The sequence below is a fragment of the Salvelinus fontinalis genome, chromosome 2 (assembly GCF_029448725.1).
Source record: "Salvelinus fontinalis isolate EN_2023a chromosome 2, ASM2944872v1, whole genome shotgun sequence".
In the NCBI taxonomy this organism is placed as follows: Eukaryota; Metazoa; Chordata; class Actinopteri; order Salmoniformes; family Salmonidae; genus Salvelinus; species Salvelinus fontinalis.
Window position 1 is genome coordinate 54,116,520 of NC_074666.1, and position 119,675 is coordinate 54,236,194.

Sequence of the window (119,675 nt, forward strand, 5' to 3'; positions counted from 1 at the left end):
AGGTCATTTTCGATTGATTTTCTTTCTAAGAAATACATTTGTGGGAAGAGGCCGTAGTACTGAATAATTGTGAAAATGAACAATAGTACGTGGCCTAACTGTTCAAGATTCCTGTAGTATGAATGTGTTATGATGAGTAAATAGTGATAAACTGTTTAAGGGTTGAGTTGGTAAAATGCAAAGACATACTTATGAAATCTCTAGCATGACTTTCAAATCACAGGCCTTTTGTCTTTCATCTGTGTCATTGCTCTCGTACAATACATACTTTACTAATAATAATATGTCATTTCCCAGTGTTAGGAAAAAACTATATTTCATGAAGATAAAACCATCTACTGAACTCTGGCATCCCAAATATCAGCATGTGAAATATCTCCGTTTGTTGGTTTTGTGGCTTCATATAGGCAGCATGAGATTGGGATTCAGCTAACTGAGCATGTGCTAATGTCAGCCTGGGCCCCTGAGACTGAAGAGATGAGAAGTGAACAGGCTTACTCAAGCTGTGTCTCTGCCCCTCTCATGATGTCACCTCCTTCGCAGTGAAACGTCTGCGTCAAGCCAATTCTCACCCCAGGGCTGGAACAAATGTTCCCACTGCAGCAGGGCCAGGGGCGAGGACACAGTCACACGAATGACTCATCACTGTCTTTTATTACACAACACTTTTTGGATCACTACCCACAGTCCCACACTACTGTAGCCTGAATATTCACTGGACCACTACCCACACTACAGTAGCTTGCATATGAGATCCTTGTATATTGTAAATGTCTCTCAATCAGTTTATTGTAAAATCCTATTTAGTTTTATGTCCTGTTTGCTAAAGTATGCATATGCTTAGCTTGACCTTCTCTAGTAACCTTGGGAGTCCGACGAAAGGTACTTTGCTATTGGAAGTTAGTTAATGCTGTATTCTGGCATCTCTCTCTAGGTTTCTGGAGGGATGTGGCAAAAAAAATCCTGTTTTTTTCTCAAACATTCAATGCCTCATAATAGGCGTTTGTTGTTGTTCACAAACAAACTGGGCAGCATTCCATCAGAGCTGCTAACGAGGCCAGAGGACATGGGGAGATGCCTCCCTTCAACAAGCCGATCCAATCCCACTGGATTAGAGCTCATCAGCCTCTCCGTATAACACATACCATATTAGTGAAGACATTAACAGCTGTCAACATTATGAATCTGTTGTTTCACAAGAGGTTTCAAGAAGCATAAAATTAGTTAGATGTACCTCAGGCCATTTTTATTCAGAGATAGCGAACGGTTTGGTGGAAGGAGAATGTTTCATTTGTTCACAATATAACAAATGTCATGAACATTACAAGCAACAAATTAAGAAAACGTTCCACAAGGCAAACAAAACACAACACAGGGAGGTGACTGTGAGTCAGACACAATGAAGACAGCCAGAGGAAATACAAAGGCTCATACTGTCATCCCAAGACTGGGATTGATTGAAAACCAATAAACGTGTCATTCATTGTGATTATTCTTTCTAATTGGATCTCTTTCCGGATTGCAACACCCTACCCCCCCTAAACAAACAATACCTGTTTCAAAACATCAGTCCTGTTGTGGGATATTTATTAACAAAACACTTTTTGACAAATGGGTAAAAATAAGTGATAAGTTACTAACAATAATACATGTTTATATACATAACAGGAAATAGCATGGGTCTGTTGAAAGCAAGAATGTCCTTTCTGTTGGTGGGACGCTGCCTCGGTTTCCAGGGACAGATCTTTCGCATGTCTCAGGAATTCCTTCAGGCCATATAAACAATGAGGCTCTGAGGCAGAGTCCCACTTAACCTTTGTGGCTGTCCTCTATACAAAGGCCAAAACAAACACACATTTGTTTAGCAAACTGAAATGGACATCGCCGTAAATCTCCAGAGAAATGTGTAGAGTGAGAGAGCTGAGCAGTGTACATTAGAATATTTTGTGGAAATGTATATTGCTTGTGTTCTCTCTTAATTATTTCACAAAATAATCCATTCTGCCGATGAACAGTACATTGAATTTTTTTTCCTTTCAGTTCTGCAACCGTCAACGCCTGAGGAAGTCCTCAAACAGAAGATCCACACATGGGTGAACGTTATACAGTACATGAGCACATGTATGAGAGCAATAATAAAATATTCATCCTTGAATTAATAGGATTGGGAAAACAAACAAGGACCAAAGAACACAAAGCAAACACACGGTACTGTTAATTAAACAGGAAACGGTTTCTCTCACCCTAATCCCCTCACAATGAACACATACAGTATCAATCAGAGGGAAGCAGTGATGTAAGTAAGCTCTGCTGGATCATCATTTAGCACAGGACCATAACAACTCTGTGCTTTCACTTGGTCAAATGTTCAAACAATATTGATCATAGCAAAACAGAAATCAGCATCACACAAGGACCAAAGAACACAAAGCAAACATTATTATGCATTACAAAAAGGTCGAAAATGAAGATTTGTGGTTGTGCATTTCCACATAAGTCAAAACAAATAAATAGGCATGCCTCAAGAAGGCTTTTCCTGGGGAATGTTGACATTGAAGGCCACCACAAGGATTCCATTAAAACTATTACTAGAGCGAGAATAGATTCACTGCTTCCAGAGTACTGTGAGAGAGCATAATAAAAAGTCTAGTGGAAGGAGGTAAAGGAAAGAGTTAAGTTCTTGAACATTACTTAAAAAAAAAAAATCATTTCAAGTAAGCGTAGTTTGTCAGATACAAAGGATATTTCAATTTTTTTCATCTGGAATGGAAATGCTTCATATCTTTTTAAGAGGTTCACCTCTTTGGTGGAACTTTGTCAGCATGAAACCATAAGACATCACATCTGTAGCCTAAATTGCAGTGGTTTATATTGTACATAATTGGCATCGTTGAATGTCATACATACCACCAGTGGAGGCTGCTGAGGGGAAGACGGCTCATAATAATGGCTGAAATGGAGCGAATGGAATGGCATCAAACACATGGAAACCACTCCAACCATTACCACGCGCCTGTTCTCCCAAATTAAGGTGCCACCAACTTCCTAAACTTCCTATATAAATCAGTTGAAAAAACAACATTGGATGGAGTAAGGCTTAGCTTTTGAACTTAGTGTTTTCAAAAGAAAACAGAAATGTGCAGTTACATATCAAAGTGCTTTTTTCATTCACCTTTTTGGTTTTCATCTATAGTGCCTTCATTTTAAATGCATAAAAAACAAAAAAACATAAGGAGATTAAATCTACCACCTACTTTGACTGAGATATACAGTATTTTAGCAACCTTATCAGGCTATCCTCACTCACCAGGCTTCAGACAGACACATACAGTACAGTATGATTGATCAGCAAGACTACTTCCAGGCCAGAATACAATCTTAAAGCTTATATTGTTTTTCAAAGCCACAGGCGGAGGTGAAAAGGACATAAAATTATAGTGATAATAGATATACTGAACATTCCACACTGTAGTCCTAACTTCTACACCCCTCTAAAGGCACACAGATATTCCTTATACATACATATGGACAGATGGAGTCTGAGGGACTCCTTTTTTTTTGTACAGACATCCATGTAATTTTGCTGGCTGGTGACAGCCCAGGATGGATGAAGCAGAGGCGATTCAGGGCTCTATAAGCCCAGAGAGTTGATGGCCAGCTGGGGGAGATGAAAGACTAGGATGGGGGCCTGATGGTAGTCCCCAGGTAGGAAGGGTGTTGAGCAGGGACTCCAGCTGCTCTTCCCCCAGTCGCTGCCTCTCGTCCAGGTCCTTCATCCTGATGAGGAGCGAGGCCTTGGTCTGGACGAAGTGCTGGTAGTCCTGTAGGTGCTCGGCCGTCAGGCAGCGAGACAGGAAGTTAGACACCATCCTCTCCCGTCTGTCCAGGTTGTCCTTCAGGTCTTTGGCGTCCTCCCACTGCTTGCACAGCAGACGGTGACGGTTGTCCAGAGAATCCTGCCAAGGGATTAAAAAAGGTTGGGATTCAATGAATTACGACGTTTCATCAATTACGTTTCATCATTATCCAATGTGTACTAGTAGTGTTTATGGAAAGGCATTTTGGGGTCAGCTGTTATGGAAAAACTGCCAGTCAAGTAAGCTCATGTTGCAGTTTCACAGTAAAGTGATGCAGTATTTATTTTTGTCAACAGAGGGCAGGACAGATTGAAATTTGCATCGAAACTGGTTTGGAGTTTCGGTGACTCATTGTAAATACCAGCACTGCTGATAGAGGCTGAAAACACAAGCCACTAAAACACGCTCAATACAAAGAGCAGTCAATGTGAAATGTATAGAAATATTTAAACTATGAGCCCATTGAATAGAATATGAAGATCCAGGGAAACAATAAAACATCAGAATTTAGCATGGGCACTTAATTAAGCAAATTTGAAGCACACAAAACTAGAACATTTAGCAAGAAACTACTGTGGAGATAATCAGAGGGGAATCACATGACATCAGGTGATATACGCTGCAGTCTAATCATAACATCTTATTAGGAATTGACTGAAAAGTACATATCCAGCTGAGAAACACTGTCAACATGTTCATTACCAAACCTAACAAAGGCAATCAATCAAATAGACAACATCAACAATCCCTCTTCATTTCTCACAATTGCTCAGATAAGGTGTTTTTTTTCAACCAGCATGTTCGCACGTTGCATGTTTGATCCCAAGTAAACATCAGGCCTATGAGTGGTTGAAAGCATGATCGCATCACTACAGTTTCAGTCTCTCTCACCTTCTCCTCTTCGTCTGTGTGCTCGTCCACGGTACTCAGGGCGTTCTGCACGCGGGCCAGCCGAGAGGACAGACACAGCAGCAGGCTGACCACGCGCTCCAGGTCTCCGATGAACAGGCCGTAGCGCTCCAGCTCCACGGGCGTACATCGCTCCCGAACCAGGGCCTCCACGGCCTCGCCCCGCACCCCATTCTCACGCACCTCCACCTGCAGGGCACCACAGGGCTCCTCCAGGGCCCGCAGGCGCTCCTCAATACACGCCACCAGCAGCCTCTGTAGGAAGGGGAGGGAATTGGGGAGTTTGAGAGAGAACATTATACATGACCTTGTGCTTTTGGGCTCTTTATGGTCAGCTCAAAACAAACAGGAGATAAGACAAGAGTCTGACAGTTTATCTGGCATCTCAATAATCAGGGCAGACTTCATCAGGTGATGCCAAACCTACTTAGTTAAACTGCATCCAGTTGATATTGAGATGACATCATCAACTGGCAGAGATAAAGTAAATCCACTTCTATTACAACCAAAAAAACATAATGCAGAGCTGAAAAGCAATAATGACCTTCTTCTCCGTGACATCCGCCTTGCTCAGTGGCTCTGGTTGGGGTTGGATTTGATCAGCATCAGGAGATGTGGGACGTGCTTCAGTGTCATCCACCGTTTCAGAGCTTCAGGAGGAGAGAGCGGAAAAAGACACACGCATGATACGGATGAGAGTGATGCATATGGATGAGATTGACCTTGGAAAGATGATCATCGGTCTTTAGCCATGAGATGGTCTTTTACACGTGTCTCTCAATCTAACTGCAATTCGGAAGCAGATATCTAGGCGCGCTGACCTACCAGCAGGTAACATGGCGCCTGCTGATTGAGGGTATGGCCATCAGACACCTGAACCGGTACAGTATAATGTGTCTAATAATGAGTTAGTCACCTGTCTGCAGCGTCTCTCTGCTCCTGCTTCTTCTTGTAGTGCTCCTCCATCAGCAGAGTGTCCTCCGGCAGTAGATGCTCCATTAGCATCAGCGCCGTCTTACGATTGGTCAACGGGTGCAGCACCCGAGCCAGCGATTGGTCCGCTGTGACCACCTCCTCCACCAGCTCCTCCCACTTTGTGGTTGGTGTCTTTTCTGGGCTCTCTGTCTCGCCTGCTGGGGTCTCCCCCTCCCCCTCCCCCTCCACCGCATCGGTTTCCTTTTCTTCCTCTGGTTGCTCGCCCTCCCCACTCTGGGAAGTGTCAGTGTCAGGGACTGGTGTGGTGGAGGAAATTGTAAGGGGCTCGAAAGCTGCCGGAGCAGGGGCTAGATTTGGAGTTTCTCCCTCGGCCAGATTATCAGAAAGTGCTGGGTCCTCACCCTTGTCTTTTCTCCCTGGTTCAGGTGGTATGGTCCACAGAGTGGGGTCTGTGGTGACTCCACAGCTCAGGGAGACTTCCTGAGGGGACTTGGTACTCACACTGGGCTCATCCACTGACTGCTCTCTCACCACAGAGTGGTGTAAAGGACGGGCGGTCTTCACTCTGCTGGAATGAGAAAGACATTCGAAAATGGAATTATTCAAATAATATCAACAGTGATAAATAGCCATTTATACAGTAACATTGATTTAAATGTTGAGAATGTCAAATGCGGAGTGAGGGTCACTTTATCATTATATGGTCACCTACCTGGAGCCAGCTCCAGTGCCCCTCTCGCTAGCGCCCCTGGGATTGATGGGTATGGAGGGAGAAGTTGAGGTAGACTTGACTGCTCTCTCACTAGACTCCTGACCGTTATGGGACGGTGGGAGTGGGACATCGCAGGAGAGCACAGTGGTCTCAATCTCATCTTTAACGAGGGGGCCAAAGTCATATGATCTGGGGGAGCCATCTGAGCGAGTCCTGATCCGAGACGAGGCTCTCCATGCCGGGGAGACAGACTCACTAGACTCCCTGGTGCTTTTAGTCATCTCCTCTTTGTCTTCCTCACTGCCCAGCTGTGGTGCAGATTCCTGCTTGAAGAGGGGCTTCCTCTTGGTCTGCCTCTGGGCTTTCTCCTGGCCCTCACCGAAGAATGAGACGATCCTCTTCTCCTGGCCTGGTCCTGGGCCCATCTGCCTACTGCAGAGCTGGTCCAGCTGCTCAGAGCTCTTATTGAGGACCGGGGGGTGGCTGACCTGGGACATACCCAGCTCCTCCATGGACTTCCCCCGCTGGGCCACCACCCGGACCCGCTGACCCTCAGGGACCGACATGGCCTGACCTCTCCTCATTACCACCGTCTCCTCATCTACTGGTCTCTGAGTCTGAGCACTGAAAAATAACACAGAGATTGTGATGATATTCAGATGCATTGGAGACTGACGTGCCAGATTCCTCTCAGATATTGTATGTTCTTATCTTACCCTAATCATAGCTTATTAAAAAACACTAGTTTCGAAAAAGACTCCCTGAATATAGTTGTAATGTAGGTTTCTATCTTGATGTTATGTCTTTTTACTTCTCAGAATGGAATGTTGGCATGGTATACAGTGCCTTCAGAAAGTATTCATACCCCTTGACTTATTCCACAATATGTTGTGTTACAGCCTGAATTCAAAATAGTTTTTCCTCACCTATCTACACACAATACCCCATAATAACAAAGTGAAAACATGTTTTTAGATTTTTTTATTTTTTTTTATTGAAAATTAAATACTGAAATATCTAATTTACATACAGTGCCTTCGGAAAGTATTCAGACCACTTGACTTTTTCCACATTTTGATACGTTACAACTATATTCTAAAATGGATTAAATAAAAATCCTCAGCAATCTACACACAGTACCCCATAATGAAAAAGCAAAAACAGGTTATTAGAATCTTCTGCAAATGTATTAAAAATAAAACACAGAAATACCTTATTTACATAAATATTCAGACCCTTTGCTATAAGACACAAAATTAAGGTCAGATGCATCCTGTTTCCATTGATCATCCTTGAGATGTTTCTACAACTTGATTGGAGTCCACCTGTGGTAAATTAAATTGATTGGACATGATTTGGAAAGGCACACATCTGTCTATATAAGGTCCCACAGTTGACAGCGCATGTCAGAGCAAAAACCAAGTCATAAGGTCGAAGGAATTGTCCGTAGAGCTCCGAGACAGGATTGTGTCGTGGCACAACAACAAAAAATTGTGCAAAGCATTCATCAAGGCAAAGGGTGGCTACTTTGAAGAATATGAAATATGTTTTGATTTGTTGAACACTTTTTTGGTTGTGTGTTATTTCATAGTTGTGATGTCTTCACTATTATTCTACAATATAGAAAATAGTAAAAATAAAGAAAAACCCTGAAATGAGTAGGTGTGTCCAAACTTTTGATTGGTACTGTATGGAAAATGTGATATTTATTTGTATTATTTTATTATTAATACATTTGCAAAGATTTCAAAAAAACTGTTTTTGCTTCGTCATTATGGGGTATTGTGCGTATATTGATGAGGGGGAAAAAATGATTTAATACATTTAAGAATAAGGCTGTAACTCAACAATATGTGGAAAAAGTCAAGGGGTCTGAATACTTTCCCAAAGGCACTGTAAGTATTCATACCCCTGTGTTAATACATGTTAGAATCACCTTTGGCAGCAGTTTACAGCTGTGTGCCTTTCAGGGTAAGTATCTATGACCTTTGCACACCTGGATTGTACAATATTTGCACATTTTTTTTATTTTTTATTCTTCAAGTTCTGTTAAGTTGATTGTTGATCATTGTTAGACAGCAATTTTCAAATCTTGCCATAGATTTTCAAAACTAACTAGGCCACTCAGGAACATTCAATGCCGTCTTTGTAAGCAAATCCAGTGTATATTTGGTCTTGTGTTTTAGGTTATTGTTCTGCTGAAAGGTGAATTTGTCTCCCAGTGTCTTTTGGAAGGCAGACTGAACCAGGTTTTCCTCAAGGATTTTGCCTGTGGTTAGCTCTATTCAGTTTCTTTTTATGTTAAAAAACACCCTAGTCCTTGCCAATGACAAGCATACCCATAACATGATGCAGCCACCGCCACGCTTGAAAATATGAAGAGTGGTACTTAGTGACGTGTTGGATTTGCCCAAAACATAACACTTTCTATTTAGGACAAAGTTCATTTCTTTGCAGTTCTACTTTAGCCTTTTTGCAAACAGGATGCATGTTTCGGAATATTTTTTAATCTGTACAGGCTTTCTTTTCACTCTTTCACTTAGGTTAGTATTGTGGAGTAACTACAATGTTGTTGATGCATCCTCTGCAACTGAGTTAGGAAGAACGCCTGCATCTTTGTAGTGGCTGGGTGTATTGATACACCATCCAAAGTGTAATTAATAACTTCACCATGCTCAAATGGATATTCAATGTCTGTTTTTTTACCCATCTACCAAAAAGTGCCCTTCTTTGCGAGGCATTGGAAAACCTCCCTGGTCTTTGTGGTTGAATTTGTGGATGAAATGCACTGCTCAACTGATGGACCTTACAGATAATTGTATGTGTGGGGTACAGATATGAGGTAGTCATCCATGCAACTTATTATATAACTTGAACTTACACTACATGGCCAAAAGTATGTGGACATCTCATTCCAAAATCATGGGCATTAATATGGAGTTGGTCCTCCCTTTGCGGCTATAACATCTTCCACTCTTCTGGGAAAGCTTTCCACTAGATGTTGGAACATTGCTGTGGGGACTTGCTTCCATTCAGCCACAAGAGCATTAGTCAGGTCGGGCACTGATGTTGGGTATTTAGGCCTGGCTCGCAGTCGGCGTTCCAATTCATCCCAAAGGTGTTCGATGGGGATGAGGTCAAGGCTCTGTGCAGGCCAGTAAAGTTATTCCACATTGATCTCGACAAACCATTTCTGTATGGACCTCACTTTGAGCACGGGGGCATTGTCATGCTGAAACAGGAAATGGCCTTCCCCCAAAATGTTGCCACAAAGTTGGAAGCACAGATCGTCTAGAATGTCATTGTATACCGCAGCGTTAAGATTTCCCTTCACTGGAACTAAGGGGCCTAGCCCGAACCACGAAAAACAGCCCCAGACCAATATTCCTCATCACCAATCTTTACAGTTGGCACTATGCATTCGGGCAGGTAGCGTTCTCCTGGAATCCGCCAAACCCAGATTGGTGAAGCATGATTCATCAATCTAGAGAGCGTGTTTCCACTGCTCCAAAGTCCAATGGCGGCGAGCTTTACTCCACTCCAGCCGGCGCTTGGCATTGCACATGGTGATCTTAGGCTTGTGTGCGGCTGCTCGGCCATGGAAACCAATTTCATGGAGCTCCAGACAAACAGTTTTTCTGCTGACGTTGCTTCCAGGTGCAGTTTGGAACTCTTTAGTGAGTGTTGCAACCGAGGACAGACGATTTTTATGCGCTACAGCACTTGGCGCTCCCGTTCTGTGAACTTCTGTGGCCTAACACTTCACGGCTGAGCCGTTCTTGCTCCTAGACGTTTCCACTTACAGCACTTACAGTTGACCGGGGCAGCTCTAGCAGGTCAGAAATCTGACAAACTGACTTGGAAAGGTTGGAAAGGTGGTATCCTATGACAGTGCCACGTTGAAAGTCACTGAGCTCTTCAGTATGGGCCATTCTACTGCCAATGTTTATCTATGGAGATTGCGGGTGTGGCTGAAAAAGCTGAATCCACTCATTTTAAGGGGTGTCCACATTGTATTTAGGCTTGCCATAACAAAGGGGTTGAATACTTATTGACTCAAGACATTTCAGCTTTTCATTTTTAATTAATTTGTAAACATTTCTAAAAACAATTCCACTTAGACATTATGGGGTATTGTGCGTAGGCCAGTGAAACACTATCTCAATTGAATCAATTTTCAATTCAGGCTGTAACAACAAAATGTGGAAAAGGTCAAGGGGTGTGAATACTTTCTGAAGGCTCTGTATGTGTTTTCCCTTTCAATGCCGCAGTAAATCAAGTTTGAGCAAGCATCCGTGCACAACACACATGATTTACAGTAAATATTACAGGCACAGATATTCCCACTTTCCCAATAAACGAGTGAGGGCAACATACCTGGAAGTGTCCATAATATTAACTGGTGAGGGATCATTCATGTAGTTGTGACCCTGTAGCCAAACACATACCAATAATCAACATTAATAACACCCTTTGAACATTTATTGTGGTACATTCAGAAAAGTGACATGGGCCTCCATAAAATTCTATGAAATTCTACAAATACCATTAAAGCCTGGTGAGTGAGGCTCGTGTTCTGATGATGATGATGAGGCTTACCTGAAATGCGTGGGGCGTTGAGGTGGAACGATTTCTGAAGAACTCAGGTGGTTCAGGCTGGTCCAGAAGACTTTCCACAGAGGCAGACTTCCCCTGAGAGGGGCTGGGTGACTCTCTCCAGCTGGCCTGTTGGGAATAACCTCGGGCCTGGGTGGAGCTGGAGCTGAACTGTGAGTACCTTATCGAGCTGGAGGTTGAGTCCAGGATGCGGCCAGCCGAGTGGGGCCTGTGCAGCTTCTTCTTGGGGCCTTCTTTATTCCCAGACTGAGGCCTGGGATCCCAGTCAGAAGGCTTCCCAGCCGTGGAGTGCCTCTGGCTGGGGACTTGAGAGGCTTGAGGGGTGGGCTGCTGGGACTCAGCCACCTTGTGTCCCGTTTTGCGCTCCATGTAGGCGACCAGGGCATTGTGCTGGAGGTGCTTCAGGGATGTCTTGGAGAGGCTGGAGGCAGACATGGCCCTGCCTCTGGTTTCAAACATCTTTCTCCTTGCTGCCACCAGGCCCTGTTCTCCCTGCTCCCCCTCCTCGCTTGAGAGCACTAGCAGGCCTCCTTCACTTTCGTTGCCCAGGGAACGGCAGGCTGCGTGGTGGGAGGGTGTGTCACCCAACTGGTTCAGATTCTCCGGCTCGGAATAGCACAGCTTCTTCTGCTCTGGAGTCAGGCGCTTCCTTCCCCTGATTCGAGCCACCTGCGGCTGGGCAACATTCGCTGGTCTCCCGTTTTCCTTTTCACTGCCCTTCACCACCACGCTCTCTTTCACTTTCTCAACCTCCACCGTTTCCTTTATGTTCTCCTCATCTGTCCCCTCAGAATGTGTTGGGGAGGGGGTGAGTGTGTCTGTTGAGGTCTCAGAGTCCCGTGAAGAGGAGACAGTGTGAAGTACTGTGGGCCTGAGTTCAGGCCTCTGCCTCACTCTGTGGGGCCAGGACAGCTGCAGGTCCCTCCTCTTAAAGGAGGTCTCCCTGAGCACCTTAGACTGGGCGTCCTTCAGTTTCTCCTTGTAGTACTTCTTGAAGGAGTCATCCAGGGTGTTGCAGGGGTGGGAGGTAGCCTCCACTCTCTCTTCCTTGGATGTTTCACCCTGTGGTGTCATATCACTACAGCTAATGGGGGTTGTGTTCAGGCCTGCATCTTTACCTTTCACACTGACCTCAATGTCCTTTTTGGGCTTGTGCAAACTCAGCGCCGCCCTGTTGGCTCCAGTGAGGTGGTACAGAAGCGGGGTGGTTTCCTTGTTGATCTTTTCGCTGGCAATGTCTCCTAATGGCTGCCTCCTCCCTCTCTTGACCTGTTTGTCTCTCTTGTGGTGGTTGGCCGGCTCCATGCTGATTGGAGGAGGGACTACCAGGTTGTGGAAGTTTGATAATAGAGAACAGTTCTCCTCTGGGCCACAGTAGAAGATGTGGTGGTTGGGGCTGTGATGCCTGCCGATCACTCTGCTCTGTACCTTGTGACTTTTCTCTAAGGCATCAAAGCTGCGCGAGCCCTGGTTTGAAATGTGAGAGGGGTCGTTTGAAATTCTACTCTGAATCAGTTTCTCCTCATCTTGACTCTTGGTGTAAAACTCCCTGTCGTTGGTTGTTGCGGTGTCATGGGTGCTGTGGTGCATCTGTTGGGTGTTCCTGAACATGTTGTCCATGGTGTTGTGTGAACTCTCCATCTCCACCAGCCTGTGGGTCTCCACAGGCGCTGGCACAGGGCTCTCACTGCCCACGTCTGGCACACACAGAGAGCCATGCTTCAGACTGGACTTACAAACACCTGTAACGAAGTAGAACTGGCCCTTGTGCTGGATGCTGCTGTTGACCATGTTCTGTGCCACATGCCAGGGACTGGCGGACTGCTGCTGCTTCGGCATGAGGGAGCCGTGGGCCAATTGCGCCCTCTTGCGCTGACCCACCAAGTGCCCGCCATCGCCGCTACCGGACTGCTGTTTGGGGTGCTCAGGCTGACTCGTGCGAGGGGGTGATCCGCTTAAGATGTTTGCTGACTTTTGTTGCTCAGTGTTATTAACTGTGTGGTCAGGGTCGACTGGGTCCCTGTGATAGGGCTGTGAGGCCCGGCGGCCATAGACCAGGTCAGGCTTGAGACAGGCAGCATCAGAATTATTTGTCTGGTGCCGTGGAGGTGGCCTGTCTGCCAGCTGGCCTTCGGGGCCGTGCTGTGCCCTGCAGTTCTCCAAGTTCCTGGTGGCTATGAAGCTGTCCAGGCGGGCGGGGGGTGGAGGCGGCAGGGGAGGAGGGGGCGGTAGCGTTTCCTGATTCTGATTACAATACTGTGAAGCACTCGGGCAGCCATCGTTGTGGCGGTACTGGTTTGAGATGGCCTCCACCGAGCGGTAGAGCTGATCCATGCTCTTGGCGTCAGAGTCGAGGACGTTGGGGTGGTAGATGGCCTTCACATACTTCAGGTCTGTGTAGTGCAGGCTGTGGTGGTGGAGGTCGTCTGAAAGGAGGGGGGACGGATATTCTGGGGCACTGGAGCCCCCAGAGAAGGAGCTGTAGGCCGAGTCGCCCTTGCCGTGATGGTGGGTGATCTGGTCGATGCTGCTGGTGGACTTGGCTGGGGAGAGCCGACTCAATGGTAGGCTCAGAGGGTGCAGGTCCAGGTTGCTCATTCTCTCAAAGTGGAAATTATAGGAATCCATTTGGCATTGGAAACTGAAGCGTGGACCCAGGTGAAATGGGAGTGATACGGACACATTTAGCTTAATTTTTCACTTCTGAGAATTCAGGTCATTTTCTGCCGCCTTTTCTACACTTCTTCAGTAGTCTGCTTTTTCAATAACTCCTAAAAATAACAAGAAAAAAAAACAAACACATTGGTTATCTTAATGGAGATAAAATGTCATGTATCATGCTCCATTTCCTCCTCCTAGAGCTGGGAGTCAAAAATCCAACCTAAATAAGCTGTAGCTTTTTCCTGCCAATGAAAACTTATAGGAAATGGAGCATGCACCACGTGCTGCTTTCTCAGCGAGTATAACTGACTGCGTTGACTATTAATACTATGTTTGGGTTAGATTGTCATCCTGGCATGTCTACTTGGACAACAACACTCAACATCGACCTACTAGATCAAAGGTACAGCCACGGAACCTTTCAGCTAAATACAATTAAGAAATTCTCAGAGAATTCTAACAACTATTTCTCAGCTAAATCGATTTTTGGAATTTCTGACATCTGCAATGCTGCATGACCTCTCTTGTTAGTGAGAGGTGGAAATCTAAGTTCCACCCCTGACAAAAATGTGTCCTTTCCAAGTGGTAATGTACACCGTAGCACTGGGGGGTGGGGGGGTGGGTTATCTGTAATAATATAAATATAAATGTGATTTCACCGTTCACTCCATTGATCTGGAATTTCTCACGAGAAAGACGTGCCCACTGGGCCACTGTCAGGAGGAGGGCATTTCCATGTAAAAGGACCCATGAGCACCAAAATGTGAAGTTCATAGGAGCATTGGTTATCAAATTGGGTGTCAAATTGGGTGTCAAATTGGGTGTCAAATGAAAGTTATGAGTCCATGTGTTTGATAAATTAAGGCATATATACATTTTTTAATCGTTTTCCATCCTAAAAATGTAATAAGCAAAGGCTTTGATTTATTGTCAGACAGATATAAAATCTGTCTTATAAAACATTTACCAGAAAAAGTCTTAAAAAAAGGTATTACAGTACATGAAAACACAATAATGATTTAGAAAGACCCCTGACAACTAATATCAACACTTATATTTAGTTTAGGATATTTTTTTTCTGCATTCTGTAAGTTTAAGAAACATTGACTTGAAATACTGTTACCAAAAACCCACATAAATTAGAAAATGTCTTAAAGATATCTCCCTCATGAGGAGGGAGGATAATGAAAGTTCACAGAAGTAACAAGTAAAGGTAGACCTACCAATTAGTTAGTGTTTTTACTAATATCAATTTTGTTTAGGAATTATTAAATGATTCAAACTCTAAATGATGTTACCAAACCGGTGACAGAATTTCAGAAAAATCAGTCAGAGAATTTCTGCAACTTAATTGGCTACAATGGGAAATCATAGTAGTTACAAACCACAGTTGGGTCACATGCTACATTTCTCCCTTCCACTGGCATAGTGCACAAAACTTGAGAGAAATAAGCTTTTTGTGCGTATGGAACATTTCTGGGATCGTTAATTTCAGCTTATGAAACATGGGACCACTTTACATGTTGCGTTTATTTTTTGGTTCGGTATACATTCAAATGCAAGGTGTCATGTTATAGCTGACACCCCATTCTATCTGCAGACGTCTTTGACTCTTAATTCGGCATACAATTTAAGTGAAAAAGCGGAGTCTTAACGCAATTCTGTTACTGTAGAATTGTCCATGACTTCAACTATTAAGGTCTCTAATGGCACTAAGGCCTGAGTTAGGAGGGCTCAGCCTCAGAGGAGAATAGGCCTTTTCTTGGCTAATCACGGAAATGGAGGGCTGGGAATTTAAATATCAGCAATTAAGCACAAGAGGCTAACAAAAGAACAGTTCTACTGCTTTTTTGCAATGCAAAGATATTGACTGCATATTTTTTCCTAAAGCAAATGTTCTTCACAGGAAAACAAAATGTATTTCAAATATAATTGTGTAAAATGTGTAAAAAGTATCCAATACAACATTTGGAACAACATGTATGAAGTTTAATGGAAAGCTTACATACAGCATGGGACACCTGTTAGAGGTGCCTGTGGAACCAGACCCCTTAATTAGAACCTTGAGGTGCACGTTGCACCTCTCCAAAAATGCCCGGAATTCCATATACATTTTGTAGACATATTTGAGGATTAGTCATGTGATAACTTTTTTTTAGGGATTATCCACCACTGGAACACTGCATGTAGCACTGTGTGTTGGCTTAACTCATCAGGAAACCAACCAAGCACACACTCTGAACGTGTTTGAATAACTTGGCAAATAGTATGTTTCATTTAGGTCTAATCTAGGGTTTTAAACACCAAACACCACAATTGGTTAGGCGCCCATAAAACGTCTGCCATTTCATCCGGCGCCATCTTAATCCAACGTTATATCATATGTTGGGTGTTTGTTAAAGAAAAGATTTAAAAGGGTAAATATTGTGGTTTATATGTCATGGTTCAATATCTCAGTGTTAAAACAAAGGGCTTTTCCCCCCCATTTTGTAGTAGCCGGAAGTAATGAGTTCCAAAGAACTTTGAATCGTCATCTTCAATAACGACTTGAATTAATCATTTCATGCTGACCTTGTCTGTAACGGAAGAGGGAGTCTGATTTATCTAGGTTTAGTACAGTAAAACTTGTCTTTCTGACAAAATTGGTGTTTACAATACAGTTTTACCCAACATCAAAATACTGATACAAAGTCCACCAACAGGAAGCTGTAATGGTGGGTGATAGTAGATTTTAAGAAGAAAGCTGAACGCAGGCCTCTGGTGATTAATTTTCCTCCAGGAGGTGCATACCTGTCACGCATACACACAGATCAGTGTAGCCAACACAAAGACAAGCCAATGAGCTCCACAGTCCTCGATGCCGAACAGGTTTCACTCTCTCACGGGCCAACACAGACATACACAAACAAATTGGTCAAATACCAACCATTTAAGATGGCTGAGGTAGCTCTGTTCCAAGCCACATTGTACCAGAAACTACAGTGACCATTCTGAGACCTTCAACAACCAAGTGTTATAGTTCTCCCCCTTGTCCCCTGGTTTGTAGCTGATTAAAATATGAAAACCTCCAGCTACCATGCACACTGACGTCCCAGGTCTAGTTAGTGATGTTAAGTTAGTGTCTAGTTAGTGATGGTTTGTTTTCATGTGTTGTAGAGGTACACCTGATTCTCCATGTGCAGCGGCTGCCAGGCTTCTATCATTGAACTGCTAGCTAGAGCACACTAACAGGGGAACTACAGGGGAGCGCTCATTTGGAAGTGATGGGGAGGCCAGTTAGTGGCAACATGTACAGAGAGAACAGAGAGAGAAAATGCCAGACAAATACACTCACACCATTACTACAGCAAACTACACCAGAAAACTGAACTGGTTGGCTGGATAAACCATCACATAGGCTACTATTAAAGTCAAATCAATACATTTTTAAGAGTACCACAAGGAAACTTGTAAGCAGCAACTTACCAAATCCTTTGACAAAGTTGTTGGTATGAGAGCTCACAGTTTTGATTCCACATGAAATAATGAAGAAGAAAAAAACAACTAACTATTTCTAAGTTAGCACTTGACTTTTAGATACAATTCAGATAGCTTTAGTAGTAATCTACTGGTGAATCTATTGGTGAAAGAAGGACCAAAACAAGTTACCAGGAGGAAATCTAAAGTTCCAGTGAGTCCTTCTCCCCCAAGACCAAGACGAGAGGCGGCTATTGCATGCCTGTGACGTCCGTCCTCCTAGCTGATGAACAATGAGCACCGCAGATAGTTAGTGCCGTAAAAAAAAAGAGAAGGAAAAAAAAGGGCCTCGCATTCCTGGCTGGCTTCAAAGAAAGACAGTGCCCGGGCACCATTCATTCCCAGGGTCCTCGGCACATGGAGAGCAGCCAAGCAGCAGGGGTGGGTGCTGCTCTCAACCCTAAACACTCACAAAGACGGACAAGCCAGGGACCCCACCTTTTCCCTCCTCGCCCCTCTACTGCAGGCCCCAACTACCCAAACATTGGTCTTCATTTCCAAAACCTTGGGCCAAGAAGGTAGTTGTGTCTCACTTGTTTCAGTGCAGGACATTCCATTTTACTCCAATCTCATTATGTTGACTTCTTTAAAAAAACAGACTAAGGTCATGGAGATGTTATGACATTTCACAACAAAGGCATTATGTTTGATTGGCTTGAGGCATAGTGCCTGAGGGCATTTCCATGTAAAAGAACCCATGAGTACCAAAGTGAAGTTCATAGGAGTATGTCAAATTGGGTGTCAAATGAAAGCTAAGAGTCTAGATGTTTGGGAAATGAAAGCATTGATACATTTTTCAACCATTTTCCATCTAAAAAAAATGTAAGGCTTTGATTTCTGAATAAATGGATGGTAAAAGGGGTCTTGGAAAACCTCTACCAGAAAAAGTTTTGAAATATATCAGAAATACATCAAAACACAATAATGTTGGACGTAAAGACCCCTGCCAACTAATATCAACACATATTTTGGGAGGGAGAAAATGTTTACCTTCTGTAAGTTTAAGAAATATTGCCTTGTGCCATCAAATTCTGCTACCAAAAACACACATATCTTAAAGATATTTTCTAATTTCTCTCCCTCGTGAGGGAGGATAATGAAAGTTCACAGAAGTTACAAGTAATGATTGACCTACCAATTAGTTATAGTGATTTTACTGATATCACATTTTATGAATTATTAAGTGATTCAAATGTGTAAATCCATTACCAATTTGGTAACGGAATTACCAAAACATCCGTAACAGAATTACTGTTGGCTACAATGGGAAATCATAGTAGTCACAAACCACAGTTGGGTCACCTGTTACTGTCCTTCCTTCCACTGGCATACTGTTATGTTCAGCTGGCCTTGATGTTGATGTTAACGTCCACAGACGGACCGGACCAAATCTGAACATATCATAGACATATGTTCCACAAGTTTGTTTAGTACAGAACAGCAAGTGGCACAGTAGAGTACAGTAAAATACAGTACAGTGAGTACAGTTCATACATTACAATACAGTACAATAAAGAAAGGTAAAGTATAACACAGTACAGTATATTGTACTGTATTGTACTTGACTGTACTTTACTCTACTGCATTGAACTCTACTGTGCTCTGATGTGGTGCGCTGTGATGTCTAAACTTGTGAAACATGAGAATGACATTCAGATCCACTTACTGTAGTTCAATAACCAAAATAGATTTTTCAAACTCAAGGAGTCATGTCATTGTTGACACCCCATTCTTTCATTAGAAATCTTTGAATCTTAATTCGGCGCAGATATTTAACAGAGTTTTTGGAAAACGTCATAAAAACCTGAGCGAGATTTTACCGGAATTCCGTTACCAAAGTTTGCATCTGCACGGTTCTTTCACTAAATTAGTTTGTGTAAAATGTTCAGTGCAAATTGTTAAAGGTAGTGCATATATTTGTATGGCATGTTACACTTTGGAAACAATCTTTTTGTTTAGCATACATTTGAAAGTTAATTTTTTTGTTGTCAAAGAATAATTCTGTTACCATGGAATTGCCCCTGACTGGAATTGCCCCTGACTACTAGGCCTGTTTCACCTGTAGTGGTGTTTTCCTGTAAGATACAGTATAGACCTGTATTTCCCTGATGATCACTTGGCCATTGTGCTTTATGTTATGGTCTGGTTCATGCTGGAAGCGTCTGGTCTGAGGTGTTATGGGCTCTGTTGTTATTGTCAAATCTTTGACCTGCTGCCATTCCCACCTGCCAGCCCACTGAATGAGTCACAAAGGCTTAGAGATGGGCAAGCAACACAGGAGAGAAGGGCTATTCTTAACACCACTCGGACACTCCCCACTGAGCCACAGTGCTGAATCCAACATCTACATGTTGTTTTTGTATATTTGTGCACATTACTAATTGTATTGACTATTGACACCCACACAAAATGGACAAGTGAAGGGCACATTTAAGTGATGCAGTCGTTTAAGACCCTACATTGACTTGATGTGCCTGATATGTCAGCTATACCATATGTCGCATCATTCAGAACCGATTTAGCCTACTTAACATGGGAACAAACAATTTTCTACCTGGCAACTAATCCCTGTTTCCCCCAATCATATACAGGCATTCAATTATGGAAAAGCGAGAAAGAGAAAGCAAGAGTTTAAAGTCATTGTTTTAAAATACTTAGTTGGGAGGTGTCAGGGTTCAAGATCTCAGTAAGAAGATTTGATTGCTAGGCCGAGCAGGGCGGAATTCCACCAGTGCATTTCAGGCTTTCATAGGTACTTATTTTTACAGCGTGACCTCAATTTTAATGCCACGAGACCAGACCACCAGGGGCTCGGCATGCACTCTCTACCAGGCAGATGTCATCGAAGACGGCTAAGTGCACTAGTATTGACTCCAGTGACGCGGAGCCTGAGGATGACTGGATGAACTGCTGCTGACTGATAAGACGTCCTAACGGGACCAGATCGTGTGAATTGAGGATCCAAGCATCTATATGACATGTAGGCTGCTTCAACTCAGCTCAGGTTACTGCTGCAAGCCAAAGAACAGAGGTTGGAAGGCTTCCGGGCTCTAAATTTGCACATACCCTCTCCTGCCGATGGGCACTTGGAGCACCAGATTACACAAGTCATGTAAGCAAGTAAAGAGAGTTTTGAACCACTGACACAAACAAAACATCTGACTACAGCCTGAGGTGTCTGTCAGTTGAAGCTACTGTAACTTGTTTTGAAAGCTTATAGGTCTAGGTCGAGGATGGGCCCAACAACTGTGGCCTCAGAATTGGGTGGAAACAGAAAATTAATGACACGGCAAGACACACAGAAAGATAGAAACATAGATAGTGGAACGCAGACTTTTCCATCCTGTTAAAACCAAGTCTAGGACTTTTCTCAAGGTCCCAGGGTAAGAGAGAATTTCACTGTTGATACTGATCAAAAAAACATTAAGAGGAAGACCTTTTTGAAAAGGTGGAGAGGTTGAGTTATTGCATAGAGGCAATTCAGCTTTTATGTTGACTTGGTCTTTTACCAAATAAGGCTATCTTCTGTATACCACCCCTACCTTGTCACAAAACAACTGATTGGTTGAAACACATTAAAAAGGAAAGAAATTCCACAAATTAACAAGTCACACCCGTTAATTGAAATGCATTCCAGGTGACTACCTCATGAAGCTGGTTAAGAGAATGCCAAGAGTGTGCAAAGCTGTCATCAAGGCAAAGGATAGCTACTTTGAAGAATCTTAAATATAAAATATATTTTGATTTGTTGAACACTTTTTTGGTTACTACATGATTCCATGTGTGTTATTTCATTGTTTGATGTCTTCGCCATTATTATACAATGTAGAAAATAGTAAAAAAAACTCTTGAATGAGTAGGTGTGTCCAAACTTTTGACTGGTACTGTATATTGATGACATTGATTTTAGCGGTGGCTAATAGGAATATAATGCTCAAAGTGGCTCAGACTCATAGTGATGACCCTATAAAACGTAGCTAGCTAAACATATTCATTGGGGTTATTCTGAAATGTATTGGATAAATGACAAAACTACTAAACTAGTTAACCAGCTAATGGTAACCGTAGCTAGCTAACGTTACTTGACAGGAGGGCTAGCTACATTAGCTTTCTAGGAACATCACTAGCTTTAGGTTGGTTGTTTTTAGGCTCAACTTCCAAGATTTCCACCAAGGACGTCGCCTCACTCTCCCTCTCTTGGACAAGTGACATTTAAGATGTAAAACGTAATTTAAGAGTTGAGGGCTGACTACTTTGCGTTTGGACCGCAACCTGTGTTCTGCTGATTCATTGTGGGGGCCATTGCCTAGGCAACCCAAGACTAATTTGCTTGTTTCAGCAAGGTTTTGACTATATGGCAAGCAGTTTTTGTCAGATCTGACTTTTCGAAGCATGTTAGGAGAATTTACGCAGAAGGTTAGGAGAATTAATGTAGCAGGTTAGGTGTCACACCCTGGCCTTAGTTATCTTTGTTTCCTTTATTATTTTTGTTAGGTCAGGGTGTGACATGGGGGAGCTTTGTGTTTGGGTGATTATATGGTTAAGGGGTTGTTGGGTTTTGTGTGTGTGGTTTTGTGTTGAGTGAGTATGTCTATGGTTTAGTGAGGGTTTCTAGGTATGTCTATGGTTGCCTGAGTGGTTTCTCAATCAGAGACAGATGTCTTTCATTTGTCTCTGATTGGGAGCCATATTTTAGGCGGCCATAGGCATCATGTGTTTGTTGGGTCATTGACTTAGTCGGTGTCTTAGTCTGTGTCTAGGTCTGTGTCAAGTTTGCAGGTTTTGCATTTAGTCGGTTTTTGGTTTCACGGTCTTCGATTTGTTGTTTTGCTTCGTTTGGTCATCTCCTTAATAAAGAGAAGATGCATTTTTTACACGCTGCGCCTTGGTCTTTTCTCTCTCCCATGGACGATCGTGACAGAATGACCCCAACCCCTCAGGACCAAGCAGCGTGAAAGGAGGGAGCCAGAGCCCGTTGTGCAGATACTGGAGGTGAGCAATGGGAAGGATACAGAGACTGTTAAGGATTTATTGAGGAGTTTGGAGGAGAGTGAAAAGAGGGAGCTGCTGTGTTGGTGCGTGAGGCACGACATCCACCCGACAGAGCGTGTGCGGGATGTGATGTTACCTGAGTCAGCTCTTCATGCTCGTCCTGAGTTGCGTGCTAACCGTCTGGGAATGACAGTCCCACGAACCAGGCCTCCTGTGTGCATTCCTAGTCCTACACCTCCTGTAACACCTTCCCGCCCCAGCCCAGTACCACCAGTTCCGGCACCACGCCCCAGGATTCCAGGGTGTCTCCAGAGCCCTGTTCGCATTGTTGCTTCTCCCCGCACTCGCCCTGAGGTGCGTGTCCTCATCCCGGTACCACCTGTGCCGGTACCACGCACTAGGCCTATAGTGCGCTTTGAGAGCCCAGTGTGTCCTGTTGCTGCTTCCCGCACTAGCCCTGAGATGTGTGGCCCCAGCCCGGTACCACCAGTTCCGGCACCACGCACTAGGCCTAATGTGCGTATCCAGGGTCCAGTATGCCCTGTTCCTTCTCCCCGCACTAGCCTTCAGGTGCGTGTCCCTAGCCCGGTACCACCAGTTCCGGCACCACGCACCAGGCTGATAGTGCGTCTCAGCCGGCCAGAGCTGCCAGTCTGCCCCGAGTCGTCAGAGCTGCCAGTCTGCCCCGAGTCGTCAGAGCCGCCAGTCTGCCCCGAGTCGTCAGAGCCGCCAGTCTGCCCCGAGTCGTCAGAGCCGCCAGTCTGCCCCGAGTCGTCAGAGCCGCCAGTCTGCCCCGAGTCGTCAGAGCCGCCAGTCTGCCCCGAGTCGTCAGAGCCGCCAGTCTGCCCCGAGTCGTCAGAGCCGCCAGTCTGCCCCGAGTCGTCAGAGCCGCCAGTCTGCCCCGAGTCGTCAGAGCCGCCAGTCTGCCCCGAGTCGTCAGAGCCGCCAGTCTGCCCCGAGTCGTCAGAGCCGCCAGTCTACCCGGCGCCGTCTGAGCCTTCTGCCAGCCACGATCAGCCAGAGTCGCCCGCCAGCCACGATCAGCCAGAGTCGCCCGCCAGCCACGATCAGCCAGAGTCGCCCGCCAGCCACGATCAGCCAGAGTCGCCCGCCAGCCACGATCAGCCAGAGTCGCCCGCCAGTCACGATCAGCCAGAGTCGCCCGCCAGCCACGATCAGCCAGAGTCGCCCGCCAGCCACGATCAGCCAGAGTCGCCCGCCAGCCACGATCAGCCAGAGTCGCCCGCCAGCCACGATCAGCCAGAGTCGCCCGCCAGCCACGATCAGCCAGAGTCGCCCGCCAGCCACGATCAGCCAGAGTCGCCCGCCAGCCACGATCAGCCAGAGTCGCCCGCCAGCCACGATCAGCCAGAGTCGCCCGCCAGCCACGATCAGCCAGAGTCGCCCGCCAGCCACGATCAGCCAGAGTCGCCCGCCAGCCACGATCAGCCAGAGTCGCCCGCCAGCCAGGATCGGCTGAATCCGCCATTCAGCCAGGATCTACCAGAGACACCGAAGCGGAGATCAACTATGGTGGAGTGGGGGCCACGTCCTGCACCCGAGCCACCGCCATATTAAGGCCTACCCCGGATCCTCGCCTAGACTTTATGTTGGTGCGCCCGGTGTTCGCACCTTAAGGGGGGAGGTTATGTCACACCCTGGCCTTAGTTATCTTTGTTTCCTTTATTATTTTTGTTAGGTCAGGGTGTGACATGGGGGAGCTTTGTGTTTGGGTGATTATATGGTTAAGGGGTTGTTGGGTTTTGTGTGTGTGGTTTTGTGTTGAGTGAGTATGTCTATGGTTTAGTGAGGGTTTCTAGGTATGTCTATGGTTGCCTGAGTGATTTCTCAATCAGAGACAGATGTCTTTCATTTGTCTCTGATTGGGAGCCATATTTTAGGCGGCCATAGGCATCATGTGTTTGTTGGGTCATTGACTTAGTCGGTGTCTTAGTCTGTGTCTAGGTCTGTGTCAAGTTTGCAGGTTTTGCATTTAGTCGGTTTTTGGTTTCACGGTCTTCGATTTGTTGTTTTGCTTCGTTTGGTCATCTCCTTAATAAAGAGAAGATGCATTTTTTACACGCTGCGCCTTGGTCTTTTCTCTCTCCCATGGACGATCGTGACATTAGGAGAATTAGATGAAGATTAAGACAAGGGTTAGGGTTCGCTAAAATGCAACAACAACTAAATCTGCTTATCCCTTCTAGCCATGACCTTTCAGCAAGGAGCACCCATAGAAATAGAACAAATTCTGTGGGAGTAACAAAGTTTCATCACGTCATTGAGAGTCCATGTTACTGCCAAAAGGGACTCAAACTCACAAAATCCCTGTCAGTCCCGTCTTCAGTCAGCTGTTCGTTCCACACACCAAAAAAACGTAGTTTTTTTACATTCCATTTTACTTTCATGATGGTCTTCGTCCAAAACCCTTGGTTACATGGTAATTGTGCCAGCCCTATTTGTACCACTGTAGCAAATTAAATTGCAGTAATTCCTGTTACAGATTTTTTTGGTAATTTTGTTATTGATTTGGTAACAGAACTAAGAGTTTTAAGCACTTAATGATTTATAAACAAACATTTATATCAGTAAAAACACTAACTAATTGGAAGGTCTACCTTTACTTGTTACTTCTGTGAACTTTCATTAAACTCCCTCATGAAGGAGAAAATGTTTAAAATAAGTGGTTTTTGGTAATGGAATTACAAGGCACAAGGCAATGTTCCTTAAACTTACAGAAGGCAAATATTTTCTCCAAAACTAAATATACAGTGTGAAATGCACGAGGCAGTCCACTTAACATCTCAGACCCTGGGTGACAGTGACAGGCTAACAGACTAATAACACATTTTCACAGATTAATATTGCAACGTGGCCACCGAGCATGAAGGGGACATCAGCTTGACATTGTTGGACGGTTTCTGCACACACTGGTATGAGTAACCAGTACCAGTTGATATTTAACCTTTTTAGCACACGGGGATCAAGTTCAAACATTCTGCTCCATAAAAATACCACAGTTAAGCATTCTGAATCTTCCCAAAGCTGAAGCTGGTCAAACATTAACCAGCAAAGCATCCTCTCCCAGAGCGTATGGATGAAAAAAAGAGCAGGGTTATTACTTATGACATCTTATAACCTTCAAGCGGGCACAGAAAAAGACAATTACTTTTGTATTAAGAGCCTCCTGAGGCAGACAAATAGCAATAAGACACTACCAAGGGGGTAAACCTAGGTATTGCTTGTACTCGGGGCAAACAATGTGAAGCTGCGGGGAAGGCCACATTTAGTGTGTGGAAATCTAGCCATTTTCAGCTAGCCCCATAGACCTCGTGTCAGACAGCAACACAGAATTAGGCCATCTTGGGGGAATGGTGTCTCGCGGAAAACGCGGAAAACCCTGGGCTACAAGGTCAGATCATTCACAGTTCCACTAAGGATAAAACAATGGCAGCATCAACATTGAGCATCGCCTTATTCAAGAACTATGGTGATACAGCAGTGAAAGAAGCGGGCAATGGAATGTGTGAAAGGAGAGAAAGTATGGCAGGATGTGGAAGACAAAACAGCAATCAATTGACCCACTTCCTGAAAGGAGGCTGATGTAGGTCTAGGAAAGTTGCTCTTCTGGCTTGTCTTTTTCGAAACACCTCACAGCAGTCCCGTCCTTCCCCAAACCCCTCCTATAAACATTTGTGTTGTGCCATATCCTATATGAATTGGCTAAAGCATCTACAGATCTGAGACCAGGCAGCAGAATCAGTCCAATTCAGAAACTAGGAGAGTCCTCTCTCTATAGTGGTCTCTGAGCAGTTACATAAGTCAGTGTAGTCTGTCTGGCCTGTCCATGGAGACACAAATGTCCCCTTAATGGCCTCAGACCCTGCCATTGTGCCTGCCGCAGTGTGCCTGACTTCCCAGATAATTTATTACAGGGTCTTTCTGGGTAGTCAGTGAATAGGCTACTCCTAGACAGAACATATGTTACGCCAACACACAAAAACAAGACAGAGGCCCCCGTCAGCGCTCATAATATTATCACACATTAGGTGAGCTATCTGTAACTAGCTCACAATGTACAATATTTTCCCCATGAAACGGTATTCTTATTGCCCATTAGGAACAATGTTTTTTTCAGTTGTAATATGCAATGTCTTGAGTTGAAGCAAAAGTAGGAGGGCAAATGAATAATGCCAATGCAGGAGTGGGAAAGCATGTATACTCAACAAAATTCTAAACGCAACATGCAACAATTTCAAATATTTTACGGAGTTACAGTTCATTAAGGACATCAGTCAATAGAAATAAATTCATTACGCCCTAATCTATGGATTTCACATGACTGGGCAGGGGCGCAGTCATGGGTCAGCATGCCAATTGCAGCACGCTCCCTCTAAACTTGAGACATCTGTGGCATTGTGTTGTGTGACAAAACAGCACATTTTAGAGTAGCCTTTTATTATCCCCAGCACAAGGTGCACCTGTGTAATGATCATGCTGTTTAATCAGCTTCTTGATATGCCACACCTGTCAGGTGGATGGCTTACATTGGCAAAGGAGAAATGCTCACGAACAGGGATGTAAACAAATTTGTGCACAACATTTGAGAGAAATAAGGTTTTTGTGCATATGGAACATTTCTGGGATCTTTTAATGCAGCTCATGAAACATGGGAGCAACACTTTACATGTTGCGTTTATATTTTTTTCAGTATATATTAACACCACATACAGTCATGGGATTGACAAAAGCCCTTATCGGTAGGCCTAATTCTCATGATTACTTGTACTTAAGTTTGTGGTCATATGCACATCCTTAAAATGTACGTGCTGCATGGGCTGATTAAGTATACTGGAAAATAACAGTTTGATCTGACGAAGATTCGAAACGTGGATCGAAACGTTGTCAATGAAGGTGGTAATTGGGAGCATACACAGTGTCAGGGCCTTTCTGTTCTTTACATGTATTACGTTTCACACCAGTTCTAGACAGACAGCAATCAATGAGAAGTGAGCCAAGATTTAAGACCAATTTATTTTTTGTTATAACCGTCCTCCCTTTGTTATATAGAAATAAAATACCAAAAGTAAAGTAGGAGCACTCTCTGTAGCCTTATCAAAAACTGGCACTTTCGCAGTAATTAGTTTCACAATAGCAGGCCTACACCACGTTTGGGCTTTGACATTTTCCTTTGTCATCAGAGGTGGGAGACTAAGTGCCCTTATTACCAGGCTGTTCACACCTTGGTATAGCGCCTGGAGGATCACGGTCAGATGCCTAGCTCCCTCCAATAACCTGTATTCAGACAGCCATTTTACCACACACGTATCTTCGTTTGTCTATTTTTAGGCTCAGGATAACAATCTCTCCTTCTCTCTCACAGGAGGAGGTAACGGAAAGTTATGTAAAACATGAAAAAAACGAAGGTACTTTTGAAGGATGGAATAACAACGGTTACATTGTGTACAACATTGTGTATGGGGGTCCTCAAGGGAGATTAGAGGATTTCCACTCAACTGTGTCCTCCTTAGTCACTGAATCCCAGTGGACAATGGAAACCCAAACCTCCAGTATGGTGGTTGTCAGGCATGGCGTTTTTTGTTAGATTGGCAATGTAATGTGCATTACTGCATTTATGCCAACATGGCACTCTCACCCAAGCCTTATCACGGACACTTTACTCAGGAGCACTGGCACAGTGGCAATTACTGTACAGAAGGAAAGGAATGTGCTTGATAAGGTTGACTCAGGTAAAGCAAATAGGCTTTACTGGTACAGGTTGTATTACGTAACGTCTCTATCTAGCATCTTATCTCCACTGGTAGATGGGAATACAAATACTGGCTTGGGTTCCAAACATTCCCCTCTCTGCCTTTTAGACAGGAGAACAGGTTCGGACAGGCCTGAGGGCTAAGGCCAGATTCACTCAAATAAAACTATGCACGGGAAGAAGTGACAAATGAATGACTGCCACTGACGTCATCAGATTACCGAGAGGCTTAAAAAATACCTGAGATTGGATCCAAAATAGTGCCATTCCCAATAGCCCCTATGGAGTGTTACCTACCCAGGCTACAAAAAAAAACACGATTTGGGGGATTATCACTTAATGGAATAGTCCTTTGAAGGAAGGATTGTTGACATATATTTGTATCTAAAAGCATAATTGAGAAAGAATTTATAATAATTACATTTGGCATATTTATGACATTTTGGCCTTACCCAGGCCTGATATTGTGTTATCTGTAGGTGCTACAAAGCAAAAAGTGTTGTCATATGTAAAAGGAGAGCTGTGATTGGTTACATTGCCTAATATGCCAATTTCTCTGGGCAATATCTTTAAAAATAGCATTGAGCCCACTCTGGAACTTTGATATAATTTTGATAAAGCTTCATATTATATTTTTTGTTGTTGCTTTGTAGCACCTACAGATGAAACATTATGGAGTCTTAAAGGAGGCCTGGGTAAGGCCAAAATGTCATAAATATGCCAGCTTTGATTAAGTATTTCTCAATTATGCTTTTAGATATAAATGTCAAATATGTAAACAATCCTAATTTATTCAACATAAAACATATTAATATCTTAAAAGCACACTTTTTTATTTTGTACATTTTTAAGACATTGTTTGGAACAATATACTATACAAGTACAGTACATCACATTTCGAGTGGGCTCTCCTAATTCTGAAGTCCTGATAAATTTTATGAGCACCACCAAATAAAACAAGTGAATTACTCTCAGTTCCATTCTGATTTTCAGGCTGAGTTAGTTGTCACAAAATGGGGCAAAATTGGCTCAAACGATCAAAACACACCTGACCAAAATGCATGGCTTTTCTTACAGAATTAGAGAGAAATCTCCAAATATGATACTGTACAACACAGTGTGTTTTCTTACAGTCCATAGTTCCCGACAGAGGGCTATGAATAATTTTGGAATTATCATCAACATTTGCTGACTGCGTTCCCTACTTATCTGAGCAACTAAACACGTTACCTCATGTACTCTGTGTGTGGTGTGGGACAATGCTTAGGTAGCATGTTCAAAGTCAATGAAGAGAATACAGAGGGACATGCATGGATACATGCTGCTGAAGTAATGTCCAGTCAAAACAGAAAAACGAGTCACGATAAAACGGGACATTACCGATATGTTGCTTAACTGGGCCAGAGGATACGGACTCTCTCCTTTAAATGTATGAATGAATAATGCTTTTGAACATGAATGCACAATAAGGAAACATGTCACACTGGCCTGTTCACAGCGGCAGGTCAGCATAATTTGCATAGCGTTGCATCAGATTTGAATTGCAAAACATGGCAGCAACCAGAAAAAAAAGAGGGCCTTCAAAAGTTCTTCCCTCGACCCAATTATGGCTGAAACTCCTCTGATAACGGATCACTAACAGATGACAAAAATGGGGTCGACTTCAATGAACCCTACTGCTAAACATATTGGTAGGCTGTTTTTACATTGTCAGTCTGCTTCCTGATGAGAAGCAGAATTCCTGCTAATGTCAGCGACTCGTCACGGGGCTGTGACCAGGCCTATAAGCAGGGATTCTGATGCTCTCAGTTGGCTGCTGTTTCAACAGGACTTATTCCATAGCGATAAAGCAATCAGAGGCCTGAAAGAATGTAAACGTTGTTCCTTTTATTATACTTCCACCTCCAACCGTAGTCCTAAATTCTCAATTGATTCCCATTGTAAAACCATCACATGATTAAATTAAACTCTTGCAAGCCACACAATGGCTGCTTTAAAAAAATACATAAACGTAATAACCATTCTGAGGAGTCAAGTGATTTGTAATCTCCGTTGTGTGCAGTCTCCTTGCGTGGCTAATTTTGGCTGATCACAAAGGCCACCTATTAGAGCAATTTCCTTCATTCAGAGCGGAGCCAATTAGAGGGAGAAGGCTAGGAAACAAAACACACAGAGATTAAACTTCGCCCTGTAGCATTGCCACAGTGCAACACTGCCTGAACTTTGTAACCTGGAATGAAGGAAAGAAAGCGCAAGAGAGAGGCGAGAAAAACAGATGAGAAGAATGTGATGAGTTTAGAAAAAAATAGGGGAAGAGAGAATAGGCCTCTTTTATGAGCTAATATGACAACCATATTATTTCAGCCTCAGTTATCAAAAGTCCTGGTGACAGGACTTCAGGGACGCCTTTTCATCACAGCCTATGAAAACTTACCTTCCCCCTGGCGGCCCCATTGCCAGCATGTAGGGAAGTACACTGGCTCACACCTCACGGCCCTCTCAATACATTACAATGGCTGAGACATGGGCTTTGAAGTAAAAAAAAAATGTAATCAACAAAGTCCGGACCATTTCAGTTGGTTTAGTTGTGGGCAAAGAGTAGAACCTGTTAATGAGGCAGTTGAAGGCTTTACAGGCTCCATTAGCAAGGTCCTAGGAGGGCTGCATTGCAGTGAAATGAGATGCGGACCTTCACTGTGAACACACGTGACACAAGAAGCTTGACCATGCAGATCACATGGAGGGTCCTTTGGGTACACAATATGCTAAACAGACCCATGTCCATCACCCCAGGTCTCGTATTGACCACTGATGACTTTGTTTTCTCCATCTAGATCTATTCCACAAAGACCTAAGAACCCTTTTTATTTCTCTCACAAAAGGGATCAGACAATAACTCACAGCCACTGACTGATTGCCAGGTCTAGATACAATGGCTTTCCTCCGGATGAGGGCCTGGGCCCTACTGCAACTGCAAAGAGGAACTTAAAAGTGGGGAAAGGAGAGAAGAGAAATGGGAGGGGGGGGGGGTTCTTCAATGAGACACTGACACTTTTGAGCAGCACGGTGCTGCCTGAGAACTGTAGGTGGTGGTAGACTTTCTCCCGTCTCCCAGGAGTAAGCCTTAGTGCACACAGCCAAGTGTGTATGGAATGTCAGACATTCTGGTCTCCCCCAGCGGGCCTCTGTCAGTCCCAATCTCTCTCAGGGAGATACACTCAACACGGCACGCTGGAGGGATCCCCCATACTGCACCTTGTCAAAGCCAATCAGCAGGAGCTACTGTTAGGGTCTGTCATATTCCTGCAGTGATGGGTCATGAAAGTGAGAGGATTCTGGATATCAAGCCTCCACACACAAGACCACTCTGGATATCAGTTGCAAATACATTTATTCACCTACCATTTTAGGAGTTCATCACAAATCGACTGACTGCGAATGAGACATGAGGTATTGATAACAGCGTCTGCTAAATGACTAAAATGTAAATGAGTAGAAATCCAACTTAAAATTCTATAGTGCTAGTGGAGCACTCTTAACAACTGTCATAAACAATTCTGCCAATGGACTATTGAAACTGTCTTATCTTTTGTTTTCCTCCTTATGTCAGTCAGGTGATACCATGAGTACATCAATATTGTGTCAACCGTGTCATCAAAGCCCTGGACCCCGGTCCATTATACATGGGACAGGATTAACAGACAAGCAGACATCTACATTCCTCTCTATTGCCAAAAGGTGATCTTTGCTCTCTCGAACTGTAACTCACACCCACCACAGCCTGGATAACCAAATTACAGTGTCCATATATACCCACTGTTAATGTATCTGTTTGTTTTCTGTTTTCCTGTCATTCTGATTGCACACTGCACCCTGTCATGAGTTAGTAGGAGAGGATAGCGGTGACAGATGTGTGTCGGTGACTTCATTAACTCTTTCACAGAGGGACAATGGGAAGGGTTAGAGTAGGTTATACAATTTGAGTAGAGCCATGGGTGTTTTAGGTAAACTGATGCCGGATGATGAAATACGAACTCTTGCTGCACTGAAATGAATTGTGCCTCTGCTGTTATGGCCTCCAGAACAATAGCTGATCTATTTGACATGGAGGCTGGTCCCTGTTCAACAGTGGAAAAGTACTCCAGGCGACGCTCAGTGTTTGTGCATCTAATTATGTTGGTTTAGTGACTTTTGTTGTGCCATTTGCCATGACTTACTGGTTTGGCTGTAAATTGTGTAGTGGATTTGGCAGCAGAAGAATGGTTTCGGGTGGTTTTCACACCAAATTGGTTTGGTGCGGTTTTTCCAAACTCTGGTGCGTTTACCCCCTTAGTTCGGTTCGCTTGGACTGGCGTGAACACTATCCGCACTAAACAACACACTGTGGTTTGCTTAAAAACGGTGGTCTCGGCCCGATTAAATTTGTACAGTGGTGCGGTTCGCTGCAGGTAAGAAGGCAGTCCGGACCAAACACAGGAGAGAACCAAGAGTCACGCATTTGATGAAATGCACACAACATCATAACTTGATATGTCTGAAACATTCTGTGAGTAGCAGCGTATTTATGAGCGCATCCGATGCAGATTAGGGTATTGGGGACATAGCCTATTCACGAAGCAGTTAGAGCAGCTATTTCCTCTAGCATGTTGTTGGAAGACCAAAGCAAAAGTAATATGAAGATTGGGACACACAAAATAATAAATCAAAACATTTGTGGGCTTGCCTGTTTTGCATGTTATTTATGCATTAATACATGTCACATATCAGTTTGCAAACAATAAAAAAATATATATATACATGGATTAATAAAGCTGCATACAAACATCGTCTCTTTTTTGTTTTCGTGAGTAAGGCAGCACCAAAACGCAGGCGTTTCAGCCTAGCTCAGTGCTTTCTGTGGTGGTGGGACAAGCCAGCAGACAATATGGAGCATTGCGCCGTGATTGGCTCAATGTTCTGTCACTCATGGGGACACTACGTCACCGACAAGTCTGAGGGTAGAGCTAGAAAATTCAAGGCCCTTCGGTGCTGCCATAGAGTTACATTAGAAGTGCCCATCCATGAAGGCTTAAGGTCATTGGCCACAGGTAAAATTATGTCAAATCACATTATATGTGCAGTAGCTTTGATTGAACTGATCATGTCAACATATTTTGCAAAATCTTAGCTAGCAGTCATCATCATGAAAAGTTGAAAATCTATTGGCCAATCTTTTTAATCCTTGTCATATGAAGAGAAATATTAAGATAAATTATAGATAAAAGATATCGGTGCTCATCGGCCATTGAACATTACACAATCATTTGGAAATTGCAAATTCCGTCCTCCCGGGTGGCGCAGTGGTCTAGGGCACTGCATCGCAGAACTAACTGCGCCACCAGAGTCTCTGGGTTCGCCCCCAGGCTCTGTCGCAGCCGACCGCGACCGCGAGGTCCGTGGGGCGACGCACAATTGGGCCAGCGTACGCTGGGTTAGGGAGGGTTTGACCGGTAGGGATTTCCTTGTCTCATCGCGCTCCAGCGACTCCTGTGGCGGGCTGGGCGCAGTGCGCGCTAACCAAGGGGGGCCAGGTGCACGGTGTTTCCTCCGACACATTGGTGCGGCTGGCTTCCGGGTTGGAGGCGCGCTGTGTTAAAGAAGCAGTGCGGCTTGGTTGGGTTGTGCTTCGGAGGACGCATAGCTTTCGACCTTCGTCTCTCCCGAGCCCGTACGGGAGTTGTAGCGATGAGACAAGATAGTAATTACTAGCGATTGGATACCACGAAAATTGGGGAGAAAAGGGGATAAAATTAAAAAAATAAAAAATAAAAATAAATAAATAAATTGCAAATTCCACAAGGAATGGTTTGGAAGGAATCAGTGACATTGGCTAACTGGAAGCATTGCAAAGCAATCACTAGCTTGCTATTCAGTGGAGTGCCTGTGTGGTCCCAAATCTCAGATTAAGGGGCTATCTTCCAAGTTTAAAATGATAAAAATTCAACATTGGCCATGCTGACAACTAAGCATGAATTGTACAACGCTCAAACAACTTAACTCGGAACTGAGAAGTCTTGAACTCACTGAAGTCAAGTTAACTGGGAATTCAGGAATAAACAATCTCTGACTGGGAAAATACGCTTGTTTTGAAAGTTGTTTTGAAAGCACCATCAATCCAGATGCCAGACTTTGATGACAAAATTTGCCCACGAAGGACCGCCTGCACAACAAGGTGAGTCCAAAAATGTAATGTATGCTGCCGCATAAATTATGTAATATGCCAGGGAGATAGTATTACTTTCTTAGCTACAATATACATATGTGTATGTTGTGTAGTAAGATGTTAGTAGCCCATATGCCTCACGTTAATAATTTGGTCTATTTACCCCTCTTAATTTCACCTACTGTTCTGACTTGGTGGTGCACATGTCGCCTATAACCTGTTTTAGATAAATGTAATCATTGAATAGTGCAAGATCTTTCATTGTCTGATATATGCCCCCTTTATTTATCCTACGGTTCTGAGTTGGTGTAGAGGTAGAACACTGTAATGTTCTGAATTCTGTCGCTGTACATTTCAAAAGTGCTAAACAAATAGTTATATTAACTACATCCGTCCTAGCTCGCTCATTAATGTCTTAATCGAAATCTTATCCGCTTGTCGTCCCCTTATGCCATAGTTTGTACATCTCAATTGTCATTAGAAACACCATTTGTTTAAGCAAGTCAGCCATGTTTTTTTTAAAGGCAGTAAATGAGGTTGAATGAACTGTTTCGCTGCCAGACAAGGCTCCGCTGATAGCCAGATGTAGCAGTGGTTAGATGTTTGGGCTGCTGTTGGGACAGCTTTATGTAGGCCCTAACAGTTTGTGGGCACCATTCGTCACCGTTATAGTGCAATTAATGTATTGTTAGTGTTGTGTAGTGTCTTTGCTGGCATGCTTCCCACTTCATTTTTTTAGCCTCTCCAAGATTTACATGCTAAAATTGCACAAGTGGTCCTTCATGAAAATCATAAATTGAACTAATGTGAGCATTTTTGGACAATAAACAAATGACTTGCATGGACACTTGGTTTTCGTTATGAATTTTAGTTCATTTGGCAATATGAAAAAAACTCTATGTAACAAATAGTCTAACTCTGAATTGAATTAGAGCTCAAAAAACACTCTAAGGTGTGAAAACGCTCTAAAACGGAACCCAAACCGGCTGCGCGCGTGCACCATCGTGCGCCAATATTTATTTTGTCCCTCCACAGCAAACGCGATCATGACACGCAGTTTAAAATATCAAAACAAACTCTGAACCAATTATATTAATTTGGGGACAGGTCGAAAAGCATTAAACATTTATGGCAATTTAGCTAGTTAGCTTGCACTTGCTAGCTAATTTGTCCTATTAGGTAGCTTGCTGTTGCTAGCTAATTTGTCCTGGGACATAAACATTGAGTTGTTATTTTACCTGAAATGCACAAGGTCCTCTACTCCGCCAATTAATCCACACATAAAACGGTCAACCGAATCGTTTCTAGTCATCACTCTTCCTTCCAGGCTTTTTCTTCTCTTGACTTTATATTGCGATTGGCAACTTTCATAAATTAGGTCCATTACCGCCACTGACCTCAGTCGTCTTTCAGTCACCCACGTGGATATAACCATTGAGGAGATGGGAGAAGCAGGACTTGCAGCGCGATCTGCGTCAGAAATAGAACTGATATCTATTTTAGCCCTTGGCAACGCAGACGCTCGTTGACGCGTGTGAGCAGTGTGGGTTCAACAATTGAATAACATAGATTTCTAAATGTATTTTGCGACGCTAGCGGTGTAGTCAGCCTGTAAGATGTGAGTGCATCGGTCCGTGGGACCCCAAACCGATCCAAAAGTAGCAGGCATCAGCCATAAAATTGACTAAAACGTTTTTATTTTTTATAATAGCCTACTTTCTTTCTACTTTCAGAAAATACGTCATCTTGTGTGACAACCGATGCGTCTTCTCCTTCAGTGTTGAACTAAGCATGTTACTATGTTGAGTCTTTGATCAACAAGTCATTTTGCATGCCGAACAACCCAGGCAATATCAGTAGCCTACTCAAACTGCGCACTGTGCCCTGCTTTGCGTGCTGACCAATGAGAGTTAGGCCGCATATTACCTTCAGCAGTCAAATGTTTGTAAAATGGCTTGCGTAATATTAGGCTTTATTAGTTGAGTGACAACCGATGTAATTCGCTAGGTTATAGTTATCAAATGTGCTGTTGAAAATTGTGTTTTACCGGAATAAAGTAGCTTAAGCTACTGCCTGAGAAACGAAACATCTGGCTATAGCCTATCTGCTGATCCGGGCTTAGGCTACATTCGATTTTATTTTGAATATTCAGGTTCACCATAAGCAATAGTATTGGTAGTTTTGCTTTAAACAATCAGTGTAGATGGTAATTTTTAGATATACAGGGTAAAGTTTACAATTTCATAACAAGCATAGAAAAGTTCTCTGTAAAAAAATGGACAAACTGTCTAAACCATTTGATTTTGAGATGGGGTGAAATCCAAAGTTGTGCTATATATTCATTGGCCATGTCATAGCTAATTTAAAATGTATATATATTGATACACGAATAGCTCAAACATTATGATGGTGAATTCAGATCAAAGGTGGGGAGACAAAAAGCAAACATTGGCCCCTTAGCTGAGAGTGTGGTGGTAGATGCCCAGTTTCCCTTATGGCTCAGCTCAGGTGCCTACATACATCACTGACATGTACATCACTCACATACACAATCACACAGAGAGAGAAGTCAGCTCAGACAGACCCAGCTCAGAGAGGCCCAGCTCATGAGCTCCACCAGGAGCAGATATGAATTTAGAATGGAAAATGAATGTGTTTATGCAACAAACGTTAAAGGGAGCCCATGAATCTAGGTACGTATCGAATCGTCTTGAGAGCGGGTTGAGAGCTTCCAAGTTCCTTGGTGTCCACATCACTAAGGGCATATTATGGTCCAAACACACCAACACAATTGTGAAGAGGGCACGACAACACCTATTCCCCCTCAGGAGGCTGAAAAGATTTGGCATGGGACATCAGGTCCTCAAAAACTTCTACTGCTCCATCAAGCGCACCCTGACTGGTTGCATCATCGCTTGGTATGGCAATTGCTCGACATTCGACCACAAGGCGCTACAGAGGATAGTGCGTATAGCTGCAAGTGGTAGCTGACACACACACTCACACATTCCCTCACAGGCTGCTGCTGCTACTCTGTTAATTATCTATGCATAGCCACTTTACCCCTACCCACATGTACATATTACCTCAATTACCGCGACTAACCCGTACCCCTGCACATTGACTCAGGACCGGTACCCCTTGTATATAGTGTAGCGTCGTTATTTTATTGTGTTACTATTTTTCCGTTAGTTTATTTAGCACATTTTTCTTATTTACTAGAGTTTTAACTCTGCATTGTTGGTTAAGGGCTTGTAAGCACTTCACAAATCTGTTGTATTTGGCACATGTAACAAAGAAAATGTTATTTAATTTGAAAAGGAAAGATGCACATCCCTAATGAATCCTAATACAAAACACATCATACTGAGTCTGGGAAGTACAACAAGTTGGAAATTCTCAGGTACTTCCAGGAGATGTAGTCTACTGTGACATAATGCTGACTGACCCAGGGTGATCAGCCTTTTCAGATGATAGGCCTACTCAACAGTACAGAATACTGTACTTGAAAGATGAGCTGCTGCATAATGTAGGTATGTAGTGGTGAGACGGACAATGTCAGGGCGAGGGAGAATGCGACAGAAAATAAGTGCCAGAGATAGCGTGGGGGACGAGAAGTATGCCGCATGTGTTTCGCCTATGAGTGTGTGTGTCGCATGCAAGTGTGTATGCAAACGCATTCCCTGGCAGACCTGTGGGTGCAGAGTTGTGTCCTGACCACTGCTGAGCGTGCCAGACCGGACAGGACACAGAGGCAGTGTTCACCACGCATGAGTGATTTAGTTTCAGCGACAGGACAAAACCCCAGTGTCTGGTTTCCCCCAAAACAACACAGAACAATGGGTGTCATTTTTAAAAGTCATTAGCCTAAAAGGCTCTCCTTGCATTATTCAACCAGATCTAAAGTGACAGCATTCCTTCAATTTGAGACATGATATGTTGATAGACTGGCCCATCATTACAGAACTAGTCTCCAGAACTAGTCTACACTATAGTTAAATGATATTAGTTATAGCCTCCTGAAAATACAATGCATGTATTATACTCTAATAATACATAGAATTATTAAATGGTATAGTGAAGGAGATCAATATATTGCTTACAGATGGTTTACAAACACGCCTCTTGAGAACTTCCTTTGCGAAATCAATTATCGATCTCAACTTCCTTAGCATGATCAATTAGGCTATAATCTCAGTCCCATTAGCAGACACATTAGCAGATCTGGAAATACTTTAAGTCATCTGCCTAGGTGTAAAGCAAAACGTTGTACTTGGATGGTTACAATTACTATGTAGTTATGTAATTTTACTATTTAATAAACATCAAATTAGCAAAAATGCTTCATTATACTTATGTAGATACAGTTTGGGAAATATTTTCAGTAAATAAAAGCATTTTGACTACAATGATACAATAAAAGTGCAATTTTGATAATTATTATCAAACGATAGGGTCTCTTTACATTAAGCATCACTCCGTCAAGGGAAATATTGTATTGTTTCTAACAAAGATACTGTATCCCTGGAAATAGTCAGAATTAATGTAAATATTGTACTTTTGAAAACATAGCTTGGCCCAAAAAAGTATTCTCTTGGCACAACTTATGGGTTAAGTTGAGCCAATGGGACAGGGTAAGTTGACCTACACATTTCTGTACTGAATAAAATATTACCACTAGCTTTTTAAAACCATGTCTATTTACTTCCCAAACACAATTCAACACAATTTCTTTTTTGACTTTTAAGCACAATTCGACACAGGCGTAACACCTAACAAACACTTTGTACATAAAAATAAATAATTGAAACATAGGCCAAGACCTGTTACCTCATATTCCAATGATAATGCCTTGAATTGTTCCTGGGAAGAAAACACTTAAATTTGCTAAACTTGCCATGGGCTTACCCCATGGCCATTGGCTCAACTTACCCAAGGCAAACATTTTGACGCTAAGGATACACTTATGCTAGGTTTAGGACCTCATAATGAAGCTTAGAGACCCCAACTGATTTATAGAACAATCTAATAGCTGCAATGTGTCATTTTTTGGGCAACCATACCAAATTCAAATAGAAATGTTAGTTTCAGATCTGTCATTTTCAATGAATGCAAGTCTAAGAAGTGGTAGATATGTTCTATGTGCACTATTTCTATGCTTTCCATAATTAAGTTACATTTTTGGTCCTTTAACTTTCGGTTTTCTACACCAGCTTCAAACAGCTGAAAATACAATATCATTAGTTATTGAAAATATATTTCACAGCGGTTTAGATGGTACAATGATTCTCTACACTGTGCTTGTTTTCTCACAAACTGAAATTAGGCGAACTATTCAAATTTTTGCAACCAGGAAACGGCAGAGTTGTTTCTGCATATTGCACATTTAAAATGATCTACTTTGGTTTAGATGTAAGCATCATGAAAACTCTAACACAATACATTAACTTGACTTGGTGAAAATTCGTTTTTTGAACCTAACTTGTTTAACACTTTCTCCATGTGGTTTCTTCCTTCAGACTCCTTGAAATGATGACCTCTTCTTAAATATTTGGTCAAATGATTAAAGTTGCGTATGGTTTCCTAGAAACAATGGTGGCTGCATTGAACCCTTTGGCTCAATTTACCCCACTCCCTCCTACAGTTTTATAGTCAGTAGCCTAAATGGCAAAACTATTCCTGGCCAGGAGGACCGAAACTGTAACAGGTTAGTGGAGAGTACGATACCAATACATCTGCTAAACTTCATAATAATAAACATACCTGGGTGCTCGACGTTGACGGTATCTGCGAATCCTTGCGATGCTCAGGTGAGATTAATGTTATTTTTTTTACTCAAAATGAAAAACTTTCACCTGATTAAAAATATGAAACAAATGGTCTTTGTGAAAGAACACAGCTAATACGCTTCCCGTATGGCTACCTTGGCCACACAGGAAGAAAAGTCTGAAAGGTAATAGAATTGCATGGCATTCCAGCCCAACCAATGGGCAGATGAGTGGGCGGGGCTTTCCGAATTCTAGCCTTTGTATGAAATATTCCCCTTAGAAATTGATTGCAAGTCATTAAGGATGACTTGTATTTGAACTCCTATCTTATTTCAAATTATTTATTCAAACATAAAGGGGAGTTTAAATGTTATTCATCTCCAACCCATAGAACTAGGTTATACAAGCTGAAGGTCACCGGACAGGTTAAGAAATGCCTGTGGAATGTTTGTACAATAAGCAACTAAGTTTCTTACACACCATAACAAAAGGCCAACTACAGTCTTCTTATCTTTAATTGTAAGATATTACCTTTATTTAATAGGGAAGCCCTTAAGAAATAAGTGTGCATATAATCTGAACATCAATGTCTATTCCCTTGGCACAAAAGGGTTAATGTTCCCCAAGCAGTGCAATGTGGGTTGAAAGTAGCTAATCATTTTTAAGAGCCTTTGCATACTAGAGCTATACAAACTACTTTGTTTCAGTAATGCACGGCCTAGCATCGTTAAGCACACGCTCTATTGCCGAGGACCCAACAATGTTGTTAAACCACTTAGAGAAAGTAACCATGCAGATGCATGGTCACTCCAGAATACAGCTCTTTTTACTGTTGATCGGTTTTGGGATACTTCCCCTCAGATGACCAGGGGACTTTGTCAGGCAGATCAGAAAGCCCCACTTGGCATTTTAAAATGTTTCCAAGATTGGTTCCAAGGTAAACACAGTCAATGTAGTGACATTACAATTCATGTCCACAGGGTGGCAATTCAGGCCTTGGAACAACAGGTACAAGGGCCAGTATGACTAGCCTTAAAATGGGGGGAATTTCCAGATATGTGGGGTTTCTTAAGAGAAGCCAGCAGCCATTTAAAGGCTCGGTCTTAAAATGTGTTGTGTGTTGTGTTCAATGAATGAGGATTCTACAATCAACCAAAATCACATTCTTAAATACATCTACATCCAAGTGTATTGACAATGGTACAATGTATTGGAAACCACAGGTAAATTAAACATAACCATATATATTTTATTCTCAATACAGCAAAATACAAATTATATTCAGGACAGACTCATAAATCCCATTAGTAACAAGTAATACTTCACAAGAGATTTTAAATTACATGTTATTCCAAGTTTGAATAACAAACTCATAAGAGTACCTTTACTTAATATTGCATCCATAATACATCTGTTATCAATAGTTTAAAACTAACCCAATTAAAACTACTGTACTTTGTATGCTGATGAGGCAGTTAAAAATAAGTACAACATACTGTATAAACTTCTACAACTGCTTAACATACAGACATATCTCAAAAGACATCTCGGATCAATTTCAAAAGGGCTAGAGCTTTCTCACGTGAAGTAGAAACTGAGACGGTTTTCTTATGATCAACTGTACATCTCACACCAACATCCATCCATTCAATCTGATCAACAATATACATTGCATGGATTGAAATGTCTCCATATCAAATACAGAAAAGAAAATATTAGCACTTGATCTAAAGACATCAATGATGATAATGCTTATGATAATGACAGACATTGGTGAAGCAGGAGACAAGGCATACAATACAGTAACAAAAATGATTAATAAACATATTGATATACAGTGTTCAGAGACTCAAGTGTCATCTAACATTTTTTGAAGAAAAAAGCTCAGAAAATGTGCATATAATCTCAAATTGTATTTACAACTTAATTTCAATACAAATGTTAAACTGTAGTAGAAATTTACCCTAAAAGAAATATTTTATATACAATTTGTACATATTTGTATTTAAATAGAGACATGCAAGTGTTAAGTCTTTCTATTGAAGGTCAGAACATTTCATTTTACCCTGGATTTATTCAAGTTATAACTAACTATACTTACATTGAAATATGGTATCAAACAACCCACACAATATCTTCCAAACACTTAAAATAATATTCAGTAAAAGCCAAAAAAATAAAAAATAAAAATGGTTGACAAGCTAAAGTGGCAGAAAAACAAATACATATGAGTGAAAGCCTTGTGAAAAATGTTTAAAATTATCATCATCTTTTGTACATCTGAATAGGATGGAACACAAGCCTTGCAGCTGTCCTTAAAAGTTTACCAGTGTATGAAGACATGGCTACATGAACACACACACCCAGAAAACTATCTGTGAAAAGTGGCCTCCAGCTTAAGGTATAAAATGGCTTAAGCCATCCATGTTTGGTTACAAAAACAGATGTATACCAGTAAATCAGTGGACAAGCATGAAGCATAAGCTAAAAGCATTGGACATTTGTGTCAAACAAAATAGGTTTTGGCCAACAATTAAAAAGTGGAAATTCCTGATTCCAAACTAAAAGCCAGAAAAAAATGATTTACAAAGATTTTACTTAAAAAATCCTGCATAGATAAAACATCTTCCATTACTCTGAGTGCAAGAAGAAATAACAGTTTCCCAAAATTAAAGACCAGGGTGCCAATGAGAAAAAGGTACTAGTGTTTCCAGCATGTGTATATTATACATGGGCTAATAGGAAAAAACTCTTCATCATACAATACCACTTATGCATCAAGTTCACTTTTCTGTTGCCTTGTTGCAAAACTAATGACAATACAAAATAACATAAATATTAGGGCAGTTTACCACTATAGTAGCTCAATCTAATCTGTACCATAAATATAGACCATAGATTACATTTCTATATTTTGTAATACACAAATTACTATTACGCTATGTAGAGAACCCAGGAACCACTTTTAAACATTAAATTAAGTATGACTGTTTCATATTCAATACAAATACTTTGCATTTCAAGCCTAACAATCTGAAAGTGAACAACTTTGAACAGAGCAACTTCTTGGTACATAAATAAAATATATATTGGCCATGTACTTTGTGACTGGAATATAACACTCGTGTACGTACAATTCGATCTATGTATGGCTAATAAGCACCACCAATGTGTATGCTTTATTACCTATAAAAAGAATTGTAGTCTTAAAATGCAAGTGCATTCATGTCCTTCCTTGCAGTAAGTATCTGCTTTCGCCAGGCAATTTTTGAAGAAACTATACAAATAATTACATTGTGTTTCAAGGATAACATTTGCAATACCAACCACACCCTGCTGCGCCTTAGAAAAATACAGCAACCCTTTCCGGTACAAACCTTTAAAGGAATCAAATAGAATAATAACACCTTGTTTAGAAATGAATGATCTCTCTGGGCAATTCATCCAACAAAAAAACCTTGCAACTACAGTCAAATTAGATTTCATAGGAAGAACTCATTGACAAATAGGAAATGGTTCTTCAGAACGATGAAAGTAACTTAAACAAAATCAATTGAATGGTGTATCACAGGCGAACGCCAAATGTGGTCATCTGTGCGCTACCTCCCCTTCAAATGGCAACTGTTAAGAGTAATGTGTGCATGCGTCAGTGATATCTGTCAGGCAAACCAAGCTCTCGGTCACTTCACACACCATCAAGACTGTCTTCAACCCACTGATCACAGCTAGAGTCCAGTACTATTCCAAAAAGTCACGTTTGGAAGCCTGAAATAACTCTTAAAATGTCTCCAAATTTGATTTGAAACATTTGATTTGATCAAACCATTTAAATCCCCAACAACTTTGCTGGATCTGCATTTCAACACATGGTATATTCTAGTTTCCTGTAGATCAGATACAAGGCACAAAAAAAGATAAGAGACAAACCTTAGTTTTAAAGCACCTTTGGTTTGAAGGAAGTACTTTGGTAAAAAAAAAAATCTATATATAAATAAAAGCCAAATGTGAATAATGTGCTTATATAGCCTATAGAAGTGTATTTCATCTAAAATAATTCTGCAAAAGTGTTGTGCCAAATAGAACAATGACTTTCTTTTGCACAACCCAAAGATATGACAAAGACCACTAATAGTGGATTTGCTAGTATGTACAGATAGCTTAATCCTCCTCCCCCATGGGATAGTCGTAGGTCTAAGATGCTCAATATCGCTCAGTGTTTTTGGCAAGCTGGTGTAGAAAATGGACACAGTGTTATAGTTCATGTGTGCATGGAGGGACAGCGGGGATGGGGGGGGTTATAGCATCCTTCAGGGAATGAGCTTAGCGTCCAGCCGCAACCAGTGTAGGCCCTGCCGTGTGAAGCGCACCAGTTCAGTCATGCTGCTGGTGTTGAAGATCAGAGGGCCCATCACCTTGTCCAGCTCCGTGAAGAACTCTGCAAAATAGACAGGTCACAGCCAGGGTAAGCAAGGTAAACACTTAAGTCAGACACCTCTTACCTAGGAATGGCTTGCCAGCTCTACACTTACAGAGTTAGTTTCAATCTAATAGTAGTATTCCATTTTTTGAATCTAACGTCTTAAAACAAGCACTAGATAGGATATTGATACCTTGGAAGTTGGGCTAATACTGACATATGCATTCTATATAGGAGACCCCCCTGTCTAGTTTCTTCTTGTGCTGATGAAGCTGATAAGAGGGAGTGAGTCAGGTACCTTTCTGCTCTTTGGCCAGCTGCTCTGCTTGGTCCCACACCTCGGTGGCATAGAGGAAGTTGGAGGTGACCTGGACGTAGCTGGCAGCCATCTGGTGGATGCGTTGGGGAATGGTGACCGAGGAGCTGCCGCTGGATGTGCCTGACGAGTAGCTACCGGTACTACCTGGGGACAGCTTGGGAGAGACTGGAGAGGGCATGCCAGCCGCTTTACTGAAAGACAAAGGTAGATGCAGATGGATGGTAAGAGGAGAATCACAACCGATCAAAACAAGATTTTTCCACCATGATTCAGCATTACGTCTGGACCATTAATTGATGACTGACTTCCTCACAAGTGACATACATTTAAGAAGACTGTTGGTCTCAAGACAGCATAGAACAACAAATGTCTTACTTTCCCATTCCAGGAGAGGGCGCTTGGGTGTTACTCAGGGAATTCTGAAAAACGCAAATTGAAATGCAGAATAAACACGAGCAATTTGCTATAAACAAATAAACATAAGCAATGCAACAAGAATGTCTGTCATTCTTCTGATTCTTCTGGTACAACTCTGAACTTGTACCAAGGAAAATAAATTACCTTCAGGTGCTCCGTGAGTGTTTTAGAGTATTTCAGTGCACTCTCCTTCCTCAGCTTGAACAGTCGCAGGTAGAGGAGGGACTGGCATCGCAGGCTGGAGTGGGAGGGAGGGAGGGATGAATGAACTTTAGCAGAGTGACTCAATGAGCAGTGGCACAATGACACGAACATCCATACACGCTCTAAATGGAATCTATTGAGTGATGAGTCAGAACACCTACCACAACACGGCTAACCGTTTGTCTGCTGACGTAGCGTCTGGGGCCATGTAGCTCTTTAACTTCATAGTGTACCTAAGACATACACACAGACGGAGACAGAGAGAGAAAGAGAGTGAGAGACTAATGACTGGTTCTCAGTAGGTCTGTCTGGCAATGCCACACAAGCACTCTTAAGAGGTTTCAAAATATTATGGTATACTGTCAATTCAGTTAATTATTTGTCCATTTGTGCAATTTTGGGTCTATGGTGTCTTTATGAAAGGTAATTGCTACTATGAAGATAATTTCTATTTGATATCACATTTTATTGGTCACATACACATATTTAGCAGATGTTATTGCAGATGTAGCGGAATGCTTGTAAAACAAAATAATGGAAAGTTGCTTTGGAGCTAGAAGCAGAGCTGATATCATGTTGAAAATATGTTAAAACATGTCGTAAAGAAGTTGTCAAGAAATACAGCCATTTGTTCTTACTTGATGAGCTCCACGGTCTCGGCATACATGGGGAAGGGGGACTTAGCCTCCTGAGCACTCTTCTCCAGTGCGTTTCCGCACTCAATAAAGGACACCACAGCATCCAGGTAGTACACAGCCTTCTCAAACCGGTCCATCTGCACACAGCAGCAACACACATTAGGAAAACCGTCTCTTATGCAAACTGTAGACAGTAGACAGTTAGTAGCAAGGGGAACGCTTCATGCCCAATGCTTGTTGTGAAAGCAATGTCGTAATAAACATGGCAGACTTAAAATGTCATGAGTATTATGTAGATTTTTAATAGAAATATTTGATGGTTTCCCTGGATACTTTAGAATACGGCTAGACAGGATCCAGTCTCCCAATAAGAACAGTGAGATACCTAAGTGTATCTGATGATAATTCCCAGGTGAATTATTGATACCAAGTGTGGACAATTATAGCTCATCTAGCTGCTCCACTTTCAGTAGCCAGAGGACCCAAAAAGATGATGCAGAAGCACTGAACAGTAAAACCATTAAACTGTTCAATTCCAGAGAGTGTGTTCAAAATAATGACTAAAGTCCCTAGCTTTTCGTGCAAAACAGTTGTCATACTCTAGGCCCTCATATTCAACTCTGGATCTCAAAGCCAGTTCCACTGCTTTTTTCCCCTCCATTATTTCCCTCTAAATCAGGGACTGACTTGGACCTGGGACACCAGGTTGGTGCAATTACTTATCAGGTAGAACAAAAACCAGCAGGCTCCGGACCTTGTAGGGTAAGAGTTGAATGACCCTGCTCTAGGGTGTCCAAACAAAAACGCATCTTTTGACCAATGGGTCAATTATGTTATGTTTACATTTGCAAAGCCTTTCACATTTAATTCAGCTCGTGTCATGCTAATTTTGCTTTTTGCAACCGACAGAAACAACGTTGAAGATGACGACCACAAATTGTAAAACCTTCAAAAGTTGTTACAAGAAACCCACACCGCTATGTTAGAGCTCGGTGCTTATTATCGGATGTATTAGGTTACAAAATCCGACTTTTTGGATATAATGCTAAGTTAGAGAAAGAACCCACTGAACAATTCAGAACGTGAAGTCATATTTGTCTTGGTAAAATAAGGAAATTACAGTTCATCAACCAAAGAGCATTTTCACCCCTACATGCTCTTGTTTCACATTAGAGCTAACACAACCGTTTCTTACCAGTGCATCTGCATTGTGTTTAAGTTTCTTGGCCTGTTGTAAGTAGTGATCCGCAGAGTGAACCCTGAAATAGAACAGGTTAACCAGTCAGTTAATGCATTCATTTCTTGTATGCCCAATCTTAGAAAAATAACATATACTCTCCCAATACTCTCCAAACTATGCGCAAGGTTTCTTCGCCATAGCAAGTGGACGGACCCTTCCCACTGAGCTTTTAAACTGGTAATGTATGTCATCTCTGTTTTACACTGGCACATCCATTCCCCATATCCCAGGCAACCTTATCCCTGCAGCTCTACATGCTGACTGGCAGTGGGTTATCCACAGTGGAGAGGAGGCTCTTCTTACCTGTCCTCAAACAGCAGTTTTGATCTCAGGGACTTTGAGCCGTCCGAGGAGAGCCGTGGCACAGCAAGCTTGTTATCAGAGCCCTTTGAGGATTTCTCCTGCGGAGAGACAGCAAAGTTTATAATCCTATTCCTACGTGGGCTATTTTATGTGACGATGTGATGGGAATAACAAATCATGCAGTGGTGAAAGTGGTGAGCTACAAATGTTATATTTGTGTCCTTCCCAAATGTATTTGCAGTCGGTGGACATTGTGTGACACTTGAGCCAGAATAATGCTCAGTGCAGCTGGTAAAGGGCACCCTAGTAGTGTATGTGTGTGTGTGTGTGTGTGTACACACGAGTTTGGATAAAATGGTGTCATAAGTAGAGCATGACAGTGTGCAGCCAACATAGACGGACAGGCAGACTAGACTGACACACCCACATACCTTGCCCTCCCGGCTGCTCCTGCCCTGCTTGTCCTCGCCCTTCCTGTGTTTGGAGGTGGAGCTGCTCTTGGTGCTGTGGCCTCCCTCCTTGCCGCTGCTGGCTCCGCTGGACAGGGAGGTGGAAGACTGGCTGACCGTCCGCTTGCGGCTCTGGTGCTCTGCCTTGGGTGTTCTCTGCAGCCCTCCTGACCCTGATATGGAGGGAGAGGGCACCGGCTCTTCCTTCACCTTGGCCTCCATTGCCCTCTTAGACCTGGTGTGGGTGGTTTTCAATGTTAGCATTCAATGTTCATGTTGGGTTGCAGAAGTTTAGTATGTGATGGTATGGTTTGAATAAAAAGTCACTCACTCTTTGCTGCTGTTCTTGTGATGAGATGAGGATTTGTCTTCAAGTCTGGACTTCTTGCTATCAGGCTTGGCGCTCTCGTCATCATTCTAAAGTGAATAACAGGGGAGGGAAAAGGATGATTTATTGTGGGTGCATTTGAAAGGCAGGTAAGGAATGGGGTCCTTGGTATGTGACTGGTTATCAACTGAACATGAAATATCACATTCTATAGCTCATAAACATTAGGAAGATGGCCAAAATGTATTGACATTCAAGCTTAACCCAAAAGACTCTAAGCCCTGTCTAAGCCGGGGAGGGGGGGGGGGTTGTTTTGAGAAGGTCATACCAAGGATAATTTAGCCATTTGATTTGGAATTGTAAGATACCTTGTATAACGTATAAAAATATATAAGTATAAAAATTATATTTGGCATTACTGCTATTAGCCCATACAAACACATTGAATAACAGATTCACGACAAGTTTGTTCCAAAGTGTCTATCCAATATCAGAGATAATAAATCCTGATCTCATTTTTATTACATGTTTTAAATCACTTATTTGTGTCACTTAACAGTCTCCATATATTACTTCCATACATTTTTTGACTGGTTTTTGCCTTACATGGTGACATCACCATGCGGTAAGTTAGTTAGATGAATAAGATCGAGTTCCAAACCTCAGCCAATAAGGCTAATTTTCAGTTTTCCTCTTCCCACTCAGACCACTCCCAAACAGTCTTGGTAAAATTATTGCTTGAGAAATTGGTCTTTGCTAAAAAACTCTTTTTGTTTTCAATTAAAATAGTAAAAATTAAACTATCACAGTAAGGTACCTAAGGGTGTATTTATACTTGGTCCCTTTCAGCTAATTTGTGAACTCTGTGCAGTTCGCTTAATTTTTTTGTGCAGTGTGAACACTCCAAAGTAACTCAGACCCCCCGAGGCGAACTGAGACCATCTTGAGAGGTGGTCTGTGTTTGGTTCGCTTGACTGCAGTCCGGTTCCCTTTTTAAGGGAAATGTGAACACAAAGCTCCCCAGGTTCCCTTGTCATTATTCCTGCACCACACACTTGACTACTGCAACACCTTTTCCCCTGCCATAAGCCCTGGCATTGTGCCACAAAAGAGAGAAGATGATGTGCAGGTTCATGGAGAAAAAGAACGTGGCCTTTTTGGATAAAGATTAGCGATTTTCAAGGATGCACAGAAATGCAAAAATATGTTTTGTACTGATACAATGTTCAGATTATTGTTGCAATATGTGATCTATAGGCTAAGAGAGCTTCATAAACGGTTTATCTGATTTGAATACTTTGAGACGACAACATTTGGTGAGAATCACAACATAGGGTACAAAATCAAGGTCCTTGCAATCCGTAATCCTTGGGACATCCCAACTCTGACTTTATCCTATTGAAGTTTACCCTTGTAAATGTTAAGGTAAGAGTTAAGGTTAGGTAAGGGTTCATGTTAGGATTTCAGGTATGGACGTCCGAAGGAGCCCGGATAGCACTAACCACAAACCTACATTCAATTAAAGCATTATTTAATCTGCATTATTCGTCTGCTATTTATTCTGTTACCAATGATTTTCAGCTGTTCGAAGTTGGTGTAGAAAACCAAAAGTAAAAGACTCAAAAACTAAACATAACGGGAAGCATAGAAATACCGCACATAGAAAAAGATCCGACTTGCTTTCAAACGAGAATGGCAGATCTATAACTCACATTTGTATGTGAATTTGGTAGGGTCGCCCAAAAGGTTACATATTACCACTTTAAAGGATAACAATTAAATAATTCAACCTCATATTCATCATCTCCAGCATCATTTGTATGTTTTGTAGTAAAAAATATACAGGAAGATAAGTGTTTCCAATGACATCATCAACCAATTAATAGACAATTAGTAGGCAATTTCTACTCATAATTGGTTAAAATCACATGATGCACACTGATTGGAATCTTCCTCTCTTTTTTTACTACAAAACATAGAAACGCTCCATTTTCACATATGTTGATGTTAGTTAGGGTGGTGCTGGAGATGACTATGAAGTAGAAAAATTGTGAAATGTCCCTTTTACTAAATGCAGTCTACACTATATATGCACACACAAAATGATGTGGACACCCCTTCAAGCTAGTTGATCCGGCTATACACCCATGGCTAACAGGTGTATAAAATCAAGCACACAGCCGTGCAATCTCCATAGACAAAAATTGGCAGTAGAATGGCCTTACTGAAGAGCTCAGTGAATTTCAACGTGGCATCGTCATAGGATGCCCCCTTTCCAACAAGTTAGTTGGTCAAATTTCTGCCCTTCTAGGGCTGCCCAGGTCAACTGTAAGTGCGTTATTGCGAAGTGAAAACGTCTAGGAGCAACAATAGCTCAGCCGCAAAGTGGTAGGCCACACAAGCTCACAGAACGGGACCGCCGACTGCTGAAGAGCGTAAAAATTGTCTGTCCTTGGTTGCAACACTCAGTACAGAGTTCCTAACTGCCTCTGGTGGCAACGTCAGCACAAGAACTGTTAGTCTGGAGCTAAATAAAATGGGTTTCCATGGCCGAGCAGCCGAACACATGTGCAATGCCAAGCGTTGGCTGGAGTGGCCTAAAGCTCACCGCCATTGGACTTTGGAGCAGAAGAAACGCGTTCTCTGGAGTGATGAATCACACTTCACCATCTGCCAGTTCGATGGACGAATCTGGGTTTGGCGGATGCCAGGAGAACGCTACCTGCCCCTATGCATATAATGACATTCTAGACAATTCTGTGCTTCCAACTTTGTTACAACAGTTTGGGGAAGGCCCTTTCCTGTTTCAGCATGACAATGCCACCACCATGCCCAACATGCAAGTAGGTATATCTAGCTGTCTGATAACACATTCTGATGGAAGGGCTTGTCCTGCACTTTCTAAAAACCCAGAGTGCATTGCGTGAATGTTGGAAAAAGATCTTGGTTCCTTTCTAAACATAGCAATGTGAATGTAAACCATACTCGGACCACAAAATAGGTGAAATAGTGAACTGGCAAAAGCATTGAGTCCTCATTCAAATGCAAGGGCAGTGTGAATACAAAGAACTGAATTATTTTGCTATTTTTTTACCCCAGAGTTCACTTTAAAAGTACAGATATCGGTCCTCGTTAAAAAGGACTATGTGAAAACACCCTACCCAGAAATTATTTAAGATTGAGATAAAAACAGCTGGATTGAAAATGTAACAGACCCTGTCATAACAATCTTTTTCACCAATGTGAATTGTAAAGTCCTAACATGGCATGAATAGCAGTGTGCTGTGGCAGGCCATACCTTGTGTTTCCTCTTGCCCTTACCGGAGCTCTTCTCAGAGGGCTGCTTCTGGAAGTCCTTGTCTCTGTCCAGGGAGCAGTCCCTCTCTACTTTGGGCTCTAGCAGGTCTTTGTAGGGCCGTCCAGGAATGCGGGAGAGCAAGCTCAGGTCGATCTTCACCATGAGCACCTGCTGCTGCCTGATGGGAAAGCGGTCATCCGGATCGCTGAGAGGAGAGAGCAGTTCCTTCTCTTCCATAGGAGAGAACACACACACTGGAGTCCTGATGCTCTCTGTGTACTTGGGGGTCTGAGACGACGAGGGAATGCTGTCGTTCTCCTCCGATTCTGAGGAGGAAGAGTCCGTGTCCACAAACTCCCGGGACTTCTGGGAAGTCTTGGTGGGCGCCTTGCTCTTTCGCTTGTCCACAGCCGGTCTGGGTGAGGACTTGGGCTCCTTCTTGATGTTTGGTTTGCGGGAGCCCTTGGTGGCGGCCTTGGGCCGATGGGGAGGGATCTCAGGAGCGGGTTCACTCTCAACCCTCAGCCCCCCCTTTGGCTCCTCCACCACCGGTGGCTTCTCAGACTTTTTCGGCTGTTTTTTACCCACTGTTCTGCGCTGGCCCGGGCCACCCTCACTCTGAGCGGGAGATTTCTGCCGGCCACGGCCGCTCTCTGAGCCCTTCTGTGCTGCCCTCAGGTCCCTGCTAGGTGTGGGTGCCCCTGAGTCTTTAGACCCGCCCTGCCCACTGTAGCCACGACCTGAGCTCTGATCCCGCCCCTCCTTCTTGTACTTGGTGGATACATTACTGTCCACTGGGGAGGCCGGGGAAAACTGCTTGGCTTTCTTAAACCAGTTGTCCAACTGCCATTTATTGGCTGTGGCTGGTTCAGGCTGTGGGGAGAAGTGTAGAAATTGGGACTGGGATCTACTACATCATATTCTGCATGCCTTATCAGGTCAAGTGCCAGAAGGTAAACAGTACTGACAAGGGACAACCCTTGGTTATAATACAATAATGTAATAACTGGTCCAGAAGATAGTAGGTAAAAAGGAAAACTAGGCCTACCTCTGGTGATGCCGGGCGAGGGGGCTCATTGGCCTCGCTATCCGTGGAGCTGCTCTCGCTCTCGCTGTCCGACCCCGAACTGCTCTCTGAGCCACTGTGACTGCTGGAGTCGTCCCGCGAGTGCACCGCTCCCTCGCTGTTATTACTGTTGTTACTGTGGGAAAGAGACAGGGATACGCAGTAAGTTAGTGGACAGTAGGCCAGGGCCGTTCATGTGAAGGCATCCTCAGTTAGTAGTTACACACGAAAATAGCTAGCTATTCTTATAGTATTTATTTTCAGTTCTGAGGGGGGTAAATCGTATCAAGAACTTGAGCTCCAATGAGTCGCAGTCTGAGAGACCAGTAAGGCCACTACCTTGCTGATGCGTTTCTGGAGGCGTTTTTGGCCGAGTCCTGTTCTCCATCACTGTCCTCATCACTGCTGAGCTTCAGGTCATCTTCCAGCAAAACATTACTGGAACATTACAAGGCCGTGGAAGTTACACATTAACAACACATATGGCTTCATTACCACACAAACAACTAGTGAGAACTAAGCAATATGGCTCCTATCCTGTGTCCCTCAATGTTTGTGGATACTCTGTCAACTGTGTCACGATCATTAAGCAGCTAGCCATAATGTTCTTAAGAGATTTACAGGGTGAAGGGACACTCACTTGGCCTGATCTCCATCGCATGGCGCTGCCTTGGACTGGTGACTGCTCGACGTCTTGGTTGGTCTCTCTGGAGGTGAGGAAGGGTGAGAAGAGAACTCATTACCATTATGACAATGGTGAAATCAACCTGCATCCAGAGGTTCAAAATGTGTGAGACTTGAATGTAAAGTGCTGGGAAATACTTACTGTGTGCACCAGGAAAACTTGCGTGCTGAGTGTCCTAAAAACATGGTCAAGAATTTTGTTTATATATACAGAGACATTACATGCCCTTATAAGTTCAACCACACTGCTCATTATTACAAAACAGCACATTTTTGATTATGGTAGTGTTAAACTATATGGCATTTTCTTTATATTTCACTGAAAATACATATTGCTTTGTTGTACTTTTCACACTCTCTCTTGCAAAGTCATCTATTCAGCTGGCAAAATGTTTTGACTAGTCATTGGTACAATAAGATACTTTTTTTGGTAATGGATGTCTGAATAGCATTTGTTAGGCCTACAAAACAGTACCAGTCAAACGTTTGGACACACTTACTCATTCCAGGGATTTTCCTTATTCTTACTATTTTCTACATTGTAGAATAATAGTGAAGACATCAAAACTATGAAGTAACACATATGGAATCATGTAGTAACCAAGAAAGTAGTAATTCTTCAAAGTAGCCACCGTTTGCCTTGATGACAGCTTTGAACACGCTTCGCATTCTCTCAACCAGCTTCATGAGGAATGCTTTGTCAACAGTCTTGAAGGAGTTCCCACATATGCTGAGCACTTGTTGGCTGTTTTTCCTTCACTCTATGGTCTAACTCATCCAAAACCATCTCAAATGGGTTGAATTCAGGTGATTGTGGAGGCCAGGTCATCTGATGCAGCACTCCATCACTCTCCTTGGTTAAATAGCCCTTAGCCAGCCTGGAGGTGTGTTTTGGGTCATTTTCCTGTTTGAAAAACAAATGATAGTCCCACTATGCACAAACCAGATGGGATGGCATATCACTGCAGAATGCTGTGGCAGCCAAGCTGGTTAAGTGTGCCTTCAATTCTAAATAAGACATAGACAGGGTCACCAGCAAAGCACCTCCACACCACCTCCTCCATACTTCACAGTGGGAACCACACATGCAGAGATCATCCTTTTACCTACTCTGAGTCTCACAAAGACACGGTGGTTGGAACCAAAACATCTCAAATTCAAAGGACATATTTCCACCGGTCTAATGTCCATTGCTCATGTGTCTTGGCCCAAGCAAGTCTCTTCTTATTATTGGTGTCCTTTAGTAGTGGTTTCTTTGCAGCAATTCGACCATGAAGGCCTGATTCACACAGTCTCCTCTGAACAGTTGATGTTGAGATGCCAGATTGACTGACCATCCTGTCTTAAAAAATGATGGACTGTTGTTTCTCTTTGCTTATTTGAGGTGTTCTTGCCATAATATGGACTTGGTCTTTTACCAAATAGGGCCATCTTCTGTATACCACCCCTACCTTGTCACAACACAACTGATTGGCTCATCAAGGCAAAGGGTGACTAAAGAATAAATATGTTTTGATTTGTTTTGTTTAACACTTTTTTGGTTACTACATGATTCCATATGTGTTATTTCATAGTTATGTCTTCACTATTATTCTACAACATAGAAAATAATAAGAATAAAGAAAAACCCTGGAATGAGTAGGTGTGTCCAAACTTTTGACTGGTACTGTTTATGTAGGCCTAACAAATGCTATTCAGACATCCATTCAAGAAAAAAAATGGTATCTTATTATACCAATGACTCGTCTAAAAATTGTGCCGGCTGAATAGATTACTTTGCAAGAGATAGTAAAATATGACCATTTCTATGCTCAGCCTCTGTACGTCACTAAGGCATGCTCTGCTGTCTGACCTTGGAGGGGAATGGAAACTTTGAAGGCTCTGTTTTGCAGGGGGTGTGAATGGCTGTCAATGGAGGGGGCCAGGACTGAGTCATTTCCTGGAGGGAAAAATGGAAAAAATGAAGTTGAGTAAGACCTCAATGACTGGAAGAAAAAAAACATTTCTTACTCAGCTTACAGTACATGATATCATCTGAAAAAATAAAAAATAATCTTACCTTTAAAATCTCATCAACACAATTCGCATCCCCAGTCATGGGACCCTACAAACATCAACGATTGTACCATTGTTAGAAGAATTTTAAAAAGGCTCATAAACAACAAACGTTAGTGTGTCATATTTCATCTTGTTAGTGACTAAGTCACTAAGTTTTATTCTACAGAATCTCTAGAATTGAGATTCCGTTGAACTCATTCTAGTTTTGTGGTTTTACCTCAACAGGCTGCGAGGGCATCTTGAGCTTGGAGAGCGACGCCTTGCCGTTGGACTTCATCTCCCCCATGGTGCTGCTGTGGGACTGGCCACTGTACATCGCTGACGAGGTCTTGGGCTCCACCGTCTCCTGGCCATCCATGGGGCGCACGTAGGCTGTAGGCTTCTGTAGCATGGAGCTGGGCTTGGACATGAGCGAAGGGGGGAAGGCCTGGCTGGAATGCGGGCCGCTGGTGAAAGATGTGTGCACACGCGACGGGGAGTCCCAGTTGGCCTCTCGCTCACGTGGGGACTTGGAACGGTAGCGCTCCTTGCCGTGGTGCTCAGCACCCAGTGACCGGGAGTGACTGGAGCTCAGGGAACCCTTGGCTGGGCTAGACGTGTGGGACTTGGAGTGTTCTGAGCCATGCTTGCTGGACTTCTTGTGCTCCCGCTCGTGTCTTTGGCTACTGCCGCTGCTACCGCTACTCCTGCTACCGCTGTGGCTGCCCTGGAGGCTGGATCTCTTAGAGGACTGGGAGGACGAGGTGCTGGCCGCTGGGCCTACTGGAGTCCATTTACTGTTCTGGCCACTGCCACCGCCACGCTGGTCCCCAAACAGAGACGGGCCAGACTTCTCCTCGGAGGACGACGAGCCTGAGGGTTTGCCACCGAGTTTTGGAATTGTGTCTCCGATAGGTTCCTTCATCTCGTCGTAGTTTCCAAGCATACTCTGGATACGACTGGACAGTTTATCTTCTTTGCTGGACTGCACAGACAAAGAGAGAGTGAGAAAGAAAGAAACAGAGGGTCACCTTCAGGACAGCAGTTAAGCACTTGAATTAATTGCTTTTAGTCTAATATATTAATTAAATATGCTACCCAAACGTTGCATTTATTCTGGTGAAAACTTCTGAAATATAAAAAAAGAAGACACTTGAATGTTTCTTATAACATTAAAGAAACATTGACAATGTATTTTTGTTAGGAAAATTATACTATTAGCCCTCTGATATGAAGCTTAAAGTTGAAACAATATTGAGGAGAGGGCGGCCCTCAACTAATCACACAAGAGAGACGATTGGCTTATTTAAAACTCCCCTCCTGACCAAGGAGGCCATCTGCATGGGGTGATAAGGGCCTTCCGTGGCTCCACTAAAGAAGTTAAATCAATCACTCGGAGGGGCTCCTGCTACAGATGACAAGAGGTAAACCACAGTGTGTGTAGCCTATCCAATTTCACATGGGGGCCCCCAAACCGATTCTTTCTGACAGATACCCGTGTGGGGTGGGGAACCATCTGTTATCTGTAGCAGGAAATGTAGAATATGTGCTACACAAAGCTTTGCTGGTCTGGATGGAAAGCAGAGAAAATCCATCAGAGCCCATTCACTCTATTAATTGGGTTTGCCTTGCAATATGTTGTGTTGTGTGTGTGTGTGTGTGTGTATGTGGACAATGCATAAAAGTGTGCCGCCATGCAAGGCCTACACTTTGATAGACGGGCTCTCGGTAGCAAACAGAGCAAATAAGGTAACACCTAACCCCATCTTTCACAATTCATGCACCAGTTTTAAAAACTACATTTACAATGTTATCAGGGGAAAACTTCAAAATGATATAATACACAGTAAAGTGGAGAGCAATACTAAAAAAATGGAAAAGCCATAGGCCCTGACAAAAATACATCTGAAGTGAATATTGGAGTCATTATACTACAAAAGCCATTTAAGATTAGCATTTTTCTGCCTGGGGAAAGATGAACTGCATCTGTGCAACCCGTGTACAAATGTTACCACGCTGCTATAATTGTAAAAGTTCAGTGGCAGCTTTGTTTAGTGGCTCTTTTAAATAAACAGCCGTGGAATTTACAGGAAGACATAGTAAACAAATGTTACTGGACTATGAATACTATTGGTCAGGACTGATGTTACATAACTCTCTGGAAACTAATCACAAAGAGGCATTCTACTGCCTACATGAGAAGATTGAGTTTTAGTTATCCAGTTGATGTTTCACATTTCTACATTACATGACCCATTTTGTAACTGCATGAGTAAACAAGCGGTGGCTTCTCTAAAAACACACAGTGGACTCAGGGCTCTCAGAGCTGCGGAACACAACATGGCTGCCATGGCTGGTGGTGGGTGGGCAACTTCCCTGGGTCCTATTCTTCATCAAAGCCCCCTGATTACCTTTCACTGTGGGGGCAAGAGACAACTTGGCTTTCCATATAGAACTCACCCCTCACCATTCGCTACATGTCTGGACACGTTCAAAATCATCTGTTGATTGGTCCTCTAGCTAAGAGAGGAGCCACTTACCTCTGCTTATATCTGGTTAGTGGCAAAGATTAGACTGAGCCAAGGGCTGAAATCCTTATAATCGAGTTGGTGGGATGGGAGATCTGGCTCACATCAGTGCTCATAGAAAATGTGCACCCCTAAACCAACTACTTTCTGTTGTTTAGTTGACTACAGAGGCCTGGTAAGCATCAACATCAATAAGGGTTAGGTCTAATACTCAACCGCTATCTATGATAGGGGACAGTGCCATACAAGCATCCTAAAGTTGTCAAGACTGCATATGAATGCAGGTCCCCTTTAGCTGTGGGCTGTTTACTGCCCACAATGATATAGCAATTCGATGGGAAAAAAGTACTAGCGGTTATGCACTTACCTCATGCTCATTGTGAGAAGGACTAAGGAAGGACCAGATAAGATAAAGGGACAGAGGAGACTGAATCTGCAGCAAGGACAGGGTGGACATGAAACCTCAGCTAGCGAGGACCGGGCCCTAAAATCCTCCTGAGCAGCCAGCAACAGACCTGTGCCCACATTAACTGCAGCTAATGCAATTCCTCTAAACAGTGCACTTACCTCCAACTCTCCCTGCCACTGTTCAGATATAAAAACACGTAAGCAGTTCTCTGGGTTTAAAAATAGTTATCAATGAATCCTGCAAATCAATCATAGCATAATGGGAATACTTATAGGAGAAGCAAGTATAAACTCTAAGAGGTAACTAAATGACAGAAGCAAAACAAAATGAATAACAAAATAAACTTACAACTTTATAAGGTTCAGGAAAGAGAGGGGAGTGAGCTGGAAAGGCCTCTCCTCCCTGCTGGATTTCTTGATTTCGCCTTTCTCTTTCTTTCATACGGAGCACATTCCGGTCTTCACGGTTCATGTTGCTAACAACAGAGACACAGTCACTAAGCGTGGAGAAGAGAAAATAGCAGCTTCCAAATACTTCGGTCTACATTAAAAAACACCAAGTGATACTGCAGAGTACACAAAAAAATATATAAAAACAACTTAGGGGGAGGGCATTTTTCAATGGCCTAAAAGGGGAGGGACAAGAACATCTACACCCCCCCCCCCTTTGATGGGTGATCAAAAGCTACTGATTGTAGGCCTATGTGTTGGAAAAACTGTGGGACAGAGATAGCACAGTTAAATCAATGGAATAAATGAAATTAGCATATGAACAGCTAGGCTATCTAGTAATAGGTAGGCCTATTCACTGCCTTCTAACTACCCCCTTTTCTACAGTACATATCCCACCCTCAAAATTATCAAGCCAATAACAGGACCACAAATCGTAATTTCATGTTTTTTTTTTCTCCATCTCATGAATACAGTGTGTCATTTATTGTAATATAGCCGCTAATATTTATGATGGCATGTGACAAGCTTTTAGGCGCTATGTGGCCCGGAGGCAATCTGCCAACAGGACCATCAACATATTTTCTACTAACTGCTTCTAAATAATCACTGCAAGTAGGGCTGGGCGATATATAGAATGATTTATATTAATTCAAATGTACGTTTTTGCACGAGATACCAAATGCTTGTATACCAAGAATCACGTAACAAAATGTTTTTGTTTTTTTCGGTTTTTATGAGCGTTCATGTCTGCTTGTTCTCGTGTTGTCTTTTTGGTCTTGTCTCCTTTGATGCTCCTATGCTGTGTGCGCCTTCCCATTTACAACAGAGATCTGTATATAATGATGAGATGCTCATGTCTCAGCTCTAACAGATGGGAGTTATTGTCCCAAAGGAGGGAAGGCAGGTGACAAGCTTAGGTCAAAAATAAGCCCATTGAAACACATCAAACCCTCTCATCTTCCTCTCAGTTTACACACCCCCGCGCACCTCCCCGTGCCACTCACACAAAGATGAGAGATCACTTCTTCCCTGACAAGCGGTTCCAACTCACTATTAGCATTTGAGTTTTGGTCCAACAGAATCGGTCATATGGACACCGAAACACATTGACACATTTTATTGTAAAAGATAAGTTAATCTTTATAACAATAGCCTTTTAATGTCTCAACTGCTCAAATTGCCTGCAAAGCAGACACTCCTAAAACAGGATTATCAACTAACATTGATTCTGTTAAATGTATGCTCAGTTTGTCGCACGCGGCACTGTGGTACCAGGTACCGCTAGCAGCATTTTAGCCAAAGACTTATACTAGCTGTCTAGTCTGTTTTAAAAATGTGCACTAAGCATAAGACACAATTATATAAGGATTTGGCTTCTTGTTCTCATTCTGAGAAATAAGGTAGGCCGCTTGATTTCAACATCTGAACAAAGTGGACAGGCTAGCACCTTGTTTAAACAGTTGGAGACGGACACAAGGGTTTGTTCAAAACAATTCAACTGTTCTTCCTTGTTAGCTAGCAAATAGATCCAAGTTGGCTAAACTTGAAATATAAAGATTCCTATAAAGATTAAATGGCTACTCACTAGCATATGGGATTGTGCTTGAGAGATTGTTTGAGACCAGTGTTCATTTTCTATAATGCCTGCTAAGTGAAGGTGCATTAAGCATGGTTCTGGTTAAATTTATAACGAAAAATCAATTTTTATAGAAAAACTTGGAAAGCCAGAACAGTGATTACAAAAAAACAGGTTCAACTATTTTGATAAAGCATTTTTAGTAGTAGCCACACTTTGCCTTGACAGCTTTACACACTCTTGGCATCCTCTCAGCCAGCTTCATGAGGAATGCTTTTCCAACAGTCTTGAAGTAGTTCCCACATATGCTGAGCACTTGTTGGCTGCTTTTCCTTCATTCTAAAAGGTCCAACTCATCCTAAACCATCTCAAATGGGTTGAGGTCAGGTGATTGTGGAGGCCAGGTCATCTGATGCAGCACTCCATCAGTCTCCTTGGTTAAATAGTCATTAGCCAGCCTGGAGGTGTGTTTTGGATCATTTTCCTGTTTGAAAAACAAATGATAGGCCCACAAAGCACAAACCAGATGGGATGGCGTATCGCTGCAGAATGCTGTGGCAGCCATGCTGGTTAAGTGTGCCTTCAATTCTAAATAAATCAGTGTCACCAGCAAAGCACCACCACACCGTCACCTTCATGCTTCACGTTGGGAACCACACATGCTGAGATCATCCATTCACCTACTCTGCGTCTCACAAAGACACAGGGAGGTTGAAACCAAGAATCTCAAATTTGGACTCATCAGACCAAAGGACAGATTTCCACCGGTCTAATGTCTATTGCTCGTGTTTCTTGGCCTAAGCAAGTCTTTTCTTCTTTATGGGTGTCCTTTAGTAGGGGTTTCTTTGCAGAAATTCGACCATGGCCTGATTCACGCAGTCTCCTCTGAACAATTGATGTTGAGATGTGTCTGTTACTTGAACTCTGTGAAGCATTTATTTGGGCTGCAATCTGAGGTGCATTTAACTAATTAACTTATCCTCTGCAGCAGAGATAACTCTGGGTCTTCCTTTCCTGTGGTGGTCCTCATGAAAGCCATTTTCATCATAGCGCTTGATGGTTTTAGCAACTGCACTTGAAGAAACTTTAAAGGTTATTGAAATTTTCCGGATTGACTGACCTTCAGGTCTTAAGGGACTGTCATTGTCTTTCCTTATTTGAGTTGTTCTTGCCATAATATGGACATGGTATTTTACCAAATAGGGCTGTCTTCTGTATACCACCCCTACCTTGTCACAACACAACTGATTGGCTCAAAAGCATTAAGAATGAAAGAAATTCCACAAATTAACAAGGCACACATGTTAATTGAAATGCATTCCAGGTGACTACCTCATGAAGCTAGTTGAGAGATTGCCAAGAGTGTGCAAAGCAGTCATCAAGGCAAAGGGTGGTTACTTTGAAGAATCTTAAATATAAAATATAGATGTTTAACTTATTTGGTTACTACATGATTCCATATGTGTTATTTCATAGTTGATGTCTTAACTATTATTCTACAATGTAGTAAAAAGAAAAGAAAAACCCTGGATTTATTAGGTGTGTCCACACTTTTGACTGGTACCGTGTGTCCTTCTAATCATGAGTTCTATTATTGTGGCTTCAAAAACAAAGCCATTGCCCTTGTATTCCATCTCTAGTGATTGGCATCCATGTTGTAGAGTGAACAGGGATTCAGAATAAGTCTAACTACTGTTCACAGTGAACTGTCAACAAGATGATTTTTTAAACAAAACTAGGCATATGTACTAAGAGGGAAATGTGCTCAATGTCATAAGAGGTCAGGCATCACCTGAAAAGTGGGTTCTATTAATGGAGATCTCCATGAAGCGAAAGGTTAGTTGGTAGTTCCTCAAAAATAAGCCAGCACTTTGACATACAGGCCTACCCCTCTCTGTTGCTTTTAAGGTTATAACAACAACAAGTTAAGATTAACCTGGCCTGTCCCCCAACCTTCCCTCAAAACACAGGGCACAGCACGTGTGCTGTTTAACTGTTTCCTGATTAGACTAGGCTATATAGGGCATATGGCAATTCCCTGACTGCTCAATACACTATAAGCTACAGGGTTGAGTCATCACTGAAAGCAGATGGTTTTCTACCTTCTATTAACCAGGAACAGGAAATTCCAAAGTCACAACTGGTATGATACGGTCATTTAACTGTTTTTTATTTATTTTTAATATAGCCACCATTACAACTCCATTTACACCGCTCACTCTTATTAACACATTCTACTCCATCACGTGGCCTTTCAGCATACGGTCTGAATAGTGAGAAACAGGAGATTGGCAAATTGTAGGAAAACAAGAAACCCTACCAAAGACCTTCACATAAGGAGTAGGCAAACCTAACTAAAATAGTTCAGAAACTGATGGTGAGGGAGGGATGTCATTTGAATTTGTAGATGCAAATGACTCCATTTGGGATGGGCCTTGAGTAAATGTGTGAATGGGCTGTTTAGTCAATACCTTTGATCACTCGGCTTTGTTTATGTCCTGGCCCTCTAAACGCTCCCCTCACCATTAATCATTAATCCATTCTAATCATCGCTGTGTATTATGAGGCAAGTGGGGGCTTAAGGCGTCAGCATACTTCAGTTCGACTGGCGGCTAGGCGAACCGAATGGGTGTGCTCGCATACTCCCTTAAAAGAGCTACGCTTGAAAAATGAGGGGGGGAAAGCATTTTGAGATGCCGTAACAAGTATATACTTCCTCAAAATAGTCAGAATTAATTTAAGATCACTCAAGAAACCTGTCATTAATTGACATTTTTGCTGAGGAGATCTTAGTCGCACAATTTTCCATCTAAGATGTTTGTTGCAGTATTTCTCAATGAAAAATATTGCTTGAAAACAAGTTGTCTCATTTAATGACAACAAAGACTTTATTGAATGATCCCTACTATTGACCAATCACTGACAAAGGGCCGTATTATTCTGCTCCCAACTTTGGCTTGCCCCAAGAAAAAGATGTGTGCACACGAACAGCCCTCCAAAAACTTGAATACAAAAATGTAAAAAAACAGGTCACAATATATCGTTATAAGATGTGCAAACTATTCCGAACTGTTTCAGACAGGAAGCATGCGGACGCCTTTAGAGAAAATCGGAAGAGCATCAACAACAACTCTATTATGAGTGTCAATGGCACCTGTGCATACATACCGGTAGTCAAATGTGAACAGTAGACTACGCACCACTACCGAGCCAATTTAACAAAATATGTGAAACTAGAATGAGGCCTAGCAATTACTTTGACTCAACCATGCATAAATTGAAACTGAGACTATGCTGTGAACAAGGCACTGTAGCCATATGCCCTACCAGCTGGCTCTGATCTACATTACTAAAGCTGAAGACAATGCTACCAAACAACTGGGTGATTCTCATGAAACAAGTTTTAACCACGGCAGTAGAAATTTAGTTAGAAAGCCATGGTGCATCTGCAACAATCCAGTATCATTTTGTTGCTACATTATGCCAAAGTGTCTTATTTTAAATAATTTAACATTTCCATCCCCATATTCTCATGACCGAAATGCGTCCAGATTATATTCTCGGGTTATTTTATACAATTATACTTCAAATAAAAACTCACTTATTTGAACAAGACAAAATACGTTGCTGTAGTTTGTCCATAAAGCATACAAATCTAGGGCAGATGATGGTTTAGCCCAGTGGGGGACAAACTTTTTCACTCGGCCCCCATTCCACCATTGGAGAACACCCCTCACACCTACCATAAAAGCTGTCAGTGCGGTCAACAAAGTGATTTTCCCGTTTTACATATATTTCCACACTATTTAGTTTAGTTTATTAATTTGCCCATTTTAAAAAACAAGCACACATAAAACTTAAAAGCCATACATGCACATTAATAAAATCATCGAGGATAACACACAATAAAGTCTGGGACTTATTTCCATTGTGGTCTTCTTGAGACAAGATGGCTATACAAGATCGAACACAGTATGGCAGTGAAATAATAAAACAAAAACATAAAAGAAAATTATCTCATCATTCCAGTTACATCATAGGGGTTATTCATATGGGCACAGAGGACATCAAACATATTCTTACTTTATTTTTTAAAGCTGTCCAGAGAGGATGTTGTTTTTATAGGCAGAGGCAACTCATTCCATTCAGAGGCTCCAGTATACAAGAAAGTACCTTTTCCAGCATTACTCATGAAACCTGTATAAGCACACATCAGCAACACCTGATCTGGTGCTATGATAGTGTGCATCCCTAACACGAGGAAAGTAATCACTTAAATATCTGGGCGCAGGACCATACATACTCCTGTAAACCAAACCTAGTCTAATCTGGGACACCCTAGCCTCAACAGGCAGCCAGTTTAGTTCCTGAAAGCAGCTCCTGCCTATGTGAGTACGTGGACTCACCTTCAATACTACCCTGATCAACTTATTCTGGGCTATCTGGAGCTTCCCCTTCATAAGTTTAGATACGCCCCCAAACCAGGAAGTACTAGCATAGTCAAAATGGCATTGAATGAGGGCGGTAGCTAGCACTTTCATAGAGTCCTTATCAAACAGCTTGGAATTTCAAGGCAAAAACTTAGTCCTGGCATTAACCTTCCCTAGCACCTTATTGGCCATGCTCACACCTCCCAAGCTTCCATCAAGGATACATCCCAAGTAGCTAACAGAGGTTTTAGTAGTCAGCACCTCACCCCCTAACTCCACTCTGATTTCAGACAACCAACACAATTTACGTCTGGATCCCAAAATAATTGCTTCAGTTTTCCCTAAGTGCAGAGATAGCTTATTATCTCCAAGCCATTTGCTAATGTTAGTAAGCTCTGTGCTAAGTATGCTCTCCAACATAGTTTTACTTTTGTGAGACACTAGAAGTGTAGAGTCATCCGCATAAAGAAAAAGACGGCAAGTGACAAGCATCTTTTATATCATTAATATACAATAAACACAGCAGAGGCCTAAGCACGCTCCCCTGCGGAACGCCACAACTCATTGGTTTTGCCCGAGACAGTGAACCATTAACCTCTACTACTTGCTCCCTTCCTGATAAATAGGACTTTACCCAGCCTAGAGGGATACTGCTTAACCCCAGTGCCTCCAGTTTGGAGATTATGAGACAGTGGTTAACTGTATCAAAGTCCTTCTGTAGGTCAAGCAGTACCATTCCACAGAGATTTCCCTCATCAATCCCTTTCCCGATGAAGTCAGTCAAGTAAAGTAGACATGAATCAGTGGAGTATGTTTTTCTAAAACCCGACTGAAAATCATACATTAGACCCTGTTTGTTAACATATTCATACATTTGCTCATGTACAATTCTCTCCAGGATCTTTGATGTTACACAGAGGATAGATACAGGCCTATAATTCTCAGGGTCAGACTTTATCCCCTTCTTATACGGAGGTATAACTTTAGCTTGTTTCATGTCCCTGGGAAAGGTGCCGTGTTCAAGAGAGAGATTAACAATATGCGTAATACAAGGGCCAATTTGCTCAGCAGAATCTATTAGAAACTAGCAGGAATATTATCCAGGCCTGTGGCTTTGGAGCATTTAAGCTCTGCCAGCATACTAACTATTTTGGCTGTTGCTACCTTTGCAAAAGAAAAAGAGTTTGGCTGAACCCCCAACTCTACATAATACTTCTTGACTTGGTTGTTTCCATACAAACCAGAACTGGTGGGCAGCTTGCTAACCAGCTTGCTGGCAACAGAAGTAAAAAAAAAAATAGTTTAATTCATTGGCAACCTCTGCTTTTTCATATACCATCTCCCCTTTGATGTTCGGTCCAATAGGGTTTAGTTTGTTTTTGGTAGTACTACTACAGCCTAATTCGTTAAATGATTTCCAAAGCTTTTTAGGGTCATTTTTATTTTCAACAATTTTCTCTATGAAACTATGATGTTGGAATAGTATTGTGAAAATGATTTAAGTGTAAGAGCAGTTTGAACATACCGCCTGAAATGTAGGCCCATTTTCATGGGATGGAGTATTGGCCTTCCATGGTGACATCACCGTGAGGTAAATTAGTTAATAAACCAATAAGAAAGAGCATTCCAAACCTCTCTGCCAATAACAGCTAGTTTTCCCCTCCCCACTTAGACCACTCAGACAGGCCTAGTAATATTCTTGCTTGAGATATTGCCCTTTGCGTCAATATCTTTTCGACCATTTTAATTGAAAACAAATCACTGTATGGTACTTAATTGTTACCGAGAAAGGATTTGATATTGAGAAACAGATGCATTGGACCTTTAAGATTAGTTAAAGTAATGAAAAGTAGCTTATTTCCCAAATATTCTAGCCTATGAAAGTGTTGTCCTAAAGTTGGGGCTTTCAAAAATATCAAGAATTAAAGTCTATAGCATAAGCCTAGGTATAGGCTATTTTCAATCACAGCTTAATGATAGACAAAACAAACAATATTATTTATTTTTATATTACATAAGGCAAAAAGAAAAAGAAAAGGTATCCCGATCTGAAGACGATAGACTGCTTCTATCTAGCCCATCATGTCACTACGGTAAGACAGCCCGTTCCTCATAAAACTGTCACTGCTCCATCACTACGAGCCACATAGACACCAACCTGCTCCATGCTGAAGCTCCTCAGCCAGAAAGGAATATTGGAAAAGATTTGCCTGCAACACTAACACTATGATTCGTCCAGTTACATTCGATTTCGCACTATAGCCTAAGTGCCGTTTTAGCAGAGTTTGTTACTTTTTCCACAAAAATGTTTTACAAAAAAATGGTTTGGTCAATAGCGTCGCCCAATAGCATCGTCAATCAATGTTTTATGGGTACAAAATCACAATAAGACAAAGATTGACATCGCTTAAACCTAATACTAGTTGAAGTTCACATTAAACTATATTATTTATTACGTTAAAACCATGTGGACATGTTTCTCATCACGTAACACTTTCAAGTTCCTGTAACATCTCCAATAATTTTTTTTAACAAAGTTATTCAGCCATGCATGATGCATCATCTAGAGGAGTAATCCTTAGATGACCACAAGTTCATTTAATTTCATCACTTACATGCCGCCTGAATCAGGATATTTTTCGTCAAAATACCCCCTTTACCACACTTGAGCTTCTCATTACTATAATGACTAAAAAGCTCAAATTAGGAAAAACCCAGAGAACCATTAATTTACCAACACGGAGGCATGAATGGGCTTTGTAGATGTGTTCAATTGTTTGCTAACTCATAATGGCAGTCTACAGATTGAGCTAAGGGCCTTATTACCTATTCACACGTCTCATTACCATATTGTTAGGTCCGTTTCAGTAATGATAAGATAATTAAGATAACGTATGGTCAATGGGTGTGCTGCTCTGGTGACTCAAATTATTCACTAGGACCACTGCTTACACCCACTGCATAGATGTTTAAAAAAAAAAGATCTGCTAATTTGATTAAGTAGGGTTTGTCAAGAAATACAGGGTGTACACACCCCATTTCATTTACTTAAATCCACAATCTGGAGTTTGTGTTTTCCACCACTTAAAAATAAGGATAATCCCCATTTTGACATGTTTTAGCACTTACCTATACTGTTTGATATCCCAAGACAGTTTTTGGTCCATATCCTACACATTTAGATACTTTATAGGCATATCATGTTTTGCCATTTGCCCATTGGATCCCATTCAATTTATAAATATATCTTAAATACTTTAGAACCACACATATCCACATCCCAATACTACCTGTAAAGTGAAAAATATATTTTTATAAGAACATCCCTTTTGGGTCGTTCCACCTCAAAAACACAAGAAAGAGGATTCAACACCCACCATCTCAGATTGTTATGAAATTGTTAAAAACACTTAAGATTAGCATTCCTGTAGCATTCATTTTGTTTAAATATAATTTGAGATAATTGAGTGCACCCAAATTGGCCATTTTTATTTAGAGAATTCATATAATATTGAATAAGTATAGTAACTAACATCTGATTTGGACCAGACTTTTTTTTTCTAACAATGAGTTAGACACAAGGAATCCAAAGAAATGGTTAAAAGCCACCCACTGAACCTCCCACGCCAATCCCACCCTAACAATGACTAGGGTGTACCTATTAAGCCCACCAAAGTTTAAACATTTCGAACACATACTGTCCTAATTTTTGTAAGAAAAGTGTATATAAAACTATAGATTAATCTCATGTGAAGTAATGACTTTACCTGTGTTTTAATAAGAAAAAAAGATTTGATCAAATAAAAGTCCAGACTGGACATAATGGGTTCAGGGTGTACCCTTTAAGCCCATGGCGTTCCAAATAAGCCCACCTCTTAAATAAACAATTATAATTTAAATTTCCAATATGTTCAAAATTGACATTTCTTAAAATTATATTACAACAAAGGGGTGTCCAATTATATGCCCAGAGATCAATGTGGATTTAGGCTTTTGTTCTTGCCGACCAGTACACACCTGATTCAACTAAATCATAGACTTCAATCAAGACATGATTAGTTGAATCAGGTGTGTTATTGCTTGGTTAGAACACAACGGCCCTCTGGGGATAAGAAGCCATGCAACAAAGACCATAACACACAAAGATTCAATGAATTATCTGAAATATTATTCACATTTGCTGCACTGCTATTTTTGTTAATTCAACTAGTCTTCCTTTAAGCCTATCTGAAGACAGTTTCAAATCTCTCCCTGCACTGTGTATTAAAAATGTACAGGTGGTGGACCAACAAACAGAATCCCCTGGATGATTGAAAGACAACATGACAATGCCCCCACACAAAAGTGCATGAGTAGTCACCCAATTGTCATCTTCTTGTCCCTCATTGGTTTCCATTTTTATCCACCACTTGTAGGTCTTCCATCCCTGACCTTATTTTTCTCTCTGCATCAACGACTACCTGTCCACTCCAAACGTCTTGGAATACAGAGGTTTCTAACTGTTCCTAATGTTGGTAAAGCCACCATGGCTAGATGCACAATATGCATAACTGTAGTTTGTGTGTTTTAATCAACTTAAAATCTGAAGAACAATAACATTCATGCTCATGTTCATTGAATATTAGGGATCTCAACATACTATCCCCACGTGTTTCAACACAAACCTGGCTTAATAGGAGCCTACTGGGCTTAATTGGAACAGGGATTTAAAGTGAAAAAGAGAATAGAAAAGTCTACTTGTAAAATATTTGGAAACCAATGGTTTAGGGTATGAATATACACTATAGAATACAAGATAGTACGGATCATATTGAACAACATTGCTTTTTGTCATTTACATTCTATAGAGGGAGTGCTTTTGTGACACTGTACCCTTTAAGCCCACCTGAGACATTCAAATTTACAAAAATGGCATGTATAGCAATGCAAGGTTAATTTAACAGTAAAATAAGAATCTATTCAAAAATGTAATCTGTGAACGTCTGAAATCTATTATCTGGTTATAGTTCACCAAGTTATAGTTACTGTGAGACTGACATGCAGGCATAACTGCTAGCATGAAAACTCCATATTTTCAATTGGCAAGAAATAGTAATGAAAGCTCATGAAATATGCTATCATGTGCACATATCAGCACATTCATCTCTTCATTTTAGATTAAATTTGATCACTTACCTGAGAAGGTACAAAAAAATATCTGGAAAAATATCTGGTAGCCTCAACACCAATTTGTTTTTGCAGCTTTGAAAATTGGCCATTAGTGGGCACTTACACAAAATTGTCAAGAACGTAATACAAAATCTGATTAACAGAAAAAGTTTCGTTTATATCTATACTGAACAAAAATAAAATGCAACGCCCCATGTTTCATGAGCTGAAATAAAAAGATCAACAATTTTCCTTGCGCACAAAAACCTTATTTCTCTTACATTTTGTGCACACATTTGTTCACATCCCTGTTAATGAGCATTCCTCCTTTGCCAAGGTAATCCATCCACCTGACAGGTGTGGCATATCAAGAAGCTGATTAAACAGCATGATTGTTATACAGTTGCACCTTGTGCTGGGAACAATAAATGGACACAAAAATGTGCAGTTGTCACACAACACAATGCCACAGATGTCTCAAGTTGAGGGAGCATGCAATGGGCATGCTGACTGCAGGAATGTCCACCAGAGCTGTTGCCTGATAATTGAATGTTCATCTCTACCATAAGCCGCCTCCAACGTCGTTTTAGAGAATTTGGCAGTACGTCCAACCGGCCTCACAACCGCAGACCACGTTTAACCCAGGACCTCCACATCCGGCTTCTTCACATGCGGGATCGTCACACCAGCGACCCGGACAACTGACGAAACTTTGGGTTTGCACAACCAACATTTCTGCACAAACTGTTAGAAACCATCTCAGGGATGCTCATCTGCATGCTCGTCATCCTCACCGGGGTCTTGATACAGTTTGTCATCGTAACCAACTTCAGTCGGCCAAAACTCACCTTTGATGGACTGGCACGCTGGAGAAGTGTGCTCTTCACAGATGAAACCCGAGCAGATAGCAGACAGCGTCTGTGGTGTTGTGTGGGCGAGCGGTTTGCTGATGTGAACTTTGTGAATAGAGTGCCCCATGGTGGCGGTGGGGTTATGGTATGGGCAGGCATAAGCTATGGACAACGAACAATTGCATTTTCCGATGGCAATTTGAAGGCACAGAGATACCGTGACGAGTCCCATTGTGCCAGTCAACTGCCGCCATTACCTCATGTTTCAGCATGATAATGCACGGCTCAATGTCGCAAGGATCTGTACAAAATTCTTGGAAGCTGAAAATGTCCCAGTTCTTCCATGGCCTGCATACTCACCAGACATGTCACCCATTGAGCATGTTTGGGAAGCTCTGGATCGACGTGTACGACATCGTATTCCAGTTCCCACCAATATCCAGCAACTTCGCACCGCTATTGAAGAGGAGTGGGACACAGGCCACAATCAAAGGAGATGTGACGCACTGCATGAGGCAAATAGTGATCACGCCAGATCACAATTTACTTATTTTCTTATATGAACTGTATCTTTGAAATTGTTGCATGTTTCATTTAGATTTTTGTTCGGTGTAGTTTTTCATTTGAATCAAAAGATGGAAGTGGGCTTAAAGGGTTTGCTTACCCTATATAGTATTAGTGTTCTATGTTTGACAATTAGCATGGAGCTGCGACTCAGAGTATTGTTTCTTCATCCTATGTAATGTATTCTCATATAATTTCCCCCCCATCATTTAAGAGAAATTAGTCATTGAAGTTGTTGGATTAATGTCCCATCCTACATTCTGATATTACCAGGTTCTGACCACTAGATGGTGCTGTTCCTGCTATTAGGGGATTATTTTATAAAGAATCCTCCCCACATTGCTAAAAGGATAGTTCACCCAAATTAAATATTGGTTAACAATTGGGGGGTTCTTAAAGTATCATAATAGCAGGAATAGCACCATATAGTGGTCAGAACTTAAAAAAATATCAGGATGGGACAAAAACCCAACAACTACAATTACTAATTTCTCTGAGCTGGGGAGAGAAAAAAAAGTCACAAAATTCACAGAGAACACCTTACATTAGATAAAAAAACAATACTCAAAGCCGCAGCTCCATACTACTTGTCAAACGTAGAGAACTGATACTATATACTCGATATTGGTGTGGGATTGGCGTGGGGTTAGGGTGGCTTTTGACCACTTCTTTGGATTCCTCATGCCTTACTCATTTTTAGAAAAAAGTTTGGACCAAATCGGATGGAAGACTGCACCTAAAAACTATTTTGGTATTTGGTGAAACAAATACCAAAAGATAGTTTTTGGGAGGAATTTTCCAATAAATCCACTTTTGACTTAAATGCACTCACATAATTACAGTACTTATAGTAAAATAAGGGGTATTTTGGGATTAACAAACGACAGTTTGATGCATTTGGTTAGTGAATCTCTAATAGAGCTTAGTACAGTTTTTTAACAGTTCCTAATCTTAGTGATCCATGAGGAATTATGGCAAGTGATCCAAGATACATTTTTTGGTCTAGCGCCAGTTTCGTGAGAATCACCCAACTATGAAATATAAAACACCATACCTGTCCAATTGTGTTATATCTTGAAAGGGTCACTTTTACTCACATTTTAGCACTGGTACAAAGATAAACTGTACTCCCAAACAAATTTGGAGAAAAGAATGGTTGTGGGCAAGGCTACCAGTCAAGCAATGCGTTTTCATACCAACCTTAGTACCTAACTGTGCAAATAGAGATCGCCAGCTTGTAGTCCTAAAAAACGGAAATTAGTTACCTCAAGTTCATTCAGCCATTCCTATGGAGGAAATGGGGTTTTGGGATAAGCACCAAAAATAAAGTCTGAGGCTAACACAGGCTCAGGCTTAGGAGATCTTATACGTTTTCTGCTATAACAGTCAGTTAACATAACCTTTATGAACTATGAAGCCTTTATGTGCTTGTTTTGATTACATAAATGCTTCAAAGTTTTAAAAATTACTTGAGCTGATGGAGATCATCTCAGAACAAAACATATAAGATCTCCTAAGCCTGTCTTTACCACGGAGATTCTTTTCTGTGTTTATCCCAAAAAACATGAATTTCCCCAAAGGCTTTGGCCGACGAGCCATGGCGGAGTTAGTGCTTACAAAAATCCACCATTACTATTGCTTTCTATTACTAAAGAGTGCAAAGTCTGAGTCTAGGGAGTTGAAATGTTAACTGGGGGGAGGCATACTGAACTGGTAATTAAGGCTTCCTGACCTCACTTCTATATGACAAACAGATAGACTAAGAAAAGACTAAGAAAAAAACTCAAGAGGTAGATATAAGTGTCTGAACACCATGAAAGTAGGACCTTGCTTCTTTGAGAAAAATACATTTCCACACTTCCATCATAACCCCATCACGATTTGTCAATGAAGTTTGGTGACTGTTTGGTCTGACTAGTACAACAGTTAGGCTAACGCTATTCACAGGAAACGTAGCCAGAACACCAACAAGAGAAACCAAGTAGTTGTGTTGCTTACCCTGACAGAGAGGCCATGGCCCAAAGCACTTAAACATTGGAAAGGGGATTCAGTGAAACTCCATGGGATTCAGAAGTGTTGTCATACTCAGCCGGCCTGCTCTCTGGTAGTACTCCTTTAATGATGACAGGCGTTGTCAAAACTGGGTTTCCTGATCTACAGCATCGACATTACAGTATTTCCTTGGAGTAGAGATACATTTGACTCAGGGAGGGGAGGTTACTGTTCGTTCACGGGAGATACCACCCTGCCGAACAGCGGGTGTGCTAAAGGCAGGGGACAATAGGTGAAGTTGAGAGGAGGCTCTTTGTGTGTGTGATGGGGGGTTGCACGCATGAGTGCACAATGTGTCATACACTCTTGGAGGTGTTTGAGATATTATAATTGGAACAAACCCGTTGTACTGCCGCAAGGCAAAATAGTACTGACGGGAGCTTAAGGATCTTTGGAACAGTGGTAATTAGGACATCATTTTCAAAGTGAACAAGATACATTAAATTCTATCACTGTGCTAGGGCAAGTTCCCTTTACATCACAAAGCCTTCTCTAAACAAATGAATCTAAACAAGATCAGTACAGTGAAAAGATAATAAAAGGAATATGAATAGGCAGGAGAAAAACAGGCCTGGGCCTAAAATAGTGGAACAATAAACTTGATGTCTCACACTTTAGAGAAGAAAAATAAGGAAAGTGTCTACAATAAAGAGAATAGCAACCTCTTCCGGAAAATGGAATAGTCCACCTAGTTCCATAAAAGGAGATGTTATTTTATGCCACTGAGCCTCTCCTCCTTGTGATGTCATGAGCCACTCTGAGGACGCCAGAGCCAACCAGAGCCTGTCTCCCCATCAACAACCTCCCTCCCCCACTATGCCCTGGAGCACTGGGTAAACTAGCAGCAATTTCTTTAAAGGGACAGCGCCTGTTTTCTACTTGAGATGGAAACAGGGGAAGCCCTACTCAAGTCACTAAAGGCATTTCCCAAACAGATATTTTTCATCAGCAATATGATGACATAGCCTATTGCCCAGAAGTGTTATAGCCCAACTACTTGAATGGTAGCGTCAGAAACCAAAACCTAACTAAATAGCTGAATTGAACACCACTGAATGAGTAGTCTACCATACAAGATTCAAATAATTGTCAATAGAGCAGTAAGCTAATTGAATGCAGTGAGAGTTTAGGCCTATAGCCTACAACTAGTCCACTTTAGCCTGATCCCAGATCTGTTTGTGCTCTTGCCAACTCCATTGCTCATCGTCAAGTCAAGGCCACATAAAAATAAAATTCCTGGAACTGCATTTTGTTAGTGACGTTAGTGATGACAACAGCTGTGAACAGCAGGATGTGTGCCGCTCTCCATATGGAAACACTAGCCCTAAATGGACATTTATGACATGAGCAAATCCATTAAGACAGCTTGGGAAATATTATTTCAGATGCTTTAAATATATGAAAATGAAGGTGGACCATCAGGAGTTTGGGGAGTCAATTGGCCTTTACATTCAATTATTAAAATTAGGCCTAGTCTATATCAAATAACAGTTAGGGGAACAAAAGCTAGCTAACTTTTTAACCCTTCAAATAACCCCTTGCCTATGTGTCACATGGTCAAGCTCCTTCTCACTAACATAATGATAAAGGCTAGCCTAGTTCAGTCAAATATGTATAATGCAGTCTCAATTTAGCTGTAACTTCCTAGCATTAAATCATAATAGTAATTTGTTTTAGTATTAGGCCTAAGGCAAGGATAAGTTGGGCTAATGTACCCATTTTCTCTTTTAAAATAGGTTTTGAAAAAATTACAGGCTTAACACCAAACATGTTATTGGATGAACAAACTAGGCAGGAGTCTTTACATAACCTGTGTTTTATTGTTTAGTGAAATGACAAGAACCAACATCTCAAACAAGCCTTATTGAGCCAGAGACAACATGGAAATTCCTGTATTATTCAGTAGGCGGTTTCCCTGTCCCATCAGACAGACTACTTACTCACCAACCAGTTGAAGAGGCTATATTTGGAACACTTGCATATCTATTGGACTTGAACTACAAATAGAAACCTAAATAAGGCTCACCAAGCCTAGTACTGTACGTCTATGGTATTTAGACAACATTAAAACAGACACTTTCACTCCTCTGTCAGCCTATAAACATCAAATTTATTGTTTTGCCAAATAAAAACAATTGGACAGTGTCACATTAGAACTAAGTTGTAGGCCTACTAACGAGCTACCGTCCTGTAGGTTCACCAGAAGAGGACTGGCCACCCCTCATAGCCTGGTTCCTCTCTAGGTTTCTTCCTAGGTTCTGGCCTTTCTAGGGAGTTTTTCCTAGCCACCGTGCTTCTACACCTGCATTGCTTGCTGTTTGGGGGTTTAGGCTGGGTTTCTGTACAGCACTTTGAGATATCAGCTGATGTAAGAAGGGCTATATAAATACATTTGATACAGTATAAAACCTATTGACCAGGCTAGATTGTGTTAGCGAAATCTTACAGAGATCTAGTCTGACTAAAAATAAACCGTGTGCACAGCAGTGCGTCCAGGTGATGGTTTTGAAAGGAACAACTAGTTTTCAAAAACAAGTGTTTAACTACTAGTCTAGTCGGACTGCTTTAGAGACGGGGGTTTCATGAATCCTTGTTTGCAATAGCTTATTTCCAATCTGAAACCCACCATTTACAGCATTTTTTTTTTTTAAAGGCTAAATTTATGGTAGATTAGTTTTTGCCATCTTGGATGAATAAATTGTCCACCGCATTGTCTTGCAAGACGCAAATACCCACATTTAAGCTACATTCATTGCTTGAACATTTGTAAAAACAAAAACTGTACTAAGATTGCATAATCCTTGCATCACCACCAGATGAAACAATAGCCTAAATATTTCTGTCATAACTCGGCTGTAAAACCACATTCTTGAGCAGTTGGCCTTGAGCAGTTGGCCTTGGAGGAAACAGTTAGGCTAGCTGAAGCCATAGAGCAACCTAAACAGGAAGTTGGGAAGACTTCACACAGAAGCATATGTCTGTACTGTAGCACTTATTATGCTTGCCAGCAGAGGCCATGCCTCAGAGAAATTGGTAATTATGTAGCAACTACCAAGACTTGAGCTGCCCCTTCCTCACTGTAGAACCTAAAATGGAGTCCTAGACCCAGCAAGTCAACTGTGGATGGAGAAAGATACAGCTATTTAGCTCTGATTTGTATATATATATATATATATTTTTTTTAAGTGGGACATAAGGGAAGACAATGGTGTTCACGCTGAAGAAATTCTAACATGCTTATTTGTTACAGTAGTGCTCATGTAAAGGGCACCAACTTAACGCTATCAAACAATACTACTAGGGCTACCTATACCGAATAAAAAAATAAATAAATGTAAAGTGTTGTTCCAATGTTCCATGAGCTGAAATAAAAGATGCCAGAATTTTTCCATATGCACAAAAATATTATTTTGCTCATAAATGTGTTTACATCCCTGTTAGTGAGCATTTCTTCTTTGCCAAGATAATCTACCCACCTGACAGGTGTGGTATATCAAGAAGCTGAATAAACAGGATGGTCATTACACAGGTGCACCTTGTGCTGGGGACAATAAAATACCACTCTAAAATGTGCAGTTGTGTCACACAACACAGTGCCATAGATGCCTCAAGTTGACAGAGAATGCAACTGGTATGCTGACTTCGGGACTGTCCAACAGAGCTGAAGCCAGAGAATTAAATGTTCTGCTGAGTATTTATATCTGTAATAAAGCCCTTTTGTGGGTAAAAACCTCATTCTGATTGTCTGGGCCTGGTTCCCAAGTGGATGGGCCCCTGCCCAGTCATGTGAAACCCATAGATTAGGGCCTCATTTATTTATTTCAAATTGGCTGATTTCCTTCTATGAAATGTAACTCAGTAAAATCTGACATTTTGCAGTAAATTTTTGTTCAGTATAAATAAATAAACACTTGACTACTATGGGATGCATGCCGTCATACATTGGTCTGGTTTGATATAAAATGAGAAAAATGAGAAAAATACCCTCAAAGACAATTAGTGTGTATCAACACCCAGAGGCTAATTAAGGCAGAGGGTTCTGAACCTGGGCAATTTCAGATTTTAGTTTTCCTTCTGGCTGTGGTTCTTCTTTTACAGGCCAAAATAAGTAGGCTAATGATGAGTGCTAGGTTTCCTGTGCCTAGGTTACAACGACCGAGTCAAAGCATTGGCGTCACTAGATGTTGCAAACCAAGGGTTTCAAACTTTTCTTGCCCAGAGAACCCTGCCCAGGCAAACCGGTGACTCCGGGACCCACATCATATTTTAGTAACAAAGGTGAATGGTAATGGCAAATAAGTAATCAACATTTTAAAACGAATAGATTTGGTAGACAGTTTCATTAGTTTGACCACCCCACAGTTCTTTGGAAGAGGAAGTGTAAATTCTAACAGTCTAGTAGCTAGAAAGGCATCTTGGTGGTATAATTTAAGCTAATTTCCAGAAATGTCAGAGTTTAGCATGGAGCTGAGATAATTGAGGGTTTCAAAATGTCCTGCAATTCTATGTACCTTTCCATGGCTAATACTGTATTCCTCTGCTCAAACATAAAAATGGGCATGTGTCCTGAACGCCCGGTTTTCGGAATTTTCTATTCTCCCGGAATGACTAGCTTTTATTTGATTGTTAGTTCTCAAAAATTGTATTATTCAAAAATATATATAGTTCAATATCCTTTCTGCTTGCTTTTCATCTGGTTTTGGTCGTTTGAATTTACAAATTGTTCTTCCATGCTGTGTTATGTGTTGCTGCCATGCTATTGTTGTCTTAGGTCTCTCGTTGTGATGTGTGTTTTGTCCTATATTTTTAATCCCAGCCCCGCAGGAGGCCTTTTGGTAGGCCGTCATTGTAAATAAGAATTTGTTCTTAACTGACTTGCCTAGTTAAATAAGGGTTAATTAAAATAAAATAAGACAGATGGCCCACCTAAGAATTTATTACAGATTTTTTTTAAATCTCCAATGACTAATTTCCTCCATATTAAAAGGGATAGTTAGTGTGACAATAAAACCCTTTATCTAATTCCCCAGTCGGATGAACAGGAACAGCTAGCATGCTAACTGTTCCCGAAGACTTCCAGTCATTGTGCTAACGCTAGTTAGCATTCGCTCGTGAAACTACCAACAACTTCCGTCAAACTGGACACTGCAACACAAAAATGGTATCCACAAAGGTATAGAATAATTATTAAAATACATTTTTCACCCCCCCCCCCCAAAAAAATAATATATATATATATATAATTCAGGGACCTCCATGGACCCATAGGGGGCCGCGGACCCAGTTTGAAACCCCCTGTTGTAAACAGTCCCCCCAAGAAATGTAAGACGCTAGCTAGCTTGCTACAGTACCCATGTATTTCGGATACATTGCTGTCAAACTTGTTTTTTTGTAAAAAATCACATGTTCTACGACTTCCAAATAAGCACCTATGATAGTGCTCAGTATGACCAGAGATTTTGGCTGATGTATGAGACTACTCATGATACAGGTAGCCAGCTAGTTAGCCACCCAAGCTTCCATGCTAACTGACCTATCAGCTAACTTTTCCACTAAGCCAAGGTCGGCAAACGACTTAATTTTGTCAACTAACGTTAATTTAATAACAAATTGTCGACGATACAGAAACTTTCAATGTGGTGTCACCATGGATAGCTAGCTAGTTAGCTAGCATTGCCTAACGTACAATGTTAACTAGTTATTCCGTTGCCAACTAGTCTAACTACCACTTGCTCGATATTACTGACCATCTCTATCTTTAATATACACACGATAAATAGCTAAATTACAATGCACAGGAATTGTTACCATAACCACTAACTAGTAGCTACATAACAATAAAGATGTTAGTTAACATTTTGTTTAATCCACTTACCTCTTCTCTTCTTTTTAGGCCCAAACCATTCTAGCTATTGGAAAGCCCTTTCTCTTTGTCTTTTCCACTTTCCAGTTTAAAAAAAAAAATGGACCCGACAAAAATGTTACAATAATAGTTAAAATACTTCAAACATGAAAAGACTACATCCTCTCTATCAAGTATAGCTGTGACAGCAGAAAATTATTCGTCATTATTTTCTCTATCCATTTTTACAACAAAGCTAGCAAGGTGGCTAGCTAGGCAGAGATGAGTGGATGCATGCAAGAAAGCAGCTGTGATGACTTCGGTTCCCTAAACTTGATCACGTGATCACGGCGTATTCTTAAGGTTCCGATCATGAATCCAACAGTATCTTGGAAAGTAATATTTTGTTGTGTATTTAAATACAGTAATTAGACATTTTGCAATACAAATGTTAAAAGGAAGTTATTCTGAATGCATTCAAGGAATTTCATAATTTCACCCAGGTCATAAACGTCATTATGTTGAAGCATGTTTTTCTGACCTTTTGGCCCCCACTGCTGATAAATTGACTTGGGACTCTAGTTCTATTCCTATTCATATAATCCTCTCCAATAGGCAAAATCCAGATAGATTACCTTTGGAAAACTGGGCCCGGGATGGCACGATCAGGACTCAAACACAGGACACAGATTAAGTAGTTTTGCCCAGGTCCCTGCGACCGACACCTTATAGCACTGTAGCCATTTTATTGAGGTCCGACCCCCTTGAAAAAAGGTTGCAAGGTATTGCGCTAAGGCTGCAATATACAGTGCAGTCGGAAAGTATTCAGGCCCCTTGACTTTCTCCACATTGTTATGTTACATCCTTATTATCAATCTACACACAATACCCCATAATGACAAATAAAATGTAAAAAAAAAAAAAAAAAAACTGGTTTTTAGAAATATATATAAAACATTTACCTAGGTATTCAGATCCTTTACTCAGTACTTTGTTGAATACCCTTTGACAGCGATTACAGCCTCGAGTCTTCTTGAGTACGATGCTACAAGCTTGGCACACCTGTATTTGGGGAGTTTCTCCCTGTTTTCTACAGATCCTCTCAAGCTCTGTCAGGTTGTATGGGGAGCATCTCTCCAGAGATGTTCTATCTGGTTCAAGTCCAGGCTCTGGCTGGGCCACTCAAGGACATTCAAGGACTTTCCCCAAAGCCACTCCTAAGTTGTTTTGGCTGTGTGCTTAGGGTCGTTGTCCTGTTGTAAGGTCAACCTTCACCCCAGTCTGAGGTCCTGAGCAGGTTTTCATCAAGGATTTCTCTGTACATTGCTCCATTCATCTTTCCCTTGATCCTGACTAGTCTCCCAGTCCCTGCCGCTGAAAAATATTCTCACAGCATGATGCTGCCACCACCGTGCTTCACCATAAGGATGGTGCCAGGTTTCCTCCAGACGTGATGCTTTGCATTCAGGCCAAAGAGTTCAATCTTGTTTCGCATGGTCTGAGTCCTTTAGGTGCCTTTTGGAAAACTCCAAGCGGGCAGTCATGTGCTTTTTACTGTGGAGTGGCTTCCGTCTGGCCATTCTACCAAAAAGGCCTGATTGGCGGTGTTGCAGAGATGGTTGTCCTTCTGGAAGGTTCTCCCATCGCCACAGCGGATCTCTGTCAGAGTGACCATCGGGTTCTTGGTCACCTCCCTGACCAAGGACCTTGTCCCCCAATTGCTCAGTTTGGCCAGGCGGACAACTCTAAGCAGTCTTGGTGGTTTCAAAACGTTTCCATTTAAGAATAAATGAGGTACTGTTTTCATTGGGACCATTAATTCTGCAGAATTGTTTTGGCACCCTTCCCCAGATCTATGCCTCGACACGATCCTGTCTCGGAGCTCTACGGACAAGTCTAGGACCGAAAAGCTCCATAACAGCTTCTAGTTTATTTGGTAAATATTTCCTTAACTCTTCTTGAACTGCACTGTTGGTTAAGGGCTTGTAAGTAAGCATTTCACGTTAAGGTCTACACTTGTTGTATTCGGCGTATGTGTCAAATAAAGTTTGATTTGAATTGCTTCAACCCCATGGCTTGGAATTTGCTCTGACATGCACTGTCAACTGTGGGACCTTATATAGACAGGTGTGTGCCTTTCCAAATCATGTCCAATCAATTGAGTTTACCACAGGTGGACTCCAATCAAGTTGTAGAAACAGCTCAAGGATGATCAATGGAAACAGGATGCACCTGAGCTCAATTTTGTAATTCTGGGTTATTGTGTGTAGATTGATGAGGAAAAACAATTATTTTATCAATTTTAGAATAAGGCTGTAACGTAACAAAATGTGGAGAAAGTAAAAGGGTCTGAATACTTTCCGAATGCACTGTATTGTAGCGAATTTGGGGGGGGGGGGGGGGGGTGTAGCTTCAACTGGGACTTGAACTCAGGCCCATCGACTATCAACCCAACACCTTAGCCGTTACGCCAAGAGATCCATTTTCTACCCTATACACTACATGGCCCTTCCATCGGGAAGCACACCCCTAAAACACTTCTCTATCTCAAGCACCACACCCAGGCACACCTTCGAAGGCCTCACAGTAGTTCCACCCCACTTAACACCAATGCATACAATTTGCTACACTTTCAAGGTACTGCAGCGCTATAATGGTTGACTTTGTTCCATCTGGACAGAAAGAAAATAAGAAAAACACCAACAGGTAAATACACTTGCAACTGACTTTTTATTCTTAAATTATTCAATGCTGTGACACTAGGTTAAAAAAAAAAAGTTTAAAGCATGACCAACTTACGGGTGGGCAGGCGGATACATTGGCATGATCACACTTGGGCTGTGCCTAACAAAACAGAGACCATACAAATGTCCTTAAAATGGCAGTTTATCAACAGTCAATAACAACTTATATCAAAAGAATGACCAAATCAATAACACGCGTCACAATACAACCAAAGCCAAGCTATAATGGGCTGGTAATGTTTCTGGAATCGTACTGGAAAGAATATGAAAAAAAATAAAATGGGTAAATGTGACCGCAGCAGCGCGCCCCCCAAAAAAAAATATTTGTTACATATCTTTCAGTAGCAAAAGTTATAACAGTAGACACATAGTTGTACATGTATGGAATCACTCAAAAACGTTAGTAGAAAGTGAGGAACTACAGCATGTAAAAAGCACATACATTTCTCAATTTTAATCTAGATTAATTTCCTAACTTGTTATGAGACCAAGTTGAGATATGACCACACCTTTCCACTGACTTTACAGGGGGGTTAATGTAGGGGAGAGAACACATTCTGACAAATGCTAAATACAAAATGCCCCACTGCTTGTTGATTACAATTTACACCATATCGTTTTTAAGACAGCTCCTTAACAGCTACAGGGTCAGAGTTTAGCTCAGGTTAATGTCATGGTGGAACACAATACAGCTCAGTCTTCTTCATTTCTTCTTCTTTTTCTTCTTGGGAGGACCTTGATCCGAGTCACTGCCTTTAGATGAATCGGAACCCGAGCTGCTTGAGCTGCTAGAGGAAGAGGAGCTAGAACTGTCATCACTGTCGTCCGACGAAGAGCTTGAGGAGTCACTACTGTCAGACGATGAGTCACTGGAAGAGCTGTCAGAATCACTGCTGCTACTACCACTTGAATCCTTTGACCTGAAAGCAAGTAGCACAACATACAAAACCATTGCATAAGCAGAATAGTGAGTACATTGCAGAAGGCATAGCACAGGCAATGTCAGGCACAGCCTAGATCTCTATTGCATATAATAATAAAAAGTACTTTGCGCTACCCATTTAAGTTATATCAGCAAACATCAATGTTAGAGCCATTTTATGGGGTTAGAGCTGAAAAGTAACCTGTGACAGTTACCGTTTCTTCTTAATTTTTCTCTCACTGGAGTCCTCCTTTCCTGGTCTGAATACAGATGAAAATAGTAACATGTCATGGCTGAGAAAATTCCAAAGATTATTCAAAACCAACCAGGGGAAATAAAAGTGAAAAGGAACTGGGCAACACATTAATATCACTTTACAGAGGATATGGCCTCCCATTGACGAGTTCTACTGTAACACCTCTTGATGGCAGTGCTAGACAATTATGAGGTTGGATTACAGTGCTAGCCTCAAATTCCAAACCGATTACCACTGTAACCATGCAGCGAACCATTCCTGTATGCTTGCGAGAACAGGGTGGCCCGCGAGGCTATTACAGTACCCCCCCCCCCCCAGCAACAACAACAACAACAACATCATCCTCCTCCTCCACACCTCCCTCTATTGGACACAACCCAGGTGACTTTCCAGTGTTTAAAACATCTTCAGAACAAAAAAAAAGTGATCCACTGTCAAGCTGACTTGGCTATACAGCACTCATCCAAAACAAATAAATACTTTATGGTTGACTTACCCTGTGGTATTGACCTGTTTATTTTCATTTTCTTTCAGTTTCTTTTTCATTTCTGTTGTCCTTGATGGCCTGTGAAGGTATTTTCGTTTACCAATGCACTCATATGTCCAGTGTCCAAACTCCAAACATTTCTGACACCGAACATGTTGTTTATTTGCCTCCCTGTATGAAAATCAAATTTCGTACAGTTTAGCAGATGTTGTACCAGGTGCAGCGAATTGCTTTTTTACTCACTCCTAACAATGCAGTAAAATGTCAAACAGTACACAATAATCAAACAATTTAAATAAGAAAACAAGAAATGTCAGAACGAATAAAAAAAAAATGTAATTTAAAAAATAGCACTGTAACAGTAATCTAAATTCAATCTATACGTTTTACACCGGTTGAATGTACACAAGATATACTAAGAATATGTACAACAGTAGATATGTTAGTAGGCTATGTCAAGAATCCAGTATATAAATATGTGGTGCGCATAAACAGTGTCACTAAAACGCAATGCACAGTAGTAGAAATATTAGAAAGAGCTATGTTGAGAATACAAGATTTAAATACACAGTACAGAACCCCATGGCAAAATGGATAGAATTGCAGGAAATGTTAGTGCCGCTGAATTTATTTAAAATATTGATGGGAGACTCTTACGGAGTGTAAATGTTTTTTTTTTTTAGGCTGGATCATGTTGTTCGATTTAATTCTGTAAATGTATTGATTGTTGCTGCCTTCTTGGGCAGGTCTCCCTAGAAAAAGAGACTCTGGGTCTCAATGGGCTTTTCCTGGTTAAAAGGTTAAATAAATAAATTGAACGGGGGAAAAGACATTGACATAAGTAGAAGTTATCAATGCTGGATAATGCCAGCTGTTTCTTGGGCAAATGGTTATATTGGGGTAAGTGCACATGATACTTTTTCGGAATAGAGTAACCTCCCTGACTGGATCTGAGTGTCTACGGCCTCTTAAGAAATATTGAGACCAATGTGGTACTAGTCGTTACTGACTCAAGCACTATGCCTGTTCCTCAGACACGGTGTTGCACTTCAGTCGTAACGTTAAGTTAGCTAGCTACCTTATGTAGGGGCTATAAAACATGCAGACAGGAGGAAATACACGCTTGTTAGACAAATAAATGTATACTATATGAAATGTAACTATTTTGTTAACTTGGTACATCATTATTGCCTACATAATCTCAAACAAATGAAACATTTTGTAGCCAAGTAACGTTAGCTAGATAGCGTTAAGTAAGGTCAGTATTGTTAGCTAGCTATTCGGAACTCAGTCTTAACATGGTGGTCACTAAATACGCTGAATCAAGTAAGTATACCAAAAGACCTACGCATGTTAGCAATAACCAAACTTACGCTTGCCGACGAGCAATAACTCTGTGCATGGGCGTCGCCATATTGCAAATTATCCAAAGATAACTAACCCAAGATAGACCACAGCGTGTCGTTTCCAATGGGAGCAAATGAATCATAGTGGGCAGAACAAGCAAGTTTGAAGGGCAGAGGCAAGCACGAGCTAGCGAGATCCTATTGGCCCGCTCTAGCATGTATTTGCATATTTCCAGTAGCGAACGCCTATTCTGTGAAGTGCGCGTGTGCAATAACTAAATTCGACCTTGCGCTCCTAAACAACGCAACTTTGGCAACGGGTAATGTCTACAAAACTTAGTCCACTCTGTCCGTAACACGATTATAGTTTTGGGGAAAGAAAACTGTATTGAGATCAAATGTTTCATCAATGAGAAAATGTGAAGAATGTCGACCAAAAGCCATCTCGCTCCATCTTCTCCCACTGGGCTTCCTTTTATCACCATATTTGTCGGTGAGTGGAAATGCCAACCGGATGCTTCAGATTTAAACATCCGGTAAAAAAATCTGGCTCATTGTTATATCAGTGGCTGAGCTACTTCATCTTCTTCAGTGGGGTTTAACAGTGGTTGGCATCCAATATTAACGTTGCATTACCGCCACCAACTGGACTGGAGTATAATTCATGATACTTTTTGATACAAAAGGGGAAAAGCAAAACAAAACAAAAATATACCTTGTCATCTAATCCTACTGTCATCACAAACCCACCACCCCATTATACTATTTGACCCTATCTAATCTTACACCAGGCCAACGGCCTAGGAGGATGTAGCCCAATATTGGACTAAAGGAGCCTAACCTTACTCGTTAGTCCAAGGACCTTAAATGTTATGTTCAAAGGGTGAATTGGCACTGGAAGCCAAAACAGCCAAATACTACATCTAAACGTGAATTTATTCTCAATTGCGGTACGGTTTTAAATCCCTCTACTTTCATATCACATAAAAAAGTATCATATTCCTCTACTTTCATAGGGTTAGGATCCCCACAGAGCATATTTCCTGTTACAGCTCTTGTTTTCTTGAAGACAGAGTGGACTACCTGTGCTAATTAGCTATCTATGTCTCCAAACACCTGTGTGGAAATGGAAGATAGACGCCACAAACGTCTTGTCACTGAAAAATACTGTGGCTGCAACTGTGTTAAAACACCGTACAGTAAGTGTGAATTTTACATTTGTGAAATTATTTTGTTGTTTTTAAGGCTGTGGTGCGTTCTGTGTACCTACCGCACTCAATATTTTCAATTTATGCGTTGCTGTATTGTGTGGTGGTACAAACGGAAGACTGTAACTACCAATTGGATACTACCAAATTGGGGAGAAAAAGGGGTAAAAAATGTAATTAAATAAAAAATAAGATGAATAAATATACGTTTTAAAAAGCTTTTAGCTAGTTGAAAAGCAAAGCACATGTTAATAATATTAATAAAACATATATTATGAAGTACAAATAACAAGTGCATAACTATATTGTAATTTTCCATTAAGAAAACTTGTTGGAAAAAGTATTTGTATCATTCTTTGATTGCAATGTTTTCATAAACCATGTTCAATATTTGATTGACAATTTTAAAAAAGCCTCATGTTGATCACATTACTGCTAATTAATGTGAGCTAGTCATGCTGCGTGCCCTGTGCAGTTCCAAAACAATCCAGAGGGTGGCAGCCTAGACCACAAATTCATGTTTCGCATGAAACAATGTTCTAGTTACCTGCAACATAGCAGGATTGGGATTTTAGGTTGCCGTTTTTTGGATTATGTTGGAACTGCATAAACTCACAGTAGCAGTAGGCTTGTATTATAACTGTAGGGTGAAGGGGGAAGATCATTTTCGCAGATATGTACAAACGCAGGCGCCAAACGCACTTGGAAATAATGATTTTATTATATTTGTGGTAATAAATAACAGATTCCAATGTCAATTAGATACAGGACAATAATTATACCTATTTAATTACACAAAAACACCATCTCCAACCCCCCTGTAGTAACAACACTTCACAATTTTACACATGTACATACCAAAACACAATCCTTTCTCCAACTAAATAGTAACAATGTTTGCGAGTTATATTACACAGTACTAGGATTGAAGGCTCCCGAGTGGCGCAGCGGTCTAAGGCACTGCATCACAGTGCTAGAGGCGTCACTACAGACCCTGGTTCGATCACGGGCTGTATCACAACCAGCCACGATAGGGAGTCCCATTAGGTGGCGCACAATTGGGCCAGCGTCATTTGGGTTAGGGGAGGGACAGGGACAGAAACATATCAGGGTCTAACCGTTTATACACACAGGACATGTCAGAAGTGACATCTTTCTTTTTTTGAGAGGTAATGTTTAGCAAGAACTACTTCTTCTGGCTGGAGAGGAATATGACATGTTTGTCTTGTTTGTGGGCCTCCCCTCGCCTGTGTTCTCTCTGTCCTGTCTGCTCCTCTCTCTTCCTTGCTGTCTGAAGTTCTGCTTTCCTGGATCTCCTAGAGATGGCATAGTATCAGTGCCGTAGCAATATGGAGTATTCTGAACAGACAAAAACACACAGAAGCAATATGCGCGTACACACACACGCAACATGTACATATTACCTCAACTCGCTATTGTCACTATTGTTATTTTACAGCTGCTCTTTAATTACTTGTTACTTTTATTTCTTGTTATTATCTGTATTTTTTAACTGCATTCACTTTATTCGGCACATGTGACTAATAAAATTTGATTTGAGCAACAGGCAAATAATGTTTACCTGAATTGAGCTAAAGGTCAAATCTGGGATAATTTCTGTTCCTTAATCAAATCAAATCAAATGCATTTATTAAGCCCTTCTTACATCAGCTGATGTCACAAAGTGCTGTACAGAAACCCAGCCTAAAACCCCAAACAGCAAGCAATGCAGGTGTAGAATCACGGTGGCTAGGAAAAACTCCCTAGAAAGGCCAGAACCTAGGAAGAAACCTAGACAGGAACCAGGCTATGAGGGGTGGCCAGTCCTCTTCTGGCTCTGCCGGGTGGAGATTATAACAGAACATGGCCAAGATGTTCAAATGTTCATAGATGACCAGCAGGGTCAAATAATAGTAATCACAGTGGTTGTCGAGGGTGCAACAGGTCAGCACCACAGGAGTAAATGTCAGTTGGCTTTTCATAGCCGATCATTCAGAGTATCTCTACCGCTCCTGCTGTCTCTAGAGAGTTGAAAACAGCAGGTCTGGGACAGATAGCACTTCCGGTGAACAGGTCAGGGTTCCATAGCCGCAGGCAGAACAGTTGAAACTGGAGCAGCAGCATGGCCAGGTGGACTGGGAACAGCAAGGAGTCATCAGGCCAGGTAGTCCTGAGGCATGATCCTAGGGCTCAGGTCCTCCGAGAGAGAGAAAGAAAGAAAGAAAGAGAGAAAGAAAGAAAGAACGAAAGAGGGATTAGATAAAGATAATTAGAGAGAGCATAATTAAATTCACACAGGACATCAGATAAGACAGGAGAAATACTCCAGATATAACAGACTGACCCTAGCCCCCCAACACATAAACTACTGCAGCATAAATACTGGAGGCTGAAACAGGAGGGGTCGGAAGACACTGTGGCCCCGTCCGACGATACCCCCAAACAGGCCCTGTCCTTAATGATATTAGCAGTTCACTCAATATTAAGCCTGATTAACACTAAACTGTTTTACCCTTCACTAACAACAATACCCATGTTCTCTCTGTCGCTTTAGCAACAAAATCTACATGTGTTCAACCATGGGGCAAATTATTACGTGTTCCACCACCCATGTTATTTACATTATTAAATGTCCATGTGGGCTCTGTTATGTCGGTAAAACCACCCGCTCTCTTAAACAGAGAATTAGTGAACATAAAAGTTCAATCAGGAGAAACGACAGGGAGTATCCAGTCGCTGTACATTTCAATGACATGAAGCATGACATTTCCACCTTTAGATTTTGTGGCATAGAGAAAGTTAAGATATCAGACAGGGGAGGTGATATTAATAATACTCTGAGTAAAAGAGAATGTTTTTGGATTTTCACCCTCCAGACATTGTTTCCAAAAGGACTTAATGATGAAATGCCTTTGTATGTTATGCTGTGAATTGGAACATGAAATGTGTGTCTCTTGTAGATTATTCTGACGTTTTTCATATGATGTACCCAATGACTAATGAACTTGCTATGTCCTGATTGAGATTATACAGAAGTGTTCAATACGCCTTATTTATACACTTTTGTAAGATTTATGAAATGCACATTGTTATATTTGGTAGCACTTATTTATTTTCCTTTGCTTCCAACCCCCTTCGATGTGTAGAACGGATGTGGGTGGAGCCAGGTCTACATAAGGGTGCAACTTTCAAAAAATCCCAAAAGCTCTGACGAAGGCTGTGTGGCCGATACGTAAGCTTATTAAATATCGGTGATACTATCAAGAGCAGTGTGCGGTTTCCTTTTCCTTCATCTAGTTCAATTGATGCCATGCACCTGCAAGTGAGATTGCTCAGATGTGCGAGTGCCTTTTTGTATTTGTATCTCCTATGTTTATTGCAAACAAATACATTTGCACAATGACCACTTGTCTCAAATACATAATTACAGTTGTTGGTTAGCTAGCACATTTGAGCCATATTTACATTGACATGAAATCAGTCAAAACAAGACATGGTATCAATAACGATGAAACATGCTGAAAAAAGCTATTTAAGATTCCTCACATGGCAGTTAATCATTCTTGCTAGCAACCTGGCAATCCAGAATCACAACAGGCTGACTCCTGCCCCATGGAAGCGCGCACATCATTTTCGTGATGTTGTCAGCCAACCCATATATGTAGCTAGATGCTAAATAATTGTATTGTAAACACACACACAAAATCTATTAACTTACTCTAACATATTTGGACAGTGACATTACTTGATTAGACAGTAATTGGTTAGTTAGTGATACTTGTGGATGGAGAACAGAGTTCAGTGTCTAGATAGCTTATACATTATTGTCATAACCCTGCTCATAATATGTACTAGGTAGCTAATGTTAACAGCACTCCTAGCTAAACTGGGTAACGTTCATCCCTAACGTTAGTTAGTTTAACGTTATCTGTTAGTGCAGTTCTTGAGTCAACATGTTGAAATGTAAGTTACTCGAATCTGACAATTTAAGTGTCACAAGTTTGAGGGATTTATAAAATTGAAACAGTTAAATGAAGAAAAAAAAATGACTTTTTCCACCCCATTTACATTTGTTAATATAATATCTGGCCAAGAGAATAATAATGTTCATAAAATAGTTAGGATTGGAATTACAACGATAAGCATGATGCCATTTAACATCATCAGAGGTAAACATAGGTAAATCTGGAGATTTTATAAACAACCATCCATGAATTTCAATCCATAGTTTACTAGAATGGCAGCATTAAAAAAAATATATGCTCTATAGATTCTGAATCAGAGGAAGAAACAACACAAGGTATTTTGTCAAAATTGAATCTTTTGTGCAATAAATCATTAACAGGGTAGATGGAAGAAACTTTAGGGATAACTGGACAATTAAGGTAAAAGGTAGTCGTGTTTGACCATAGCATGGGTTGGTCACTTCCATAGCAATATATAGAATTATAATCACCAATCGTATCCACTTATTGTTGAATTTTTTATTCAAGATTCAAGTCATTAATTTGTACATTTGGAAACGAGGGAATAACCTCATAATATAACACAGTGTTCTTAATAAATCCAAGTAAAGGAAGTGGAATTGCTTTGCAAACCTTCATATATTCTCTCTGAGTAATATTAACCTGAAATGTACACATGAACTCATCAAACGGTAAAGCACACTCTCCCTCAGAGATTGAATAGTCGGCAGTGTGCGCCGAAATATATTTCTTTGGACGAATCAAAAATGACTTTGGAAAACCGCTTTGACTCCGTCTCCTAAAGTGCCACTGTGCACATACATGCTGGTTTTAGGCAGCACTAAAAAGGCCAGGAAGAACAGGGCTCATGATTGGAGTAGTCAGTGCAATGCAGTTTAGCCTAGTTTGTTTTGCATCATCTCAGCAGGGCAAAAGACTCGGTGCTGAGAGACAAAATCATTCGTGGCTGAGACAAAATCATTCGCGAAAGCCACGGTCTGGTGACGTCAATGGCTCCTACCACAACACCTATTTTCTAGTGACGTTACGTTTGATAACTGACCTCCGATGCTTTCGTCGAAATCGCTCAGCAGTTTACTTCAAAGCAGTGTGCAGATGCCTGTATCGCTTTATCAGAAGCACGTGATCATTGACGTCCGAAGATTCGTTTCATCGAACAACCACCTGACTGGTTTGGTATTGGGATCGTTTGCGTGGTAAGGCGAAAACAATAGACAAGACAAAAGAGGAGTGAAATTAGGGGAGGTGCTTCTACGACAGCCGGACACTGGTGGGGTTTTCCAACAACAAGGCTCAGTGCAAAATAGCAGTGTTCCCATTGTTTATAAGTTTATCTTTATTATGTAGAAATAAACATGTCTCCAACCCCCATATCACACACTGAAATATGTACAATATTGTACAATCAATTGGTGAGAGAGAGACTCATATCACTTTACGGTGTACATATCCATTGTAGACCTGCGTCAAAGTTGGTTCCTGTTTCAGGCACTTCTTTGGTCAAGTTCTTGTGGGTCAAACAAAAACACCATGATTGGTTGACAATAGAGCCTCCCACAATGCAGGTGATGGCTGCAGGATGAAGTTGGTGAAGAGCAACTGCAGAAACTTGCAGTCAAAACTCCATGACCTGTGATCAAACTTTATGTAGTCGACATGTAGACGCAAGTCAGACAATTTTTATATAATAATGCAACACAATTTGAAAAGTGACAAGATGGCGTGTGGGACGTCATCCATAACAAAGATTATAGATATACTGACAAGACGTACATGTCCCTCCACCCTAACAATGGGAGTCATCCACAAAGCGGCATGGCAGGCTGTCTAGCTCCCTCCTATCCTTTCTTTAGATTGGTGGATACATCTTATTGTTGTAATTCTTTTTGAATATTCAATGGTGGTTGTTGATGTCAACTGCCAGCATTCACTGGAGAGTGACGCTATGCAACTTGCCTCAAATCATGAATATGCATAGCCATCTCAAGACAAATCCAATATAAAGTGTTTTTTAGTGCTTGTGTGTCTGAGTGGAGCTGATGTATAAATAAATATATACACAAAAATAAACCACAATCTGCGAAAAAGGACAGAAGTGAGGGAGAGGCTGAAAGCTGTGACTAGCGATCAGTCGTTGATAAACAAACAATCAAACTTCACTCGGTGTGTCGGCGGTTCGGCACTGCTGAGCTGTGACTGGGTGAGAGATAGTTATGGAGAAGAAAGTGAAGCAGGTATGGAGCATAGTGGTCGAAATAAAGGGGCGAGTAAGAAAGAGAAAAGAAAAGGAGTAGGGGTTTGAAGGCGAGCGAGATGTCTATGGAGGCCGAAAAAGAAGTTTGAGGAGAGCAAATAATTTCCAACGCTAGAGGCTGTTTGGAGGTAGAGAGGGCAAGATAAGTCACAAGGGGAGCATGGAGGTGAGGAGGAGGATAAAGTGATTCTGACGTTTAGGGAGGAAGGGGGAGGGGGAGTTGGGGCTATGAGTCCGATAAGGTTAACGGCTGTGATAAAAGAGTTGGTTGGGGAAGTTGTCAATGCTAAAGTGTTAAGAGTTTGGAGATTGTTGGTGTTCTGAAAGGACATGGAGCAGAGGGAAAAAGCTTTCAGAGTGAAGCAAATAGGGAAGTGTAAGGTGGTGTTGAGTGGCTGGACTGATCAAACAGGGAAGCAGTGGATTAAAGGGGTGATAACGGGAGTGCCTGTGAGTGTTAGCACTAAAGAGGTAAGGGACAACTTGAGAGGAGTCATTCTAGTGATTGTTCAAAGATGTTCAAAGATTGTTCAAAGATTGCAAGCAACAAGGGGTGGAGTTAGAGTAGATAGCCCATCTATTCTGTTACACTGCAAAAAAGTAAAGTAAAGTAACCATAGGATATATGAGTTATTATGTGAGGGCTTATGTACCGAAGCATTTAAGATGTTATAACTGCCAGAAGTTTGGGCTTGTAGCAACAGCCTGTAAAGAGAATGAGTATGGGAAGTGTGGGGATGGTGTACAACCAAAGTGCTGCAGCTGTGAGGGTGCTCATAGTGTGGCATATAGTGGGTGTAAGGCAATGAAGCAGGCAGTGGAGGTGCAACAAGTGAGAGTGGAGAAGGGTGTCATATGCTGAGGCAGTGACGGTGGTCCAGGTCCAGAGAGATACAGGTTCAAGGGAGAGATGGGTAGGAGCATCTAGACCGGAGATTACGGGGCAGGTGGGCAGCGATATGGTATACATGCAGTTGAAGTCAGAAGTTTACATGCACCTTAGCCAAATACATTTAAACTCAGTTTTTCACAATTCCTGACATATAATCCTAGTAAAAATTCCCTGTCTTAGGTCAGTTAGGATCACCACTTTATTTTAAAGAGTGTGAAATGTCAGAATAATAGTAGAGAATGATTTATTTTACCTTTTATTTATTTCATCACATTCCCAGTGGGTCAGAAGTTTACATACACTCAATTAGTATTTGGTAGCATTGACTTTAAATTGTTTAACTTGGGTCAAACGTTTCGGTTAGCCTTCCACAAGCTTCCCACAATAAGTTGGTGAATTTTGGCCCATTCCTCCTGACAGAGCTGGTGTAATTGAGTCAGGTTTGTAGGCCTCCTTGCTAGCACACACTTTTTCGGTTCTGCCAACAAGTTTTCTATAGGATTGAGGTCAGGGCTTTGTGATAACCACTCCAATACCTTGACTTTGTTGTCCTTAAGCCATTTTGCCACAACTTTGGAAGTATGCTTGGAGTCATTGTCCATTTGGAAGACCCATTTGGAACCAAGCTTTAACTTCCTGACTGATGTCTTGAGATGTTGCTTCAATATATCCACATCATTTTCCTTCCTCATGAGGCCATCTATTTTGTGAAGTGCACCAGTCCCTCCTGCAGCAAAGCACCCCCACAACATGATGCTGCCACCCCTGTGCTTGACGGTTGGGATGTTGTTCTTCGGCTTGCAAGCCTCCCCCTTTTTCCTCCAAACATAACAATGGTCATTATGGCCAAACAGTTCTATTTTTGTTTCATCAGACCAGAGGACATTTCTCCAAAAAGTACAATCTTTGTCCCCATGTGCAGTTGCAAACCGTAGTCTGGCTTTTTTTAATGGCGGTTTTGGAGCAGTGGCTTCTTCCTTGCTGAGCAGCCTTTCAGGTTATGTCGATATAGGACTCGTTTTACTGTGGATATAGATACTTGTGTACCTGTTTCCTCCAGCATTTTCACAAGATCCTTTGCTGTTGTTCTGGGATTGATTTGCACTTTTCTTACCAAAGTATGTTAATCTCTAGGAGACAGAACGCGTCTCCTTCCTGAGCGGTATGACAGCTGCGTGGTCCCATGGTGTTTATACTTTCGTACTATTGTTTGTACAGATGAAAGCTGTACCTTCAGGCGTTTGGAAATTTCTCCCAAGGATGAACTAGACTTGTGGAGGTCTACACATTTCTTTTCTGTGGTCTTGGCTGATTTCTTTAGATTTTCCCATGATGTCAAGCAAAGAGGCACTGAGTTTGAAGGTAGGCCTTGAAATACATCCACAGGTACACCTCCAATTGACTCAAATGATGTCAATTAGCCTATCAGAAGCTTCTAAAGCCATGACATAATTTTCTGGAATTTTCCAAGCTGTTTAAAGGCACAGTCAACTTAGTGTATGTAAACTTCTGGCCCACTGGAATTGTGATACAGTGAATTATAAATGAAATAATCTGTCTGTAAACTATTATTGGGAAAATTACTTATGTCATGCACAAAGTAGATGTCCTAACCGACTTGCCAAAACTATAGTTTGTTAACAAGACATTTGTGGAGTGGTTGAAAAACGAGTTTTAATGACTCCAACCTAAGTGTATGTAAACTTCCGACTTCAACTGTACCTTATCTCCTGTCCATGCAATAAACAATATTTGGGCAAAACCAGTAGACAGATGAGAACACATATTATAGAACATAAGAGTGCTATAAGGAAAAATGACCCTTAAAATCCATATTGCACATCATTTCTGAGAGGCCGGTCACCCAGTCTTCTCCATGTTCTTCTGGGCTATACAGCAGATAAAACGTTCACATAGGGGTGGTAATCTTGAACTTAGTCTTCTCCAGACAGAATCCAGGTGGATGTTCTATTTCAAAACTCTCCACCCATCAGGCATTCCATCTAGTGGTATCTCTAGCTCGCTATTCTTACAATCCTGTGTTATTTATTCTGAGAAAATGTTCACATGGTGTATGTAAAAGTAATAATTGATATTTCTCTATCCACTTTTGTATATTTTGTATATTATCTAGACCATGCATTCTATTTTACTAGGCACTGATTCCTAGTTTTTCTGATGTGTTTTATTGCTTGATCATGGGACATGCAATTATCCTTGAAATAGAAGCAAGGAGTGTGTGTGCCGACATTCATACTGATAATGGCCTGAGGCCAAAACGTTTGTGTTTTGTTTTCACATTTAATTTATGTTTGGAGCACCATGATGTTTTAATAAACATTTATATTTTGCATTCAAGCCTTATTCTGGGATTTATAAAAAAAAATCGACAGTGTGTGGGTCTCCATCTCTTCCAGTGTTCTTATGTAGACTCCTACGCACCTGGAAAAGACACTATTCAGTAGTAACAACCTTAAAAGAGCACTGAAGGCCTCTTCATTTTTGGACTCACTAAACACAAATGGGTTGTGCTCCTGGCTATCAATAAATTAAAAAACAAGAAAATTGTACCGTCTGGTTTGCTTAATATAAGGAATTTGAAATGATTTACTTTTAGTTTGTTTTAATAGTTAAGTATATTTTAGCAATTGCATTTACTTTTGATACTTAAAAGGAAAAATCCACCCAAATCTCTAATTTCTTTAATTGACCTTGTTAAATAACACTAATATGTGAGAACAATATTTTTTTGTGAACAAATGTTTTATTTTGGTGTTATAATAAAGTTGGTAGCAATATGGAAAATCATTGTAGATTTGTGTTGCAGATCGAGTCGACTACAAAATCCACAATGCAATGCTCTCTCTATGGGGTGGCTAGCTGGCTAGCAAACAAGCTACACACAATAATATCAAATACACTATCAACATGTAAAGTAGATAGTTAGCTGTAAAATCACCTAAACAAACTGCACTATCAATTTAGGAGTCTACAATCTTACCGTGTTCAACCTGCAGATCGATGTGCCACAGAGTGGAGTCTTCTTCTTTGGTATAATGGCATTCGCAACTATTATAAGTACATTCTGCCACCTACTGTACAGGTGCATAATAAGGATCTAAAAAGGAAAATTTTCGAGGTAAAAAATAAATAAAATACAAATTCCATACAAACTAAATGTTAATTAAAGTAAATCTGCCTACTTTTCTGTTTTAATCAGCTCAGAAGGATCCTGTGATGGTGGGACATTTCCTGGCGACACTAGTCCTTGCAGTCCTCTGCCGTTAAGTCTTGGAGGCCCAAAAACTTCTCGGCTGCAGATATAATGATGCCCGACTTCTTGGACACTTGTGCAGTACAATTAATAACTGTGGCTATAAATAGTACAATATCCACCTTCACAATAAGTGTATCCAGATCACTTGATTGACGTATAACATTGGGAAAGTTGTACAACCTAGTCAGTTGTACACCTGAATGCATCTTCTGCATTTAACCCAACCCCTCTGAATCAGAGAGGTGCAGGGGGGCTGCCATAATCAACATCCACACTACCCAGAGAACAGTGGGTTAACTGACTTGCTCAGAACAACAGATTTTTACCTTGTCAGCTCAGGGATTTGATCCAGCAACCTTTCGGTTACTGGCCCAATGCTCTAACCACTAGGCTACCTGCCACTGCACTGGCAACTGGTTGTGGTGCATCCACCACCATATCTTCTTCAGAACTGTGGCCTCTTGCCCCTTCAATGCTCTTCACCTCCTCCACATAGGAGATTTGCTGTACAGCCCTGATCCTTGACACTTCAACCTCTTTCACCCTAACAGGTGGAAATATGATCTCCACCACAGTTGCAACATTTTACATTCACAGACTCTTCAATAACATATTCCTTCTATCTGCAAACACTTGACACATGGCCAAACGTTTTACACTTCTTGCATTGCATCGGGGTTTGCCCTCCAGGACACCTCCAGCACCTGATGTCACAGGAAGGCCAAAAAGGTCATCAAGGACAACAACCACCCGAGCCACTGCCTGTTCACCCCGCTACCATCCAGAAGGTGAGGTCAGAACAGGTGCATCAAAGCTGGGACCTTGAGACTGAAAAACACTTTTATGTCAAGGCCATTAGACTGTTAAACAACCATCACTAGCACAGAGAGGCTTCTGCCTATATACAGACTTGAAATCATTGGCCACTTTAATAAATGGAACATTAGTCACTTTAATAATACCATTTTAATAATGTTTACATATCTTGCATTACTCATCTCATATGTATATACTGTATTCTATACTATATTCTATACTATCTATTGCATCTTGCCTATGCCGCTCAGCCATCACTCATCCATATATTCATATGTACATATTCTTATTCCAACCCTTTATGAAATATGTGTATCAGGTAGTTGGGGAATTGTTAGATTACTTGTTAGATTTTACTGCACTGTCGGAACTAGAAGCACAAGCATTTTGCTACACTCGAATTAACATCTGCTAACCATGTGTATGTGACCAATAAAATTTGATTTGGTGTCACAGACTCATCTTTATGATGGCCAGTCAATTTGAGCAACGTTATTGCGTATTCTACGTAATGACGCAGAACATCACGCAATAACATCACAACGTCATTTTGCAACAAATCAACCTGCCACTAGCAGTTTACCCTGACAATTTGTTGGCAACACTGCCCTGTACCAAACAGGCAGACATATAGGAAAAATGTGCTAGACACTACATAAAAAATATATACTCTCGATGTAGGAATACCGCAAAAATATGATCAATGTCTCATTCAAGAGAATAAATCCTAGTGAGTTATGACATCGGCCAGTATTGAAATATGACATGTATTATAGACGTTTTCGCGATCTAAAAGTCGTATACCAATTAACTTCCAGTGTAGTGACAGCGACTTTATCGCAGGACCACCTCATACCAGCTGGATTTCTGCCCGCTTGAACGTCAATAACTCAGATACACTTGAAAACATGAATGACCAAGGGAAACGATAGAACATCACTCAGAGATGCACAAAAACAATATAATATTCAAAATTGGTGAATCTTCTCTAACTATATTTAAAAACAAATAATTTTTTACTTTTACTCAAGTACTATTTTACTGGGTGACGTTCACTTTTACTTGAGTCATTTTCTATTGAGGTATCTTTACTTCTACTCAAGTATGACAATTGAGTACTTTTTCCACCACTGGCCGCAAGGCAGGGGATTCCTATGGGTACAGCGTAACGCAGTTCCCTGGTGGACTGAAGAACGTAGAGAACCAGTATGAACAGGGCTTCCAGAATGTTGAAAAGGTCCCATAATTACCAGTACCTGATTCAGTATAAACAAGCACAAGCAGTAGTAAGAACGATCATTAGAACAGCTAAGAGGGAGTATTGGCGCCGGTGCTGTGCAAACATAGGCAGGACCGCTTCTGTGGGAGAGCTATGGGGGAGGATTAAGAGGATGAGTGGGGTCTGCTGAAATTGGGATCTCCCTGTGCTGAAAAGTGGGGAGATTGTTGCAGTGAGAGATATGGAGAAGGCAGAGATGTTAGCCCAGGTATTTGTGAAGGTCCACAGCTCAAATATTTTGATAGAAAAGGGGCAGTGTGGGAGAGAGCGGGTCAGAGTAGAACATCCGGGAGTCCTGGATGAGAGAGCGATGGTGGGGGATGCATTGAATGCCCCTTTTACGTTGGCTGAGATGAAGAGCGCATTAGCTAAAGCTGAGGTAACATCTCCTTGGAAGGATGAGATGTGTTACATCATGATGGCTCATCTCAGTGACACTGCAATAGGGAAAGTATTGGGCCGTTACAATAATCTCATGTATGTAAATTTATGGAAAGGATGATAATGGAAGACTGAAGTACTTTCTGGAGAGTAGAGGAATAATGTCACCAGATCAAAGTGGGTTCAGGAAAGGCAAGGGAACGATGGATCCTATACTGTGCCTTGAGTCAGTCATACAGAAGACACAGGAGTTGGTAGCCATGTTCTTTGATGTGGAAGAGGCTTATGATATGATGTGAAAAGAAGGCCTACTTATCAAGTTGGATAACATGGGGGTTGGAGGAAGGGGTTTTAACTGGATAAAGGATTACAATCAATACAAGTGAGGGTGGGGAGCTATGATGTAGATAATGGTGCCCCCTGCAGGGAAGTGTCATTAGTCCTTTGTTGTTCTCCATTATAATTTATGATTTATTCTTCCAGGTGAGACCTGATATTGGGAGGTCATTGTTTGTGGATGATGGGGCACTGTGGAAGAGACAGATAAATATTACCCATAAAGCCAGAGTTCATGAAGCGATTAGTGAAGTTGAGCAGTGGTCCGTCAGGTGGGGCTTCAAGTTGTCAATTGAGAAAACATAGACTGTGTTTTTTTCTAGAAGGAAGGTTGGGGAGGAAATCTTTTTGAAGTTGTATGGAAGGAATCTGGAGAGAGTGGGAGGGTTTAGGTTCCTGGGGGTCTGGTTTGACACTCGAATGACATGGGCGGAGCATATTAACAGAGTAGTTGTCAAAGGAAAGAAAATATTGAATGTGATGTGTTGCTTGCCGATAGAATGGTGTTGAAAATGATATGCGGTGCATTCAGAAAATATTCATGACTTTTTCCACATTTTGTTACGTTACAGCGTTATTTCTAAAAAATTATTAAATTGTATTCAGACCCTTTACTAAATACTTTGTTGAACCATCTTTGGCAGTGATTACAGCCTCGAGTCTTCTTGGGTATGACGCTAGAAGCTTGGCACACCTGTATTTGGGGATTTTCTCCCATTATTTTCTACAGATCCTTTCAAGCTCTGTCAGACTGGATGGGGAGCGTCGCTGCACAGCTATTTTCAGGTCTCTCCAATTGTCCCCAAGCTACTCCTGCGTTGTCTTGGCTGTGTGCTTAGGGTCATTGTCCTCTTGAAAGGTGAACCTTCGCCCCAGTCTGAGGTCCTGAGCTCTCTGGAGCAGGTTTTCATCAAGGATCTCTCTGTACTTTGCTCCGTTCATTTTTCCTCGATCCTGACTAGTCTCCCAGTCCCTGACACGGAATAACACCCCCACAGCATGATGCTACCACCACCATGCTTCACCATAGGGATGGTGCCAGGTTAACTCCAGACGTGACACAATCTTGGTTTCATCAGACACAGAGAATCTTGTTTCTCATGGTCTGAGAGTTCTTTAGGTGCATTTTGGCAACCTGCAAGCAGGCTGCCGTGTGCCTTTTACTGAGGAGTGGCTTCCGTCTGGCCACTCTACCATAAAGGCCTGATTGGTGGAATGCTGCAGAGATGGTTGTCCTTCTGGAAGGTTTTCCCATCTCCACAGAGGAATTCTGGAGCTCTGTCAGAGTGACCATCGGGTTCTTGGTCACCTCCTTGTCCAAGGCCCTTTTCCCCCAATTGCTCAGTCTAGGTGGTTCCAAACTTCTTCCATTTAAGAATGATGGAGACCACTGTGTTCTTGGGGACCTTCAATACTGCAGAAATGTTTTGGTTCCCTTCCCCAGATCTGTGCCTCGACCCAATCCTGTCTTGAAGCGCTACAAACAATTCCTTCGACCTCATGACTTGGTTTTTGCTCTGACATACACTGTCAACTGTGGGAACTTATATAGACAGGTGTGTGCCATTCCAAATCACGCCTAATATTTTGAATTTACCACAAGTGGACTCCAATGAAGTTGTGGAAACATCTCAAGGATGATCAATGGAAACAGGATGCACCTGAGCTCAATTTCACATCTCATAGCAAAGGGTCTGAATACTTACATTAATAAGATATTTATGTTTTTTATGTTTTATAAATTTGCTAAAATATCTAAGAACCTGTTTTCGCTTTGTCATTATGTGGATAGACTGAGGATTTTTTTTCACCCATTTTACAATACGGCTGTAACGTAACAAAATATGGAAAAAGTCAAAGGGTCTGAATACTTTCCGAATGCACGGTATATAGCGCTGTTAAGGTCATCACTAGATTATGGAAGTAATCAGCAGCTCAGACATCTTTAAAAAATATGTAATCCAGGCCCAAGCCCTAAGAATATGTTGTGGAGCACTCAGGACCTTCCCGGTGGTAGTGATGCAGGTAGTTTTGGGAGAGATGCCGTTAAAGTTAAGAACAGATGGCCGTGACATATTGAGTAATTCTACAAGGACATAAGGTTACACATCCTACAGAAAAGGTACTCCTAGAGTACAGGGAAGATGAACGAAATCTGAATACAAGCTTTGGGAGGATAGGCAGTGGCATGGCCAGAGAGATGGGGTTGTTTGGGAGGGAGTTTAGCCCCTCTGGGGTTCTTCCTGCTATCCCACCTTGGTTTCTTTCTCAGCCACTGACAGATCTAGGGTTGCTTGAGAGGGTAAGATATGTTGAGGAAGGAGTAGATTCAGTTGTAAGTGAATATTTACAAACACAATACTATGCTTTCTTGAATATATTCACATATGGATCTAAGGACCCTAAAACAGGGAGGACAGGTGCAGCTTTTAGTGTTCCTGAGTTTAAGGTGGCAGTGAGCAAAAGAGAAACAGATCATGTATCTGTTTACTCAATGGAGTTGTTGGCAATACTATTGGCTGCACATTGGGTGGAGGAGGTGAGGCCAGACAGAGTAGTCATCTGCTCTGACTCCTGTGCAGCACTGATGAGCTTAAATGCATTTGTGTCTCAGAGCAGACAGGATGTATTGTATGAGTTTTTGGAGTGCTTGTAGCCGTGGCTAAAAGTTTTGAGAATGACACAAATATTAATTTCCACAAAGTTTGCTGCTTCAGTGTCTTTAGATATTTTTGTCAGATGTTACTATGGAATACTGAAGTATAATTACAAGCATTTCATAAGTGTCAAAGGCTTTTATTGACAATTGCATGAAGTTGATACAAAGAGTCAATATTTGCAGTGTTGACCCTTCTTTTTCAAGACCTCTGCAATCCGCCCTGGCATGCTGTCAATTAACTTCTGGGCCACATCCTGACTGATGGCAGCCCATTCTTGCATAATCAATGCTTGGGTTTTGTCAGATTTGTAGGTTTTTGTTTGTCCACCCGCCTCTTGAGGATTGACCACAAGTTCTCAATGGGATTAAGGTCTGAGGAGTTTCCTGGCCATGGACCCAAAATATCGATGTTTTGTTCCCCTAGCCACTTAGTTAGCACTTTGCCTGATGGCAAGGTGCTCCATCATGCTGGAAAAGGCATTGTTCTTCACCAAACTGTTCCTGGATGGTTGGGAGAAATTGCTCTCGGAGGATGTGTTGGTACCATTCTTTATTCATGGCTGTGTTCTTAGGCAAAATTGTGAGTGAGCCCACTCCCTTGCCTAAGAAGCAACCCCACACATGAATGGTCTCAGGATGCTTTACTGTTGGCATGACACAGGACTGATGGTAGCGCTCACCTTGTCTTCTCCGGACAAGCTTTTTTCCAGATGCCACAAACAATCGGAAAGGGGATTCATCAGAGAAAATGACTTTACCCCAGTCCTCAGCAGTCCAATCCCTGTACCTTTTGCAGAATATCAGTCTGTCCCTGATGTTTTTCCTGGAGAGAAGTGGCTTCTTTGCTGCCCTTCTTGACACCAGGCCATTCTCCAAAAGTCTTTGCCTAACTGTGCGTGCAGATGGATTCACACCTGCCTGCTGCCATTCCTGAGCAAGCTCTGTACTGGTGGTGCCCCGATCTCGCAGCTGAATCAAATTTAGGAGAAAGTCCTAGCGCTTGCTGGACTTTCTCGGATGCCCTGAAGCCTTCCTCACAACAATTGTACCGCTCTCCTTGAAGTTCTTAATGATCCGATAAACGGTTGATTTAGGTGCAATCTTACTGGCAGCAATATCCTTGCCTGTGAAGCCCTTTTTGTGCAAAGCAATGATGACGGCACATGTTTCCTTGCAGGTAACCATGTTTGACAGAGGAAGAACAATGATTCCAAGCACCACCCTCCTTTTGAAGCTTCCAGTCTGTTATTCGAACTCAATCAGCATGACAGAGTGATCTCCAGCCTTGTCCTCGTCAACACTCACACCTGTGTTTACAAGATTATCACTGACATGATATCAGCTGGTCCTTTTGTTGCAGGGCTGAAATGCAGTGGAAATGTTTTTGGGGGATTCAGTTCATTTGCATGGGAAAGAGGGATTTTGCAATTAATTGCAATTAATCTGATCACTCTTCATAACTTTCTGGAGTATATGAAAATTGCCATCATACCAACTGAGGCAGCAGACTTTGTGAAAATTAATATTTGTGTCATTCTCAAAACTTTTGGCCACGACTGTAGGGTGAAACAGAAGGGGATATTTCTGATGTTCCTCTGGGTACCAGCTCATATGGGAGTAGAGGGAAAGGAGGATGTGGATGTCATCACCAAGCAGGCTCTTAGACATCCTAATGTTGAGATGGAATTGTCAATCAGTAAAGCAGAAGCCAAGTGGTTAATAAGAAAAGTGGTTAAAAACAAATGGCAAGAGTTGTGGAACAGGGAGAGGAGAAAGGGAAGACACCTGTATAAGATCCTGGAAAAGGTGGGGGCAGGGAGGTCCTTAGGCCAAGAGAAGGGAGGAAAGTGTAGTCGCAAGGCTGAGACTGGGACACACAAGGCTCAATAGTACATTGAAATTGGTGGGGAAACATCCGACTGGGAGGTGTGATCATTGTCAGGAGGAGATGGAGACAGTGGAACATGTTCTACCGGAGCACCAAGTCTAGGTCCAAAAGGCTTCTTAACAGCTTCTTCCCTCAAGCCATAAGACTCATGAACTGCTAATCAAAGGGCTACCCAGACCCCTCTTCTACACTGCTGCTACTCTCTGTTTATTATCTATGCATAGTCACTTTAACTCTACCTACGTGTACATATTACCTCAATTACCTCGACTAACCGGTGCCCCCGCACATTGACTCTGCACCATTACCCCCTATATATAGCTATTATATCACTATTATATCGCTATTGTTATTTTACTGCTGCTGTTTAATTATTTTTTTAAATAATTTTCTATTTTTTACTTATCTATTTTTTCTTAACGATTATTTTTTCTTAAAACTGCATTGTAAGCTTGTAAGCATTTCACTGTAAGATCTACACCTGCTGTATTCGGCGCATGTGAGAAATACAATTTGATTTGTTTCAGTGCCAGAAATATGTGAGGGAAAGGGAGCGATTGTTATTAGATTTGAGGAGTAATGGGTTTGAAGAGCCAAGTATGATTTAGACCTTCACTGTCTCTCGTCCACACTCCAGTCCAGTTGGAGGCGGTAATGCACCTTAAAGTTGGTTGCCAACCGCCATATAAAGTTGATAGAATAAGAAGGTCCTGGTTCAGAATGAAATCTTTCAAATAGAAAGGTCCAGAGCCAAATATCTCTTGACAGAAAGGTCTAGAGCCATCGAGAACTATTCAACTCTCGCGATATTGCATTAAGATTCCGCGTGAACTCGCAAAACCACCTTGCATCTACCGGTGTGCACCACTACCACCAGAGTACTCCGTATTGTGCTGTGGATTATGAATTCAATTTGAATTTACACTTTTGATTTAACATTATCCACTGACTTTTATACGCCTTTCAAAATAATTCAAACACGTTTCTGTTTAAAAAAAAATAGTTATCTACGTCTCCATTTCATACAGTAGTAGAATACAGGCAAGGTAGCGTGGAAGATGTCAGTGGTGGGAATTGATGTGGGCTTTCAAAGCTGCTATGTTGCTGTAGCTCGAGCCGGAGGAATTGAAACCGTGGCTAACGAATATAGCGACCGAAGTACACCGTAAGTAGAACATTTTAAAACTCGTTTCACTAGTCTAGATTTGCCATCCACTTGAAACAAATACATTTGGTTTGTGAGTGGCCAGTTTCTGCGGCCTTGACAACTAACGTTAGCTAGCCAGTTGGCTAACAGTTGTGTGTGTGCAGGGTAACGTTACTAGCTACTGCACGTGAATTCCGCTGGATAGCGTTATTCGTCCCGTTTTGTCGGCAATTGTAATTATCGTTATTATCAGATGGACTTATTTCACATGTGTATTTAACTAGATAATGGTTGCTTACTAGCAGTAACTTATCATAGGGAGGGTGCCTACTACCATAGCTAACTAGCCAGTTAGCTAGCGCACCGCTTACTGCGTTTAGTTAACACAGCCCATTTCTACAAATTCTCTAACGAAAATCTGATTTTTAAATGTAACCTTAATACTAACCGTAACCACACTGCTAACCTTATGCCTAACATTAAATTAAGACCAAAAACAAATGTTTGTTTTCAAGAATGTTTACGATATAGCCATTTGTACTTTGTAGCTGGGGTAACTAGATTTAAACTGCTTACTGTATGTAGTAGCTTGCTTGCTATGTATGATGACATCCGTCAATCGCCGGTAGGAATATTCTAGCAATTTTGCAGAGCGCAAAGCTATGTCGTAAAGTATAATGAGATGTAATGATCCCAAATGTAGTAAAAAATATATTCTTATCCTTTCCCTATTCGTTTATGGCACCACTGGCAACAGTTTTAATTTACAGCTAGTGTCAGATTTACAGTGTTTTAGCTACATTAAATCATATTAAAATCTGTTCATATATACCCCCCAGAAAGAATAACCTTTTTTTTTTTTTTTTTTTATGACAAGCGAGCACTTAGATGTGTTAATTTTCATAAATTCATATAATGTTTGGGAATGATATATAGTAAGGCATTTGTGAAAATTCTATGGCAATGTAGTGAGAAAGCGGCCATGCGATTTGGAAAACTAATAAACACTGCACCAAATAAAACCACAAAAAAACATGTTTTGTCCAGGACCAGAATCTATGCAGACCAGTGTACCATAGCCTATTAGAGCTGCAGTAGGCCTATATGCAAATAAGCTATTTGCCACACCAGCCTGCCATCATTCACTTTGGACTGGACTGTGTGTTTAGTAACAGTGCGACTATAGATCATTAGAACGCATTTGCCACAAAATACACCTGAATGGATTCCTGCAAATATGTAAATACCATGGGGGGGTCCTACATTTGAGTACTTCAGTCCTATTGATCAAACAAACATGAAAAGGTAGGGTCAGTTGCCTATGCACATAAACAAGATCAACAACTAATCCTAATCAAAGCGAGATTATCTCAAATATAATGAGGGAACATTCGATAAACACTCAAACTTTTTCCGCTAGTTGGACCTCAACATTGCCCTGATAAATAATGGGGAATAGTAGCCTGCTCGTCCTTCTGCAGCTTACCTGGCCATGCATGCTTGTCCCAACCCACATTTTGACTACTGCATGGGAACTTGCCTGTCTGCCCACCCATTTAATCGATGCCAAATACATTTGATTGTCAACTAAGAGATGCTAACTGTAGATAAGTTGTTCAGCATAGCTAGGCAAAGGAATTTACATATCTTGCTAGCTAACCAAATGACACCTGTATCCCTAGCTGTTGCAACCAAAAAAAAGAAATGAGGGGGAAAAGTCCCTCCCTCACCGACTACTCCAATGTCATGACATCCTCCCATCAGCTATCTACCTAACATTAGACTCTGTGTTTTTAGGTTGTTAAATAAATAGCTAGCTACATAAATAGATACGTTAACCCAGGGGTGTCAAACTCAATCAGTGCACAGGCTTTATTGGGGGGGGGAAACAGCAAATTTGCAAACCAGACACATCCTATATTTGTTTATACAAAACTGCGACCCAAAACTGCGACCGTGTGACTATAGATCATTAGAACGCATTTGCCACAAAATACACCTGAATGGACTGCGACCCAAACTGGCCATTGTTTTATTAGAAAAAATATGGCTCATCATAATGTTAATTTATGTACATAGGATGCTGTATATTGCATTTTAACATTTTAACTAGTGATGCACCGATATTACATGTTTGGCCGATACCGATATCCAATATTTTCCTTGCCCCCCAAAAAACGTTGACGATAACCTATTTATTTAAAAATGTTGCATTCTTTTAAGCATTCTAGCACAGTTAAATATTTAACACACACACGGACGCAGCGGTCTTAGGCACTGCGCTGCATCTCATTGCAAGAGGCGTTACTGCAGTCCCTGGTTCGATTCCAGGCTGTATCTTATCCGACTGTGATTGGGAGTCCCGTAGAGCGGCGCATAATTGGCTCAGCGCTGTCCGGGCCGTCATTGTAAATAAGAATTTGTTCTTAACTGACTTGCCTATTTAAAGGTTACTCACACACCACACTGACCAAAAAGTTTATTTTGTTGGCAGTTAAGTATGTCCCCATTACCAGCTAAACATAATCAAAACCTATTTCTTTCACTTACTTGCTGTGCTGTTTTGTTGTTCATTTGTTCAGTCGTTTCATTCTCAACCAGGATTTCTATGGAACGCCGTTTGGGTCTTTACATGTTTATTTTTTATTTATTTCACCATAATTTAACCAGGTAGGCTAGTTGAGAATGAGTTCTCATTTGCAACTGCGACCTGGCCAAGATAAAGCAAAGCAGTTCAACACATACAACACAGAGTTACACATGGAATAAACAAACATACAGTCAATAACACGGTAGAAAAAGTCTATATACAGTATGTGCAACTGAGGTAGGATAAGGGAGGAAAGGCAATAAATAGGCCATGGTGGTGAATTAATTACAATATAGCAATTAAACACTGGAATAGTAGATGTGCAGAAGATGAATGTGCAGGTAGATACTGGGGTGCAAAGGAGCAAGATAAATAAATAAATACAGTATGGGGATGAGTGAGTTGGATGGGCTATTTACAGATGGGCTATGTACAGGTGCAGTGATCTGTAAGCTGCTCTGACAGCCTGTGCTTAAAGCTAGTGAGGAAGATATGAGTCTCCAGCTTTATAGAGATTTTTGCAGTTCGTTTCAGTCATTGGCAGCAGAGAACTGGAAGGAGAGGCGGCCAAAGGAAGAATTGGCTTTTAGGGTGACTAGTGAGATATACCTGCTGGAGCGCGTGCTACGGGTGGGTGCTGCTATGGTGACCAGTGAGATGAGATAAGGCGGGGCTTTACCTAGCAAAGACTTGTAGATGACCTGGAGCCAGTGGGTTTGGCAATGAGTATGAAGCGAGGGCCAGCCAACGAGAGCATACAGGTCGCAGTGGTGGGTAGTATATGGGGCTTTGGTGACAAAACGGACAGCACTGTGATAGACTGCATCCAATTTGTTGAGTAGAATGTTGGAGGCTATTTTGTAAGTGACATCGCTGAAGTTGAGGATTGGTAGGATGGTCAGTTTTACGAGGGTATGTTTGGCAGCATGAGTGAAGGATGCTTTGTTGCGAAATAGGAAGCCGATTCTAGATTTCATTTTGGATTGGAGATGCTTAATGTGAGTCTGGAAGGAGAGTTTACAGTCTAACCAGACACCTAGGTATTTGTAGTTGTCCACGTATTCTAGGTCAGAACCGTCCAGAGTACTGATGCTGGACGGGCGGGCAGGTGCGGGCAGCGATCGGTTGAAGAGCATGCATATATTTTTACTTGCATTTAAGAGCAGTTGGAGGCCACGGAAAGAGAGTTGTATGGCATTGAAGCTCGTCTGGAGGTTAGTTAGCGCAGTGTCCAAAGAAGGGCCGGAAGTATGCAGAATGGTGTCGTCTGCTTAGAGGTGGATCAGAGAATCACCAGCAGCAAGAGCGACATCATTGATGTATACAGAGAAGAGAGACTGCCAGAGGTCCGGACAACATGCCCTCCAATTTGACACACTGAGCTTTATCAGAGAAGTAGTTGGTGATCAAAAAGTATTTAACTCCAAGAAACAAAAACGTAGCTATAGGTTGTTGTAACATTTAAACTTAACATGTTTTTTTTTTTTTTTTACACCAGGGTGGTTGAATTCAGCATTTCTGTATGGTGCACTCAATGTCTTGTAGTTGAGTAGGCAGCATAGGCTACTGCTCAAATGTTGTTGTAATAGGCCTATATGTGCATGGTGTTTTATTGCAGGATTTGTTTTTGGGTTATTCATTGTCAAGCTTTAAAAACTGATGCCAGACTCCAATATTTTAGTAGCCTAGCTAGGACTGTGGCATGTCTGTACACTTTCCCTCTGCGCGCTGTAAACAGGACACACGAAAGCAGCACAATTGAAGTTGAATTCAGATGCAAGCGCAATAGGCTGTAATTTCATAAAGTATACTGAACCAAAATAAAAACACACAATTGTTTGTTGTTGTTGCTGAGTTAATTCATAACAGGAAATCAGTCCATTTAAATATATTCATTAGGCCATAATTTATTAATTTTAACATACCTTTTTTTTTTTATGTAGGACTGTGGATAAGAACCAGTCAGTATCTGGTGTGACCACCATTTATTTACCTCATACAGTGTGACACATCTCATTCACATAGAGTGGATCCGGCTGTTGATTGTGGCCTGTGGAATGTCGTCCCACTCGTCTTCAATGGCTGTCAAAAGTTGCAGGATATTCAAATAAAATAAAATATTTGTCACATGCGCTGAATACAACAGGTGTAGTAGACCTTACAGTGAAATGCTTACTTTGAGATATTGATGGGAACTGGAACACGGTGTTGTACACATTGATCCAGAGCATCCCAAAAAGTATCAATGGGTGACATGTCTGAGTATGCAGGCCATGGAAAAACGGGGACATTTTCAGCTTCCAGGAATTGTACAGATCCTTGCGACATGGAGCCGTGTATTATCATGCTGAAACGTGATAGCGGTGGATGAATGACACGACAATGGGCCTCAGGATCTCATCATGGTATCTCTGTGCATTCAGGTTGCCATTGATAAAATGCTATTGTGTTCATTGTCTGTAGCTTATTCCTGCCCATACCATAGCCCCACCACCATTATGGGGCACTCGGTTCAGCAAACTGCTCGCCCACACGACACCATATGTGTGGTCTGCGGTTGTGAGGCCAGTTGGACGTACTGCCAAATTCTCTAAAATGACTTTGGGTGTGGTTTATGGTAGAAAAATTAACATTAAATTCTCTGGCAACAGCTCTGGTTGACATTTCTGGGTGTAGTGACATTGGCATGCAATTGGGTTGTCTACATTTTGGTGCATTAACCTCTCACTGACATCACCAACAACTGCACACGTTTGTTGACAGTAATTTTAGTGTGAGCTTTTGCCATTGACATCTGTGTTTAGCAGTGATGACAGAAGAGTTTGGACCAAAGGGCCCTTTGGAATGTAGCCTTCATTTTGGCATTGCAAGTTTTACTGTTTGTTGTGGCAGTTAAGCATGTAGGGTAAACAATTTGAGCCCCATGCACACAAGGAAGGATCTGTTATCAATAACATCTTCACTTTTTTTCAGAGCATGTGTGTCCTTCGGACCACGTAATCGTTCAGTAGGCGCGGCAGCCAAAGGCCAGGTAAGCTTAAACCTTATAGCTAATACAATTCATTTGTTAAAATAAAGTAGAATGTTATTTGATCTTTTTTTTTTCTTTTTTTTTTTGAAAGGTTGTAACAAATTGTAAGAACACTGTTCAAGGGTTCAAGCGATTTCATGGTAGGGCATTCTCAGACCCCTACGTCCAGTCATCAAAATCTAGCCTGGTTTACGACCTGGCCCAGTTGCCTTCTGGGTCGACCGGGATCAAGGTAAATGATCAAAAGTGAAGTATACTTTCTGATTTAGCACTTGATCCATCATGGTGGTAGAGGCTGAACGGTTGAGATATTCAATATTCAAGACGTTTGTACTTCATTACTATACTTTTTACTAGGTGATGTACATGGAGGAGGAGAAAGTCTTCAGCATTGAACAAGTCACTGCCATGCTGCTGACCAAACTGAAGGAGACTGCTGAGACCGCAATGAAGAAACCTGTGGCTGATTGTGTCATCTCTGTAAGCAGTTTTACATCTACTTAGACAAGGCCCAGAGATGTAAAGATACAGAGCAGTATTTTTTGGTTAACAAAATGTCATCCCTACAGCGACGCCTATGCCCTATTGTAACTCCATATCTTTTCTAAAGAGTAAATGTTTTATCACACAGTATAAACAGTCATGGATGATGTTTTTGAGAAGGGTCATAATTTGTCCTAAATGTGCTCCAGGTCCCCAGCTTCTACACTGACGCAGAGAGGAGGTCCGTTATAGATGCTGCTCAGATTGCAGGACTCAACTGCCTACGACTTATGAATGAGACCACTGCAGGTAATGCCATTACCATGCCAACACTGAGCAATGTTAACTCATGTAATCTTGGTCTGAACACATTTTTCTGTCTCTTTGATTCTTCCAGTTACACTGGCATATGGGATCTATAAACAAGATCTCCCTGCCCCTGAGGAAAAGCCAAGAAATGTGGTGTTTGTAGATTTGGGCCATTCTGGTTATCAGGTCTCTATCTGTGCCTTCAACAAAGGAAAGCTCAAAGTATGTTGTTTATATGTACAAAGATGTGTAAAACTTTTTTTTCGTAGAATAAGGCAAGGAATTAATGTTCTTTCTCTTTCAGATGCTAGCTTCTGCGTCTGACGCAGCATTGGGTGGCAAAGACTTTGATGAGGTGTTGGTGAACCATTTCTGTGAGGAGTTTGGCAAGAAGTACAAGCTGGATGTGAAAACCAAGCCCAGAGCCCTGGTTCGTCTCTACCAGGAGTGTGAGAAGCTCAAGAAGCTGATGAGCGCCAATTCCTCTGATCTGCCACTCAACATCGAGTGCTTCATGAATGACATTGACGTAACTGGAAAACTTAACAGGTTGGTGAAGCAAAAAACAAGTCCTCTCACCCATCACAGTACCTCTATATTACATTTAGGTCCATCTGCAGTGGAAAAGCCATGTGTCAGGAAGTGTTTTCATTCGGTGCCTGTGTATCATCATGATGCAAGCAGCTGCATGTGTGTACAGTATCTATTAATATCCCATGACCACTGTTGTTCCAGAGGCCACTTTGAGGAGATGTGTGCAGGGCTTCTGGCCAAAGTGGAGGCTCCCCTGCGCAGCGTCATGGAACAAGCCAGTGAGTAACAGTAGTAGTACTAATAGTAGCAGGAGTATACCTCAGCACAGCCTGTTCATGTTCTTGCTAACACCTGGGTGGGCTGTTTAATTTGACTGGTGGTGTGTTCCATGCATTGTTCAGAGCTGAAGAAGGAAGACCTCTACGCTGTGGAAATCGTGGGCGGTGCCTCCAGGATCCCAGCCGTCAAAGAAAGAGTTTGCAAATTCTTTGGAAAAGAACTGAGCATGACTTTAAATGCAGACGAGGCTGTTGCAAGAGGATGTGCACTGCAGGTATCCTGTCATGACTCACTGTCCCCAATGACCTTTTTAGCAAATGGGCATGCTGTTTTTAGCCTCTCATGGAACTGGTTGTTATCACTGTAGTTGTCAACCTGATTAGCACAAACTATTTGCAGTAAATAACCTTACTGTTGACATGCCATGAACTACTGTATACAGTTGTTAACCAGTTAGTAATGTAACCCCCCTGAAATGTGTTATAATGCATGTGATTGATCTCCCCAGTGTGCTATCCTGTCCCCTGCCTTCAAAGTCAGAGAGTTTTCCATCACTGATGTTGTGCCCTATCCCATCTCCTTGAAGTGGAACTCTGCTGCAGAGGAGGGGTTAAGGTGTGAACTCTCTTCTTTACATTTGACATAGGCTTATTTGACACTGATTGCACTGAACTCAGATCAGCAGTGACTCACATAATCTTCTTGTCTCCTCCAATGTCAGTGATTGCGAGGTATTCCCAAAGAACCATGCAGCACCCTTCTCCAAAGTGTTGACGTTCTACCGGAGAGAGCCCTTCTCCTTGGAGGCCTACTACAACAACCCTAAAGAGCTGCCGTACCCGGACCCCACAATAGGTACCCAAACAAACAGGCCTGAAACTCTAGACCCGTCTAAGCAATAGGCTTGCACATATTCAGTTAATGATTTACTTTGAATGGTTGTCTCTAAGGCCATGTTAATCAGTGTCTAATAATCCACTTGTGAACTCCTTAGGTCAGTTCATGGTCCAGAAAGTGGTTCCCCAGGCGAATGGTGAAAGCTCAAAGGTTAAGGTGAAAGTTAGGGTGAATGTCCACGGTGTCTTCAGCGTGTCCAGTGCTTCTCTAGTGGAGGTCCTGAAACCTACTGAGGGAGAGGAGCCCATGGAGACAGACCTTGCGGGGAAGGAAGACGAGGTTTGTGTGCTTTGTTTTGGCGCCGCTTTCACAAGCCTATAATCTACCCACAACCAGTTCATTGGAAAATTATCAGCCTAGACATATTTCGTAAAATGGCAGGTAATTCTGCTGTCATGTCTGAACAAGTTAGATCTGTTCCAGGACAGATGTGTCCATTTTCTATTCCCTGTGTTTTTTTTTCTCTCACAATGATGACTTTCTCCAATGTGTGATCTGGCCATCTGTGCACTGGGATGCCAAGCTAACTCTTGGTGGTGTTAACTCCACATTAATGGCTATTTGAATGTTTCTCATCTCATCAGAGTAAGATGCAGACTGACCAAGATGACCAGAAAGCCCAAGGTGATGGACAGAAAGACAATGCTGACAAGAAGTCTGAGACTGAGGAAATGGAGGTAGCTAACGGACTGCGTATTTTCTTTGCTATACAGTGCGATAACATGTTTTTCTACCACTGACATTCTGAGGGGATGCTTTTTGTCTAGATGTATTAATAATTTTTATTTTAAATGTAACCTTTATTTAACTAGGAAAGCCAGTTAAGAACAAATTGTTATTTACAATGACTGCCTACACAGCCAAACCTGGACGACGCTGGGCCAATTGTGCGCTGCCCTATGGGACTCCTAATCACGGCCGGTTGTGATAGTCTGGATTCGAACCAGGGTGTCTGTAGTGACACCTCTAGCACTGTGATGCAGTGCCTTAGACCGCTGCGTCACTCGGGAGCCCATCATATAGCCTTATATATGGGACCAGTGCACATTTATCTAAAAGGTGTATTTTTTTTATTTTTTTTTAAATCTTAGACATCAGAGGATGGAAAAGAGAAGAATCAAGCTTCATCAGCAAAGAAACCGAAAGTGAAAACGAAGACTGTCGAGCTCCCAATAGAAAACAGCCTGCGCTGGCAACTAACCAATGACACGGTCAATCTGTTTGTGGAGAATGAGGTAATATTGTACGATATCATGGCAACTTGTCCCATCATGAATTAATATTAATTAGCTGAAAACCTGTATTGACATGAAAGGTATGTAGTTGTCTCAGCAATTGTTTTACAAGCATAACCTTGACACTTTATTGTAAATCGTAAGGTTAGTGTACAGTATTTTTGTGTGACTCAAACTGAAGGTTAATGACTTGCTTGAGCATGTTAATCTTTATCTACAGCAAGGCTGTGATGGAAAGTAAAAAAAAAAAAAATGTATTTGATGTGTCCATCTCAGGGTAAGATGATTATGCAGGACAAGCTGGAGAAGGAGCGGAACGATGCCAAGAACAACGTAGAAGAGTACGTCTATGATATGAGAGACAAACTGCATGGATTGTTGGAGAAGTTTGTCAGTGAATCTGTGAGTATATTGCCTCTATATAACCTTACACGCATTGAACACAAATGATGGAGTTATTCAAGTAAATGTATTCCAAATGCAGGACAGAGACACCTTTTCGCTAAGACTTGAGGACACCGAGAACTGGTTGTATGAAGACGGCGAGGACCAACAGAAACAAGTGTACATCGACAAACTGGCTGAATTAAAGGTAACATTGTCGGTCAATTCATGTCTCTGGTTCTAGCACAGGATAGATTGTGTCAGGTGACTGAACTGAATGTGTCTTCAGAAACTTGGGCAGCCCATCCGGGAAAGATACAATGAGGCTGAGGAAAGGCCAAAAGCATTCGATGAACTCGGAAAGCATATCCAACAGTTCATGAAGATTGTAGAAGCTTACAAAACAAAGGTAATTTATAAGATTATTATTGTATAGTTGTGCACATAGTTTTATCAACCTTGAGCTACTGGACATCTAATATCTCAATGTCTCCCAGCACTGAAATGTTCCTTATGCCTGTCTTGACACCCAGGAGGAGCAGTATGAGCATTTGGATGAGTTGGAGATGTTGAAGGTGGATAAGCAGGTGAACGACGCCATGATCTGGATGAACAGCAAAATGAACGCGCAGAGCAAACACAATCTTACCCAGGAGCCTGCCGTCAAAGTCAGAGAGATTCAGGCAAAAACAAAGGTAAGTGCTAATAATCGGTTTGCATAGTCTTTCCAATAACTATGTTTTGCCTGGTCAGGTCACATGGTCAAGGAAAACTCCTGGTCCTAATATGACATATGTTCATCCAAATGTGAAAATGTCACATGTCTAACTATGATATCCTCTCTCCATCTTTTGTAGGAGCTTGACTCGGCTTGCAACCCAATCGTGTCAAAACCCAAACCTAAAGTGGAGGTCCCCAAGGATGAGAAGGCAGAGCAGAATGGGCCAGTAAATGGACAGGAGGGCACAGAGGCCCAACCAGGCAGCCCAGAGAAGGGTGCAGCAGGGGGCACGGCGGCTCCTGAATCTGCAGAGGGCAACAAACTGCCTGAGATGGACATTGACTAACTGCTGCAGCTGCCTCTCTAACCCCTCTGACATCTTGCTGATGATGGCCTCTCTTTTGATTACACAATTGGACTATTCTTTTAAATACTCTCAAGCTGCCTTCTTGGCATGTAACACTTTACCTGATGATATACAATGATAGCGTATTGATCAGGCTGTTTGACATAAAATACTGTAAGGCTGCAGGATGGAAACTTGTTTTCTGTGTTACGCTTCAATGGCCATTTTGTAAGGAATGTCCAGCCCACTTCCACTGAGAATGTCATATTAAGAGGTGTTGCGCAGAGGAAAGTAGTAAAGACGTTTGAAATGTAACTATTATTGGTTGGGGGTAGAGGTTCAAGCTTAGCATCATCATTATTCCCCATTGGACATGACTTACTGTGCATTTGTTTCACTTAAATCTTGCAGCTGTTGGATAAATGTATAGGACACCCTACTGGGGAGAGATTGGATGGAATAAAGGTTGTATTCAGAGATGGGTATTATAGAGGCATCAACTATCTGTCCACTATATTCAATTAGATTTGAGTTACTGTCATGCAGTATTTTAGTGTAAGGCTGTCTCTTAAAAGCAATAGTCTGTGAGTTCTCTGCTATAGACTTGTTTTGTTTTTCTATTCTACAACAGTGTGAATGAATGGGGAAGACCAGTTTGGTGCAGTTACCACTAAGCAAAAGCAAAATAAATACATGTTGGTGTATGAGAATTATGTGAAAGATCGCTGAAAGGTTATTTGAAAATGCAATGCGGAACGTGGTGATTTTGACCTTGACTTCCGCAAGAGGGAAAAACTCATTACAATTTTCTGGTCTACTGTCATTCAAAGGTGGTATAACAACAAAACATGTTTAGATGTTCTACTTTCATAATCGCATATGAAACATTAAATCATTTTAAGGTCTGTGGAGGTTTTGAAGAACAATGGGGCCTATGCATTATTTTTTGACCCCCTCCATACACAAAACCCCCAGGGGTGTACTGCCCAAGGTGTGCAGAGAGAGTGAGACTTGACTGGAGGCTGGTTTGGCCTGAACCCCAAGCTTCTCAAAGGCACTTCCTCCCCGCTGGCTGGGTTTCTCTCTTTCTGTTCCAACCACCATGACCTACACAGCAACATCACCAGTGGAATTCTGGTTTTGCTTTGGTTAAGGCTGCACTCTACAGCTCTCACAATATTCTGGGTTTCTGAGACTAGTCAAATCAATGTTTATTGGTTGGGTACAGATTTTCTGATCACAGGTGCAGTGCAATGCTTGTGTTTTAGCTCCAATAGTGCAGTATTTCACACAGCATGAATTCAGTCTGACTGCTTACTGTCTTGAAGTTTCCCTTATATATTGAATAACCATCCTAAGAGGGCCAGTCAAAAAAAGCATTATCACTACATCAAGTCAAGATAATTCCACTCATTTCCCAAAATTCTTTCCCCACAGGAGGATCTAAAAATCTCCCCCAGCAGAGACTTGCAGAAAGATTATCCATTAATGAATCTTGTTGAAAGTGTTGCTGTAATGCACTGCCTCTTTCCGTAGGTCCACATTTTTCTGGTGAGCTTGCTTATAATTGCTCCGGCTCTGCGGGTGGGAGGAAGGTTGTCATCTATTATTGGTGCTTTCACGACAACTGTAGAACTTTGGGAAAAAACAAGGTCAAATCATGTCAGTGATCTTCAGGTCAGAAAGTCGGAGCTCTAGAAAGATGCCCAAATTTCCAAGTTGGATGACCCTTCAAAACGATTTTCCCCTTTTTCCAGTTGTCTAGAATGTTCGGAAGTCAGAGATTTCCTAGTTCCCAGTTGTTTTGAATGCGGAATATAGCAAGATATATTTCATTAAAGGAGATAGGAATCCCCCTGGGAAATTAATGGAGAACGTGTTTACGCCTCACACAGACTGTCGACCAATCGCGTTCACGTTGGCATGCAGCTGCTAAAGTAATCGTTACGCAATCTCTTTTAAAAGTCAGAAGTATGAGTCAAGAGACCTGCCTATTTTCCTCTAAAGTACCTAATGTCACGATTCCAAAACTAGACGATATTACAGAGAAGTTATCTATCTCGGAATATATTTGTAATATTGTACTTGTTGACGAAGTTGTTTTTTTGAGCTAGCGCCTAATGTATGGAGTCAATTTCACGCCAAATGTATTGAATTCAAAATAAAATAAATCGTGAACATGAAAAATAAAGTTGAGAATGTAAACATATTTTCGAGGACGGGTGAAATGATGGATGTTGAAATCAAAATAGAAATGTAAACTAACATAAGACATCAAAACCAAAAAACTTTGTAGGCAAATCATTTTAAAGCGAGAGCAAAACTCTAAATGATTTAAAGTCGTTGCCAGCCTGTAGTTAGCCACTGCCAGCCGTAGGGTTGTCCATATGTTTTTATTAAACCAAGTCACGTCGAAATAAGCCGTTATTATTTTAGACCCATCACTAATGTATCCAGTTAGCTAGCTATGTAACGTTACATGTATCCACGATGACGACACTTAAATCATGAGATTGAAATCACATTTCGCCCTTACGGACAGCTACTTGGTTTACAGAAAGCATACGAGTAACCAAAAGGTAGTACATGCAGGCAAGAGTGTAGGCATTATTGGAACGTTTTTATTGATAATATCTGTTGGAAAAAAGTTTGGATGTTGCCACACACATACCTACTTGTTAACAAAATTAAGGAAGTTTCCTTTAAAATTATTCATAAATATTATCCTGCCAACCACTATATGAAGAAGTTTAAGGAAAACATCCACTAAAATTCTTTGGGCCAAATTTAATATTCACAAATGTAAATTTACAAACAAAACACCACATCTTCTTACCTTACAAAAATAAATGGAACTGTTTTTTAAGACAATTAAATATTCTACTAACAAAAACGCTGTTAGAATTATAAGTGTATGTATGTCCGTTAAGGTCCTTGTGTAATGTGATATTGTACCCCCTAGCCCAATTGTCCTTTGTATATTATTTATATATACTTGTGTTCCCACATGTACTTTCTGTATTGATTTGTTGCTAATAAAAAATAAAAATAAAAATATATATCTATATACACTGCTCAAAAAAATAAAGGGAACACTTAAACAACACAATGTAACTCCAAGTCAATCACACTTCTGTGAAATCAAATTGTCCACTTAGGAAGCAACACTGATTGACAATAAATTTCACATGCTGTTGTGCAAATGGAATAGACAACGGGTGGAAATTATAGGCAATTAGCAAGACACCCCCAATAAAGGAGTGGTTCTGCAGGTGGTGGCCACAGACCACTTCTCAGTTCCTATGCTTCCTGGCTGAGGTTTTGGTCACTTTTGAATGCTGGCGGTGCTTTCACTCTAGTGGTAGCATGAGACGGAGTCTACAACCCACACAAGTGGCTCAGGTAGTGCAGCTCATCCAGGATGGCACATCAATGCGAGCTGTGGCAAGAAGGTTTGCTGTGTTTGTCAGTGTAGTGTCCAGAGCATGGAGGTGCTACCAGGAGACAGGCCAGTACATCAGGAGACGTGGAGGAGGCCGTAGGAGGGCAACAACCCAGCAGCAGGACCACTACCTCCGCCTTTCTGCAAGGAGGATCAGGAGGAGCACTGCCAGAGCCCTGCAAAATGACCTCCAGCAGGCCATAAATGTGCATGTGTCTGCTCAAACGGTCAGAAACAGACTCCATGAGGGTGGTATGAGGGCCCGACGTCCACAGGTGGGGGTTGTGCTTACAGCCCAACACCGTGCAGGACGTTTGGCATTTGCCAGAGAACACCAAGATTGGCAAATTCGCA

At 41.7% G+C, this 119,675-nt stretch overlaps 4 protein-coding genes across 10 annotated transcripts; 1 reads left to right on the top strand and 3 right to left on the bottom strand.

Moving 5' to 3' along the window:
- Window positions 1-1,220: 1,220 nt before the first annotated feature.
- On the bottom strand, window positions 1,221-40,111 carry LOC129821171 (protein Shroom1-like). 3 transcript variants are annotated; one of them, XM_055878537.1, is made up of 8 exons: window positions 39,936-40,111; window positions 11,014-13,802; window positions 10,792-10,844; window positions 6,415-7,038; window positions 5,683-6,267; window positions 5,311-5,416; window positions 4,749-5,021; window positions 1,221-3,956 (listed from the first exon to the last, which is right to left on the bottom strand). In XM_055878537.1, the coding sequence occupies exons 2-8, from the start codon at window positions 13,657-13,659 to the stop codon at window positions 3,624-3,626; spliced, it is 4,620 nt and encodes a 1,539-aa protein (XP_055734512.1). In that variant the 5' UTR covers window positions 13,660-13,802; window positions 39,936-40,111; the 3' UTR covers window positions 1,221-3,623. The 3 variants fall into 3 exon arrangements, with proteins under 3 accessions (XP_055734512.1, XP_055734495.1, XP_055734504.1); XM_055878520.1 differs by having other exon boundaries at window positions 5,683-6,270; XM_055878529.1 differs by lacking the exon at window positions 39,936-40,111 and adding an exon at window positions 17,158-17,434 and having other exon boundaries at window positions 5,683-6,270.
- Window positions 40,112-41,168: 1,057 nt separating this feature from the next.
- Window positions 41,169-79,514, bottom strand: LOC129821187 (AF4/FMR2 family member 4-like). Of its 5 annotated transcripts, none has more exons than XM_055878560.1 (20): window positions 79,226-79,514; window positions 58,626-58,752; window positions 55,579-56,325; window positions 55,363-55,407; window positions 55,156-55,242; window positions 53,446-53,479; window positions 53,260-53,326; window positions 52,959-53,057; window positions 52,602-52,755; window positions 51,554-52,426; window positions 48,259-48,344; window positions 47,910-48,162; window positions 47,479-47,576; window positions 47,131-47,194; window positions 45,936-46,072; window positions 45,459-45,530; window positions 45,238-45,331; window positions 45,052-45,095; window positions 44,656-44,867; window positions 41,169-44,375 (listed from the first exon to the last, which is right to left on the bottom strand). In XM_055878560.1, the coding sequence occupies exons 2-20, from the start codon at window positions 58,746-58,748 to the stop codon at window positions 44,248-44,250; spliced, it is 3,417 nt and encodes a 1,138-aa protein (XP_055734535.1). In that variant the 5' UTR covers window positions 58,749-58,752; window positions 79,226-79,514; the 3' UTR covers window positions 41,169-44,247. The 5 variants fall into 5 exon arrangements, with proteins under 5 accessions (XP_055734535.1, XP_055734543.1, XP_055734526.1 ...); XM_055878568.1 differs by having other exon boundaries at window positions 58,626-58,773; XM_055878551.1 differs by lacking the exon at window positions 79,226-79,514 and adding an exon at window positions 73,297-73,675.
- Window positions 79,515-81,903: 2,389 nt separating this feature from the next.
- Window positions 81,904-85,180, bottom strand: LOC129821211 (zinc finger CCHC domain-containing protein 10-like). The gene is made up of 4 exons (XM_055878596.1): window positions 84,975-85,180; window positions 83,611-83,772; window positions 83,074-83,118; window positions 81,904-82,856 (listed from the first exon to the last, which is right to left on the bottom strand). The coding sequence occupies exons 1-4, from the start codon at window positions 85,163-85,165 to the stop codon at window positions 82,640-82,642; spliced, it is 615 nt and encodes a 204-aa protein (XP_055734571.1). The 5' UTR covers window positions 85,166-85,180; the 3' UTR covers window positions 81,904-82,639.
- Window positions 85,181-104,657: 19,477 nt separating this feature from the next.
- On the top strand, window positions 104,658-116,592 carry LOC129821219 (heat shock 70 kDa protein 4-like). The gene is made up of 19 exons (XM_055878608.1): window positions 104,658-105,088; window positions 110,634-110,691; window positions 110,783-110,923; window positions 111,049-111,171; window positions 111,384-111,483; window positions 111,572-111,705; window positions 111,788-112,032; window positions 112,219-112,295; window positions 112,419-112,570; window positions 112,805-112,911; window positions 113,018-113,151; window positions 113,291-113,472; window positions 113,778-113,870; window positions 114,285-114,428; window positions 114,705-114,830; window positions 114,913-115,020; window positions 115,102-115,221; window positions 115,346-115,507; window positions 115,670-116,592. Exons 1-19 carry the CDS (start codon window positions 104,982-104,984, stop codon window positions 115,877-115,879), a joined length of 2,523 nt encoding a protein of 840 aa, XP_055734583.1. The 5' UTR covers window positions 104,658-104,981; the 3' UTR covers window positions 115,880-116,592.
- The last annotated feature ends 3,083 nt before the right edge of the window (window positions 116,593-119,675 follow it).

Coding starts and splice junctions, on each gene's coding strand:
- LOC129821171 (XM_055878520.1), bottom strand. CDS start 13,659: ATGGATTCCTATAATTTCCACTTTGAGAGAATGAGCAACCTGGACCTG. Junction 5,022..5,310: donor CGGATGTCACGGAGAAGAAG/GTCATTATTGCT, acceptor CCCTTCCTACAG/AGGCTGCTGGTGGCGTGTAT. Junction 3,957..4,748: donor ACACAGACGAAGAGGAGAAG/GTGAGAGAGACT, acceptor ATCCCTTGGCAG/GATTCTCTGGACAACCGTCA.
- LOC129821187 (XM_055878551.1), bottom strand. Junction 45,531..45,935: donor GAGACCGTGGAGCTCATCAA/GTAAGAACAAAT, acceptor TGTATGTCTTAG/GTACACTATGAAGTTAAAGA. Junction 44,376..44,655: donor GCTGGCCAAAGAGCAGAAAG/GTACCTGACTCA, acceptor TCTATTTTGCAG/AGTTCTTCACGGAGCTGGAC.
- LOC129821211 (XM_055878596.1), bottom strand. CDS start 85,165: ATGCTAGAGCGGGCCAATAGGATCTCGCTAGCTCGTGCTTGCCTCTGC. Junction 83,773..84,974: donor GTTATTGCTCGTCGGCAAGC/GTAAGTTTGGTT, acceptor ATTTTCATACAG/GGAGGCAAATAAACAACATG. Junction 82,857..83,073: donor AGAAAAATTAAGAAGAAACG/GTAACTGTCACA, acceptor ACTTGCTTTCAG/GTCAAAGGATTCAAGTGGTA.
- LOC129821219 (XM_055878608.1), top strand. CDS start 104,982: ATGTCAGTGGTGGGAATTGATGTGGGCTTTCAAAGCTGCTATGTTGCT. Junction 111,706..111,787: donor TCAACAAAGGAAAGCTCAAA/GTATGTTGTTTA, acceptor TTTCTCTTTCAG/ATGCTAGCTTCTGCGTCTGA. Junction 115,222..115,345: donor TAGAAGCTTACAAAACAAAG/GTAATTTATAAG, acceptor CTTGACACCCAG/GAGGAGCAGTATGAGCATTT.